Source organism: Centroberyx affinis, unplaced genomic scaffold, assembly GCF_046629955.1.
Source record: "Centroberyx affinis isolate AG114_WGS23_722 - 3 ecotype Tasmania unplaced genomic scaffold, CSIRO-AGI_Caff_v1 ptg003420l_1, whole genome shotgun sequence".
Classification (NCBI taxonomy): Eukaryota; Metazoa; Chordata; class Actinopteri; order Beryciformes; family Berycidae; genus Centroberyx; species Centroberyx affinis.
In genome coordinates this window covers 150,329-272,195 of record NW_027281396.1, presented here as the reverse complement: position 1 = coordinate 272,195, position 121,867 = coordinate 150,329, and the positions used below count along the sequence as shown (strand labels likewise).

Sequence of the window (121,867 nt, the reverse complement as noted above, 5' to 3'; positions counted from 1 at the left end):
AGCTGCATGATAAGATAAGATAGCACTTTATTGATCCCCTTGGGGAAACTCAGGGCCACAGCAGCAATTGGCGGACAATGCCAAGGAAGTCAAGTATGTGTCAAGTACAAGGTAATAAAAGAAAATAGGTACTAAAATAAAATAAAGGTAATATACATAATATACAACAATAGAGACTAGAGACAATATAGAAAAGTAAGCCATTTACTTGGAATGGAATGGACTGCATTTATATAGCGCTTTTATCCAAAGCGCTTTACAATGCCTACATTCACCCATTCACACACACATTCATACACCGATGGCGGCAAGCTACCACGCAGGGTGCTGGCGCAACCATCGGGAGCAATTTGGGGTTCAGTATCTTGCCCAAGGACACTTCGACATGCGGACTGGAGGAGCCGGGGATCGAACCACCGACCTTATGATTAGTGGACGACCCGCTCTACCTCCTGAGCCACAGCCACCCCCAAAGAAGCAATACAACTTACATACTTGTATTATTATTATGAATTATATTTTTCCTGCTATTAAATAACTTATATTACTATAAGTCTGCACTAGGCAAGATTATTATACACACATCTTATGAACCTAAATCACAAAGTTGAGCTGCAATAGAGAAGAGTGTCCAATCCCCCCTAAGTCAGAAAGCGTAGATTCATCATATTTGCCAGTATAAGTAAACTTAAACTTAAACCGTCTCCGAAACATCAGTTTTGCTCTGTCCAGAGAAAGCTGGACTCACCAACATTAGATCTTCCCAAGTGATCACAGACTGGCTGGGATGGTAAACATGAGTGTGCTGTGAGCAGTTTACTGGTGTCCAGTTATATAATTTCTGGGCACTGAAGTCCTAAATATTCAAACAGTCACCTCTCGCTGCCATTTGGAGCTGCAAGGGTGCAAAGTTGCCTAGTACAGCTTTAATTACAGTGAAGAAGTGCTAAGCCTCAGTGGCACTTTCACAAGGAACGTGACAGAGAGATCTTAGGTCATATTTTAACCTTTATGTAACAGAGTCAACGAGAGATATGCATTTGATATTCATTCTCCCTTGTATCTCCCCCTGTGCAGGACTAAACCTCTCAGTCCTGTTGACGGTACCTGACCTCAGAATACAATACAGCGTCACTACTGTATTTCACTTTGGCTGGCCTGGAGGAGGAGCTTCTGGGAGCCAAACTCACTGCTGCATAGTGAACTGCATCACTAGTCTGAGGAAGACGGAAATGGAAATAAAGTATTAGAGACTTGTTCTGACACTTTGAGACAGAAAGGTCTAGTGGAAAACAGACAGACAGACAAGCCATACAAAGTTTACATGTTGCAACGTCAGTGTTGAATTTGGAGTATAAATCTATTCTTGGTAATAAAAGAAAATGAATTGTATTACCTGATTGCCTTCAGAAGATCCATCAGTTTTCTCTGAAGAGTCAAAGATAACTACTGTCAATGTCATTTGTTACAGAATATAAGAGAATAAGTCATTCTTCTGATACAGATGTACAGCTAATGATTATAATGCATAATTTGTAATACCTGTGGGATCTTTGCTCCGACTCTTGCAAAGTGCCCATACAAGTATAAGCGTTGCCATCCCAAGAATGATGTTTGACAAAGCCAGTGCAACAACAGTTGGACTCCAGTCAAGTGGTGAGTTCAAGTTTCCTTCACAGCAAAGACAATGAACAAACAGTTTTGATTTCAAAAATTAACACTGTGCTGTGTGTTTTAATGTAAGTACCCACCATCAAAAAAGTTTATTTAATACTTTCAGACGAGAACCCTATCAGCTCTATTAGTGGACAAACATGTCTCCATTCAACACTCCAAATAATTGTTACTAAAAAATCTACACTTATTAACACTGGAAAATGTCCTGTGTACGTATCATTTAAGTTATCATCTTATCTATCTTAAGGCCTTTGCTCAGAAAATGCTAACATTATTGAGGATGGGGTCATCTGTATTCATTTAATCATCAAATTATTCATTTTCAACTTCCCCCCCTCAAAATCAATATATAGCATCTTGGAATAAAACCCTCTAGATTGAATGTCTTACTTTTAATATTGAGCTTGGTCCCATTTCCAAACAGGATCTCCCCACATGAAGCCACAACGCAGTAGTAGGTTCCAGCATCGGCAGAGCTGAGGTTCTTCTTGGGAAGGTTGTAGACACAGCTAGTTTGTTGAGAGCCAGTCTCAGACTTCTCACAGTTGTCATTCTTATTTCCAGAGGAGTAAATCATTTCTGGACCAGAATTTTGTGAGTTTTTCAGCCAAAAGACACTAGTGTATTCTCCTCCACAGTTGCCAGTGTGAACAGAACAGTTGAGAGTTACAGAGTCTCCTGGCTGGACTGACTTAGACACTGGCTGCTGAACAACAGAGTCACTGCTCATCTTTGGACCTTGGGAAAGAAACCAAATGAACTGTGATCACTGACATGTTCACATTCATGTTAATTTACGTTGGGATGTTTAATGGTAAATTGCAGAGATAAATACCTTTTAGCATCAGAAAGCTTCCTGGTCCAAATTCAATGAAGTTCAAATGTAACACTCCACAGTAGTATGTGCCAATGTCCTCCCACGTTGTAGCAGATATGCTCAAATCATATTTGATGCCATCAAATTTTGCTGAATAATGGTGACTATTGGAAGTACGTATTGTTGTCACAGACTGTAGTCTCCTCCCAGTAGTTAATTTGTACCATACTCTACTTCTTATAACACTGTTTATCTGACATTCAATAGTAACTGGGTCTCCCAGCTCCGCAGTTTGGAAAGAAACAGGTTGAGAGATGTCATTGAACTGTGCCACACCTGAAACCAACAGAAAAGCAGAAAGCTTAAACCATAAAATTACCTCTGTGTGTGTAGACTCTCATGAAAGATCCCACAAGTAGAAATTTGTTACTTACACAGATTACAGAGCAGGAAAACATTTAGAAGATACACCATCATCTTCTCTGCTCCTTGCTCCATCGTTTGTTCTTCTTCTTCTCTACTGCAATTCTGACTTATTGAAGCGGCAGCAGTCTTAACAGATTCATCAAGAGCAACATTTCCTACATCATGCCAGATCTGTCAAGCATCTGATTGGTTCATCATATTCATCTTGCAGAATACCTGATTGGCTGCTGAGTGGATCAAATCAGTTGGTTAACAATGAAGCAAAAAACATTTCATCATGGTTTCATATGATTACCAGTGCTGCCAGAGGTTCAATTTGTAACAGAAATTGAACCTAACCCTAACCCTTGTCTAGGTCTACGGTTAAACAGTTGTAACCTAATTCCAAAATGTACCAAATTTATAAAATGACCACTAGTGTTATTGGGCACTGATCATCAAGAAAATGATTACTTGTCAAAACGGACTGAATACATGGAATTGACATGATCTGGATTTCCCCTCCAAATGTCCTGGCTGGCCTGGTCCTTCTCTAAGCACCAAGCTGGTTGCATTTTATCACAGATTACATGCTTGTTAATGTAAAGGTCCAGTAAAATTATCCAGTTATTCTGCTGCCCTGAGGGTTAGGAAGGCTTCTTCCAATGCAGATAAATTTGAGAGAAGTGACTGATACATGGTTTTTCTCTCTATAGGTTATACTGGTTGTTCTCTTTATCTATTGTATAATCCATGTTTCCATTTCTTCCAATTCAGAGTTTCAGAATTGTTTTGGTTTGGCCAATATATGTAAGCCCACAAGGGCACTTTAACATATAGATTACATGAATGGACATACAGTTAATGAATTCTTTGTATTTCTCAGCGATTTTGGGGGTGATTAAACATAGGGCTGGGCGATATGGCAAAAATCTTCACGATCTATCTACTGTTAAGTGCCTGCCAAAAAACAAATGCAAGGTAGTACAATTTAACAACTTTGAGGTAGAGCATTCAGAAAAAAACTGTAATTTCTGGTCAGCATATATCCTTTGTGGAAAATACAGCATTTACATAATCATTAAGATATTGACTGCCTGAAATCTAAAATCTGCCAACTCACATGATTTACAAAGAAGCTAGCCCATCTCAATCGAGAAGCACGGGTTAAGGTTAGGTTCCATTTCTGTTACAAATTTAAACTTTGGCAGCACTATTAATCCATGAGGAAATGTTTTTTGCTCCATTGTTAACCAACTGATTTAATCCACTCAGCAGCCAATCAGGTACTCTGCAAGACGAATATGATGAACCAATCAGATGCTTGTCACGATGTAGGAAATGCTGCTCTTGATGAATCTATTAATTTATCTTTTTTTTATATATATTTATTAATTAATCATCTAAATCCTGTTTCTGTTACAAAAGGGGTAAAAAAAAAAAATGGGGACCTTGTACTCTTTCTCTTGTACCTCTTTCATGTACTAAACCTACCAGGGATACCAACTGGCTCTTATGAGAAGTGATGATAATTGTACACACTGCTCGAACACTTAATAATACTATAATGTTTAACTAGGGCTGGGCGTTAATACAACAACGATATATATAATACATGCTCGATAGAAAGGTCAATAAAAATCATTGCTTGGTTGGTAAGCAACTCGACACAGTGGAGAGACAGCCTTGGAACAAAGTTAGGTTACACCAAAGAAACAGAAACAGGGTTTAGCTGATTATAATGTCCCATAGACTTTAAAACTCCCCAAACTTCCTTAAGAATGCGTCTTCCCTCTTTAGCCACATTATTATACGTGGAAACAAGAGTGCTTCTGTTATCAACAGGTTCCTGGGGGAGGGGGGTTGTAGTAACAGTTGTCTATCAACTCTATTTGGTTTATTTAGGGCCCGATCAACCACTGTCTCATAGCCCCTTTGGTGGAAGCGCTTTGACATTTCCTCAGCCTTTACCTTTTATTACTGAAAATCTGTTTCAACCGTAAAAACTGACCAAAGGGAACATTTTCAATTATTTGTCTAGGGTGGTAGCTGTAGTGGTGATAGGTATTGACGGTGTCTGATATTTAATATAATTTCGCTTGAGTTAGCTTCAATGAGAATTAAGAACGGGGCACCACAATTTACTATAAATAATTTCTTACTAAACTATAGGAGGATGAAGATCCGACATTTGTTCAGTTGATCTCAGCAGGCCGCAACAGAGTGAAGCACGCAGGCTGGAGCACGCAGGCTGCTGGCCCTGGGCTGTGGGTCTCTCAAGGCTAACGCCGACCCACTCTGGAGGTTCCGATGATTCTTCAGAATTACACTCAGCAGGATAGCTGATAGCGAGGTTGTAGCAGGCAGGACACACAGACATGTGCTGGCGTGTGTGTGTTTGTGTTAGACAGATAGGCAAGGCAGCAAAGCTCTCTTCACTTTTTAGGATGAAACAGGCTTTATACTTGGCTTGTAGTTATGATGATGCAGTTGAGTCTGTTGAGTCTGAGACAAACTTTTGGAACAAGTTGTTGTCAGACTCCGTTAGCACACGTGTCGCGACCACGTAAAGTGCATTAAATCCACATTGGACATGTGTGTATTTGGTTTTGTTGTGATCAGTTGAGGGGTGTGTGCGTGGGCTGTACGTCTAGTGTTACGGCTCATTACATATGCATGAAACCTTAATTTTGGTTCACAGATCTATCCAATATGATTGACCGTCATAACATTGACATTATTAAACTCAGCACAAATTCATGAACACATTAATATCAAACATGGCTATCTAGGCCCCATGTAAAGATAAAGAAATGTAATAATGCAAATAACTATTGTATTTAACATCACAGTTACATAAAATTAGACATATACGTACATTAGAGTCCACCACAATGTGATACCCAAGCTTTCATGAGTCTGTATCAAAGATTTCTCCTGATTTTGGACACATTCCAATGTGTCTCATCCCAGACTCTCTGGCTCTTTGGGGATTAACAAAGACAGGGCTGAGTGTTGGAGTGTTATGGTTATTTACCAGGTCTGTTCCTTGATACCAGCTCTTAGGGGTGGAAATGAGATGATTTACGTTGAGGTCAGTGCCCTTTCCTTTCGATCTCACAGTCTTCCCCCACCATACTGATCAGTTATCAGGGAAGAGACTCACACAGGATGCACAGGGCCTTTTCAAATGTGAGATGACAATGATGATGTGGGTGCAGTTATTACATAGTAACTACAGTTGCTACATAGCTGAATCCACTGTTATCTACAGCTGCTATCAGCTCTTATCCTTCCTTCTTGTTCTTAAAACCAAATGCGGGGGACAAGTAGCAACATTCTCTTTGCGACAGGAAGCAACAGGGTTTATTGAAAATGGATCTTAATTTTGAGAAACACAGAATGCTAAACGTAACCTTTAAACGTTAACTGAAGGGCAAAGTAAACTGCAATATTGACATTACAAGGTTAAATTAAAACGCATGCACTCAAATTAGCTAAAATGAAGTGTGTCAGTGCCATGGGCAGCATAGACGTGTCACCCTCCTCCTCATGCACTCCTGCTGCTGTAATGTTGGCCATGATGATAAACCGAATGTTTATGATATTACTTACTGAAATTATAAATTGATCGTAGGTGGTGATCGTGACCTGATGAAGACCTATCACAGATAAATAAATGTATTGGAGCATTGTCAGCAGTGTGCGGCGTTCTGTTTCTTTAGCATTAGGTACACTACAGCAGCTGCTAAAGAGTTTATGGGATATGCGTATGGTCACCTTCTCTTTTTTTTATCATGATGAACCGAATCATATCCAAGCCAGTGTGTGAATCATACTTATTTAACATGTTCATGTTTCCAATGATAATTAATGCCCTGGGACACAATGTAACTTTATATTTTTTAATAATATTTGTTTTCATTAGTTAACATTAATTTCTACAATATACCGTCTGACTAGAGCAGATGGTATTTTTTGCAGCGTGGTGTACCTTTTATCAATCGCTTTCACAATATGTAAATGATCAAAAGGGGTGGAGGAACGGGAATAACGTCCCAGTATTTCACGTTTATGAATGAGCCAGCATGCATGGCCAGGTACCAGTGTGTTGTCCTCCCATTGGTGTCCTTCGTCCTCTCTAGCCACTTAAGTGCCTAGTGGTTTATTTCAAAGATTAACTCCCTGAGATACTTCAGGGAGTCAAGAGCCAAACTTACAGCAGTAGGAGTCACCACTAGACACCACTGTGGAATAGCAGACATCTCTGGGGAACATAAGGGAAAATCCAAACTCAAAACCTGTCTAGTGTCACTGTCATTCAACCAACTGTTACCTGTCTAATTTGGGACCAACACAGTCTCTTCTTTTACTTTACTCTAGACAGCAAAACATAGGAACCGGCCATTGGAAATCTAGTCTAGGGATGTCTCTTGGTCTTTCGGCATCATTTCACTGACTGTCTGCAGTCTGTATGTGTGCGTGGCTGAATGTCTCCTTTGAGTCTATGGGTCATGTGTAGTACAGCTATGTGTGTGTGGCTGTCTTTCCCCACCTTCTGGCACCTGTACTGCTTTTACCTGGCAGTATCTGACAGTAGATGAGGGTGCTGGCTGTAGCCAGCAGTTTGGCTGCTTATTCACACCACAGTGGTGTGAATGTAGTTCTTCTCTGCACATTGTAACCTACAGGTATAGTGATAGTGGAAATGATTGCACCTTTCACATCAGAAATCACTTCAAAGAAGCCCTCTGACATAAGTTTTCTCAGTTTATTGCAAGGCAAGGCTTTACAGTCATCATATTTAGATGAAATCACTTTGACAAAACTGTTCCTATTTCTGGAAAGTCTACATTACCTTTATAAAGTGGCACTAATAAAATTAGTAACACAGAAGCAAAGCCTGATCAATCAAAGTACAGATGAAACACGCCCAGCTCTACTGCCTTATGCTGGAGTACACACATTCAGTCTTGGTGTTGTCCCTCTGTCTTCTTGATCTGTTGGATTTGTTTTCACTTAAAGCAGCATAATGGAGGTTGTCTGCATCTTGTGCCTGGTAAAAAATAAATCAGTTAGTTGTAATAATAATGTAACACATGAGAGAAATACGACAGAAGCCCACAGAAACACTTTATTGCAGTGCTATGAAAATATCTTGGTACATTAATACAACAGTTGATGTAAATAGAAAAGACTCACCTCTGCATTAGGAGTAGAAGCAACTGAATTTCTTGGTTGAGAATCTGGTTATGAAAAAGTAGACAGAATGAAAAGCCCTCTTACTGAAATGCCATGTACAGTGAATATATGCTATCAAATACAAATAATATGAATTACCTGTGCACTGGCAACAATTTCTCTTCTTCATCTTGTACACTGAGAAGGCCAGGATAACAACAAGGATGGTGGTGAATGCCACTGCCACACTCAAGAGATACACTAAGACAACAGAATCCACCCCATCTGCACAGATCCAGACATTAGGACACATTGCAACATTTTTAGCTTTCTTATCTGTTTATGTGATTTGGGGAGGGAGTAATCACAACTATTTGTGAAATGAGACAACCTCTGCTAAAATGTGACTTACGTTCAATGTCCATCTTGGTCCCATTTCCAAACAGTATCTCCCCACATGAGACCACAGCACAGTAGTAGGTCCCAGCATCAGAAAGATTCAGGCTCTTCATTGGGAAGTTGTAGACACAGGTCTGTGTTTGGGTCTTGAGTTTCCTCTCACACTGATCATTCCTGACTCCATGGGTGTAAATGATTGCTGGACGAGATTCTCCTGAGCTTCTGAACCAGTAAACACTGTGTTCTCCGTCACAGGTCCCAGTGTGTACTGTACAGTTCAGAGTCACAGAGCCTCCTAGCTGGATGGTCGCAGACGCTAGCTGGTGGATGAAAGCTTGGATGTTGGAACCTGAACCCTTTACACTGAGAATAGCTCCCTCCGCAAATTCAAACTTAAAGGGATAGCTGCTTGCGCAGAAATATGTTGCTGAGTCTGAAAGACGCAAATCTGTGATCGTCAAGTGATTCTTACCATTTCCAGTGTCCAGTATGAAGCGTGGATTGTCCTTGAATTCATCATGAAAACTGCCATTTTTATCGTACATGTAGAAGGTAGACATGAGCCGTGGTCTCTGTCCCAGTGTTTGCTTATACCAGTGAAACTTTGGTGAAAAATCACCTTCACGGTAGCATCGCAAAGTCACGGTGTCTCCAACATTAACTGATACAAGACCACTCTCTTGACGTACAGATGAGGATTCTTTCAAAGTTGTCATATGAACTGAAGTAAAAATAGAGAGGCAAATGCACAATTAATTTTATACCATCATTAGAAGTAAATTGTAATGTACATACTGTATTGCAGAATACATGAAAAAATAGAAGCAATCATTTGAAGATTGAACTTATAGTCTAAAGGATACAAAATGCACAACTTACCCATCCTCCCCAAGAAAACACAAGTCAGATAAAAAGCAAACTTCAGAGGTGTCATCGTGTCAAAATTTCTGTGCTGAATGGAGAGAATCTCTGTAAGTACTCCACTCTTCAGAGACAAGACTGTGTTTGATTGGTCTACCAGAACTGACAATGAATGTCCTTTTTAGGCAACATTGAACACATGGTCATAGCCCCCTACATTGTTAATTCTGGTCCTTGAAGAGAGACACGTGGAAAGAGGTATCTGAACCACAATATGACTACCCATCCTAACATTAGCTTTAAAATCAGTGATCGCCAGCATACATAAACATTTTTATAAGTTACAGCGGAGTCCAGTTATGCTCTGATCACCAGCAAGGCAGCCCAATGTGTACAGCTTTCACAGTTATGCAGACCAGATAACTGGCATGCAGGCATATTATTATCTGTCCAACTAGTAGTAACTGGTTAGTTATGATGATTTGCTCAATACCTGTCAAGCAAACTGGGGATACAGCGATGGAAAAGATTATTTGGTAGCATGTAGTCAGTATTTGATCAGAAAATACACACTAAATTCACACGCTGTTCATACAATTTTATGTAGTTCACTCCATACTTGAGAACATGAATGACTCTTCCAAAGCTAGAATCCAGAGAACTAAGACTGAAACCTGTGATGTTGTGAAAAGTTACATTTTTACAGTCAATGAAAGGCTTAAAGGTTTTGACGATTAATTGTAATCTTCCAAAGAAAAAAATCATGGCATTTGAAGACTAGGCTATGTAAGTATTCTTGAATTTGCTTGTAAATGCACTTTTCTTTTGTCAAGCTTATAGCCTCGATAGCACAGTTGCCAGAGTCAGGCCGGTCGGTTGGTGCTCTGCGAGGTGCAGATATCCTGACAGTTGTTAGAATTGTGCCTGCTCTCTATACTGGGAGATTTAAATCAAATTGAAACCACAGGTAGTTTGTTTAGACATTTTGGGAGTTACAATTTTAATGGACATTTTTGTTATTGAGCTTACTATGATTATTTGATGTCAGTTTTTCTGTTTTACGCTGGTGTGATGCGGTGTTCCTCGTGTCTCCATTTAAAGATCAGACATCAGATTTCTGCAAGTTGGATATGTAAAGTGAATGCTGGTAAATTTGGACTCATAAGGAACTGTTTCATTAATGCAAGAGTTTTGATTTTGGTGAAACTTTCAGTACCCCATGTATCTGCACTCCCATATTATATAATAATAATATTATTATTATTACTACAAGTGACGAGTTCTTTGTGGTTTCTTTAGGTAGAGTAGATATTATGTTATGTCACGAAAGTAATGGTTTTGGATGCTATAATGGTTTCATTGATGGATGTTATGTCCTGTTCACTGTGACAGTGCAGTCACAAAATTTCATGAAATAAGCACAAGCTCTGAAACACAGATGGCGAGTTGTGAAACTGAAACTTTGGTTAATGTTAGGCAACAAAAGCAATTTAATTAAAGGAATAGTTCACCCAAAAATGAAAATTCAGTCATTATCTACTCACCCCCATGCCAGTAGAAAATCGGGTAAAGTTTGTTAGTCCATACAACTGTCCCAGAGAGCCACAGAAGAAGTACCAATTAAAGTAAGTAAAGTGAGTGAGTAGATAATGACTGAATTTTCATTTTTGGGTGAACTATTCCTTTAAGGTTAGGGTAAGTTGGTCATGGATAATGAATAAAAATTTAAGCTGAAAATGAAACCTTTACTCACACCAGTGTACTTATTTACATGATTTGGTAACTTGGGTCGTTGGAGTTGAAGGCAAATGTATCTACACATCCACCACCCGGACTTCCACACCCTTACTTTCAGTATTTCATGTCAAACTACTTCCTGTTTCTAGTCGTGTCTCCTCCAAGTAATCCTTTCCTGGCGGGGGAATGTATTTGTCTCACTTTTTGTGTACAGAACATGTTATTTGCATTTGAAGACATCATGCTCATTTCATAAAATTTCATGACACCAGGCTGGTTGAACTGCAAGATGCTGTGGGCTTGCTGTGTTCAAGCTCTGCAAGGACTTAAGTTACCAGCAATGGAAACTCACCCACCACCTTCACCACAGGAGTGAGAACACAAGTTAAAGGCTGAGACTTGGCTAGTTTGAAAAGTGCAACCTGCCCTGACATTTCTAAGGATCCATTCACATACTGTATGGAAGGAGATACTATTTCTTGTAGCTTTGGCACACACTCAGAACTTACTTGATAGGCAACTACTGCAAACACATGATAACAGTCCAAAAATGCATCGCTCTTCATCCCCATCCTTTTCTTCAATACTCGCCGACGGGTGAAAGCCAACCGCATTCATTTTCATTCTTGTCTTACCCTCTCCCCAAAGTCTTAGCCAATGGGTAGGTGAGGATCCTGCCTGCCCATTGTGAGACTAGAGTAGAGATAAATTAATTTCCTGATAGGAGAGAGAATACTAAGATTAAATTTGTCAGAGAGGGAGGAAAGATCAGCAGGGAAGCCATTTTAGGCAGGCAGGCAGGCCACAGGGCAGCTAGGGGCAGGGCTAGGGGCAGGACGAGATTGGCAAATGACAGTAGATTTAGGTAAACAGCTTGTCAGGCACGTGCAGGGGGGGGGGGGGTGGATGCTCGAGCACCTGCCCCTTTGCCCCTTGATGTCCAAAGTGCCCTTTTGTCAAGGTGTATTTTGAACATTGTCATTTAACAATTAATAATAATTTAGCTATAAATAAAATGACCTGGCTGCCGTACGTCACATGATGAACTTTCACCTGAGGTCATCCGTGACATGCCCCAACACGGAGTTGCAGCTGCGACCCCGGGACGCCGCAAAGTCGCAGATAGACGCTTAGCGGGAGAAATAACATAATCATTTGGGATTTAATTTCACTCTAAAAAAGGGAGAACTTCAACTGCCAGTAAGTGGGGTTTGCAGCGGTATTATGTGCGCGTTGTTTGGTGTATTTTACAAGACGAAGTGAAGTGAGCATGCATGTTTGTTTATATTGGGCACTCACAGTACAACCATTTGTTAGCCGCCAGATAGCGTAATTTAACGCTAGCTAATTTAAGTGCTAGCTAATTTAGTTCATCATCCCACTTGATGCCGCCGACTAGTTAACGTTACTGGCTGGCGTCAAACACACCAACCCGTTGGCAACTGGACGAAGTAACTATGTAGTTTTAACTAATATATCTGTGCAATTTAAACATTTATTAAGTCTTCTGCCTTGCGCAAAGACACACAAATAGTCAAACAAACTGAATGTAAGCATAAATACAATATTTCGATATTGATTACTTTATGCTTAATGCTGAAATTGTGCCTTGTTCCCAGATGGACAGCGAGTGGAAAGTGATAGGTCAGATGAGGAGATGGAAACACAGCAAGGAGAGAAAGAGGAAGACATTGAGCCACAGCCAACAGAAAGTGTGCAAGGAACAGAAGCTCAGGAGAAGGAGACTGAAGCCAGAGAGGGGCAATTCTCGATGCTCTGGTATGGTGAGGTGGAACACTTTTAAGAAAAGATCATTGGAGCCAGCTTTTGAAGTGGATGACCTTGAGTCACAAGCTGCAACAGAAAGAGAGAAGGAGAGGAACAGAGAAATTTTGTCTCGTTTGATAGCCATTACTCTTTACCTGGCAAGACAGGGTATGTCTTTCAGGGGAGACGATGAGACCTCGTCAAGCCAAAATTGCAGGAATTTCTTAGAGTTGGTGGAGTTGTTCAGCAAATATGACAGTGTCATTAAAGGGCAATTTTGCCGATTTTCAACCAGCTTTGTATCATTACAATGGCGTCTACTAACGCCAGTAACGTTAGTAGACGCAAATGAACAATGTTTAACTTCCCTCCATGTTGCCTGCAGCCAGAGCTCCCCGTTCATTTTCCGGCAAAAGGCCGCCAGGTGACGCGAAAAAACGTCATCCAGCGAACTTTGGAGATCTGCCTTAGACTACAAACTACGTTTCCGCATTTTCTGTAGTGGTGCCTTCAAGGACGGTAAAATGTGGGTCTCCCAAAACACTCCCGTCCCATGCTACGCTAGCGATAGGGAAAAGCAGACACTAATATATCATACTACTAAATACTTTAAAATATCAGTATATTTGGAAGAAAACTAGTTTCATGATACGAGGCCGAATATCGCGCTGTTGAATCAGACACAGCAGAGTCTGTTTCAGCCGCAGCTAAGCTAAGCTGCTAAATTTCTCTGATTCAACCAGAAGAGCTGAATTTAACAAAAAAAAAATAAAATAGTTTTACAATATAATGTAGGAGCAGAGATGTAGCGCCACTATTACAACTTATGAGGCGGAATATAGTGCTGTGGAATCAGACAAAACAGAGTGTGGAGGAGAGGGCGACCGCGGGAGCTGTAACAGCGTCAGCCGAGGGAGACGCTCTGCACCGGAGGCTGAACACCTGTGAACGCCCGGTGACGATCGTCAGGGGGACAGACAGAAAACTCCACGCTGCAACAAACTTCACGGTGCTTTGGTGAACCTGACTTTGTTTTCCTTTGAAAACGGGTGCGATTTATCCAGACTCGATGAAGATAAATGTTTTGTAAATGAAAATAAGCCTCAGTAAAGAGATATAATGCTGCTTTGTCTCTGCTAACTTTGTCTTTGGTGCTACACTGACCGTGAACGCACCATCAGAGTCAGTGACGCGCCCAATGCATTCTGGTTGTTGTAGGATTCACCCTTAAGAGCAATATGGGGAATCTACAGCCGTTTTTTCAGTTTTCTCTGGTCATAGGGCCAATTTCAAAAATAATTGCACATTTCTACTACATGGGTGACCTAGTTTTAATAAATGATATTCACAGCAGTGAAATAGGCCTTTAAATTACACCTTGATGCCATAAAAGAGAGGCAGGCAACTCATAAAAGACCCCTTGTCTCACTACTCTCGAACAGAAGCCAGAACGATTTAATCAAAGCTTTGGCCATGTCAGTAAGATGAACAGAAATTCAAGAGAATAAAATCTTTTCCATACTAATGGATGAAACCACAGATGTTTCACACACTGAACAGGTTTCCTTTGTTGTCAGATATGTACACAACATGAAAATCAAGGAGCGCTTCATTCAGGTGTGTAATGTGCATTCAACAAGCGGAGATGAACTTGAAAATCTAGTGATGGCTCTACTGGAAGAAAATGATCTAAAAATAGACAACATCCGGGGGTCAAGGTTATGATGGGGCTGCAGACAGGAGTGGGAGCTATAAGGGACTTCAGTCAAGAATCCTAAAACATAATCCAAAGGCCTTGTATGTGCGCTGTCAGGCACATTGCCTTAATCTGGTGTTGATAGAAAGTGCAAAGTCAAACATCTGTTTTGTCAGTTTTTTCAATTTAGTTTAAAAACCTTACACTTTTATGGCCAACTCATCAAAACAACACTCTGCATTTATTGAAAGGCAGAAGAGAATGCACCCTGATCAGCGTCCACTGGAGCTGCAGAAGCTGTCAGACACTCGGTGGGCCTGCAGAGAAACTCCCCTTAAGACTCTGAGGAAGGTCCTCCCAGCTGTCATGCAGTTCCTTGAGGAAATGAAACAGCAAGATCCCCCGGACTCTTCAGCGAGTGATGCAATGATGCTTCTCAAGAGCATCAGTTTTGAATTCTTCTTGTGTCTGGAGATCACCTGTCCAATCTTCCAGGTGACTGCAATTGCTTCTGACGCATTGCAGCAGAAAGACATGGACCTGGCTGCATCGTACAAAATTGTAGATGGAGTTTTGCAGAGGCTGGCTCACAGCAGAACAGAGGAAGAGTTTGAGGAAATTTATAAACGGGCTACAGAGAAGGCTGCATCAGTGGGCCTGGACCCCCCATCTGAGGTCCCTGGACAAGCTAGGAGGAGGAAAGTGCCAGCAAAGTTAGTAAGCCTAACCCAGCTGCTGCAGCAGCACTACAGCAGGTCAGTCACAGTGAGCCAGTTCCAGTCACTGTCAGCAATCTTTGCATCTTGCCATGGTCACATGTAAAACTTGTTTAATCAGTTAATATCTCTCCCATGTTCTTTTTAATGTCTATATTCTCAGATCAATACAGCCCTCCAGCAGTATCAGCAACAGCAGCAGCAACATCAACAGCAGCAACCTACCCAGCAACCCTCTCAACAGCAACTGTACAATGTACCTCATCAGGTAAAACATAGGCCCCTTTTGCTTTGCGTCACACTGGTGATACTCAGCATGCTATGAAGCGATTATAATGTGGTAGAAATGTATCACTACAGATATATTGTTTTTAGTACCATTTATGCTGTAAATTATGTTGGCGTATGGTGTTTTAAAATCTTGTTCCATGTGCCCCTTTTTAACTTTGAGCACCTGCCCCTCTAAAGGTCTCTGCACGGCCCTGTCCCTGAGATACTTCAGGGAGTCAAGAGCCAAACTTCACCACCAGACACCACTGTGGAATAGCAGACATCTCTGGGGAACATAAGGGAAAATCCAAACTCAAAACCTGTCTAGTGTCACTGTCATTCAACCAACTGTAACCTGTCTAATTTGGGACCAACACAGTCTCTTCTTTTACTTTACACCAGACAGCATTAACATAGGAAGCGGCCATTGGAAACCTAGTCTAGGGATGTCTCTTGGTCTTTCGGCATCATTTCACTGACTGTCTGCAGTCTGTATGTGTGCGTGGCTGAATATGTCTCCTTTGAGTCTATGGGTCATGCTTAGTACAGCTATGTGTGTGTGGCTGTCTTTCCCCACCTTCTGGCACCTGTACTGCTTTTACCTGGCAGTACCTGACAGTAAATGAGGGTGCTGGCTGTAGCCAGCAGTTTGGCTGGTTATTCACACCACAGTGGTGTGAATGTAGTTCTTCTCTGCGCATTATAACCTACAGGTATAGTGATAGTGGAAATCATTGCACCTTTCACATCAGAAATCACTTCAAACAAGCCCTCTGACATAAGTTTTCTCAGTTTATTGCAAGGCAAGGCTTTACAGTCATCATATTTAGATAAAATCACTTTGACAAAACTGTTCCTATTTCTGGAAAGTCTACATTACCTTTATAAAGAGGCACTAATAAAATTAGTAACACAGAAGCAAAGCCTGATCAAAGTACAGATGAAACATGCCCAGCTCTACTGCCTTATGCTGGAGTACACACATTCAGTCTTGGTGTTGTCCCTCTGTCTTCTTGATCTGTTGGATTTGTTTTCACTTAAAGCAGCGTAATGGAGGTTGTCTGCATCTTGGGCCTGGTAAAAAATAAATCAGTTAGTTGCAATAATAATGTAACACGTGAGAGAAATACGACAGAAGCCCACAGAAACACTTAATTGCGGCGCTATGAAAATATCTTGGTACATTAATACAACAGTTGATGTAAATAGAAAAGACTCACCTCTGCATTCGGAGTAGAAGCAACTGAATTTCTTGGTTGAGAATCTGGTTATGAAAAAGTAGACAGAATGAAAAGCCCTCTTACTGAAATGCCATGTACAGTGAATATATGCTATCAAATACAAAGAATATGAATTACCTGTGCATTGGCAACAGTTTCTCTTGTTCATCTTGTACACTGAGAAGGCCAGGATAACAGCAAGGATGGTGGTGAATGCCACTGCCACACTCAAGAGATACACTAAGACAACAGAATCCACCCCATCTGCACAGATCCAGACATTAGGACACATTGCAACATTTTTAGCTTTCTTATCTGTTTATGTGATTTGGGGAGGGAGTAATCACCACTATTTGTGAAATGAGACAGCCTCTGCTAAAATGTGACTTACGTTCAATGTCCATCTTGGTCCCATTTCCAAACAGTATCTCCCCACATGAGACCACAGCACAGTAGTCGGTCCCAGTATCAGAAAGATTCAGGCTCTTCATTGGGAAGTTGTAGACACAGGTCTGTGTTTGTGTCTTGGGTTTCCTCTCACACTGATCATTCCTGACTCCATGGGTGTAAATGATTGCTGGACGAGATTGTCCTGAGCTTCTGAACCAGTAAACACTGTGTTCTCCGTCACAGGTCCCAGTGTGTACTGTACAGTTCAGAGTCACAGAGCCTCCTGGCTGGATGGTCTCAGACGCTGGCTGGTGGATGAAAACTTGGATGTTGGAACCCGAACCCTTTACACTGAGAATAGCTCCCTCCGCAAATTCAAACTTGTAGGAATAGCTGCTTACACAGAAATAAGTTGCTGAGTCTGAAAGGTGCAAATCTGAGATCGTCAAGTGATGCTTACCATTTTCAGTGTCCAGTATGAAGCGTGGATTGTCCTTGAATTCATCATGAAAACTGCCATTTTTATCATGCTTGAAGAAGGTAGACATGAGCCGTGGTCTCTGTCCCAGTGTTAGCTTATACCAGTGAAACATTGGTGAAAACTCACCTTCGCAGAAGCATCGCAAAGTCACTTTGTCTCCAACATTAACTGATACAAGACCACTCTCTTGACGTACAGATGAGGATTGTTTCAGAGTTGTCATATGAACTGAAGTAAAAATAGAAAATTAAATTAATTAATTAATAAATTAATTTTATACCATGATCAGAAGTAAATTGTAATGTACATACTGTATTGCAGAATACATGAAAAAATAGAAGCAATCATTTGAAGATTGAACTTATAGTCTAAAGGATACAAAATGCACAACTTACCCAAGAATACACATGTCAGATAAAAATCAAACTTCGGAGGTGTCATCGTGTCAAAATGTCTGTGCTGAATGGAGAGAATCTCTGTAAGTACTCCACTCTTCAGAGACAAGACTGTGTTTGATTGGTCTACCAGAACTGACATTGAATGTCCTTTTTAGGCAACATTGAACACATGGTCATAGCCCCCTACATTGTTAATTCTGGTCCTTGAAGAGAGACACGTGGAAAGAGGTATCTGAACCACAATATGACTACCCATCCTAACATTAGCTTTAAAATCAGTGATCGCCAGCATACATAAACATTTTTATAAGTTACAGCGGAGTCCAGTTATGCTCTGATCACCAGCAAGGCAGCCCAATGTGTACAGCTTTCACAGTTATGCAGACCAGATAACTGGCATGCAGGCATAGCATTATCTGTCCAACTAGTAGTAACTGGTTAGTTATGATGATTTGCTCAATACCTGTCAAGCAAACTGCGGATACAGCGATGGAAAAGATCATTTGGTAGCATGTAGTCAGTATTTGATCAGAAAATACACACTAAATTCACACGCTGTTCATACAATTTTATGTAGTTCACTCCATACTTGAGAACATGAATGACTCTTCCAAAGCTAGAATCCAGAGAACTAAGACTGAAACCTGTGATGTTGTGAAAAGTTACATTTTTACAGTCAATGAAAGGCTTAAAGGCTTTGACGATTAATTTTAATCTTCCAAAGAAAAAAATCATGGCATTTGAAGACTAGGCTATGTAAGTATTCTTGAATTTGCTTGTAAATGCACTTTTCCTTTGTCAAGCTTATAGCCTCGATAGCACAGTTGCCAGAGTCAGGCCGGTCGGTTGGTGCTCTGCGAGGTGCAGATATCCTGACAGTTGTTAGAATTGTGCCTGCTCTCTATACTGGGAGATTTAGATCAAATTGAAACCACAGGTAGTTTGTTTAGACGTTTTGGGAGTTACAATTTTAATGGACATTTTTGTTATTGAGCTTACTATGATTATTTGATGTCAGTTTTTCTGTTTTACGCTGGTGTGATGCGGTGTTCCTCGTGTCTCCATTTAAAGATCAGACATCAGATTTCTGCAAGTTGGATATGTATAGTGAATGCTGGTAAATTTGGACTCATAAGGAACTGTTTTATTAATGCAAGAGTTTTGATTTTGGTGAAACTTTCAGTACCCCATGTATCTGCACTCCCATATTATATAATAATAATATTATTATTATTACTACAAGTGACGAGTTCTTTGTGGTTTCTTTAGGTAGAGTAGATATTATGTTATGTCACGAAAGTAATGGTTTTGGATGCTATAATGGTTTCATTGATGGATGTTATGTCCTGTTCACTGTGACAGTGCAGTCAGAAAAAATTAAAGAGCACAGTGCCTCAGACTCTCACATGTGTGGTATGGTGAGGTGGAACACATTTAAGAAAAGATCATTGGAGCCAGCTTTTGAAGTGGGTGACCTTGAGTCACAAGCTGCAACAGAAAGAGAGGAGAGGAACAGAGAAATTTTGTCTCGTTTGATAGCCATTACTCTTTACCTGGCAAGACAGGGTATGTCTTTCAGGGGAGACAATGAGACCTTGTCAAGCCAAAATCGCGGGCATTTCTTAGAGTCGGTGGACTTGTTCAGCAAGTATGACAGTGTAATTAAAGGGCAACTTTGCCGAATTTCAACCAGCTTTGTATCATTACAGTGTCGGTAGTAGATGCAAATGAACAGTGTGTAACTTCCCTCCATGTTGCCTGCAGCCAGAGCTCCCCGTTCATTTTCCGGCAAAAGGCCGCCAGGTGACGCGAAAAAACGTCATCCGGCGAACTTTGGAGATCTGCCTTAGACTACAAACTACGTTTCCGCATTTTCTGTAGTGGTGCCTTCAAGGACGGTAAAATGTGGGTCTCCCAAAACACTCCCGTCCCATGCTACGCTAGCGATAGGGAAAAGCAGACACTAATATATCATACTACTAAATACTTTAAAATATCAGTATATTTGGAAGAAAACTAGATTCATGATACGAGGCCGAATATCGCGCTGTTGAATCAGACACAAGAGTCTGTTTCAGCCGCAGCTAAGCTAAGCTGCTAAATTTCTCTGATTCAACCAGAAGAGCTGAATTTAACAAAAAAAAACCCAACTAGTTTTACAATATAATGTAGGAGCAGAGATGTAGCGCCACTATTACAACTTATGAGGCCAAATATAGTGCTGTGGAATCAGACAAAACAGAGTGTGGAGGAGAGGGCGACCACGGGAGCTGTGACAGCGTCAGCCGAGAGAGACGCTCTGCACCGGGGGCTGAACACCTGTGAACGCCCGGTGACGATAGTCAGGGGGACAGACAGAAAACTCCGCGCTGCAACAAACTTCACGGTGCTTTGGTGAACCTGACTTTGTTTTCCTTTGAAAACGGGTGCGATTTATCCAGACTCGATGAAGAAAAATGTTTTGTAAATGAAAATAAGCCTCACTAAAGAGATATAATGCTGCTTTGTCTCTGCTAACTTTGTCTTTGGTGCTACACTGACCGTGAACGCACCATCAGAGTCAGTGACGCGCCCAATGCATTCTGGTTGTTGTAGGATTCACCCTTAAGAGCAATATGGGGAATCTACAGCCGTTTTCTCAGTTTTCTCTGGTCATAGGGCCAATTTCAAAAATAATTGCACATTTCTACTACATGGGTGACCTAGTTTTAATAAATGATATTCACAGCAGTGAAATAGGCCTTTAAATTACACCTTGATGCCATAAAAGAGAAGCAGGCAACTCATAAAAGACCCCTTGTCTCGCTTCTATCGAACAGAAGCCAGAACGATTTAATCAAAGCTTTGGCCATATCAGTAAGATGAACAGAAATTCAAGAGAATAAAATCTTTTCCATACTAATGGATGAAACCACAGATGTTTCACACACTGAACAGGTTTCCTTTGTTGTCAGATATGTACACAACATGAAAATCAAGGAGCGCTTCATTCAGTTGTGTAATGTGCATTCAACAAGCGGAGATGATCTTGAAAATCTAGTGATGGCTCTACTGGAAGAAAATGATCTCAAAATAGACAACATCCGGGGGTCAAGGTTATGATGGGGCTGCAAACATGAGTGGGAGCTATAAGGGACTTCAGTCAAGAATCCTAAAACATAATCCAAAGGTCTTGTATGTGCTCTGTCAGGCACATTGCCTTAATCTGGTATTGATAGAAAGTGCAAAGTCAAACATCTGTTTTGTCAGTTTTTTCAATTTAGTTGAAAAACCTTACACTTTTATGGCCAACTCATCAAAACGACACTCTGCATTTATTGAAAGGCAGAAGAGAATGCACCCTGATCAGCGTCCACTGGAGCTGCAGAAGCTGTCAGACACTCGGTGGGCCTGCAGAGAAACTCCCCTTAAGGAAAGTCCTCCCAGCTGTCATGCAGTTCCTTGAGGAAATGACACAGCAAGATCCCCCGGACTCTTCAGCGAGTGATGCAATGATGCTTCTCAAGAGCATCAATTTTGAATTCTTCTTGTGTGTGGAGATCACCTGTCCAATCTTCCAGGTGACTGCAATTGCTTCTGACGCATTGCAGCAGAAAGACATGGACCTGGCTGCATCGTACAAAATTGTAGATGGAGTTTTGCAGAGGCTGGCTCACAGCAGAACAGGGGAAGAGTTTGAGGAAATGTATAAACGGGCTACAGAGAAGGCTGCATCAGTGGGCCTGGACCCCCCATCTGAGGTCCCTGGACAAGCTAGGAGGAGGAAAGTGCCAGCAAAGTTAGTAAGCCTAACCCAGCTGCTGCAGCAGCACTACAGCAGGTCAGTCACAGTGAGCCAGTTCCAGTCACTGTCAGCAATCTTTGCATCTTGCCATGGTCACATGTAAAACTTGTTTAATCAGTTAATATCTCTCCCATGTTCTTTTTAATGTCTATATTCTCAGATCAATACAGCCCTCCAGCAGTATCAGCAACAGCAGCAGCAACATCAACAGCAGCAACCTACCCAGCAACCCTCTCAACAGCAACTGTACAATGTACCTCATCAGGTAAAACATAGGCCCCTTTTGCTTTGCGTCACACTGGTGATACTCAGCATGCTATGAAGCGATTATAATGTGGTAGAAATGTATCACTACAGATATATTGTTTTTAGTACCATTTATGCTGTAAATTATGTTGGCGTATGGTGTTTTAAAATCTTGTTCCATGTGCCCCTTTTTAACTTTGAGCACCTGCCCCTCTAAAGGTCTCTGCACGGCCCTGTCCCTGAGATACTTCAGGGAGTCAAGAGCCAAATTCACCACCAGACACCACTGTGGAATAGCAGACCTCTCTGGGGAACATTAGGGAAAATCCAAACTCAAAACCTGTCTAGTGTCACTGTCATTCAACCAACTGTAACCTGTCTAATTTGGGACCAACACAGTCTCTTCTTTTACTTTACACTAGACAGTATTAACATATGAAGCGGCCATTGGAAACCTAGTCTAGGGATGTCTCTTGGTCTTTCGGCATCATTTCACTGACTGTCTGCAGTCTGTATGAATGTGTGCGTGGCTGAATATGTCTCCTTTGAGTCTATGGGTCATGCTTAGTACAGCTATGTGTGTGTGGCTGTCTTTCCCCACCTTCTGGCACCTTTACTGCTTTTACCTGGCAGTACCTGACAGTAAATGAGGGTGCTGGCTGTAGCCAACCGTTTGGCTGGTTATTCACACCACAGTGGTGTGAATGTAGTTCTTCTCTGCGCATTGTAACCTACAGGTATAGTGATAGTGAAAATAATTGCACCTTTCACATCAGAAATCACTTCAAAGAAGCCCTCTGACATAAGTTTTCTCAGTTTATTGCAAGGCAAGGCTTTACAGTCATCATATTTAGATGAAATCACTTTGACAAAACTGTTCCTATTTCTGGAAAGTCTACATTACCTTTAGAAAGAGGCACTAATAAAATTAGCACTAACACAGAAGCCAAGCCTGATCAATCAAAGTACAGATGAAACATGCCCAGCTCTACTGCCTTATGCTGGAGTACACACATTCAGTCTTGGTGTTGTCCCTCTGTCTTCTTGATCTGTTGGATTTGTTTTCACTTAAAGCAGCGTAATGGAGGTTGTCTGCATCTTGGGCCTGGTAAAAAATAAATCAGTTAGTTGCAATAATAATGTAACACGTGAGAGAAATACGACAGAAGCCCACAGAAACACTTTATTGCTGTGCTATGAAAATATCTTGGTACATTAATACAACAGTTGATGTAAATAGAAAAGACTCACCTCTGCATTAGGAGTAGAAGCAACTGAATTTCTTGGTTGAGAATCTGGTTATGAAAAAGTAGACAGAATGAAAAGCCCTCTTACTGAAATGCCATGTACAGTGAATATATGTTATCAAATACAAAGAATATGAATTACCTGTGCACTGGCAACAGTTTCTATTGTTCATCTTGTACACTGAGAAGGCCAGGATAACAACAAGGATGGTGGTGAATGCCACTGCCACACTCAAGAGATACACTAAGACAAGAGAATCCACCCCATCTGCACAGATCCAGACATTAGGACACATTGCAACATTTTTAGCTTTCTTATCTGTTTATGTGATTTGGGGAGGGAGTAATCACAACTATTTGTGAAATGAGACAGCCTCTGCTAAAATGTGACTTACGTTCAATGTCCATCTTGGTCCCATTTCCAAACAGTATCTCCCCACATGAGACCACAGCACAGTAGTCGGTCCCAGCATCAGAAAGATTCAGGCTCTTCATTGGGAAGTTGTAGACACAGGTCTGTGTTCGGGTCTTGGGTTTCCTCTCACACTGATCATTCCTGACTCCATGGGTGTAAATGATTGCTGGATGAGATTCTCCTGAGCTTCTGAACCAGTAAACACTGTGTTCTCCATCACAGGTCCCAGTGTGTACTGTACAGTTCAGAGTCACAGAGCCTCCTGGCTGGATGGTCGCAGACGCTGGGTGGTGGATGAAAGCTTGGATGTTGGAACCTGAACCCTTTACACTGAGAATAGCTCCCTCTGCAAATTCAATCTTAAAGGCATAGCTGCTTGCGCAGAAATAAGTTGCTGAGTCTGAAAGGCGCAAATCTGAGATCGTCAAGTGATTCTTACCATTTTCAGTGTCCAGTATGAAGCGTGGATTGTCCTTGAATTCATCATGAAAACTACCATTTTTATCGTACTTGTAGAAGGTAGACATGAGCCGTGGTCTCTGTCCCAGTGTTTGCTTATACCAGTTAAACATTAGTGAAAAATCACCTTCACAGTAGCATCGCAAAGTCACGGTGTCTCCAACATTAACTGATACAAGACCACTCTCTTGATGTACAGATGAGGATTCTTTCAGAGTTGTCATATGAACTGAAGTAAAAATAGAGAAGCAAATGCACAATTAATTTCATATCATTAGAAGTAAATTGTAATGTACATACTGTATTGCAGAATACATGAAAAAATAGAAGCAATCATTTGAAGATTGAATTTATAGTCTAAAGGATACAAAATGCATAACTTACCCAAGAATACACATGTCAGATAAAAATCAAACTTCGGAGGTGTCATCGTGTCAAAATTTCTGTGCTGAATGGAGAGAATCTCTGTAAGTACTCCACTCTTCAGAGACAAGACTGTGTTTGATTGGTCTACCAGAACTGACATTGAATGTCCTTTTTAGGCAACATTGAACACATGGTCATAGCCCCCTACATTGTTAATTCTGGTCCTTGAAGAGAGACACGTGGAAAGAGGTATCTGAACCACAATATGACTACCCATCCTAACATTAGCTTTAAAATCAGTGAAACAGAAATCGCCAGCATACATAAACATTTTTATAAGTTACAGCGGAGTCCAGTTATGCTCTGATCACCAGCAAGGCAGCCCAATGTGTACAGCTTTCACAGTTATGCAGACCAGATAACTGGCATGCAGGCATAGTATTATCTGTCCAACTAGTAGTAACTGGTTAGTTATGATGATTTGCTCAATACCTGTCAAGCAAACTGGGGATACAGCGATGGAAAAGATCATTTGGTAGCATGTAGTCAGTATTTGATCAGAAAATACACACTAAATTCACACGCTGTTCATACAATTTTATGTAGTTCACTCCATACTTGAGAACATGAATGACTCTTCCAAAGCTAGAATCCAGAGAACTAAGACTGAAACCTGTGATGTTGTGAAAAGTTACATTTTTACAGTCAAAGAAAGGCTTAAAGGTTTTGACGATAATCATCTTCCAAAGAAAAAAATCATGGCATTTGAAGATTAGGCTATGTAAGTATTCTTGAATTTGCTTGTAAATGCACTTTTCCTTTGTCAAGCTTATAGCCTCGATAGCACAGTTGCCAGAGTCAGGCCGGTCGGTTGGTGCTCTGCGAGGTGCAGATATCCTGACAGTTGTTAGAATTGTGCCTGCTCTCTATACTGGAAGATTTAAATCAAATTGAAACCACAGGTAGTTTGTTTAGACGTTTTGGGAGTTACAATGGTAATGGACATTTTTGTTATTGAGCTTACTATGATTATTTGATGTCAGTTTTTCTGTTTTACGCTGGTGTGATGCGGTGTTCCTCGTGTCTCCATTTAAAGATCAGACATCAGATTTCTGCAAGTTGGATATGTATAGTGAATGCTGGTAAATTTGGACTCATAAGGAACTGTTTTATTAATGCAAGAGTTTTGATTTTGGTGAAACTTTCAGTACCCCATGTATCTGCACTCCCATGCTTTCCATCAGCCTGTGTTATGATGCCACATGCGCAATGGGTTGTTTTAATTGTGCCTGCTCTTACCAAGGGGAGATGTGGAAGTGGTTATTTCATGTCAGCCTGCAGCTTGGATATGGCTAGGCTATTTTGCGCTGGTGTGAGCCCCCATTTCAATAAATATGGCTTCATATGCTGGCCTCAGATATCCATCATAAATTAGATTTGCACAGTGTTAGAGATAGTATAAGGACCTTTAGATTATGCCAGTCTTAGATTTTGGTCAAACCTGAAGTTTCCATCAGGAAATGAAAGGTAGTTGGGCTGTTTCATGCATCTGTTTTAGGTTATGGAAAGCTTACTCCATGCCAGTGCTAAGTCTTTCAAACAACTTACTGGCAGAAGCCCTCGTCCGAACGACTTACTAACTCATCCGAACGAGATTAACAAGATAATAAACACATTTCACCTTGCCTTTCAGGGCTTCTGTAGTATTATCTTTTCATTTTAAGAGAATTACATTTGTTTGTATTTGATTCTTAAAGCACTTTGTAAACTGATGTTAAGTGTTATACAAATAATTAATTATTATTACTATTATTATTATTATTAGTAGTAGTATTATTATTATTACTACAAGTGACCTGATGAGTTCTTTGTGGTTTCTTTAGGTAGAGTAGATATTATGTTATGTCACGAAAGTAATGGTTTTGGATGCTATAATGGTTTCATTGATGGATGTTATGTCCTGTTCACTGTGCTACAGTCACAGTGAACACAGTCATAACATTTCATGAAATAAGCACAAGCTCTGAAACACAGATGGCGAGTTGTGAAACTGAAACTTTGGTTAATGTTAGGCAACAAATCAATTGAATTAAAGGAATAGTTCACCCAAAAATGAAAATTCAGTCATTATCTACTCACCCCCATGCCAGTAGAAAATCGGGTAAAGTTTGTTAGTCCATACAACTGTCCCAGAGATCCCCAGAAGAAGTACCAATTAAAGTAAATAAAGTGAGTGAGTAGATAATGACTGAATTTTCATTTTTGGGTGAACTATTCCTTTAAGGTTAGGGTAAGTTTTTGGTCATGGATAATTAATAAAAATTTAAGCTGAAAATGAAACCTTTACTCACACCAGTGTACTTATTTACATGATTTGGTAACTTGGGTCGTTGGAGTTGAAGGTAAATGTATCTACACATCCACCACCCAGACTTCCACACCCTTACTTTCAGTATTTCATGTCAAACTACTTCCTGTTTCTAGTCATGTCTCCTCCAAGTAATCCTTTCCTGGTGGGGAAATGTATTTGTCTCACTTTTTGTGTACAGAACATGTTATTTGCATTTGAAGACATCATGCTCATTTCACAAAATTTCATGACACCAGGCTGGTTGAACTGCAAGATGCTGTGGGCTTGAGGCTACAGGCCAGTCTTCCTGTGTAAAAGCTCTGCAAGGACTTAAGTTTCGCTCACTGCAGTTCACACCACCTTCACCACAGAAGAGACAACACAAGTTAAAGGCTGAGACTTGGCTAGTTTGAAAGGTGCGACCTGTGCTTACATTTCTAGTTAGAGGAAGGTATTAATAAACCCTTGTCTTATTTTTATGAGCGTGCTTTGCCTATGTAAGGATCCATTCACATACTGTATGGAAGGAGATACTATTTCTTGTAGTTTTGGCACACACTCAGAACTTGATAGGCAACTACTGCAAACACATGATAACTCAATACTCACTGACGGGTGAAAGCCAACCGCATTCATTCTCATTCTTGTATTACCCTCTCCCCAAAATCTTAGCCAATGGGTAGGTGAGGATCCTGCCTGCCCATTGTGTTCAGGCATAGCTACACTTAGGCATATATTATCAGGTAAAACAAGTTTGTCTCAGGGAACATACACCTGGAGACATAATCAAGTGCTCAGGTAGAGATAAATTAATTTCCTGATAGGAGAGAGAGTACTAAGATTAAGTTTGTCAGAGAGGGAGGAAAGATCAGCAGGGAAGCCATTTTAGGCAGGCAGGCCATAGGGCAGCTCGGGGCAGGACGAGATTGGCAAATGACAGTGGATTTAGGGAAACAGCTTGTGATCCCTAGAGAGATAATCATCTCAAATTTAAGACCTGATTTGGTATTGTGGTCAGAGTCACATCGGATTGTGTATTTTATGGAACTCACAGTGTCATGGGAAGATGCAGTAGATGAAGATTATGAAAGGAAGATGCTGAAGTATTCTGCTCTGGCAGCTGAGTGGACAGTAGGGGTGTAACTGTTCAGAAAGCTCACGGTTTCGTGGTCGCGGGTTAAAAAAAACCCCTGATCCTTGCATCACTACCTCAGTGTTTTAGTTATTGCTGTGTGCCTGTGTGAACTCGCACTGAGAGATGCTGCGGGAGCAAAACGTTGTTTTGGTCCTACCTCTTCTCTCCTCCTGCTGTGTGTGTGATGTGAGTGACGTCGGCTCTTCTGCGGCACACTGCCGCAACATCGACACGGAAGCCACAAAATCAAAAGTTGGTCAAATTGATCCAAATCGATCTCTAATGTGCCGATGTGAGCATCACGTCATGTTTGTCATTTGTCACAGACCAGCAGAGCAGCAGCAGCAGAGTCTGAAAGTGAAACTTACAACTCCACAATTTGCTCCATAGGCTACTGCTGTGTTAGTAGGCTAATCCAGATGTGATGTCATCGTAGATTGACATGTAATTCTGACAACTGGACAGATACTCTCCAGGGAGATCAGACCCACATAGGGCGTGGGGGACCACAGAACCGTATGAACCGCGGCACACATGCGCATACCGAAGCGTGGGTGGTGAACCGAACAGTTCTGATTTTTTTTCAGTATCCATTACACCCCTAGTGGACAGAGTTTAAAGCAGGCAGTTAAGACTATGTCAGAAGCAGCCATGGGTGCCAGTGAGTGGCTGTGGATGAGAAGGAAACATGCTAACTGGGGCACAAAGTAGCCGAGGTAGATAGCTTACCTGAGCTAGCCCTGTGCTAGCAGTAGCTTGCACATGCATGCTTGAGTTAATCTTGTGTTAGCAATAGCTTGGTAGCATGTTTGGGTTAGCCTTGTGGTAGCAATAGCTTGGTAGAATGCCTGTGTCAGCCTTGTGTTAGCACTAGCTTTGTAGCATGCTTGTGTAGGCCTATGTGTTAGCATTAGCTTGGTAGAATGCTTGTGTCAGTCTTGCAGCCTTGTGTTAGCATTAGCTTGGCAACATGAGTGAACATACTGAGTCAGAACTTGTTTGGTAATTAGAACCTGCATAAGCGTCTAGTAGAATGTTGAGGTAGGCTTGTGCTAGAAGTTGGTAGCAACCATACCTAAAGCCCGCACAAATGGGGCCTCTGATTAATCATGTGACTTATAAAAACATTGAGGGTGGCCAGACAGCTGAGTGGGCCCCGGCACTCAATGAGAAGCTGCCAAACAAGCCAGCAGGGCCAGTCAGATTTAGCTTGCAGACTGCTGAGTTGGTCGAGTATCTGCTCTCTGCTTGGGCAGTGTAGGATGTAAACTTAGTATGTGTGACTTGGTAGGGTTCAGATGTTGCGTGTTAACTTAATGTTCTGAATAGAAAGGGATATTGATGGTAGTGTGTGATGTAAAATAGTGTTGTTGATAACAAGGTGCAGGTGACAGCGACAGTATAGTGGACTTGGGTCTGCTGAGTCTGGGCAAAGAGGGGGGTGTTTCTGGGACGCTGGAATATACTGTTGAGCCTTCTTGAGGTGTCGTGGGCCTAATTCAGCTAAACATCGATGAAGGAGGGTGCCCACTTGATAACCACAATGACTCCCTCACACTCACTCACCCTGAAACTAGAGTAGGTAGCTGGTGAATGTTGCTGCCTGTCTTATGGTGCTGTAGATTTATGACGGTGAAGCCTGATGTTTTCTATGGTAGGCTACTCATTGGTATGGCAGTGTATCATTCTGTTAAACTCTGAATTGGGCCTCCATATGAATGCTGACCATGGGTTATGGCATAAGGGATATTAACATCATATCCTGTGTATTGATAAATGCAAATGGAACAAGCCTTGTCTGCTTGGCGTTTTGCCTCACTGTACTTGTTTTTTGTACTTTTAACTTTTTTTTAGCCACAACCAGAAAAGCCTACTCAGTATGCCTTTACCATAATTTTACACTGTACATTTGGTCTTGTGAATTGTTAGTTCGTGTTGTAAATTCTGCCCTTTTGTTTCATGGCCCATCATAATAATTTAGCCACCAGTAGCTCCATGATGAATGAATAAACAAACATTACTAATTGAGCAGGTGAATGGAAGGATAGTTGTGCTCTACTCATTTCTACTCTCTACAGACACTCTCTGTGCTGTCCCTTTGCCTTAGTCTGCTCTTCCTGATCAGACTTAGAGCAGCATAATGGAGATTGTTTGCATCTTAGCCCTGATAAGAATGAAGCAACAATGGGAAGTAATGTGAGAATAAAGCAAATGGAGAAACAACGTAATGTGGATGTGAGTGAGAAGAGCTGCCATCAAAATGTTTTCATTAGGTGATGCTATAGGCCTAAATTTGAATATTATCATGTGATCATAGAAGTTTCTTATCACTTGCAGCAAAATCTCCAGTGTTAATTTAACTGAAAGTGTAAAAATGGACAGTATGCTTGTGTTTATCTAAGTCGACACCCATCAGAGTTTAGCAACTCCCCAATCAGCACTTGTCAACTCCAAATAATTGCCACAGAAAATTTTCTGTGCTGCTGTCAGAGTAAAACTTTGTGCCTCTATAAAGATAAAGCCTACAGAGATTTACTATATTTAAAAACGTAATTTTTGTTTTATAACCATTTTGAATTGATTTCATTGTCAACAGTGCCATGGAACTTATTCAGCACATAAAGGACAATGTCACCATTCAATACAGGTAAAAAATATTAGCAATATTAAACCTCAATGAGATTGTGGAGCAGTCGGTGTCTGAGTCCATCCAGCCAGGAGACTCTGAACTGTACAGTACAAACTGGGACCAGTGATGGAGAACACAGTGTCTACTGGTTCAGACATGGATCTCGTCCAGGAACACTTCATACCCATGCAGAGTCTAGTTTGTAGTATGCAGTGTCCAAGTTCAAAAAGTACAATTCTGGGTGCAGGCTTACTCACTGTTTTTTTATTACAGCTGAAATAAAACAGAAACAGCAATTACACAGAAGAGTAATTACAAAGTGAAACATAGAGCTATAAAATTGTGTTGTTTGGTTGTATTACTTTGCACTCTACTTTGTGACTTTGACTCATACAATTGATTGACATTGAAGACATTGTAATGTCTTGTAAATACACTGACATTATTCAATAAATACTTTATTGAGGACAAAATGCAAAGACTTTATTTTGATATGAGGAAATCATACAACAATGTTGAATGTAGCATTTTAGGCATCTTCATTAATGTAAGGATTTAAGAATACCACACTATAGAAAAGTGAGCCATTTACTTGTAGTATTATTATTATGAATTACGTTTTTCCTGCTATTAAATAACTTATATTAAATCTGCACTATAGGCAAGATTACTATGTAGAAATACACCCATCTTATCAGCCTAAATCACAAAGTCGAGCTGCAATAGAGAAAAGTGTCCCATCCCCAGACGTCGTACATTCATCATATTTGCCAGTATAAAATTCTGGTGTCGGTATGGTCACTTTAAACTTGAGAAAGAAATACAAATTGTCTCCTAAACATCACTGTCGGTACATCCTCTCTGGGTACTGAAGTCCTAAAAAGTCAAACCGTCACCTCTCGCTGCCATTTGGAGCTGCAAGGGTGCGAAGTTGTCTAGTACAGCTTTAATTACACTGAAGTAGTGCTAAGCCTCAGTGGCATTTTCACAAAGAACATGACAGAGAGGTCCATGGTCATATTTGAACCTTCTTTATGTAACAGAGTCAACAAGAGATATGCATTTGATATTCATTCCCTAATATCTCCACCTGTCCAGGACTGAACCTCTCAGTCCTGTTCACGGTACCTGACCTCAGAATACAATACAGCATCTCTACTGTGTTTCACTGTGGCTGGCCTGGAGGAGGAGCTTCTGGGAGCCAAACCCACTGCTGCATAGTGAACTGCATCACTAGTCTGAGGAAGACGGAAATGGAAATAAAGTATTAGAGACTAGAGACTTGTTCTGACAGTTTGAGACAGAAAGGTCTAGTGGAAAACAGATAGGCCGTACAAAGTTTACATGTTGGAACATCAGTGTTGAATTTTGAGTATAAATCAATTCTTGGTATTAAAAGAAAATGAATTGTATTACCTGATTGCCTTCAGAAGATCCATCAGTTTTCTCTGAACAGTCAAAGATAACTACTGTCAGTGCCATTTGTTACAGAATATAAGAGAATAAGTCATTCTTCTGATACAGATGTACAGCTAATGATTATAATGCATAATTTGTAATACCTGTGGGATCTTTGCTCTGACTCTTGCAAAGTGCCCATACAAGCAGAAGCGTTGCCATCCCAAGAACGACGTTTGACAAAGCCAGTGCAACAACAGTTGGACTCAGGTCAAGTGGTGAGTTCAAGGTGGAATTTCCTTCACAACAAAGACAATGAACAAACAGTATTTTATTTAGCTTTTGAATAAGAAAAGTTGCTATTATTGCAATATCCACCATTTGAAAATAGAAACCTGATATATACTCTCCTATAATGATTGCAGACATTAATATAAAACTTGTGAGATATATGTATCATTTATTAGCTATCTTAAGAGCTTTGTTGAAAATGCTAACATGATTGAGGATGGGGTCATTTGTATTCTTTTAATGATCAAATTATGCATTTCAGGAATTTCCCCCCCTCAAAATCAATATATAGCATCTTGGAATAAAACCCTTTAGATTGAATGTCTTACTTTTAATATTGAGCTCGGTCCCATTTCCAAACAGGATCTCCCCACATGAAGCCACAACGCAGTAGTAGGTTCCAGCATCGGCAGAGCTGAGGTTCTTCTTGGGAAGGTTGTAGACACAGCTAGTTTGTTGAGAGCCAGTCTCAGTCTTCTCACATCTGTCATTCTTAATTCCAGAGGAGTAAATCATTTCTGGACCAGAATTTTGTGAGTTTTTCAGCCATAAGACACTAGTGTATTCCCCTGCACAGTTGCCAGTGTGAACAGAACAGTTGAGAGTTACAGAGTCTCCTGGCTGGACTGACATAGACACTGGCTGCTGAACAGAGTCACTGTTCATCTTTGGACCTTGGGGAAGAAACCAAATGAATTGTGATCACTGACATGTTCACATTCATGTTAATTTAGCCTGGGATGCATGTTTAATGGTAAATTGCACAGATAAAATACCTTTTAGCATCAGAAAGGTTCCTGGTCCAAATTCGATGAAGTTTAGATATACCACTCCACAGTAGTATGTGCCAATGTCCTCCCACGTTGTAGCAGATATGCTTAAATCATTTTTGATGCCATTAAAGTTTACTGAATAACGGTGACTATGGGTCATATGTATTGTTGCCACACGCTGCAGTCTCCTCCCAGTAGTTAATTTGTACCATACCCTACTTCTTATAGCACTATTTATATGACATTCAATAATAACTGGTTCTCCCAGGTCCACAGTTTGGAAAGAAACAGGCTGAGAGATGTCACTGAATTGTGCCACACCTGAAACAAAGAAAAGCATAAAGCCTAAATCATATAATCACCTATATGTGTGTGTAGACTCTCATGAAAAAAATCCCACGTTCCCTAGTGGGAATTTGTTACTTACACAGATTACAGAGTAGGAAAAGTTTTAGAAGATGCACCATCATCTTCTCTGCTCCTAGCTCCATCGTTTGTTCTGCTTCTCCTCAGCAATTCTGACTTAATTAAGCAACAGCAGACTTACCAGATTCACCAAGAGCAACATCTTCTACATCATGCGATGTCAAGTGTCTGATTGGTTCATCATATTTATCTTGAAGAATACCTGATTGGCTGCTGAGTGGATCAGATCAGTTGGTTAACAATGAAGCAAAAAACATTTCATTATGGTTTTGTATGATTACAGAGTTTAAATTTGTATTGGACCTTATTGTCACATTGTCTTCAAGCCTTGCTTTCTGGATTGAGGTGGGCTGAAAAGATAATTCAATGTTATATTAGTCATTTTTTCATTGTTAATTGTTATGATGTTATAATGATATAGTTAATATCATTCACTGAAATAGAATAACACTAAATTGCATCAACTACAGACACTTTTTTTGTGATCAATTGTTTTTAATTATTTATAACATAAAACAAGGATCAACAGAACACTTCTATTTGGTATACATTAGTATATAGTCATAGACATTACACCTTCCCCAAAATACACCATATATTACTTGCCTCTAGCATTTATCAAGGTGATGGTATGCAATATTCAAGATATACATACATTAAACAAAGCAACAACAAGAAGTAAATAAGTAAGTAAATAAAAACAAAACAAAATATTATTGAGGCAAGACTAAAGAGAAAGGCAAACACATGAGAAGAGCATGTCAAATGTAGGGGAGTGTTTCTGGCTGATTTTAAGTTCTTGGCATACTGAGCGCCATACCACAAGAGTGTTGTAGATGATGGGCCCAAACTTACGCCCGGGCCACACCGCCTGCGTGAGCGGCGCGTGTGCGTCGCGGAACCTGTTGCTTTTAATTTCGGCGCCCATGTTAACAGGTTAGAGCAGCCACACAGCCTGCGTGAGCAGCGCGTCTCAGGCGCGTCTCAGGCGCGGCTCATCCAGAGATTCGGCGTCTCGCCTATTTTTTCAGCGTGACGCGCGCGGTTGTCAGCACAAATAGACAGGGAAAATGATCTGTTGGTAGTCATATTGACATCATACCAGCAACATTACACCTTTCAATACAGTTTCAATGTCTATATCTGTAGAATATGTCACAGACATGAAAAAAAAAAAAAAATCTGTTTCCGTTTCAAATTAAAAGCCTTCTAGCGTTTCTGTGGACAGAATCCCTTCATTTGTTAACACAAGGCGTTTATTGTTAAATATTTGCAGGACAATTACAGGAAAATTCAGTGACTTGCACGGCTAAATTAGTGGAGTACCGGTTTTTAATTGTGGAAATACGGTAGTCATAGCAGAAACCCCACGTAGGCTATAGGCAGTATTTTTCCGGTTCTCTCTCTCTCTCTCTCTCTCTCTCTGAACGAGGGTAAACAAAAACCACGCGACTGCTTCCTTGGTACAACTCTTGACTTTTCGGACCGCTCATCAACATATAAATTACATTTATAATGACATGAAATTAAACATTCTATGGCCATTATCAAAGGCAAACTCAATGTAGAAAGATAGGCAGCGCTGCAGCAGCGCCGCAGCAGCAACGCTCTCTGTGTGGACACCACAGGCGTGCGAGCCGCAGCAGTTCAGCGAGGTAGCCGTCACGCACCGCTCATGCAGGCGGTGTGGCCCGGGCGTTAGCCTTGGCTGATTTCAAGGGAATATTGGAATGGACAAGGTCTTCCAACCTGTGAGAATGTACCATGCTGTCTTCAACAGAGCGCCATACTGGGCACGATGCAGGGTTGAACCAAACACTTAATGGACGGAGCATGAAGGACCAATAATATATACTGAACAAAAATATAAATATATATATATATAAATGCAACACTTTTGTTTTTGCTCCCATTTTTCATGAGTTGAAATAAAAGATCTAAGACTTTTTCTATGCGCACAAAAGGCTTATTTCTCTCAAATTTTGTTCACAAATTTGTTTAATTTGGTGTGCCTTGGGCTGGTAACAATAAAAGGCCACTCTAAAATGTGCAGTTTTTATCACACAACACAATGCCACAAATGTCGCAAGCTTTGACTGCAGTAATGTCCACCAGAGCTCATGTTGCAGCATGATAATGCACGGCCCCATGTTGCAAGGATCTCTACACAATTCCTGGAAGCTGAAAACATCCCAGTTCCTGCATGGCCTGCATACTCACTAGACATGTCACCCATTGAGCATGTTTGGGATGCTCTGGATCGGCGTGTACGACAGCGTGTTCCAATTCCTGCCAATATCCAGTAACTTGGCACAGCCATTGAAGAGAAGTGGACCAACATTCCACAGGCCACAATCAACAACCTGATCAACTCTATGCGAAGGAGATGTGTCGCACTGCATGAGGCAAATGGTGGTCACACCAGATACTGACTGGTTTTCAAAAAATGCATATCTGTAGCCCTAGTCATATGAGATCCATAGTTCAGTGCCTAATAAATGTCCTTTTTCAAGATAAAACTGCACATTTTAGAGTGGCATTTTATTGTGACCAGCCCAAGGCACACCTGTGCAATAATCATGCTGTTTAATCAGCATCTTGATATGCCACACCTGTCAGGTGGATGGATTATCATGGCAAAGGAGAAGTGCTCACTAACACGGATTGAACCAAATTTGTGAACAAAATTTGAGAGAAATGAGCCTTTTGTGTGCATAGAAAAAGTCTTAGATCTTTTATTTCAACTCATGAAAAATGGGAGCAAAAACAAAAGTGTTGCGTTTATATTTTTGTTCAGTAGTTGGAAGTTTGCCACCTCTTGGATCAGGGGGCCAATAGGTGGCAAACTTCCACCTATATTATTGGTCCTTCTGTAAAGTAGAGATTTTGATTCGTGGCCACAAATTATTTATATTTGCCTGCAACTTCTTCCAATATCCAGAGGGAGGAGCAAGGGGGATCATTGAAAAAATGAAATTCAAACGAGGGAGTACATTCATCTTGATGATTGATATCCAGCCTTGAAGTGAAATTGGAAGTTTTACCCATCTGTCAATATCAGATGAAATGGCTTGGTAGACCTTGTTGTAATTTCCATGGGCTGTCAAAAGCAGGGAGGAGAATATGTCAACACCTAAATATTTAAACTGACTCACCACCTTCAGGTTAACATCCCTAAGAGGTGCGGAATCACCCATATTAAATGGCATTATTGTGGATTTTGACCAATTAATTTTATATCCTGCCACGTGATAGAATTCATCAAATAATGCTAATATATGAGGAGTAGACTTCAGTACATTTTGCAGAAAAATTATGGTGTCATCTGCAAATAGCGAAAAGTAATGCTTTGAGTTGCAGACAGTGATTGGTTCATGACCAAAGGATTGACGGATAGTCTGAGCCATTGGTTCTAGAGCGATGGCGAACAAGAAGGGGCTTAATGGACAGCCCTGTCTTTGGCTTTTCACAAGGTTAAACAGGGGGGAACATATGCTGCCGGTTAAGACTGAAGCAGTAGGATTGGTATAAAGCAGTGTTTCCCAACCCAGTCCTCAAGGACCCCTTTTCCTGCAAGTATTGGTTCCAGTTCTACTCTTGTGCACCTGATCCAGTTAAGGTCTTAATGCTGATTGGTAGAGACAGATCTTCCTGAACAGAGCAGCATGAAAGTGTGTAGGCCCCATTGGGATCAGGTGTGCAAGAGTAAAGATGGAATAAAAACTTGCAGGACAGGGGGTCCTTGAGGACTGGGTTGGGAACCACTGGTATAAAGGACCTTGATCATATGATGAAGCCCCTCCCAAAGCCCATATAATCCATAACTGACCACAAATACTGCCACTCAACCCAGTCAAATGCTTTTTCAGCATCCAAAGAAAGGATAGCACTGGAAGAGTTAAGACTTTCCACAGAATTTATTACATGTAATAGACGACGTACATTATCGGAGGCTAAGCGTGATATTATGAAGCCGGTTTGATATGGATGTATTAAAATTGTCGTAAGAAGCTCCAATCTCAACGCTAGGACTTTGGCATAAGCTTTTACATCTGCATTTAAAAGAGAGATTGGCCGGTAACTTGCACAATCTAGAGGGTCTTTATCTTTCTTCAATAATAAGGAGATAATAGCAATATTTGTATTAGAGGACAAAGATCCCTTCTGAATGGCAGTGTTGACCATGGCTAACATTGGGGGTCCTAGCAGAGGCCAGAAGGAAAGATAAAATTCAGGTGGAATACCATCGATGCCAGGTGATTTGTCCTTGCTCATACTTAATAGGGCATTCTTGAGTTTGTCAAGGGTTACAGGGGCTTCCAGCAAGGCTGATATGTCTAAAGGTACTTTATTTAATTGGAGTGGATCTAAAAAACGTTTGCATCTCATCTGATCATGTTCTATTTCAGAAGTATATAACTTGGAGAAGAATAAGCAGAATGTAACATTAATATCTTTGGGTTGAGTAAGAATATCCCCATTAGATGATTGGACCCATTAGTCCAGTTTTAGCTGCTCTACACTGGCTTCCTGTAACATTTAGAATTTATTTTAAGGTCCTCCTCCTTATATACAAAGCCTTTAATGGGCTAGGACCAAGCTACATTGCTAACTCCCTTCTTCACTACTTGCCTTCAAGAACACTGCAATCATCAGCTGCTGGTTTATTGGAGGTTCCCAGCAACAGCCGAAAGAAAATCGGGGATGCAGCCTTTGTCAGTTACGCCCCAAAGCTATGGAACACACTACCTATAGATATCAGGGAAGCCAGCTCGCTAAATATTTTTTAAATGAAAGCTAAAAACTTATCTCTTCACTTTAGCCTTTAACTAGCTATGACTTTCCTGATACAGGCCTTAAACTCTTTTTTTTGCTTTGCTTCGCAATTATGCACTGCTGCACTTCTTTTAAAATGTTGTATTTTACTTGATTTTATGCATTCTATGTACTCTACTCTTTGTACTCTATTTCTTAACTTTATTTTTATTATTATTCAGTGGGTTTTATTTTCCATCTTATGTTATGCTCATTCTATGTCTATTTTCATGGATGTAATTTCTTTGTTGTAAAGCACTTTGATCTGCATTTCTTGTATGAAAGGTGCTATACAAATACAGTTTATTATTGTTATTATTATTATTAATATTATTATTATTATCGGATAGCAGCAATATTAGCCAGCTTTTCATTTGCTTTCGACTACAGACACTTAAACTACAATAAGAGGCTGGTAGAATGGAAAAAAAGTTGTTTACTTGCATACTCTCCAGAGAAATAGGGAGATGAAGATTTTGTTGACTTAGATGAGGAGGTAAAGTGTTCAAAATTAAAGGATTTCTGTCAGGAATCTCTCACGTCATAGCTTAACCATTTATTGCAAATAGAGATGGCAATACAATTTGGCTTGGCAGTATGGTTCTACTATTGGGTACTGTGCCGGATTTCCGGCGTACGGCCATTTTAAATTCACAAACTGTTCTCGTAGAAAAACAAAAACAAAAAAAAGACTCCACATGGGTTTTTGTTTTGGATGCATTTTATTCAGTCATGTTCAGCAAAGCTTTTTTTATCCAATGAACAGCGAGCTACTTTGTATCACCGTGTAGCACTGATTCTGTGGTGCAGCATGCTACCTGCACAGCTGAAATATGGAAACAAAGCTTATGAAAGCTGGTGAAGATACACTGAGAGAGGAGTAAAAAACAGACGGCGATGGGCATGGATTAGTAATGAAAGCGTATGGATTTTTAAACCGTGCCCATGGATTTGTAATATGTACATTGATAACGTCAAAGAGGGACACCACAGTGGCCCATAGAGTTGCATACAACATTTATAGATGTATGTATCAACATGCTTTTTCTACAAGAATTATTTATATTGAGTAAATAGGTTTCATTTTGTCACCAATTTGGGAATAAGAAGAACGCACATTGGATCAAAAAATTTGACCTACTGCTGTGATCAATCAATGGATATGGTTCACATATAGGCCTAGGTGCCTAATGGCTATTATAGCTCACTATACGTATGCCAAGCGGTGCGTAATGGCTATGGCTCACTGTATATAGGCCTAAAAGTCCCTCTTTAACGTTATCAATGTACAACCTACATATTACAAATCCGTGCGCATGGTTTACTAATCCGTGGACATTAGGAATCGGTGCCAAGGTGCTAAGTGGCTGGCTTGTTCACATTTCGCAAAGAACATGATAGAGACGTCTTTGGTCATATTTTAACCTTTATGTAACAGAGTCAACAAGAGATATGCATTTGATATTCATTCTCCCTCATATCTCCACCTGTCCAGGACTAAACTTCTCAGTCCTGTTGACGGTACCTGACCTCAGAATAAAATACAGCGTCTCTACTGTGTTTCACTGTGGCTGGCCTGGAGGAGGTGCTTCTGGGAGCCAAACTCACTGCTGCATAGTGAACTGCATCACTAGTCTGAGGAAGATGGAAATGGAAATAAAGTATTAGAGATTTGTTCCGACAGTTGAGACGGGTATAATGGAAAGCAAACAGGTAGACCATGCAATGTTTACATGTGGCAATGTGGGTGCTGAGCTTTCATCAAGACACACTTTATGTTACAGTATGTAAGAGAACTTTTGGTTGATGGTAATACCAAAAATTGGCTTGCATTACCTGATTGCCTTCAGAAGATCCATCAGTTTCCTCTGAAGAGAGAATCAAAGATAACTACTGTCAATGCCATTTGCTACAGAATATTATAGAATATGTCACTCTGCTTCTGATACAGATGTACAGCTAATGATTATAATGCATAATTTGTAATACCTGTGGGATCTTTGCTCCGACTCTTGCAAAGTGCCCATACAAGTAGAAGCGTTGCCATCCCAAGAACGATGTTTGACAAAGCCAGTGCAACAACAGTTGGACTCAGGTCAAGTGGCGTGTTCAGGGTGGAATTTCCTTCACAGCAAAGACAATGTACAACAGTATTTTATTTAGCTTTTGAATAAGAAAAGTTGCTGCTATTGCAATACCCACCATTTGAAAATAGAAACCTGATGTATACTCTCCTATAATGAATTTTCCCCCCTCAAAATCAATATATAGCATCTTGGAATAAAACCCTTTAGATTGAATGTCTTACTTTTAATATTGAGCTCGGTCCCATTTCCAAACAGGATCTCCCCACATGAAGCCACAACGCAGTAGTAGGTTCCAGCATCGGCAGAGCTGAAGTTCTTCTTGGGAAGGTTGTAGACACAGCTAGTTTGTTGAGAGCCGGTCTCGGTCTTCTCACAGCTGTCATTCTTATTTCCAGAGGAGTAAATCATTTGTGGACCAGAATTTTGTGAGTTTTTCAGCCAAAAGACACTAGTGTATTCCCCTGCACAGTTGCCAGCGTGAACAGAACAGTTGAGAGTTACAGAGTCTCCTGGCTGGACTGACGTAGACACTGGCTGCTGAACAACAGAGTCACTGTTCATCTTTGGACCTTGGGGAAGAAACCAAATGAACTGTGATCACTGACACATCACTGTTCACATTCATGTTAATTTAGCTTGGGATGTGAGTATAGTGGTTTAATGGTAAACTGCACAGATAAAATACCTTTTAGCATCAGAAAGGTTCCTGGTCCAAATTCGATGAAGTTTAGATATACCACTCCACAGTAGTATGTGCCAATGTCCTCCCATGTTGTAGCAGATATGCTCAAGTCATTTTTGATGCTGTCAAATGCGACTGAATAACGATGATTAAATTGATCGCCAGATATCCTCTTGTTATGTAAAGTCTCCATCATTGCAACATACTGTAGTCTCCTCCCAGTAGTTAATTTGTACCATACTCTTTTTCTCATACCATTGTTTATCTGACATTCAATAGTAACTGTGTCTCCCAGCTTCGCAGTTTGGAAAGAAACAGGTTGATAGATGTCATTGAATTGTGCCACACCTGAAACAAACAGAAAAGCAGGAAGCCTAAATCATATAATCACCTCTGTATGTAGATTCTCATGACAAGATCCCACGAGTGGAAATGTATTACTTACACAGATTACAGAGCACGAAAACATTTAGAAGATACACCATCATATTCTCTGCTCCGAGCTCCAACATTCGTTCTGCTTCTTCTCTACAGCAATTCTGACTTATTGAAGCAGCAGTAGACTTACCAGATTTCACCAAGAGCAACATCTCCTTCATAATGGCAGATCAAGTGTCTGATTGGTTCATCATAAACATCTTGCAGAATACCCGATTGGCTGCTCAATGGAGCAAAAAAAAAACATGTCATTGTGGTCTTGTTTGATTAGCAGTGCTGGCAGAGTTCAACTTTGTTAAGAAGCATGAATTCTTGTCTTGACTCCAGTAAGCCATTAGTTGGAAAACCAAGTGGATGCATCATTGCCAGGGAACCCTTAATTAAGTAATGTTTCACACTGACTTGTATGTGCCATTGGTAAGGCATGAAGAGCTGTCACTTTACAACAGGTAATTGGTTATTTCACAGAGTTAACAAACATGAATTAATGTCTACTAATCATCAGGAAACCATTAATGAAGGATGGGGATCTTTTAAAGGGAGTCGTAATGAGTACTGTTTTGGCTATGCTTTATTAATGTCAGTAAATAGTTTATTAATGGAAGAGGTTGTTTCAAAACTGAGACATATCGGTCATGAATAGCTTATTAACAGAGTTTAATTACAGCACTTGAGTGCATTTGTTAATTACTTAGGTAAGATGAAGAAATTTATTCATGCCTTAGTTAAGCCAGTGTGGGGGCTTTGTCATGCTGAAACAGGAAAGGGCCTTCCCCAAACTGTTGCCACAAAGTCATCTAGAATGTCATTATATGCTGTATGCTGTAGATTTCCCTTCACTGGAAACTACGGGGCAGTCCGTTGGACTGCCAGATGGAGAAGTGTGATTCTTCACACTAGAGAACACTTCCTCTGCTCCAGAGTGAAAAGTTCAGCACCCTGTGCACAAAGCGAAGTTCATTACAAAAATCTTGTGAAGATCGGTGTGGAAGAACTTGACTGGCCTGCACAGAGCCCAGACCTCAACCCCATCGAACACCTTTGGGATGAATCGGAATGCTGACTTTGAGGCAGGCGTAATCGCCCACCATCAGTGCCCGACCTCACTAATGCTCTATTGGCTGAATGGAAGCAAATCCTTGCAGCAATGTTCCAACATCTAGTGTAAAGCCTTCCCAGAAGAGTGGAGGCTGTTATAGCAGGAAAGGGGGGACCAAGGATCCCAGCAGGATGAAGGTTTCTTTCTTCTTTTTTTTTTCCTTAATAAGGTGTTCTTGGGAGTTCTTCCTTGTCTTCACTGCGGGTCTAAGGTTGGTGTTGCCGGTTGGGTTAGGGCAGAGGTTCCCAAAGTGGGGGGCTTGACATAATACCCCCCCACATTGCGTTCACACTGCGGAGTGGTTTCCGCTCAAAGCGCCATTATTTCCTATGGAAGGGTGAAAATGTTCCTATATCATAAAAGGGGGGCCTGACAGAAAAAGTTTGGGAACCACTGTGTTAGGGTAGGCTGGGTAGGTTAGGTAGGTCTGTTATGTCTTTCCAACATGCTATTTTGTGTCTTGTGCTTTGTTTTGTTTCCATTTGTTTGTATTCTGTATTCCATTAGGGTCAGTTGTGGTTAAATGCTTGACATTGCCCAGGCGCTGATCAGGTCATCAATCTAATAATCAAATTTGGACATAGAATTCAAGTACTGAAAGTCGATACAAAACTTTATTGCACCATCCTTCTTTGTTACCAGCACAATAGGGTTGCACCATTCACTCATGGAGAGTTTGATGATCCCAAGGGACATCAGGTCCACCTCCTTCTTAAGGGGGCCAGGAGGTGCTCAGATATCTTAGAGAATCTTAGAAATCTTACAGGTGCTTTCTCTTTCAAGACAATGTCATGCTTTGCTACATCTGTATGGCCAGGGTTCTCCTCATACACTTGTGGATTGGAAAGGGCTCCTGCCGGGGATTGCTCGTCCACTGAGAGGTGGTCCTCATCAACGTCCTCTTAGAGCACACCAGCTGTTTTCATAAGTCTTAGGATCCAAAGCTCAGATTCAAAGCTACTTTCTTTTGGGGGTTTTTTCTTACTTACTCTCTCTCTCTCTCTCTCTCTCTCTCTCTCTCTCTCTCTCACTCACACTCACTCACACTCACACTCACACACACACAGACACAGACACACAGACACACACTCTCACCTTATCTCAAGGTCAACGTGTGTCATGAGTTGCCCTTTGAGCAGTTAGTTATAGGGTTATATGGCTGCTGTGCAAGACAATGAAACAACACTATGGAGACATCCTGCTTGAAACCACATAGTTACAAAAAAAAGAGAGCAGAGGCTCCTAGGTATGTACAACACCAAACCTTAGCCAAGCATAGAAAGGTCTCATCTTTTGACTGCCAACCGCAAGGGAGCTATAAAAAGAGTCTTACATCTCTGGGTCTGCAATCAGCATGTCTACAACAAACAACCTGCTAAGACTGATAGGTATTTGCCAATACACAGGATTGAATGTAACTATTCCCTGTATCAGTAAACTAAGAGGGACTGATGAGTGTGGTGTGTTTCTATGAATAACTATGAAACTGGACCTTTTGCCTTACACATTTACATACTACACTGTCAGTGATGAGGGGTTGGCTTTGTGAAGTGGCATGCTTTTGGGGAATGTAGTACTGAGAGACAGATGCAGTGGAAATCGCAGGTCTTCCAGTGTACATAGTACTTTTATTTGATTTTTTACTTATTTTATTTTTACTCATTATTATTTTCCAACAGTAGAAACTCACTACAGTAGCTAACCCCGCCAGTACCACAGAGGTGTGAATGTAGTTCTCATCTGCACATTGTAACCTACAGGTATAGTGATAGACTTGTGTATAAAGATACTGTGGGGAAAGCAGAAAAATGACAATGCAAATAAATGTTTTCAGTCTTTTATATAATTTTATAAAAGTTCAACACTGTTACACTGTGCATGGTTTTTACTGTTAATCCTCTGATGGTAAATGAAACTACTGATTTTACTTTATAGAACAGTGGACTATTCAGCATCAGCATTCAGCATTGAAAATTTATCAAGGATTTTCTCAATTGCTGTATATCAGCTTCCCTGATTAAAAAAAGAGAATTTCAGCAGATGTCAATCTTACAATGATGATAATAATGTGAACATACAGGCAAATCACATACCTGAGTCCTCTGAAAACATATTTGGATTATTGCAAGGCAATGCTTTACAGTCTTTACAGTATTTTGGTGAAATCACTGACAAAACTATTCCCATTTCAGGAAAATCTACATTAACCTTATAGAGGCACTGATAAAACGATGCTGTGTTACATAGAAACAAAGCTTGATCAATCACAGTACAGATGAAACATGCCCAGCTCTACTGTCTTATGCTGGAGTACACACATTCAGTCTTGGTGTTGTCCCTCTGTCTTTTCCTTGATCTGTTGGCCTTGTTTTCACTTAAAGCAGCGTAATGGAGGTTGTCTGCATCTTGGTCCTACAAACAAAAACAAACAAGTTTGGGGAAGGTAAAAAAAGTATAGATGGTAAATGACCATAATAATATAACATATTACACTTCAGAACAATGTAACAGAAGCTCACAGAAACATGCTATTGTTGTGTATATACAGTAATACAACAGTTGATGTAAATAGGAATTACTTACCGCTGCATTCAGAGTAGAGGCTATCGCACTTCTTGGTTTAGAGGCTGGTTATGGAAAAATAGACAGAATGAAAAGCCCTCTAACTAAAATGCCTTGTACATTGAATGCACACTATCAAATACGAAGAGTATTAGTTACCTGTGCATTGGCAGTTTCTCTTGTTCATCTTGTACACCGAGAAAGCCAGGATGACAATTAGGATAGTGGTGATTGCCAATGCTGTGCTGAAGAAATACACTAAGACAAGAGAATCCACCCCATCTGTAGAGATCCAGACATTAGGACACATTGCAAAGTTTTCAGCTTTTTTCTCTGTTAATGTAAATCTGAAGTTTGGTGAGGGAGTAATCACAACTATTTGTGAGATGAGACAGCCTCTGCTAAAATGTGACTTACTTTCAATGTCCATCTTGGTCCCATTTCCAAACATTATCTCCCCACATGAGACCACAGCACAATAGTAGGTCCCAGCATCAGAAAGATTCAGGCTCTTCATTGGGAAGTTGTAGACACAGGTCTGTTTTTGGGTCTTGGGTTTCCTCTCACACTGATCATTCCTGACTCCATGGGTGTAAATGATTGCTGGACGAGATTGTCCTGAGCTTCTGAACCAGTAAACACTGTGTTCTCCGTCACAGGTCCCAGTGTGTACTGTACAGTTCAGAGTCACAGAGCCTCCTGGCTGGATGGTCGCAGATGCTGGCTGATGGACAAAAGCTTGGATGTTTGAACCCGAACCCTTTACACTGAGAATAGCTCCCTCCGCAAATTCAAACTTAAAGGAATAGCTACTTGCGCAGAAATAAGTTGCTGAGTCTGAAAAGCGCAAATCTGAGATCTTCAAATGATTCTTACCATTTTCAGTGTCCAGTATGAAGCGTGGATTGTCCTTGAATTCATCATGAAAACTGCCATTTTTATCGTACTTGTAGAAGGTAGACATGAGCTTTGGTTTCTGTCCCAGTGTTTGCTTATACCAGTAAAACTTAGTTGCAACGTCACCTTCAGAGAAGCATCGCAAAGTCACGTTGTCCCCAACGTTAACTGATACAAGACCACTCTCTTGACGTACAGATGAGGATTGTCTCAGAGTTGTCATATGAACTGAAGTAAAAATAAAGACCAAGCAAATGCACAATTAATTTTATACCATATTTGGAAGTAAATCATAATTTACATACTCTATTGCAGAATAAATAAAAAAATATCATATGCAATAGCATAAGCAATCATATGAAGATTGAACTTATAGTCTAAAGGATACCAAATGCAGTGCAAAAAGGCACAACTCACCTATCATCCCCAAGAATACAAATGTCAGATAAAAAGCAAACTTCGGAGGAGTCATCGTGTCACAATTTCTGTGTTGAAAGGAGAGAATCTCCGTACGTACTCCACTCTTCAGAGACAAGACTGTTTTTGATTGGTCCACCAGAACTGACATTGAATGTTGAAGACATGGTTACAGCCCCCTACATTGTTAACTCTGGTCCTTGAAAAGAGACACATGGGTAGAGGTATCTGACCCACAATATGACACCTAACATTAGCTTTAAAATCAGTGAAACAGAAATTACCTACATAAACATTTGTATAAGATACAGTGGAGTCCAGTTATGCTCTGAATGCCAGCAATGCAGCCCAATGTGTAAAGCTTTCACAGACCATAACAGGCATGCAGGCATAATAATATCTGTCCAACTAGTAGTAACTGGTCAGCTTTGATGATTTGCTCAATACCTGTCAAGTAAACTAGGGATACAGCAATGGAAAAGATCACTTGCAATGAGTCTGCATTTAATCAGAAAATACACACCAAATTCACATGCGGTTCCTATGATTTTAGGCAGTTCAGTCCATACTTGAGAACATGAATGACTCTTGCAACGCTAGAATCCAGAGAACCAAGACTGAAACCTATGATGTTGTGAAGAGACAAATTTTGAAAAATCTTAAACACTGAACTTGTGGTCTCATAGAATTCAACCCTGAAGCGAGCGGGTAAACTTTTTAACCTGTAAACCTGCTACCTACCTCTTCACTTGTCATTGTGGGACATGTAAACTTGAATGGGAGAAAGTTCTGGCAAAGAGAGACTGGTAACCGGCAACACTTCTCCACAGGTATGTTTATCTTAGCTAATAGCATTTATCTTTCCATTTGTCCTTCGTAGGCCTCTGTAGTGCAGTGGCTTTGCTATGTTATTTACAACTGTGTTGCAGTTTCTGTCGCCCCCTAGTGGTCAGAAAAATTGCTTATTGCGGCAAATAGTTAGTTAATAGTTTAAATAGTACTATATAAATGGTTTATCTGTACCTCAAAAACTTTAAGTCCTAGAGCAATCAATATTTGGTGGATATGTTTTAAATCTACCCCACTACCTAGGCAAGAAAAATTACACTGATTGGCCAGATAGTAGTGCTATAACAAGCAACTTTATGTTTTGGCCAATAAACTGTAATAAAAATAAACTGTAAGGTCTAGAATCAACATGTTTTTCCTCTGCTCAATTCCTTGGCTCAAGTCAAATCCATTGGAAATACGGGTTTTAATTTCTGCTGTGAGAGTTTTTACACCATTTCGGATTATATTTTTTGCTGTTTCCCCCACAAAGTTAAAATTTTGCATACAGCATATGGACTTCCTGCATTATGGCTATTACCCAGAGTTTTGATAATCCAAACGGTTTGGCCGTGGTGCACAAAGGAAGTTTATGGTGACAGGACTGTCACCAAAATGTTTGATCGTTGAGATGTAGAACTTTCAAAAATGATGAATCATGCTTATATTGTCACTGTCAAAATTACTCTTTAGGCCTGTACCCCACGAATGGCCGCTTGCGGCTACTTTTATTATTATTATTGTTGCTATTATAAGTAACTTGGAGAGTACATTTTTCATTGTTGGTTCTTTAGGTTGGTCAGATACCTATAATGGATACGCTATGATGCCTTTATTTTCTGAGGAGGCTAAGGAGAGCCAACCTCCCCCAAAAGCTGCTTCACAGCTTCTTCACAGCACTCGCATCTTCACATCTTCACAGCACTCGCTGTGTGAGGAGGGCTAAGAACATCATAAAAGACATTACACACCCGGGACACCACCTGTTTAAGCTCCTCCCATCAGGCAAGCGCTTCAGATTAATCCTCACACGCACAAATAGACTGAAAAACAGCTTCTTCCGGAAAGCTGTGGCACTACTGAACTCAGACATCTCCTCAGTCTGACAGACTGATGTGCTGCCATCATTGGAGCACTTGCAATATTTACTCACATGTCACTTTAAGCCACTGATTATGGGCAGTATGTGCAGTATTTCTACCCCAATACACCCTAATACACCATCACTCCATATCTGTCTACTGCACCTTTACTGCACTTTTGCTGCTGTTTTTGCACCCTCATTAGTTGTTGTACTTGTATTTTATCGCTAAGTGTATTTTATTGCTTATATCTTGTATATTGCTTAGATTCTGTACTTTTTATGCTGATATTTTATATTTCTTATTTATTCTTTGTAAATGGGAAGTCTATGTATGTATGTGAAATTTTAATTCAATGCACCATGTGAGGTTGACGTAATTGCAATTTCGTTGTGTTTGCACAATGACAATAAAGTTCTTGAACTTGAACTTGAATGGTCTTTAGTGGCAAGAGGAGCATGTGAGAGCACAAACACTTCTACATCCTGCTTAAAACCACAGAGGCTGCTGTACTGTAAGAGATACAAAGCACAGAGTATACAGGCAAAGGTCAATAGGCCTCAGTGTAATGACTACTTCATTTCAGTGTTCATAGAAGAAACAGTTCAAAAACATGGATAGCTCTTTGCTTGGTTGGGTGTACAGTTTCTGATATAATAATAAGCAGTGGAGGAAATGACTAGGTACTTTAAATACTGAAATAAGTATTGAGTCTATCTTAAGTTGATTGATGGATGTTATGTCCTGTTCACTGTGACTTGGTCCGCTTCTTGAATCCAGGAAAATCTCATATCGCAGCTCACAAACAGCTGATGATTGCCGAGCTCAACACAGTCACAAAATTTCATGAAATGAGCACAAACTCTGAAACACAGACAACATGTTGTCGAACTGAAACTTTGGTTATTGTTAGGCAACAAAAGCAATTTAATTATGATTAGGTAAGTTTTTGGTCAAGGTTAATTAATAATACATAAGCTGAAAATGAAAACTTCACTCAGTAGTGTACTTCTTTACATGAGTTGGGAACTGAAATTGGGTCGTTGGAGATGAAGGTAAATGTATCTACGCATCCACCACCCCGACCTCCACACCCTTACTTTCACTATTTCATGTCAAACTACTTCCTTTTTCTAGTCATGTCTCCTCCTTTCCTGGTGGTGATGCGTTTCCCTCACTTTTTGTGTATGGAGCATGTTATTTGTATTTTAAGACATCATAAGATTGTACTTTATTGATCCCCTAGGGGAAATTCATCATGCTCATTTAACAACATTTCATGAGACCAGGCTGGTTGAACTGCAAGATGCTGTGGGCTTGAGGCTACAGGCCAGTCTTCCTGTGTAAAAGCTCTGCAAGGACTTAAGTTTCCAGCAATGGAAACTCGCTCACTGTAGTTCACACCACCTTCACCACAGGAGTGAGAACATATGTTAAAGGCTGAGAGTTGGCTAGTTTGAAAGGTGCGACCTGTGCTGACATTTCTGGTTAGAAGAAGGTATTAATAGACCCTTGTGAGTCTTAGGGGATTTTTATGACCATTTCTTTGCCTATGTTTAGATCCAATCACATACTGTATATAATGAAATACTGTTTCTTGTGGCTTTGGCACTCACTCACAGAACTTACTTAATAGGCAACGACTGAAAACACATTGCACTCAAAAGTTTCATTGAACCATTTATTAAGCAGTATTTTACACGGCACATTTGGTCTTGTGAATTGTTATTTTGTGTTGTAGGTTCTGCCCTTTCTGTTTCATGGCCCTTATGAAGCTTGCACCGACTAGTGGCTAAACTATTGAGGAAACAAAGCTTACTAGTTAAAGTAGGTAAACAGAAGGGTCAAATGCTACTGTACTCATTTCTACTTTTTAATTCCAGAGTACACGCAGACACTCTCTGTGCTGTCCCTTTGCCTTATTACTGTGCTCTTCCTGTTCAGACTGTTCAGAGCAGCATAATGGAGATTGTCTGCATCTTGGCCCTGGTAAGAACAAAGCAACAATGGAAAGTAATGTGAGAATAAAGCAAATGGAGAAACAATGTGCATATGAAGAGCTGCAATCAAAATATTCTTATTTGGTGATGCAGGCCTGAATTGGATTTTTTTTAATGTAGTAACTTGACCCACCACAGCATCAGAGGCTGCGGAACATCTTGGACGAGCGATTGCCCCTGCAAATCAAAACACATAAACAATTGAGCTAGTTAAATACATGTATAAAAAAAAATGACTCTGATTCGGGGGATCTCACTTACCTTTGCACACAGAGCATGGTTTCTTGTTCAAGTTGTACATGATGTAAGCTAAGACAAAGATCAAGATAAATGAAACAGCCAATGCCACACCCAGGCAATTCACCAGGAGGAGAGAGACTGTGGTGGAATCTGCCAAGAGAAATAATATCTCACATTTTCATTTCCTTTTGTATTTTCTATACATGCCTTTTGCAGATATAAAATATATGCTGACTAATTCAAGGGTTAATTTATCACGTGTTCAGGATATAGGAAAAGATGATATGATGATTTATGTTATCACATACCCACAATGTCCACCCTTGTTCCATTTCCAAACACAATCTCCCCACATGAGGCCAGAGCACAGTAGTACGTCCCAGCATCAGAGGAGGTCAGATTCTTCATAGGGAGGTTAAAAGTGCAACTTTGCATGGGAGATTCTGCTTGGGATGCTTGGGAGAGCTCTTTGCACTGGTCAACATAGGGATAAACGATTCCAGGCTGAGATCCACCATGTCTGAGCCAGTAGACGCTGTGCTCTCCTGCACACGGCTCAGCGTATATTGTACAGTTCAAATTCACAGAGTCCCCCTGCCGGACTAGCTCAGACGCTGGCTGTTTGACCACAGCTTGGCTCTTGGACACTGCAGTTCTGACATGAAGAAATGCTCCTTGTCCAAATTCAATTGAGTTGAATTCTAAGAACGCACAGTAATATGTTGCCGAATCTGACGTACTAAGGTTTTTGATTGTGAGATGGTTTATTCCTTCTCCAGTTTGTACAAAGAAACGTGACATTTCTTTAAACTTAAGGGAAATTTCAGCTTCAGTGCTATGCATCATTGATGTGGATATGATGTTAGGTTTGTCTCCCAAGGTTTGCTGGTACCAGGAGAGGAAAGTTGCACCAGAATCTTGATAGGAGCATCGCAAAGTCACATTGTCCCCGACTTGTGCTCTTATGACCCCACTGTCCTGTATTATAACTGAGGAATTCTTAACAGCTGGTACCAGACCTAGATTAAGATAAAATTGTATCAGTTACACACAGTCAAGGGAACATAATGTTGTTCACAGTTTAGAACAGTTTTCAAAATCACAACATCCCTGGCACTCAAAATGGTATTCACACACACACAGAAACAGTAAAAAAAACAAAGGTATAAAATACTCACATATTTCAATGAGAAATACAAGTATGATGCAAAGTGGCATCATCTCTGCAGCTCTACAGTCTGTGCCTTGAGGGGAAAGAGTTTATTGACGCACACAACTCTTAAAAGGAGACGGAGGCTGTTTGTGATTGGCTAAGCTGACTGGTTTGTCAGACTAGGGATTCGTTCAGTTCCAAAAGGTAAGTCCTTGAGGTGATCAGAGGTGTACCGGGGGTAGACTGAGTTTTTTTGGTTATATCATAGTTAAAGTTCAAGTTCAATAACTTTATTTGTCCCCGGTGGGGCAGTTGGTTATGCAGCAGTGGGACGCATACATTTAGCACATTATAGTTGGTACTAAGTACACCAGAGGACCAATAGGTGCAATATTTTCAACAAGCATCGCTGATTTACTGGAAGAAAATGCATGCAAGCCCATCTGATGCACATTAGTGTCTGTACTTCACAATATTCAAAATGCTTAAGGGTGATTTTTCCGTTTGGGAAAAATAGGCAATATGCTGGAGTATCTTCCCAGTATCTTTGTGCAATGAGAATACATACTGACATTAGTCAGTATGTACTCACGTTAGTCTTTTTTAGATTTAGGTGTGCTCATATGCCCAATTACCTGTCTACTTGTCTGTTTGTTGTCTGGAATTGTGTGTCTATGGACTACTTTTTCTGTGTGTGTGTGTGTGTGTGTGTTAGAGCGAGAGAAAGAAAGAAAGAAAGAAAGAAAGAAAGAAAGAGGAAGTCTGAAGCAGGTAGGAAACAATATTATTATTCAAAGGGCTCTGAAGCCGGGGGATCTGGTCTTGTATGTTTTGTCAGTAGTCCACAACAGTGCCTTGTAGTAGAACAGACAACAGCATCTACCAACTGTTTGTTAGTGGGTTGATAAGAGGCAGTTTTGGGTGGTTGGCCCGTTGGTCAACTTAAATGACGAGAACATAGACAACAAAATCATCCATGTGTCCCTGATAGATTTTGTTCCAGTGCTCCATGGAAACACTTTAGCATGTTGAGTGAGTGTAAGTGAGAAGCAATATTCAATAGAATGTGGTTAGATTTTGTATCGCCTGCAGACCTTTAAATTTTAACAAAGAAATATTAACTTAATATAGTCAATATAACCGTTTTTTTTTTGTTTTTTGTTTTTTTTAACAATTTCAGGTGAGCAACCACATATTTGTCTGTTGTGCAGTGATTTTTAGCTGTACAAAGTCTCCCTTCACCCACCACCTTCACTTCCTATGTAAAGTGCTGCTGCAGTCTCTGCTGTTCAAAACAGTATGTTATTTCTGTTTCATATTTCCCCATCTCCTACACAAAAATGCCAGAATTTGCTACATATCATTTAAGATTATTCACCATTTAATTTTGGAGGTGCTACAAATTCTCATTTTCTCAGTTTTGAGTTATTGCTAATCACCTACCATCACTCAGCATACACTGATGAAGGAGTGAACGATCTACCACGGACACATGGATGAGTCTATCATGTATGATAGAGAGGCACCAGGTAATGAAATAAGAACTGAGGAGAAAGGGTAGGAATGTTGGAATACAGGAAGTGACCTAGGCTCTTAGTAGCTTATTCTGATTCTGATTTTCCTTACCGGCAGGATGGGCTACACTAGGCTTTCCCATATTTATACAAGTAGTACACTATTCTGATCCATTTTCAGTTTTTGAAAATGTGGATATTTTCCACTTCAATCACTGTGACAGGTGAAGCAACGGTATCCTATATCTTGGGTAATAATCGTGGATGGAGGTTCTTTCCTCTAACCGCTGACTTGAGAATTTAGTATAAATTTTCAGAAAGTGCAGGAGCAGTTTGTGGTGCTGCAGAATGTAGCCAATCCACAGTCTGTCCTTACTGTCTATGAGCCAATCTCATCTGATCATGCAGGGAAAATATTGTCTGCCAACAGATGTGTTCAGAATGTTACCTTTTTTTTCATGTTAAATTACCATTTAAACTGTGGCCTGAGATTTGTGGAGCTTGAGAGCATGAGACGGCGCCTAAAAGCTCTGGCAACTCTGGTGCAACAGAAGTGTTGGAGTGGGTTGCGGATGCGTCTGTTTAGCATAAAGCACTCATGGTCCTTGACTGTAACGCATGTGGTTTAGAACTTACTGTAGGCCTGTGTGTGTGTGTGCGTGCGTCCGTGTGTGTGCTTGTGCATGGGTGTGTATGTGCTAGACTGAGATAGAGAGAACGAGAGACAGTGAAGAAGTCGAATGTTCAAAAGCAAAGGAGGGGTGAGGTGGTGGTGGCAGATTTGGCTCCTTAAAGTACATACTGTACCTCATTTCCCATTACATTTCACTCAGCCTCGCCCTCATAGACATGATAGCACTGTTAACCCATGCAGTACACCTTTACAAAGCACAACCACGCCACCCCGTGTGACCCAAATACATCTTTTGATCTTTGTGGTCTCCATGCACGTACTTTAACAACACTGTGGTATGAGCTACATGGTTGTTGACTCGCTACAGATGAGGTGTTACTGACCAAGAAGCTTCACTTGAAGCCGTACTTCCTGAGTAGCGCGAAGTGGCAGTGGGACGGCCTAACGGTTTTCTGGCGTGAGTTTGCTAAAATGGATGAACTGCAATAGATCCTCCCCTTCACCTCTTATGAGAAAATGAGTCAGACCACATGGACAACAAATAAACAGAGGAAGCAACATGTTACAAAAGGCTTTACTTTTCTTAAATCACACATCACAGACACAACATATCATAATTGCATTGTTGAGAAGCTTTGGTTTTCTATGGTGTCAAGTGTGGCTGCTTGTTAAACAGTGTCTCACATTTTCAAACAGCCTAGCCTGATCACTACCTTGAAGTAGTAAGGTAGGTTTTTTTTTAGTCTTGGCAACATCTTTGGTGCTCAGCAGGATCATGAATAAGCTAAAAGTAATGCTGGGTAGCATTTACAGTGGCATCAGATAACTGTATTTTGGAAAGTTTCTGACTTGAAGGGCCGTTCCAGTGCATTTTTCTGAAATTTCCAAGCTCTGACTTTGAATGGACCACCTACCCAGCAACAGGTGTTTGGAAAAGCAAATGCAGCAAATGTAAAAGCTTTCACAAACTGGGTGTTGGTTGAATCACCATTGTGTTATATTTGTGTTATATCAATCGACGATAGAGGGTAGCAAAACGGAAATTTTTTAATATGAAAATATCACAGATTGTTACTTTAAACAGATATTTACTTGGAAGGTCTGCACCCAGACAATAGGCTACATGTCTTCAACATGAGGCCCTATCTTGAGAGGTTTGAAATGCTTAAACAGAGTTCTGACACTTGACTTGAGAGTAGACAATCTCTGTCTCCCTGCTGGTCCACGGCCTCCTGCCCCTGCGCCTGGCATCCGCTAGGTCCAGAGCAGCATAATGGAGGTCATGTGCTGCATCCTGGTCCTGAAGACACAGTACAGACTACACCTTTAATCAACATATCTATTTGTGCTCTCATCACATGTCACATGCCATGGAACCAAGTATACTCAGTGCCTCTGACTGACGAAAGTTGCATTTCTTTTTACCTTGTTGTAAGATCTGGAGCTTGCAGAAGCTCTCTGCTTAGCAGCCATACCTTGTGAACAAACACATGCCAGTGTTACAGTATTGGCATTAATATTATAGTAATAACAACATTATAATATTGATATGAACAAAATACTAATCACCCACCGCTGCTCTGTTGACATCCCCTGGTCTTGAGGTTGAAAATTACGCAAACCAGGACAAGTGTGAGTGCGACACACACAGCTGCTGTTATCCCCAAACTGTATACAAGAATAGTTCTGTCGCATGGAAGGTTGCAACCTAGAAAAATGAGTGTGATTTGGTTAAAGGCCTTAGGAGGCTTATGAAATGTAACTGAAGAATGATATAGAGTAAAAGAAATAAAAAAGAAACCTTACCGGCAGTATAATTCAGGGTCATAGGCACTTCTGTGTGGACGGGCAGGGCAGGTGGCTGAGTTTGATTCCTCAATTTAGAACCTTTAAAAAGGTAAAAACAAAATCGAATGGCTGAATGGTCAACAATATCATAAATTATGTTTTTCTTCATCATTTATATGTTTATATATATTTTACTTTTAGCAGATACCGACGTTCCGGGTCCAAACCACATGTGATTGCAGACTCCTGTACCACAGTAGTATATCCCATTATCTTCAGTTTTAATAGACGATATCTTGAGGTGGAATCCTTTATCCAACAAGATATTGAAACGTCCATCCATGAATTCTTCATTATACTGAGGTATCTGATTTCTAACTGATGCTATCACCTTGAACTGTTTATCTGCAGTGAGCTTAAACCAAGTGCGGTACGGTGCCTTTTTGTCAATTTGACACTCTAATATCACGTCTTCTCCCAGCTCAGTGGACTGAGCCGCTACTGCCGAGGTTCTCCTTATTCCAGCAGCCAAACCAACAGCAAAATCTAGAATATGAATGCAAGAACATGGTTATTTTATTATAGTTTACTATTCACACTGCTGGTCACAACTGTGTTTACTTACAAAGGATTAGAATGGCACAGGATTTCATCATCTTGGCAGCCTCCATGGTGAGAAATATGTCAACTGAACCTTCAAGAGTGTCTAGAGGAGCTACTGGTGAGGTTATCATTGGTGCCATCTGATTTGACGACTCTCTGGGCCTGTGATTGCACAACAGGCTACAATGACGCGTTTGTAATAAAAGCCTTCATCGCTGCATGTTTGACAAATGTGACTCACTGTTGTGCATTAGCCTGTAGCATTTCACCGTAATTAATGTCGCCATTGATTCACGTTGAAAGGCATTATTTTCTATTATCACTGTCTCTGAGTCACAACCTGCATTAATGCACACATAGTAGGTGCACAGGAGGCAGTGTTATTACATCTGACTCCATTTCTTATGAATAACTCACTGTACATTCTACAGTTATTCTAGAGTTTTGTTTCCTAATCATACTGCAGCCGTTTTGTTGAATAGTTCACACATGCAGTGGAACCGAATAAGCATATTCTACCATCATTTGTCTCTGCTGATTTCCTTAAATGGGCGAGAAGTAATATTTTTACTGGCCCATAGCACAAAATGACCATAATATATCTGCAGGGGTAGATAGAGTTATTGATCAATACCAATGACTCAGCAATTTCTTGGTCAGGTGCAAAACTCACTTTCTAGCCAGTACTGTGAGGATGCAGCAACAGGTGTCGTAACACATTTTGCTCTCAAGCCAAAAAAGCAAAACACACAGCAGTATTATTGCTATTCCAGTATTTTGCATGGTGACATATTACCTCTTCACTAGACGTTTCTGTTGGATCTCTGCTCTAATTAGACAGCCGCCTCTCTATTGTGAAAATGTGACTTTTTTGTGTCACCAAGACAGGAGGGGTGTGGCCGGTACCAGAGACTTGTGAAGGAGGAGATCCATTCTGTCAGTGTTGCTGCAATTCCTGCTGGTTGAGAACGAGGTCATCGATTACTTAATGGCCCTTTAACCAGGAGGCCAAACAAGATGTTGAAAGTAAGCTATGGCATCTGTTTCATCAGGTCTTTAAACAGGTGGTTGCTGGCACTGGTTCTCACAGTGAGTAGGGCCGCAACAGTGAAATGGAGATCCTCTGTGTCTTGGTCTTGGTGTAAAGTACAGTCAGTCAGGGAAGCGAATCTGTGGGGGAAATTCACTTTGCCATGACACTTGACTAAATGACACATCCATAAACTGCCATTAGTCAACTTTTCACTGGTCACATTTGCTGCTGTGTTTCCTGCTGCGCCGTGGGCATCGAGAGGTAAATTCAGGTCAGATGCTTCACTCCTCTACACTTGTGTGCTGTCACACAAAGAGAGTAAACACTTTGCCTTTGAAGCTTAGCTCATACATCTGAACGGCTGTTGTCTGCTGTCTGATGCACTTTATACTGGGAACTTTATACTGGGTGATGATTGCTTAAGTTTCTTCTTAATCATATTTGCATGTGTATTCCTCTTGTTTCAGTATGTTTCTTTTACATTCATTGTCTTCTCTAGAATAGCTTAAAAACATCTCTCTGACTGGGTGGCTGGTGCTATGAGTGTCACAACGAGAAATATACTCAAGACTATTCAAAAGTATATTTCAGAAGTGAGAGCATACATGGAATGACCTTTCGAAGAGTGTTTTATGTGAATAAAGCCATGTCGTAACGGAGCAAAGAGAGAGTGATGAGGGGCCTCCCATGACATCGCTGTAGCAGAGCTCCTCCTCCTTCCTCTTCTATACCTGGTGTGGCGTCTTTTGATAAAAGATAAATCGAGTCGATGACAATTTATCACAATCTTTTGGTTCAGTTTGTAAGTGTGACATTCTTATATTGTGTTCTGACCCGTTCACAGTACATGTATAAAATATATGTGGTATCAAAATGTACATCGGAATCAGTTGTGAAAGCGGAGTGTCGTTGTGAAGCAACAGGAACAAACAAACAAGAAATGAGCAGCGCAAATAAACCACATAGACATCCTGTTGAAAGAAGGAGGGCAGGGGGAGAGAAGGTGAGAAACCACTTGGGTTGTGCTGAAGGCTCTCAGAGGGCTTGACCAGAGCGAGAACGTACAAGCGACCTGTTTTTTTTTTTTTTTCTTTTCTTCTTTTTAGTCAGTAGGCAGCAATACCTGCAAACAAATGACTGTGTGGGTGAGCGGCTGAAAGAGAAAAACTACCTTCCAACAAACATTTTCACGACTTAAACCCCACATTGAAGCCCAGGTCTAAACTGCAGCCTTTTGTAGCCGTCGTTTTATTCTCCGTGAAGTCTGCACCAAGCAAAGAGAGGGAAAGGGAGAGAGAGAATGAGAGAGAGAGTTTTTCATGCTAATAAAGCACATTGAATTGAATTGAATTGAGAGTCTTGATAGAAGCCGTAGACCACAACAGTACCTGCACACAGATCACTGTGTGGGTGGATGGCTGTGGCATGGTGTGAACAAACAGGACACACCTCAGATGTGTCTGTCTTTGTTGCTAAAAATGTTTGTGTGTTCGTTCGCTAAAAATAGCTGGTGTTTTCGCATCGCTTATCTTTCCGACGTCAACAGTCTGGTGGTCTCACCAACCTACGAGTTTCGTTGTGTGATGGTGAGCAAAAACAATTTCTCATTCGTTTTACGATGACACATTACAAGAATCCTCATGTAGTCCATGATGTCTAGGTGGGCTACTGCTCCCTATTGAATGAAAGGTGAACTGCAACATTACTGCATTGAGTCTAACCATAGTCAGGGTTTTAGAGGAGGGTAACGCCACCTAAAGTCATTTTACACACCTTTTTTATTATTTGCATAAGAATTTACATCCTTTTTAGGCTGACATAAATCTTTATGAATTCATAAATCATAGTAATCATCATAGGAAGTATACCAAACTTATGTAAGTTATGAGGACAGAAAAAAATGTGTTTTTCTGAAAATATATATATTAGTGTTTGCTTGCTTTTATTTACCATAACATCACTGACCACAGTGAGATGTGAACTGTGAGAAATCCATATCAGGACAAATGTGAGTTAATGACATGATGTCTATTTATTCTTTATTTAGTCCAGAAAAACAGTTCATCCATTCATTTTTTCGTTTGGAAAACTGTCTGTCTTTAGAAAAATGTACTGTACATTATATACAGGACTTAAGACTACTGAATGCCGTGACATAGAAAAGTTGATCTAGTTAAGATTATGGAAAATGTCAGTCCCGGTCTGACTGTCTCAGTCCAGAGTAGACGGTCTCCTCCTCTGTGCTTTTCTGTCTCCTGGCCTTGGATTTCTTTTTGAAGTCCAGAGCCACATATTGCAAAGCACCAGAGTCCTCATGCTGTGGGAAACAGGAGGACAAAATTATTAGTGGATGATAAAGTTATTGGAATTTGTTACGTCAGCAGAATATTATAATATCCTACCTGAAGGTCAACGGTGGATTCCGGGGCACTTGGCTGGGGTTGCAGCCCTAAAATCAGATATTATCATCATAACCTTCCAGTCATCAGTGTCAACCTCATCATCAGCACCATCATGATCATTGTCACTGACATCATCCTCATCTAAACAACTGAGAGACTTCTTCTCTGACAGACAATGGTTACCTCGACACTGAAGACAACTTCTCCTGGTCATTTTGTAGAGGATGCAGGCCAGGATGACGATCCCGATAAAAGACACAATCAACGCTGCAACCAGGCAATATGTCAAGACGGGCAAAGCATCAAGATGTCCACTCTGTTGCTCTGTGGAAATACAGCGAGCGATCGAGCGTGTTTAAAGATGTTTCCGTGATATTAGCAGTGCATATCACCTTCTAACTAATGCAAAAACATAAAGACATACAGTTTTAAAGTCATTTTTATTATGTACAAAGCATCACATGGTCAAGCACCTCAGAATTATTACATATCTCTGATTATTGGTTAGGTCTCTTAGGTCCTCAAGTCACTAGTTAAAGCTAAGGGGTGATTGTGTATTTGCTATTGCTGCCCCTAAACTATGGACACTAATCTAACCACAGTCAGGGATGTAGAGGAGGGTAAAGCCACCTACACTCATTTTACACACCTTTAAACAATTTTTATTCTCTTGTCTTTGATTGTGTCTGATGCTGTATTTCTTGTGCAAACTATTCTCCATGTTTTACCATTTTACTATGTTCTTCTGTTTTATTATCCATGTTTCACTATTCTAGTTTTTTGTGTTCTTATTTTAGTATCATTGTGAAGCACTTTGTAGCCACAGTTTAGACAGATGCTAAAGTTGTAATTTTTTATTTGAAATCAAAAGTAACTTTTGCACAAATTCAAATAAAGCATTGTTGCTCACCTCTAACATCCAGCCTCGTTCCGTCCCCAAGCAGCATCTCTCCACATGAAGCCACGGCACAGTAGTAGGTCCCGGCATCAGACAGGCTTACGTTCCTTTTTGGCAAACTGTACACACAGCTCTGCGCAGGAGACTCAAAGCTCTTGTCGCACTGACCGTTCCCGCCTCTGTGGGTGTGGGTGTACATGACTCCCAGGTGGGAATCTTCTGAATCGTGTCTGAACCAGTACACACTGTGTTCTCCATCACTGGTCCCGTTGTGCACCGTGCAGTTCAGAGTCACAGAGTCTCCTGGCCGGACGGACTCAGACACCGGCTGCTGGAGGAAAGACCTGCGACTGGACTCTGACAGAAATGAGATATTAGAAAGGGTTATGAAAGAGAAAGTGTGACAGAATCAAAGGGGGCAAAAAAAATCCATGCATTCTTAAAAATTGTTAACACATTTGTGGGTTTAGTTTGGGACAAAACACATTTTCACTGCTTTTCAACGCAAAATTTTGCAACAAAGTTGATAACAGCACATTAACATAATATGTTGTTATGTTGTTTGTCTCGGTTTGTCCTAAACAGAGACACACAGATATGTTGAAAATTGTAAATCCTTTTTAAAAGCTATGAGGAAACACAGGAAAAAAGCCTTATACCTTTGACAACCAAAAACGTTCCATTGTCGAATTCGATCACAGTAATACTGGTTCTTCCACAGTAGTACATGGCTGAATCAGACGGCTGAACATTCAAAATGTTCAGATCATAGAGCCCTGCCTCTGTTTCCACTGAAAATCGGAGGTTGTCTTTAAAAGGGGGCTTAAAGACATTGGATTTGGACGAATGCGTGTAGTAATATGATATCAATTGAGGTTTTTCCCCTGCAGCTTGCTTGTACCATGACAAATAAATGTCGCTGGACGGATGGAGACATGGTAAAGTCACATTGTCTCCGAGGTTGGCGTAGAGAAGAGAATGTGGCTTAGCACCATCTGAAAACACAGATTAGGATAAATTAAAGACTGTTTGCACCTGTAAGACTGTAAACCCCAATATCATATTACACATTTAAATTAGTTCAGAAAAGCTTTCCTCAGCTTTTGCAACCACAACTTTAAAGTACCTCAAGATTAAGATGACCATAATGCATTTTCATCATGATAAAGACCCAGTGACTTACAGGCTTGAAGGAGAGGAACCAAGAGCAGATACAACCTGATCATCCTCCACTCTCCCAGTGTAATGACAGCTTCAGCAAGGGGCCGAGCACTAAACTAACATCATCAGCGGAAAAAAAATGTTTAGTAGCGCATATTGGTAGGCGTCAATGCTTGTACAAAAGGAAGTGAGACACTCTGATTTCATACCTTACATTGAAATTTAGACTGTCAGGTTCTCTGTAACTTCAGATTTAGGTCCGCGCCTGAAAAATGTACATTTACTAGTCTGAACAACTATTTTCTTAGGCACCTGGTTTTCTGTTGACTAGAGATAAGTCAGATAATACTACCTTATTGTTGCAATAGTTTTTTAAAGTGTTGAGGTTTTTTGTTTTTTTTTCAGTATTCAGTATTTCTACAATACATGCTGAAGATCCCATAGCAGTACGGTGACCTTCTTAGGACATCATCTTTGGCACACTTTGGTTTTTTTCAGGCTTAGCTGTACTTATGCAAATTTAGCTGTGCTTGGCCATTTTTATCTGTCAGTCTCAGGTATACTTTTTCAGATTTAGCTGTACTTTGTCAAAGTCAGAGTTTGTCAGACTTAGTTGTAGTTGTAGTTTTCAAAGGGAAAATATGCAACTAAACAGATTTCTTTGACTTTGCAAATGTAGCAGCTATACTGAGACTTCCCTTTCGGTGTCACAGTCAGTTTATACCAAACGCTCCACAAATCTCTTGTGCTGTGTCTCACCACTATCTGCTGTCGGTCTATGGATTACCTTGAAAGGCTCCAAAGCCGGAAACCAACGAGTGATCTGCACTTTGACATCTTTCATGCAGTGGAGCCGCTTCAACATGTGTGATTGGAACAGATTGGCTGCTTGCATCACATTCAAAACCCTGGAGCTGGTGCACAAGGCTGCTGAGGGAGCCGCACCCCCACACATCCAGCCCATGGTGCAGCCCTACACACAAGCCTGTCCTCCTGCTCAATACAATACTCTGCTGCCAGAATTTCCCACTCCAGTCACGACAACAGTCCCTCCGTATCTTTCCTCAATGGGGGCATTTGGTTTGTTGTTTGTATTCCCTTTTCAGAGATCATATCATTCTGTTTTTCCTGTTTTGCTCCCATTCCTTCTCTGCTCTCCTGTTCTTTTCTCCCATTCTTTTCCTTTCTCCTCTTTTCTCCTCCCCTACTCCCTGCTGAGTCCCTGAATATTCACTCTCTTATCTAACGTCTTATACCTGTATGTGTTTGTCTGTTTTAGCTCTGGGTAAGCAAATCTCTTTCCAAATGATGAGATAGGGGGTTACAGATGCACAGACTTGGCAACTCTGCCCAAAAGGCACCAGTATCCCTTCATTAGCTGCATCAAATATAGGTTTTGCACACATGTAAACACATACACATACACACCAACCACCATCTAACAAATTAGATAAATATAATTATAATTTTACGATGCAGTTATAATGCATTCATAATGTTCACATAATGTGCTCATGATGCCTTATAATGCCTTAAAGTAAAGTTACAAATCAATCATTTGTTGTCCAAACACAAACTAAGCATTGGATTAGTATATGGAATCTGTCATGAAAAAGTTCTATTGGTGCATCGTCAAATCATAGTTGGGTAATCTCATATTATAATAACAATACTGTTATATTACAGTAATATTAAAAAATATATACTTTTCTGTTACCTTTGTTATCCACACCCTGTAAATATACAACACAAACAGACAAACAAAAAATATGAACGCATGGACTCATAAGGCGACCAATAATCAAGTGTGTGTGTGTGTGTGTGTGTGTGTATGAGAGAGAGAGAGAGAGAGATGTTGGATCAAACCGTTTTATATATCATTTATATGATTTTGCTTAAAGAGTCACTTGTGGTGTTGGAATAGGTTACTAGGTATTTCACAATAGTTGCAGCATTATGAATGTTTGTATGTTTGTATTGTAAACATTTGGTATGTACTGTATGTGAGTGCAATATAAAAGAAGAAAGAAAAAAAAGTTCCAGTTGATGCCCATGCATTCTTAATTATTCACTGGTCTTTAAATGGGTTCATTGGCCCAAGGGTAATGAAATTTAATCAGCCTACCCAGAGCCATGTAAGACTGAATTTCAAGACAAACAAATGAAAATCCTGAAGTTATGACTTTCGTGGTTTTCTCTCCCACTCTTTCTCACTAATTCACTCACACACTCAACAATGAAGACAGCAGCATGGGATCTCTTGATTTACAATGTAATATGCTGACACCACACAATAATAGTCTTTTTTTGCATGATTACAAAATACACAAAACAAAATCGTAATGGAAACAAAAAATCCAATACTGTAATACAAAAACATTGACAATGTACAAATAAAAAATGTACAAATAAAAAATCACCACAAATCATACTTATTTTTAGTCTACTCTGCCTTCTTCATTTGGCCTCGTGTTCTCATCACCATCACATCTTCTGTCTTCTCTTGCAATACATTGGAGAAATTATCTTTTTGCATGCCCGATCCATCCCCGGCAATCTTCTGCCCATTTATCCAGGAATCCAGCATTCATTACATCTAGGAGGGACGTCTGATCATGTGGATGGTGATCATAAACTTTCCACCTCCATGAGGAAAAAAAAATTGATTTTGACTGTAAATTTAACAGTTTCCAAAATAGTAGGCTGTGTAGAGTTTGGCAGTGTGCTGTAGGTGTACACAGTTTTGGCAGTGGCTGATTTTGAGTGAGAATTGTATTCATGGGTTTTGAAAATTGGGCACATTGAATGCATTTTGTGTCAAAGCAATGAAAAATCATTCATAGGTTGGTCCATATAGAACGCTGTGTGCTAACTGCATGAAGTGTTTTGAAAAAGTGAACTCAATATTGAGAAATGCTCAGCCAGTTGTGAAAAACTGTAAATGCAAACAGGCAATATTGGGCAACTCTGATGGGCTTTCACATACAGGAACATGCTATTGCCAGAAAGCATTTGAAAATAATTTTGACCCTGTGTCGCTATAGTTCAGTTGCTGGAAAGTTGCCCATTTACACTGCCAAATAATACCAAGTGTATCAACACCCCAATGGACCAGCAGGTGTCAGTGTAAACCCAGAACACAACACAGTCAAACCTGAACATTGACATAACTGCTCTGTAATGACAGATAGCTGTTAAATCAAGATATCTTCACATTTGGTAAAAAGAAATAACGATGAACCCAAATTCTTGGCATTTTTACAAACAATGATGGTTGGTACTGATGTAAAAGACACAGACAGGACAATCTGGTGAGAGAATGGTTTCTGCTTCAACAACATGTGACTTGGCCTACCTCATTTTTTGGCAACTTCTGCTTTGCTTGTGGTTTCTCCTGAGGTCTTCAACATTATAATGCCCACACTAGTTGTCCTCTGCAATCTGGTAAATTTAAGGCAGAGAAGCGTAGCCACACCTCAACTTGCACTGAATAAAAGGTTTTCAAAACATATGAAAAACATTTCTAGTGTGTAATATGAACTACCACATCCTATGAGTCAATAGAAAGGATTTTAGTGGGGTGTTCATCATACCTCATACAATAATACATAATTTCAACAAATGGACAGTTACTCTAAATGACTCAAAAATCGTCATAAAGCAGTCAAAAATCTTGGTATGTCTCTACTTCAGACCTCACCTTTGACAATCACAGCACATCTTCAGGATTTCCTCACTTTTACCAACCTAGAAAACCTCATCCATGCCTGTGTTTCTCTAGAATTGACTACTGTAATGCATTACTCGTTGCCTGCCCTTACTCCTCACTTAGAAATATCCAACTTGCTGATGGCAACCAGAAAACACAAACATATTTCCCTGATCTTGGTCTCTCTTCACTGGATCCATATATCTGCATATATTGAAGTCCTTAGTATTACATGGCACTGATTCATTTACTTTCTCCATGCCTACATGCCCGTACTCTCCACTTACAAGATGGAGGACTCCTTGTCACTGCACGACTTTTAAAGAAAATAGGTGGCAACATAGCCTTCCCTGTAGGTTCCCCTCCCTCTGGAACGAGTTTCCTGTCCTTGTCAGGGAATCAGTATTTATGTCCTCATTCAAGACCCATTTATTCAGCACAGGCTAAAACCTCCCTTAACGTTCAGTTGCAGTATGTCATTTTCTTACTTGGCACGCTCACACTTGTGTGGGCACACACAGGCACACACACACACCTCCATCTGTGCATTTGATAGTGTGAATAGTTAACAATTCTCTTTGGCACATTTGGACACATTTCTGTATATATGCTCTTCCATTTGTTTATCTGATAATGTGAACTGCTAACGATGCATACCTGAACATCTACTACTACTGCTACTACTCCTGTAAAGTGTGCACACCCTGCATATATACTTTAAATTCAGAGATCTGTGAACTGTGATCATCTGCTCTCCTGTAAATCTGTCAAAAAATCAACATAGTGAAAGTTCTTTTAAAGCAAGAGGAGCTTTGTTTTACCATAACAAAGACACTGTGTGTTTCCACTGTTCTTTTTGTTGTGTTATCTTCAGTATGTTCTATTTTGTTGTAATTGTCTGTTGTATTAATTTCAATATGTTCCATTTATTCTCTTGTTATCTGAATCCTATTCTTTAATGCCATAGTGAAATCATTTTGATGTTATTTTACTGATGCTAGTAAATTAAGTGAAAAATAATAATAAAAAAAAGGATTATAAAAATTATATAAAAAAAAAAGGATTGAAAAAATGAGAAAAGGCCATTCAAAATAAAGTACACATTATTAATACTTGGTACATATTGAAATTCTGCCTGTTTGTTTTTTTCTGGGTGGGAGGATGTGGTTTAGGGGTGAGGACGAAGTGACACCAACTGCCGCTGTACAACCGTAATTTGAAACATTTGAGTGTATCGATGGTGTATGGACTGCACAGTAATGTTAAAGGCAGTTATGGTATTGAACAAAGTCCAAAAAAGCTTCTTAAACACCTCCCTGGTGCAAAAAAAACAGTGACTTGTGCACATTTGTAATAGAAACACAATCACTTTTTTTTTTTTTTTTTTAGTTGTTGTTTATGTGGTTGTGTTTGCTCTTGTGTTGTGGTTTTCGGTATGTTTTGTCTTAATTGTAGGTCTTTGTATTGTATAATTTTGTATTGTATCATTTTGTTACTGTTGAAAATAAAAAAATATTGAGCACAAAAAAAAAAGAAACATAATCACTTAGAGACAGAGAATTTTATATAAAATTTATATACAGTAAAATTTATATAAAAGAAGTCAAGAAAGCCAAATTTGAACTGGAAATTGAATCATTTTGACAGTGTAGCCCACACAAATACAACTATAAAATAGGTTAAAACAAATTATATACAAGTCTGACAGTGGAATTTGTTTAAAGAAGTGATTTTGCCAGCATATTCTCCTTAAGCAGTGCGCTCCAAAGCCTCGGGGCCCTACTAGTACGTTGACTCTTAAAGGTCCAATCAACTTTGGTTGGTTTGAGCCAGGAGGGCCCTCTTGAAGATGCCAGCGCTCTGTGTTATGAGAGGATGTTTTCAACTTCCTTTTGAGGTTTGTGACTTCCTATTATGTATGCTGTGTGGCTGGCGCTGAATACTGTGTGATATACAGTATAGTAACACGACAATCACCTCGGACCTGCCACAAACAAAGAAACAGGTGAGTACTATCTTTGCAAGTATATGTCTGCACAGTAGCGCTGGAGGTAAAAAGAAATCTGCCAATGGCAGGAGATAATTTCACTTGTTTCCACAAGTTTCACCTGTGCCAATATCTTGAAATAATGCAGATCAGTCCACTATCATGATGTCACTTCTGGGTGGAATTTTCTCACTCCGCTGGTAGATTTTCAACCTGCTCTAATAAAAGTAAGATCTGTGCGCTTTTGCTGAGTTCCCACCACCAGCGCAATACTCAGCAAATGATGGATCATTGGGCCAAACTAATTATTTTTCCACAAAGGGCTGGAAACTCTAGTGGTCTGTTTTTATTATTATAGTTTTCATCAGATATAAACATCTAAATCCTTAGAGCACTGGAGTTTTTTAGTTTTTTTTCCAAATCTCTGCAGCAGTGGCTTAAAAAGATATTGGGCAGCCACATAATTTCCAACCTGAGCACTTACATAATAGGCCATACTTTATGAGTTATGCTTAATGAATCACTTTCAAGTTATAATTAGAAATCATTGAATATTAGAGATGTTTTTGTAGCGTGTTGTGTCAACTCTTTAGAAGGGCTAAGTAAAGTCCAAGTGCATTGCAGAGAGGATGTGGGAAAGGTGAAAGATTGATAAGACTATGCTGCAATCTCAAATTCCCCTTTCAGAGATAACAAACAGCCCTCCAGTAGAGCTGCAGAAAGAGAGAGACGATTGTTGGGTTCTAACTTTATGGGGTTTCAGCTCTTTGACCACCTGGATAATCTGTTTATGGAAAACTAGTAAGTTCCATTCTCACAACGCAATATTTGTAATTTCTTCAGAGTAGGTATAAATGCATAATTGTCAGTGAAAGTTATGCAGTTATTGTATGGATTGAGGTAAAATCGTGGTGATCAATATTAACAGTGAATTGACTTTTACCTTAACGTCCCTTTCTCATCCATACCGCAAACGCATTGGCACCAGAGATTTCCTAGAGAGCAGTTCAGCTCATCTGGATTGACAGTCAGTTTATTGTCTAAATTGTCTGTGGTTTACTTCGTATTGCTCTGCTGCCTACTTACAGACAGGCCTTTCTTTCTATAATTGCTCTGATCTCTGCCTAGAAAACAGCTCCAGCATCCAGAAAATCAAAGTTTATTCAGTGTGAGCACTGCAGAAATGACTCAGTTATGTTCATCTCGCCTCTGTCTTTTTCTTGTTCTGATATAGCTGCATTGTGTTTGTGAGGCATCTGAAAATGTACCCCCGCTGAGCAGCCTAACTAGCCTGCACAAAAAAAAAATGAACTGTAATCATAGCATCAGGATAATCACAAATTTCAAATAATGCATTTTAAATGTCATGAACATACATTTAAACAAGTTAGCTGCCACCTGTTTCACTTCCCTTATTGGACATCACCATGTATCACGTTTCAGGCAGAAGCTGCGGTGTCCGCTGGCCACAGTGAAGCTCATAGTAATTTTCTATGCAAAAAATGATCAAACTTCATCTTGCTATTAAAACATCCATCATTTTTTGGACTAAAATATTTGTAGGGGAGTCAAACAAATTCGGAAGGGAACGGAAGCCTAAAAGAGCCTGGCGATGTCTATGCTTGCAAACATGGCAAACTGAAGTAATGCTTTAGTGGTGAGAATACTTTGAGAAAAATGAGCTCAATAGCCATAAATGCCCTCATCTCAAAATTAAACGTATGGTTACTGAAGGAGATAGCATAAGCTTCTGAATCATAGGCCTTTTTAATCATCTGTAACCACAGCTGATTAAGATATGTGATTGATGACCAAAACCTTCACTTTTAACCACTGAGCCCTGCCGCCATCTTGTAACTAGAGACATTTTAATAGAAATAATTTTCTCTCCACATTTCTGAAATTATTCCATTTAAAAATGCTCTTGTTCTTTTTGGACTGATGTTGCCTCTTGAAATTGAAAATTGCCTAGGTGTAATTTCACATAATTTCTGTTGTAGATCTCAGCAGTGTGCAGCGAAAGGTTAAGTTAAAGGACATATCATCAACTGAGCAGGGCATCAGGACTTTTTCCCTCAAGATGACAGCCTCCAGCCCTGTCTACTGTCCTCTCATCCAGAGGATGGCCAATTTCAGTGGTGTGCCGTCCAACTCCACAGCCAAGATCAGTGCCTTGGGTGGGTTTACAGTGTGCCTCCATGGCTTGGTCTCTTCAATTGGCATCCTGGAGAACATCCTCATCCTGGGAGTGGTGGGCTTCCATATCCGCCGCTCCATCATCAGCGTCTGGATCCTCAACCTTGCGGCCTCCGACCTGTTGGCCACTTCCTCCCTGCCCTTCTTCACCCTCTTCATGGCCCGCGGCGGCACCTGGACCTTGGGCACGACCTTCTGCCGCCTCCACTCCTCCATCTTCTTCCTCAACATGTTTGTCAGCGGCTTCCTGCTGGCGGCCATCTCTCTGGATCGCTGCCTGGTGGTGCTGAGACCCGTCTGGGCCCAGAACCACAGGAACGTCCGGCTGGTGGGGAAGGTATGTGGTCTGATCTGGGTCCTGGCTCTGCTCTGCACCATCCCCTTCTACCTGTTCCGTGACACCATTCGTCAACGCAGCGGGAAGATCCAGTGTTACTACAATTACGCTCAATTCCTCCCTCGTGGAAGCTTTGACCTGACGTCTGTGTGCGAACAGCGCCAGGAGGCCATGGCCCTCATGAAGCTGTTTCTAGCCTTCCTGATCCCCCTGATGGTCATCATCACCAGCTATGCGGCTGTTTCTGCCAGTTTGGCACGCCGAGGCTGCCGCCGCCCTTTCCGTTTTGTAAGGCTTGTGGTGGCTGTGGTTGTGAGTTTTGTGGTCTGCTGGGCTCCGTACCACCTCCTCAGTGTTATGGAGGTGCTGGTCCCTGATCGGTCGCCCTTACAGGGGTCTGTATCCCGCGCCCTGCCTATTGCGGCGAGCATCGCCTTCCTTAACAGTGTTCTCAACCCCATCCTGTATGTGTTCAGCTGTCCAGACCTGTGCAGTAAGATAAGACAGTCTCTGGGTGCGGTGATGGAGAGTGTCCTGGCGGAGGATCTTGGGGATCTGGCCCGGCGCCGCAGCACCGCTCACTCCTCTATCAGTACCAGCGAGGTCGTGCTGAAGGGGAGGCCGTCCCTCCCCACCTCGAGCCTGAGAGCAGAGGAAGAGCAGGAGCAAGGATGTCCCCACTCTGCTGTGGTCTACTGAGCTGAAAATGTCTTCCAAGTGTCACAGTACAACCATTTATTTACAACGCTATTGTGCTTACCTGTCTCAGATCACAACAGCATAAATGTTATTTTCCCAAGAAGATCTAGTCAGCATTATGTTCTGAATATTCACACCGAGGTTATACTTAGTATGCAGGTGAAAATTTGTAACTTGACTGTAGGAACTGATAAATTGATGACTGTAGTGCAACACACTGTACCACATTGTTATCTTGGCTGTGATGCTTGATGGATGTGTATTTGTTCATTTAAGATGCACAAGAATTCACTCAGGGGTTTGAACCAGCTGCATTGTTTGATAAGAGTTTAAACCACAGATGTGCGTGAGATGTGTCTCAGCAGACGTTATCTGGGTTGTATGAACTGATGCAAACATCATATCATTAAAATCTTGACATGGAGGATGTTGTTGCTGTCTTTACGATGCCACCCATTGTGCAGACAGGAGAAAAAAGACGTGTTGTATTTTCTACTGCACACCTGCTTGAATGTACCAATCATGTGATTCTAAAGCTGTGATGTCCATTTATGTAATGTCTGTACCTTTTTTTAAGTGCCATTTTTTTCTTATTATGAAAACAGAAACACAAATAAACAAAGTTAAAAAAAAAAATCTTGTTGCTGGTAGGCAGATGAAAGGCCTATTCTTAAGTTGCAGTATGGGCATTCAGATAAAATGCTGTCACCTCATTACTGGCTGTGTTTACATAGTGAATCATTTTTATTTTAGAAATTGACTGAGCTTTTGAAATGGAAGGAGAGACAGGGCTGTAGTCAAGACCACCTTAGTCAGCTGCAAGTCAATTCCAAGACCAGGTCCAGTCGATTTTGAGTCCAAAGGGGGTCGAGACCAAGTCAAGACTGAGACCAGAGCAAATATGAGTCCTATTCAACACCAAAATAAAACAGTGTACATGTCTTAATGTTAAAATAATGCTTACGGAGCTTATTAAGGATCAACAGAGATGTAGATCTATCTGCTGGAGCTCTGTACTATACCTTTCAACATCCAACTAATTAATGCTTGGATTTGACTAATCAATGCATAGAAGTTTGAGGACCATTACATACTATACACAGGTGTAATCCTGTAGTAATTGTGTGTAGTGCTGGGGAGAAAATAAACAAAGACTGATCAGGTGGAGAAAAACATATCTTTGAAAATGTTCCAATAATGGCTGAGACCAAGACAAGTCCTAGACATCACTACAATACAGAAAAGTGGTCTCAGAAAAGTACTACAACCCTGAGGACAGATGTACAGTATGTAACAGCAAAACATGAGATTAAACATGAGTTTGTAATCTTTGTAAACATTAGAGTGAAACAAGTGTATTTGCGTTAAAAAAAAAATTATAGGTAAAGTTTTCTGAAAATAAAAACACACATTCCATATACTGGTCAAACTCTTCAAAAACATATCTGAACATATCCCCAAATTTTGTAGATAGATGGTCAAATAAATTGCAGGTTGTATCTATATGATGGCTGTGCACTGAGCATCTCTACCTTGAAGCAGCAATGGGTATTATGCCAGACACAATCATAAAAGAGTGCACTTTGGTTATATATGAAACAAGAGATTTTCATATTTTTGGGAACTATTTTGAGTGTAGTGTAACAGTTCAAGTCTCAATCCCTTTATTGTGTTCTGTATGCTACACACCAGTGTTTCTCTGAGAACTGTATTCTTGTCAGGGTGGAAAAGCTGCTGAAACAGCATTTAGATGGGACACTAAAACTCTCCATCGAAAACCCAGACTAATGAAATTCTTTTAGGTGGGATGGCAGCTCTTTGAGGCATCCCACCTAGTCAGTGTTAGGGGAAACTCTGCTACACACATACATTTCCACTGGGTGGCACAATTGCATCTCTTTTGCTATGATTGAATAACAAGGGGAGTCTGTTCCGTGAGCAAAGAGTTCAAGAAGAAGATGTGACTGAAAAACAGCCTTTCTCGCTCTCGCTCTCCCTCTCCCTCTCCCTCAGTTATAACCAATTCATATTCCTTGAAGGTCTCTTCCAGTCACAGTCTCCCCCTGAGTGTCTTTGTGAGCTCTGGGGTTGAGGGTGACCGGTTTACGGGTGCTGGGCCCCTTTCCCACGCAGGGCAGGGACCTCCGCAGCTCCAGCCGGGCGTCGGGGCACAGGAAGATGTAGAAGAGTGGATCCAGCAGGGTGTTGAGGCTGGTCAGGCCGTAGCACAGTCGGTAGGTAAGGAAAATGGAACGCTCCAGTCCACACGGCTCGTCGGTCAGCAGCAGGGACACAAACCTGTAACCCCCCACCAGGTGGTAGGGTCCGAAGACCACGATGAAGTTGACGGTGATGACGACCAGGATGCCCACGATTTTGTGTCGCTCGTGGTCGGAGACGGAGGGCGATCGTTGGAGCGTCACCCCGATGTGGGCCGAGGTGTAGCTGAGGGGAGGAAGCAGAGATGCGGAAGAGAACATGGTGTGTTATACACTGCATGTACAAAATATTAGGGAAGACTTTTAAGTACACTGATGAGGTGAATCCAGATGAAAGCCATTATCCCTTATTGATTCCCCTTATTAAATCTCTACCGGTCACAAAGGAGGAGATGTATATAGAGAGAAGCAGACGAGTTAGAGAAGGGACAGCTAACGTGTGGATTGTACAAAAGGGGCTACAAGTCAAAATCAGGAAGATGTCCCTAATATTTTGTAAATTCAGTGTAGTTGGAAACAGTAACTCTTTATTTCTTGTCACAGTGCTAGGAGTAATTTTGCTTTTGGCTCCATGCACACAGTTTTAGTCCAAATTTTGTTTCTGCTGCAAGTTGCAACTCTAAAATTGTTGTTCTAGGGAAACATTTTCTAAATTGTTTGCCTGCTTCTTAATTTAATTTTACATTATTTTCTAGCAATGATGGAAATGTTCTTGCCGACGTGTCCCTCCCAAGGTCAAGGTCAAGGTAAACTTTATTATCCCAGATGGGGAAATTCAGGTGGTCAAGGTGCAAAAGTACACAAAGCAGTCATAAAACCAAATATAAATACAACTATACAAACACTCCCTTTTGAACACTGCTGAATAAATATAGGGGAAACACTGGATCACTTACATCAGTTAGACATGAAAGAAACCGTCTAAAGTGTGGTGCATTGGAGAATAAAAGTTTGAACACAGGACCACACAGACACAACACAATATTCTATGTAATAGAGCAGAACAAAATAGAATAGAATAGCCTAGAATTGCCTAACTGGGGAACTTGGGGTGAACTCACCCCAGTATAGCACAGGGCAGCAGGAAGCCGAGGGCCACGGTGGCGATCTTGAAGTGGGCGTATCTGGGGCTGACGGGGTACTGCTCCAGACACAGCAGCCTGTCGGAGTCAAACACCGAGGGCAGCAGCCCACACAGGCAGAACAGGAAGGTGAGGGTCCACACTGCCACTCCCGACACTGCCGCCACCCGCACGGTCCGCACCCCACGGCTGCTCAGCGGGTACACGATGGCCAGGCAGCGGTCCAGCGCTATCAGGCACAGGAACATGACGCTGGCGTAGACGTTGACGTAAAACACGTAGCCCACCAGCTCGCAGGCCGGCCGGCCGTAGGGCCAGCGGTGCGCGCCCTGGAGGTAGAGGATCCACAGCGGCAGGGTGAGCAGCTGGAGGAGGTCGGACAGCAGCAGGTTGAGGATGTAGACCAGCTGGCAGCCACCCCCGCCCGAGCGTCCCAGTTGGTACAATCCCCAGAGAGACAACAGGTTGCTGGGGAGACCCAATGAGAAGATCAGGCCGTAGATGTAGGTCAGGCCAACTGTGTCGGTGTCCAAGGGGAGGTTGCAGCTGTCATTGGACATGTCTCTGCTGGTCAAACACCTTACATGGGAATCCAAAATTGCCTTCACTCAGACAAGAGCTGATACTCACAGATGGTGTGGGAATGCCCATTCATTCACACAAGCAAAAGAAAAAAATTGTCAATAGGTGTTTTCAGGTACATTAGTCTACTAATCGCAATTTATCCATAGTGTAATATTCATAAATGCTGGCTTCTGTAGGAAAAGGTAAGGTTCAGCTTTTGTGCCGTCAGTCAATGGGTCTTCAAATGATCCTGGATCCATCAGAGAAATCAAACACCTGGAAAGCTGATAGCATAAAAAAATTCTCTTCAGTTCTGAGCATCACATAGCTGGAATATCAACAGGTGCATGAGAAACTAAGCCTTTTAAACCACAGTCAAGCAAACTCTCTCCAAGTTTTTTCACTCACCTCTCACGGCTCTGAAATGGACAGAGAGTTTGTTCCAGAAAACTGCGCTCCCCGCTCTGCAGCTGGCTGACCTGTGCCTGAGAAGTGTTGTCACGTTGGGAACACGGCGTCTTAACCGGGCCTTGTCTATTCTGTGATCGTTTCCTCCACAGGAAACCCACTTCTTCAGTTTTAAAGGCAACATCCTGAGGCAGGAGAACGCCTTTCTACCCCAGAACAAAAACACCGCACTCTCTCTCTCTCTCTCTGTCTCTCTATAACTCTCGCTCTCTATCTCCAGTACAGGACAGGATGACTGAGAAGGACAGGGGCTGTTGTGAGGGGAGGAACTGATGAAGAGTGACCACTAATGCCCTACAGATCATTCTGGCCACGTGCCATTTAACACATTAACCCTCTACTAAACCATGTTTTAACATCAAACATGATTATTCACATTATTTCACTAGTTATTTTTTGTTTTCATTTAGCAGTTTTAGGTGTGTTATTTCCTATAAGTGAATGAGAAATTCAATCAATTCTGCTTGTCCCACCCCAACTTGTTAAATATGTTGATATTGTTGTATGTGTGTGTGCGCGTGTGTGCGCGTGTGTGTGTGTGTGCATATATGTGGGAATGTGTGTGCACGTGTGGATGGGTGCTGGAGTTACTGAGTTTTAAATGTGTTTTTAGTTGTTTTTCTCCCTCTGTTGCATTGTTTCATTGCAGATGTTTCATTAAAGACTAGATGGCACTCAGTAGAGCACACCTCCCCCACTGCTATATGACTGTCAACTGACAACCAGTTCCACATATCAGATTTTCACCAAAAGTTAATCATTTCTTCCATGCCACATTACCAACTTGTTTCACATTTTCATGACTGGACCTGAAATGGGACATGAGATATGCTTGTTCAAATTCTAGCCACTTTTAAGCCTTTTGTCCCATTATCACAACACCATGTGGTGAATCAGCTCTATATCTATTCAGTTTCTATTAGGGCTGCCCTTCTGCCACTGTACCAGGTTTGGGAAAAATTGTCAGGGCGGTTATGTTTAAACCAGTAATGAGCTCTACAGTGCCCCCATGTTGTTTGATTGGGCCAATAATGGAGGGTTTGCCTCTTTTGTCTGCTGAGAGACACACCAAGTTTGATGGTGTTGCATGAATCCGTTCTGAAGTTATATGCGTTTTTTATGAGAAGCCACAACCACTGCCACACACCCCTTTGGCCAATCGGTGTGAAAAGTTAATCAGTTCTTCCTTGCACCATGACCAAACTTTCCCCAAAGTTTCATGCAAATCCGTTCCTAACTTTTGGAGTCATCCTGCTAACAGACAAACAGAGAGAGAAATGTGGAAAGAAAAAGAATGTGAGAAAAGATAAAATGCCAAGGAAGGTGAAGAGAAGGCAAAGGCAGATTGAAAAATCATTAAACGGTCTGTTGCTGCATTCACAGAAATGTTTGATTTGGTGTGGGCTGATAACACTGGTATAGAACTGGTAGAGAACGGTCACACCCACTCTACATCAGCTCCCTCTTGCAGGGGCTCCACCCTTAAATCTCGAGCCACCCTCCCCACATGGCACACATCATCTGTCCAAGATTTTAAAATGCACTTAGCTAATCTTGATCAATCAGGTCTTTCTGAAAAACCATGCAAGTCCTCTATGTTGCCCAACCAGGTTACCAAAAACAACAACCAAAAGGTCAACAACAATGCCCAAACCAATGCGACCGTCGTCAAGACAAATGTCACTGCTGTACCAAAACAGTCCATTGGGCAAAAGACTGTGGACAAAAACACAAACTACAGTCTGGCTTCCAACAACAGCAACCTAACTCAGTGCCTTCTGCCCCCCCTCAAACTAAACGGTCCATCCATCAGCACCTAGAGGACCAAATCAAGCATAGGGGCCCAACAGCATCCACTCCGCTAGTACAAGGTTCACTGATTAAACTCTCTAATACACCAGAAGAAAAACCTGTCACAGAGGCTGTAATGGGTAATTCTTGTATTAGATTTTAGTTGATTCTGGCGCATTCATGTGCATTTATTAATTTCTTAATTTTCTCTATCAGGGGTGAAAACATAACCCCTGTCCAAGGGGAGGTAAATGTCAACCCAGTTTGTTAAATATGCGTGCATGCCTGATTTGTTACTTGTTTGTGTGTGTGTGTGTGTGTGTGTGTGGGTGTGTTTGTGTGTGTGTGGGAGAGGCGATTGACAACCCAAGATTAGGACCAAACAAGAAAGAGCAGACAAACATAGAGTTCAACAGAACTGGACACAAAGTGTACCGATTTTTCTCCAATAAAATTAGATCAGTCTATAGGTTGCAAAAAAAGGATTTATTAAAATTGATTTCACAAAAAAATATTTTTCCTCAGCTGAAAAACATTGATCTCATTAAAAGAATAGTTCACCCAAAACATGAAGTTTGTTAGTCCATATAACACACCTGGACCTTGCCAACACAACTTTGTAGCATCGTTCTTCGAAAAAAAATTAAGTCAAGAGCTGTATGGAGTAATTTTATGGATATTTTCTGTTCTTTTTCTGCTCTTTTCGGAACTCTAAAGATCGATCCCCAAAGACTTTGTTAGACTTTTATGGACTAACAAACTTCATCCGGTGTTTCAACTGGCATGATGACTGAATTTACATTATTGGGTGAACTATTCCTTTAAAACAGTCCTCTCTGTGGACATTGCATGTGGGCAATTTACCCAGAGTGAACTTTGCGCAGGCACTGGAGGAAAAAAAATGCACAATTGAAATTGTTTGGGGAAGAATGGGTATGTTGAGACAATGGGTGTTAGGCAGTATTTTTACAACATGGTTTCAAAGGGAGGAGGGTCTAATCACTCATTGTGTGTTTCCTTAAAAATATCTCCAATCTGAGGTTTGATGAATAATCCAAGGTGAAGTTTACCCTGTGGGCAAATCAACTGAACAGAATTTTCCACCAGTTTTATTGAATTTCATGGAGATATTACATTGTTTCTAATGCTGTAGATGTGCTGCCTTTCTCGTGCTTTTTTACTATCACCACATGTGTATATTAGTCTCTGATTTATTTTTGTGAGTTATTTTTGTGATATCTTATTACAAAATGAACAGTTATATTTATGTTCATGTTTTAATTGTAACACAATAATAAGCAGCATTCTGAGTTTTTACTCAACTTTCGTCTTCCTCCTGCATCTCCGGCAGCAGAGCAGGCTACAGACAGCGACTGAAGCCCAGAGAAAGGCCCCGCTGAGGGCCACGAGCAGCACTGCCACATCCAGGCTATGGTAGGAGTACCAGGGCATGCTAAAAGCTGCAGAGCGCAGGTGGGCTGCTCCTTTGTTCCTGATAACATACTCAATCCAAAAGATGGCGGTGTCCATTGGGGACAGTGGTCGGTCGTGGTGCAGCCGGGAGAGTCGCTGCATGTTGTGGCGGTAGGAAGGAGTCTCCAGGATGTCCCTTAGGGCCCCCAGGAAATTCTCTCTGGTGAGTGAGCTGGCCTCCACCACCCGTGCTGCTCCACGCACCTTCAGCCGGATTAGGTTGTCAAACTGGTCAAAGAGGAGTGGTAGGCCCAGAACAGGAACACCGTGGTAGATGGCCTCATACACGCCGTTGGTGCCTCCGTGGGCCACAAAGGCACGAGTCTTGGGGTGTCCCAGGAGGTCGTTCTGAGGCAGCCAGTTCACCAGCAGGGTGTTGTTCCCCAGGGATGAAGGCCTCTGACCCGGGTACCTCCACACCACCTTCTGAGGGAGCTGAGCAAAAGCTGCGGCGATGGCCTCTGTGACCTCCCTGGGTAAGGCCGACACCAACGTCCCCAGAGACATCACCACCACCCCATGCTCCCCAGAGCTCTGCATGAAGGCCTCCAGCTCAGCAGGGAGGGGCCGGGCCTTACTGCACTGGAAACCTGCTATGTAGACCACATTGGGCATGGTGGGCCGGGGGAACTCAAAGACAAAGTCCGCCCTCACCAGCCAGATATCAGCTGAGTGCTGCAAGGAGAGGAAGTCAGTTCCAGGGGGAAAGTGGCGCTGCAGCAGATCTGAGTAGTCACGATTGATGTAAACGTACTGTTCATAAACACTATAAAGGTAATGCAACATGTTCTTTGTCCTTTCCAGAAAGTCCATCTGATCATGAAGTTCTGTACCTGACACAGGGACATAGGAGAGAGGAGAGGGAGCCATGCTGAAATGGCTTTCTCCATTATTGATCCAGCGCACATTGAAGACCATTGGCAGCTGGAGGTAACTACCCAGAAGGACCCCTATAGGCAGACCAGGGTCAGTTAACATTAAGTCATATTTGGCATCTTGCAGCATCTTCATAAAAACAGGGTCATCAAACATTGTGGCAGCCGCTCTGGCACAGATATCATGGCCCTTGTCCAGCATGGACGTAATCTCAAACTGTTGGCAGAAGGAGCGCATGAAATTTGGCAACTTGCGGCATTCCATAACCCTTTTCAGCATGTGATTGTAGAAGTCCAAATCCGCCTCATCCTCCAGCATGCGCACATGAACAGAAGTATAGAAAGAAGAGTTATTACGGATGTACCAGCTCTTGGCAGAGTGTAGCACAGTGATGCTGTGGCCTCTGGAGTGCAGCTCTCTGAGGAGCACCTCCATGTTGATCCAGTGGCTGCCATCGACGGGCACTACCACAATCCTGCTGCCATCGCAACAAGTGGGTCTGTGCGACAGGAAGCAGAGTGCAAACAGGAATAGAGGGATCACGCTTGACATTTCCTGGGAGAGAACAAAACAACAGATAGGGGGTGGATTTAATTTGATTTGTAAACTTGTAAATACACAGTAACACTTCACATTAAGTATATAATATAGCCTTCGTAATGCCTGAATAAGAGCTTTATAATAGCTACATAACATGAATTTAACCCTTATGTCAGCTCACCTCGTGCTCATGTAATGCTAATGCCATTTGAAAAAAACAATCCCATAATCCTGTACTGGGCTTTCACTTAGCCATGAAAATATGTGTTATGAAGCTGTTTTTCAGACATTTTATGCTGTTTGTTGAACGCGCCACCCCTTTGTTTTACCATCCTTTCAATTTGGTTCTCCTCCTCTTTTTTTGTGCTAACAGTCTAAATTCAGCCAGGGAGCTAGCTTATTAGCCACCTTATTAGCTAGTGATTGTTGAATGGTACTTATTTCCTATTGCAGCCAAGGTTAACTTAACTCACAATAGTAGTAGGCCTATATTTTGTAGCATAGAGAATATTGTGCCAGAGAAAAGTTCTTATCATTGGTGTAACAATGCAAAGTCATTAGATTCAATAGAAAAGTGTAAGCTGCACTATGGTTATGATACAACACACACACACACACACACACACACACACACAGAGGAGAGAGAGAGATGATTAAGGTCAGCATGCCCTCTGGAAATAACTTATATAGCACTTAAAAACAGAGTTACAAAGCGCTTCAAAGGAATAGAGAAGTAGTAATAGTAGGAGGAAAAGATACATGACAAAGTACAATACATAATGCAAAGTTAAAAAACAGCAGAAAATGATGATAAATAAGCAACATTCAATAAGCAAGAAAAAAAAAATGAGTTACAGTCCGTTATAGACAAGACCTTGGTGAATTTCTACTTATAAAAATGCTGTTTTTCATGCTGAGATTATTCGAGTAGCCAGCTTGGTGAAATATTAATATGCCATTTCTCACACGGTAACCAAGGACAACCATGGACAAGAAACATCCACAATGATATTCATACAAGGGTTGGCTGCAATATCAGTGGCATTTCAATTCACCAATGTGTAATGCTTTTGGGAACAGCGTCACAAAATGAAGAACCACAATATTCAAGGAGCAGCTAGGCCTATATAAAAAGTTGGACTAATATGTTTTTCTGCAAGTCAAACATCCACTTTCTGATAGAATGTTAATGGAAAATGGATACTTGAAAAAACAGACATCACTGTGTTCAAAAGGCACCCATTTCGAGGAATGACTCCCACATATTAGGGCTGATTCACTCTTTAGGGAAAGTTAATGGGGAGAATTCAGAATGACAACATGTCCAATACATACCAGCAAAAGACTGAACCAAACCTTTTTTCTAACACTGTTTTTGTGGCGAGACATAAATGTACATGAAAGGTGTTTAGTTAAAAATAGAGTGAATTGCGGTCTCACCTTGTTCCTTCTGTGTCATCTGTGTCAAAATCCCAAGGTTGGGCTTGAATTCCAGGTGCTATATGGGCTACATATAGACCAAGACACTATGTTCGTTCATGTGTTTCCACATAGCTTGCTTTTACACACAGGCCTTGCTCTACTTGGTCAAAGTCCAGTTTGAGGATTATGGCTGACTCATAACCAGGTCTAAGTGGCATAACTCAGAGAAAAGGTCACACTAGTAGATAATAATAGGGTCGTAGTAGAATATGTTACTCTGTGTACAAAAGTGTTTAAAATGTTTGGAACACCTTCCTATCCATGTCTAAATTGTCTCATGGCTTGGAAACCTATTTCCTGCCCTTCATCACTCATCAATTCATACCTCAGAAATGGATTTAATAGGTTAAATCATTAAGGCATACTATAGCTATTGCATGGATGCAAGTGGTGGGTATTGTATGGAAATAGTGGTGTTCCTAATATTTTGCCCGCTTAGTGTATTGTTTAGTCTCATTACATTGTTGCCTTGTTTGATAAAACCACCTTGAATAAAAGCCTAAACATCAGAAGTGCTGAAAGATGTCACAGTTTATGTTTAAGCTGACTACAGGAACATTTCATTGATTGAAGTAAAAATGCTGCATGCAAGACTATACTTGTCCTATGATGCAAAACTATGCACTGACTGTGCTGTGGGAAGAGGGAAGGAGAGGAAAGAAAGAGTGAGCGAGGACTGACAGGCTGCATTCACTCTACAGGCCTTCATGCTCAATTCTGAATTGCTGCTCATTTCTGATTTTTTTGGATGACTGGTCATATCTAGTCTATGATGTAACCCATATCTGATACCAATATAAACTGACAGGGATGTCGAAAAGACAGAGTGGTGTGCAGAGGAACAAAAACAATAGACAGCTCAGATCCATTTTGTCCTCCATGCTAACACTGGCTCAGCCAAGCTGCTGCGGGTGCTAAAATTATGACAATTGTGAATGACATAGATTTACTCACTGACAAATTCTAATTGCAGCATTCAAATACAAGTCACATGTCGGTTTGCATGCCTCAGATGTCCGTGGTACAGATCAAAAATGTAAAAATGTGACTCCATGCAGCTTTTTGTCATTCACACTGATCGGAAAACATCAGCTACAGTGTGAACGTAGCCAAAGAGCATTGGAGGGGAGTGGCGGGGAAAGAAGGAAGGAGCGAGGGAGGGAGGAAACGGCAAGGTCACAGTGGAGGGAAAATAAAGTGAGCTGGGGGTGATTACAATAACAGCACGAGTCACTGCTGAACAGCCATATCAGCGAGCCACAGCCTTCCCCTCCTCTCTCCTCTCCCTCTGTGGAGTTATGTAAACCCGGGCTGTGGAACAACAGAACCTCAAAGTAACAGTGGACCGCAGGGAGGAGGCCACCCTGCTTCACATTCAGTAGTCATGACTGGAGTGGCTCTAGAGACCATATATTTATGCATTTACCAGGGCTGTACCTCATTGAGCTTTGACACAAACACACCACACACACAATAAATTGCATCCTAGGTTTAAATACTAAATAGCTGCAGCATGTATATATTGAAATTACATTGAATGTTACAGAAATTTCACTTTCTCCAGTTTGTATGTATAACGGCTTTGCAGTTGCCTCACACATCTCCTAGCAATCACGTTAGGCGCCATCATGGAGGTGCATTGGAGAATTGGCTCGGCCCATATAATGACTAAATATATAACAACCACGCTAGAAAGAGATATACCTGAAAAAAGGTGCTGAGGTGTGTGTGTAGGGCAATATATTTGTTACAAAAAGTGCTGGAAATGGCCAGATTTTCTAGGGGGGGGGACCCTACATGGAGATCCCAGGTACTATCATACAGAAAACCAATATTTCTATATCAAAAAGAAAACTCTTCACAGACCGTCCCTACTTCTGTAAAAGGTTTTATGCATTTTGCCCTCTTTGACTTCTGCCACATCACTGTGAACTTTACAACTAGATAGATATGAAGCTCACCCCATTGACCTGTTTCTGAAAATTCACTATCTCTCTGAATACTTTTTGTGCAGTGAATCTGAAATCTCTCATAAAAGCACCTATTGGGCTGTGCAGTGATGTGCATGGGTACACACTCACACACGCACACACACACACCTGTTAATCTACTTTCTATCTGCTTCTATCTGTTCTTGACTTATACAAGTATATATTACGTGTGTTCCTCTTGTATCAGGCACTGCCCATTGCTGCAGCCAGTAAGAAGATTCTTCCAGATTTTTGATTGTAGCTAGATTGCAAAATGTCAATTATTCATCTGGTTTGAATTTAGAATTGCTTTATAAATTCCATACTCAGAAAAATAAACAAAGTGCTGATTACCGTATTTCTTTTAATAGTGGCCGGTAGTGAATTAAAAGCCTGGTTGACATGAACAAATAAAGGCCAGCCCCAAATACAGGCCGGGGAAAAAACACAAAGGAAAAAACAACAGTGGATACCGGTAAACTCCGGGTGCCTGTAATGTAACTGTAGTTTGTAGTAACGTACAAGTGCCACAAGATGGCAGTACATTTGAAGTACCATATGGGACCCGTGCAAGTGTCAGTGACTGAATTTTCCACAACACCCATGCCACCACAGAGAGCGAACATGGCACCCACCAGACGGAAATTTGATGTCAAATTCAAAGAGAGAGTTTTGCAGTATGCGGAGGAAAATTCAGGAGAGGAAGCTGCAAGGCACTTTGACATTAACCCAAAAAGAATCAGGTACTGGAAAAAACAGAAGAGTGAACTGCTGTTAGCTGACAAGGGGAGAGCACGGCTAGCTGGAGGCGGGAGGAAGAAAGTTAGCTTGGAGCTAGAGAGATGGCTTTCAGAGTGGATTTACTCAATGCGGGACAAACATAACCGAGTATCAAGAAAAATGATACAAAATAAAGCGAAGGAGATCTACCCTTCAGTGAGTGATGGAGGCAAGATGTTTGTGGCTAGCAGGGGTTGGCTACAAAAATGTCTACAGCGCAACAACCTCTCACTTCGACGTCGCACCACCATGGCACAGAAAGACCCAGATCTACCCACCGAGAAACTTGTTTCGTTTGTTGACTACGTTGGCAAGGCTGTAACCTCTAAAAGGATTTTAGAGAAGGACATCATTGCAATGGACGAGACAGCAGCTTGGTTTGATATGGTGTCTCCCATTACTATTGATACACAAGGTGCGAAGAGTGTGGCTCTGAAAACCACGGGACACGAGAAAAGTCATCTCACCGTTGTCCTCGCTGCCAAGGCCGACGGCACCAAACTCAAGCCGCACATCGTCTTCAAAGGGGCGGTTCGTGAAGTGAAGGCAATGCAGCAGCAGATCTCCAGCGCAGTGATCGCCACTTCTGAGAACGGCTGGATGAATGATACTCTCACCGCAGATTGGCTACAGTCCGTGGTAGGAAAATTCAACTTCACCCCGCGGCTCGTGGTGTGGGACTCATACCGCTGCCACATCAGTGCCGCCACCAAAGCTGAACTGAAATGTGGCTACAGTGGCGATCCCGGGAGGCTGCACTAAGTATATCCAAGCCCCCGAGGTGACGTGGAACCAGCCCTTCAAGCAGAGTCTGCATGATGCCTACGATCAGTGGATGGCTGGGGACACAGATAAGGAATACACAGCCGGAGGTGGTAACTTAAAAGCCCCCGCCCGCCGTCTGCTTGTGGACTGGGTGGTCGCTGCCTTGGACAAACTGGACAAGGATATGATCAGAAAGTCTTTCAGAGTTTGTGGACAGTCTGTGAAAACTGACAGGAGCGAAGACGACCTCATCCTCTGCTTCAGGGAGGGACAGCCCTGCACTGCCGGACGGGAGGCTCTCACCCAGCTCCGACAGCGGGGGCCAGGAGAACAGGTGCCAAGCAGCCCGGGATGAGGAAGATGAAGAGGAGCTATTTAACAATGAACTTGTTGTTCTCGATGATGAGAAGGACAGTGAGGATGGTGATTTTGAGGAGGAGGAGGATAGTGACCACCTGTAATTGCACTGTTTAATTTATCAAGGTAAGCTGCGATGATGTTAATATTTAAGGCAATATCCTATTTTTGGATTTTGGATTTTGCTTGTACCTGAATCTGATCGTTGTTAACGTTTGACTGTACTGTAAACTGACTATTAATGTTTATATCCGGAGTACCTCAGATTTGTTTTGTTTTATGTGACACTGAGCGTATTTACCCTCCAGTACGTGACTGGTCATACTTCACACAAGTTAAATTGAAATGTTTGTATGTTTCACAATAAAAGTCAAGAAATGAATGGATTATGTCCATGGGCTTTTAATTTTATTAACAGCATAATGCAGTAACAAAAATTTAACAGTAAAGTCTAGAAGAGTCGCACTATTAAATTATTTTATCCCCATTCAAGTTAGCAGAGGTTAGCCTGCTCGGCCAGCGGAAGTCTCTGGAGCATGCCGTCGTCGATTATCGTAATTATCGTTAATGCATTGCAGTAACAAAAAAACAGCTACCTAACGAACCCCAACAGAAGCAGATCAGAAAACAAGGAGGCTTCGTACGAAAATATGAGCAAATATATTTATCAAACAGAGGGAATTAGAAATAAAGGCCTGTCTCTAATGTAAGCCTGTTTCCAATAAAGGCCTGGTACCCTCTGCAGTTGAGGTAAATAAAGGCCTGGGCCAATATTAGAGGAAATACAGTATTCTGAGGTGGAACTCTATTCCCCCGTGAATTCTACTACCAGGACACCGTTGGGGTGGGTTCCGGCCCATTTCCAGCACTGGTAAGTAAAAGTGAATAGTCTGATTTGGTCGATTTGTTTCCAAATGTAGGTTACTGTGTCTTGTCTTTAGCCCTCTTTGGTCTCTACACCAAAACACTCTGAGTTGGAGCTTGAGAAGACTCAGCTCAGTTAACCTGAACAAACAGCTGGTGTTTGGCTTTGTTAGCTAGCTAACTAGCCAGCACGCTAATTTAGCAAAGCAAACAATGTTAATGTTAATATGCAACTACCAACCACCACTAATGCTACCTTCTACTCATATGTGTTTACACCAAGATGGTGATGTTTAACTGACCAGATACTATGGTTAGCTAGCTAAGGTACGTTACATCACTGGGAAGCCCTTTATAGAGGCAGAAGTAACACATTTTCACTAAAGTTTGACACTCATGAGCTGAATACCGCTTCTACTGAATAGATAGCATAGTAACACATGACATGCAGAGGCCTAGACAATAAACTTGTGAGATTTTGGGAGTGTCAGAGGTCACATGATCCTGGAGGTCAGGACACCCTGAATGGCAGGTGAGGAGATCATCGTCTGGGAGGTGATGACCCCTGGCTGGGTGGTCACTATAATTGGTTGGGCAGCCATCATAGTGGGCTGGGCGTTGATTACAGTGAGGGTCTGCCTGCGTCTCTTGATCTCCCTGGCCATCTGGCACCAGGAGCAGATGTTGCAGAAGGTGGCATATACACAGTCACCTGCCATGTCCCCCTGAGAAAAGAGACATAGAGAAGGAATAAATAACAGCACTGTAAGAGAACAAAAAAGAGTAATGGGAACCTACTTATGCTTATTCCTAGAAACCATACAAACATACATTTGATAAATAGGCCTAATCCAAAAGGAAAGAAGAAGAGGAAAGTCCCTCTACAGAAGGGACATGGTGTAATGTAAACTCACCTAAATGCATCTGGATTCTGCCAAGCTGTTTAATTTTGTGTACCTAGCTTTTTGGGCTGACATCAATCTTTGTGATGTAGAGTGCAGAGTATACATCATAGCATCAAACTGATGGAAGTTACATGAGGATATGGGATAGTTTTTTTAAGGGGACAAACTATAAATGAATGCTTTTCTGAAATGTATTTCATTTATACTGGTCGTTATTTGCCTAATTCCCACTACATCACTGCTTTACAGGTCAAAAAGCCTTCCACATTCTTCCTTTCTCTAAACTCACCTGGATGCCGTAACGGTTACGCACAGCAACCCTCATGGACATGGACACAGGCGGGATGCATGATGGGACACCCACCGTCTGGAGGGCGGTCCACAGCACGTCCAACAGGGGGAGACAGAAGCACTCTCCAAACTCTGAGGTGGTGCTGCAGGCGAAGCAAGGGAAGCACCAGTAGGCAAAGCAGCCTGATGAGGCGGAAAGAGGAACAGGCATTGAGATGGGTTAGCACTGATGGGTTAGCACTGATAAAGGGCCTTATCTCACAGGGATTCTTTTGTTTTGTCCAACACATACAGTCATTAAATTCTTCAAAGCAGACCTTCCACTAAAATACAGCAAATCTTTAGTACATTCTAAATTGACAATTGTAACACTAGAAAAGCTAAGCTACCGACAATTGACTACTGCTTTGCATTTTAGAATGAACATGTCTCAGATATCAAAATGTTCCTCCATAACCTTCTACTTTCTGTACAATCTCTCTTTCAATTGATGGCTTGTTGACCTTCTCTTAGAAAATCCATTGTCCTTTTCCTAGTGTTAAATCAATCAACAGCTGATACAAAAGCTTGTACATGGGTAAAAAAAAAAGGTATTAGCAAATAATCTGAATTAGTCATAGCCCAATGAGTTTAAAAACCAGTCCACACAGATCTCAATTTGACAGAATTTGCGTGTGCGAGTCAGCAAGGCAAACAGATACCGAGGTGCAATGAAAACAAATGAGGAGCCGCAGAGAAGGACACTTACAGACTTGTAAGTCATCAAAGCAGCCACAGATGCTGGTGCTCCACTGGTTAGAATGGACAGCGATCAGAGCCGGAGCCTGAGGAGGCTGCTGGCTGTTGATGATCACATTTGTTGCCATGGTGGTCTCTCAAATAAGGAAGGCCTGAAATGTGAAAACAACAATGATTTTTTTTTTTTTTTCTCATGGGATTCTTCTTACTTTCGTTGCACTTCTCAAAGTTGACTTCAAGCCCAAATAACTGAACAAAGCTCCCGGCACGCTCGCTTGTACAATACTTTTCCTTCCTTCAATTGTGCTGTAACATGATATGGCTCATTTTAATCTCCATTACAGTATTCACACCATTTACTCAGACGGCTACCATGTATTATCACTGGATGACAGCTGTTTACTCTTAATCAAAACACATTTTTTCCAGGAATTTCACATGAACCTGAAAGTAGGGTTAATGTAAGTCTTCTTAACCCTTATATTTTCAGGGACAACTGTTGAAACAATCATTTACCTTCCTCCACTGACCAGCTATTGTTTTCCAAATAATTTCATTTGCTATAATCTTGCATTTATTTTGATTTTAAGGTTCATTTGAGAAGCACTCACCTGATGTTGAAAACTCAGTGGACACAGGCTTGGTCAACTGCACTATGGAGCAAAGTTGGCATTTAGCACTTCAAGGAAGAACTTAGCTTTTGCAGTGATGATTTGCATGTGTGTGGTTTGCATGCGATTGAGCACGCAGAGGTTCACTGCAATGCATTTGATCAACTTCACAGTGAAAGGCTATACTAAGCATGTTATCAAGAGTTGTATTGCCCTGCACATGAAGACTTATGTATTCATATTGTAAATACAATTAGTAGACTGTATCAGAGTTAGGGGTTTATTCTCTGTAAAAACAAAACAAAAAAAAGGTCCAGCACTCAAAACATTTTGAAGAATTTTTTAATGTTAATGTACAAGTAATAAATAGGCCAAAGTAAATTGATTATCAGGATGAGAGTGAAAGAACTTATGATATGTACATTAACATATACACACCTACATATATAAACTCTTGCATTGTAATTGCAATACAGTGTAACCTGAATCAGTAGCATGAGCAGAGTGCCGGTATGGTTTCATTCGCTGGATCTCATTAATTTCAGAAATCTGTTGATGGAAAGTCACAGAGGCCAATCGTCTGCTCATCCATAGTGTCTCCCATTAAGCTACATTCCGTCAACACACATGAATGTGCTGATCCTCTATCAGCTATTTGGTAGCATTCCTCAGAGCCAGACGTGCTTGAAACAGGTCAGAAGCCAGTGATGGCTTGTGGTGGCGGCAGATTAAGAAGACAGCGTCAAGGAGGAAGAATGCAGCCTCTTCCGAGACAAAATAGCATTCCACTGAAGGAAAGGAAACAACACAAGAAGTCTGTGGTGATCTTGGTAAAGCCGATGGAGGTGATAAGGCAGAGGAGTACAGAGGTCCATGTTGTGATGATGATTATGATGATGATGATGATGATGATGACGATGACGACGATGACGATGATGATGATGATGACGATGCTACCAGTGATGATAGTCGCGGTGATCAATTTCTCAGGCCCTTGTGTTGATGGTAGTGATTGGACGCATCCTGGTTTTAATTTCTCTTGCGATCTGACACCAGCTGCAGGGCACGCAGAAGAAGGCGTAGACACAGTCTCTACAAATTGTACCCTAGTGGAGGGAGAGGATATTTTAAAGTGCAATGCATCAACTTCGGGGTTCAGATTCCACATTACAGCTGATTATTATGCTAGAATCAGGTGCTGTGCTAAGTCCAACTAAACAAATCTGATCTGAGGTAACAATCCTTGAGCACTGGAACACAGTGTACCGTAACCCTCCTTAATGACCATAGTACAATTTTCCGAATTTAGTCTAGGAATGTAAATACAGACTGAGTCTACAAACGAAAGGTTATCAAAACAGGTTTAAGACTGATCAGAGATCAGATTAATGGTGGAGGAAAAGGCTTGTCTGGGAGCTGTACACTGGTAAACACAGTATAGTGTCCTTTCTAGTATTTGAGGTAGTTGAGGTGGACTTCATTTATCTTGCCAGACTTCTAAAAAAGCCTCAAAATCAAGTGCTCCTTCTGCCTTTTTCATGTTTTTAAACTGTAATCAACTGCTACTTTGCCCAGGTCTGATAGAGACACTTTTCATACACAAATATGTCTTGCAAAGGGAATAACCAAGACTGTTCACAGACATTTTGGGAGGCAAGGGCTCAAAACTAGAAGGCACTCAGAAAGACCGCAAAGACTGCAAACCTAATGCTGAAATACTCTCCAACTTGCCATTACACCCAAAGATATCATTCCTATCACTTAGATTTAAAAGTTAAATGAATGAATGAATAAATCAAGACTGTATCTCCGGTAGTTTATGGCTTAAAAAAATAATTGTCTAATGGCAGAAATTCCAGAGCTGGATCACCACCAAAATCAAATCAATTGTTCCTTGGCCCAAGGCCCATCTGTCCACCAAATTTCATGGAAATCCATTGATAACTTTTTGAGATATACTGCTGACAGACAGACAGGCAAACTAACTAACAGTGGTGATAGCGTGGTGTAGGTAAAAAACTGAATTGCACATTAACCATGCTGTAGAGGGGTGGGGTACCCTGTGGGTGTCCTGTTTTAAGTGGAGATGATCGTGAACTATTTTTACAAAAAAAATACATGACTGACCACTTTGTAGGAGAGCAATTTGTGAGGGGCAGGGATAGGTGGCGAGGTCTCAAGCTCCCTTTGGACCCTACCTGTGCATGGTCCTGAGTGGAACACCTTGCATGAATGCACATTCATTCAGTGAAAGGTCCCATTCATGCATATAAAATGGTCAAGAAGGTGAAATGACTTCTGAACAAATCATGCCTCTCTTCTGACATGTCATATGAACAGGGGCCTTGGGTAGCTATTCATGGTAAGAGTTCAATGTGTCTGTACCTCAATGCCGTAGCGCTGGCGCACCGACACCCTGAGGGATGTGGTGATGGGAGGGATGCATCCAAAACCGTCCAGCAGAGGCAAACATAGACACTCCCCGGCCTCGTGTGCTGTCTTACAGGTGAAGCAGGGAAAACACCAAAAAGCCAAGCAACCTGAAAAGGCAAACGAGTCACATTGCTTGTTCAAGAGTTGGGGACGCACTCATATGAGAGGTTTCAAAGTTTGAGAACATCAGCTATTGAAGCCATATCCAGATGAATTCCCTTGTTGAACATGTATCACAGTGACAGAGCAAACCTCATGAAGCTGTATGCAAAACATGTTGTTGCTGTACCGGGCTGCCCCTGTCTGTTCGTCAAACATGACATCTTAGAAACTACTGGACGAAACTTTGGCACTGCGGTCCAGCATTTAAAATTACACTGATTAGACTGATGGTGGTACTCTAAATAAAGGTCAAATGTTTACACTTTGAAAGGTCATAACTGCTACACCTTTGGTCCAAAGGTGGTTTTGATGAAACTTGGAGAGATTATCCATCTTCGCACTGTGTATGGGGGCGCTATAATTAATGGTAAACATTTCTAACTTTGAAAGACCATAACTCCTGCGCCATAGGTCCAATAGAAATTAAACTTCCTTCACACATCCAGCTATCCTTACAAATTGCACTGATTGGTCTGATGGGGGCACTATAATTAAAAGTCAAAATTTCAAACTTTGAAAGGCCGTAACTGCTCCACCACCTGTTCGATTTTGATGAAATCTGATGCATCTTGTTACCGATTGGCTCAAAGAGTCCTTGTATCATTCATGAGGGACAACATGCTTATTTGTTGTACTTGGAAAAAGATGAATTCTAAAACAAGTCAGCATATCAGCTTCCTTATGTGTATAGGTACTTTGCAAGTGTTAAACACTCTTCTCATCCAGACAGTGTTCGCCTTCAGTTCAGAGGTTTGTCGTCACACAGCGTAATCTGAAGCCACTAATGGTTTTCATTATCATACAGCGCATCACCCTGGAATGGTAACACTTAACGACACCCAGATGCTTCGCTACACTCACTGCCTGTTGGCATTCCTCAACCCAGATAAGTGTGAAACTGATCAAAGGTATGTATTCAGAAATCCATGCATGTGAGTGGGATGTCCTGTGTCATATACAGTACATATCACATACAAGACTGTGGTTGTACTGGGTAGCTCTAAACTCCCCACTCCTGCAACTACTATAAAATCTATGCTTGGTCAACTGGCTTCACTTACACTGGGGCAGGTCCTCGAAACAATCACAGATGCCAGAGGTCCATTCATTGGACATGTTGGTCATGATGAAGGGCTTGGGTTGGTCGACAACCGACTGTGCAGACATGGCATCAGCTTCTTAAGAAATCAAATTCACAGTAATTGGACAGGCAACATGCTGAAAAACCTGTGCTGTATATGAGAACTTAATGAGGCACTTATGTTTGTTGGTGTTAGTGTTTCAGGTCAACATTTTATAATGTTTTAGAATGACTTTCATCTTATTCAGTGTATGCAATGTGATGCAATGTATAGTGAGGATGCACACTCTAATTACGCTGTCCCCAAGAAATTCAGACCACCCAATCACCATATTAGTAGAGTGCTTATAGTCCTTTTTGCTGGGAATTGTACTCTTTGTGAATAAAGCACAGTATTGTACACATTCCTATGTATTTTGTAACTGGTTTACCTTGGTTCATTTAACAATAGACGAACCATAGGCCTATGATACAGTAGCTTCTTTGATGAGGAAATAATATAAATTATAGTACCAACCATTCTATTTCAAACTATATTGCACCATATTTAAATTTAAGTAAACATTTTCCACATGGGTTGTCCTACAGTTGATTTTGCACACTGTCAATATTTCTATATCACTGTTATGATTGTTCAGTCTACCTCAATTAGAGGCCTTACCTTGGTTTTCGTCAAGGAAGAGGAGGTGGAATTTGGTCAAATCCAAAACCTGGATGACTGAACATTTGCAAGGCAGCGTGGTGTCTTATAGACGAGAGGAAGAGCGGTGAACGTGACACCAGAGGACGCATGTCACCGACTGGTCTGTCCAGTTTGGTGTGTATGAATTCTTGAGACAGTCAGACATCAGATCGTCTGACCTTCATACATCCCTCTAAATCTCAGACATCACCACACCGCATCTATTACCTCATATTTAAAGTATATGTTGGCCTGTTCCTGCCTATAGGTGTGTGTGATAAGAAGCGGACGTACTGTATATTTCTCAACATCCTCTATGCGTTTGTAGTAGTTGTAGTAGTGATAGTTGCTCATTACATTCGATAAGAAGTAACTCATTTTGTTTCTGTCATTTCCATCATTTCATATCCTGTTATGTCTGTCATCAAAATTAAATACACATACATACATACATACATACATACATACATACATACATGCATTGACCCTACAGGTTCAGTCTGGTGTTTTTCTACACAGTAGATTAGAAAATGTAGGACTAATTGCACCATTGATGTCCTTTTATTGAGATTCATTCAAACACAATAAATATTTCATGATAGGAACATAGAGTTGCAGACAAAAGTTCAGTGTTCATCATTACTCTGCACACATTTTTGATGACACTGTATACACTGTGCAAGATGTCGTTTTGCCTGGACATAGCCTCTAATGGAATGTTTCTGACCTGAGTGACATTATGAAAAGTTTTCATTAAAGTGACAAGATTTGCAAAAGTTTTCATCTTGCATTCAGACTTGTAAAACTCACTTCGACATGCAAAATATATAAAGGCATCTGAATACTTGTATTCAGAACAAGTTCTCTCAAGAAGTTTTGTTTCATGGTTATTTCTTTAAACTAGTCCTATTGTTATGAAAGACATAACAATAGTCATATTGTTTTGAAAGAAGTACAATTCAACGTCTGCTTCCTTATCTGCTGGTGTAGTAAGATAATTTGACTTGTAATATCTTGGAATGAGTTTCATGAGTCAGAATACATGGTGAAATACATTGGCAAGCTTGTGAATTTGTTTTGTAGAGAGTGTTAATGAAAAGAGTGATTAGATTCAGTGAGCTACTCTCTTTGATTTTGAGATGCTGCCAACTGTCTTAGGCACAGTCACTTCTACTGAGTAAATGTTGTTCCTCATCTCTCATCTCTCTCTTTCTCTCTCTCTCTCTCTCTCTTTCTCTCCCTCTCTCTCTCTCTTTCTCTCTCTATCTCATATATTTTGGCTTTTGATTTTTGATGATTTGGTCATTAAATGATGCAAATGAATCACTATCCTACAAAAACAAAAAGTACATTTTCAGCTTAGTTTAAACTTTTGCACGTCTGAATTATTGTTACTATTATTAATTGTTGTTTGTCTTAAATAACTTAATAGCCAAACCAAAAACAAAAAAACAAAAAAACAAACATTTTTAAAGCGAGATTTGGTTTGTATACTTCCAATGAAAGTGTAAAAGACTGTCATAACAGGAGTAAGTCATTTTGAGAAAAGGGCCACTGAAGAATTCTTGCTTTATAAACATAGTATGGACAAGGAGAAGCTTATCGAATCATGAAACTTTGTTTGCTCTATGGCCCTTTTTGAAGCAAACCATTTTTTATTATAAAAATAAAAGTATGCAAAGTTACATTAAAGTTATGCTAGTCCTAACATTCTGTTCAGTTTTATCATTGAGCTTTCATTCATTTTCAGCACAAACTGGACTTTTCTCTCTGTGGGACACATTCTGTCCCAGCTGAAATCACTGAGGTAGCAGGGAGTGGCTGCACACTAGAGGAAGTGTGATTAAATCAACTGCTGTCCTCTGGAGATGGATGCGTCTAGACCAAGTGCGCCCCCTGCAGGGAGGTCAGAGCAGTGTATCTGGCTGAGGAGGAGGAGGAGGAGGAGGAGGAAGAGGAGGAGGAAGAGTTGGCGTGGGATGCTGCTCTTCTCTTCAGCTCTCTGGAGATCTGCAGCCAAGACAGAGGGTAGCAGCAGCATCCATACAGACAGTCGCTCCATACACTTCCCTGTAACACACACAGAGAGGACTGAGCACAGGTGGGAGGGACGAACATAAGGTGGAAATTTGCATTCAGGTGCAAAAAAAGACACTTTACTGATATACAACACAGTAGTTCATAATGATGAACTTAAATACATTTTATAGTAAATTTGAGTGGGACTTTTACAAAAAAGAGCTACAAAGTACATTATAAGCAATAGACCAATAGACAAAAGCTAATAAGACAAACAAATAAAACACCATCCAAAAAAAAACCAATCACTATAATATTCTTATAATGTTCCTATCAGGACTTATAGATTGCGTGTGACACTCTGTAGTGAGTTTATACTGACCTTATCATCCTTTATACTATTTTTTTTTTATCTTTTATGGTACCACTCTAATATTTCTATGAGGGTTTATTATTATTATTATAATTATTATTGTTATTATTATTGTGATATTTGTAGAGTATCCTTCTAAAATGTATCATAGCATTACTATATTCTTTTTTCATAATTTTAAGACAGACAATAGGCATAAACCAGGGCTACGGAAGAACAAATCAGGCAAATACATTAAAAATAAAATAGTTAAAAGCAAATAATATAAAAGCCTGTCTAACAATGTGTTTTAAGACTTGATTTAAAAGACAGCACTGGTTTTGTCAGCCTAAGCATAAACAATGAGCGTCTTCTCTCTGTGTGAAAGTCCTCCCTCTTTGGACTGAGTCAGTGTATTGCAGCCTAGCCTTTGCTCTCAGGCTGCAGGCCTTGGCAGCGACGTCAAGATGGAAAAGTCAGTGGGAGTGATATTTGATAGATCAATAAAGTCTGAGAAATAAGAAGCCACATCCTGGTTGTATGTACAGATATTATCTCCTTTATGATACTGAGTCAGCACTGCAGCCTAAAGCCCAACGAACACTTTCTATCAGTTTTGGCTTGGTGTGATAATACCAACCTCAAAAACCTGGTTTATTGACACTGTCGGGTGAAAACCTTGTACCTTTTCATGTCTACTTCTCAGCCTTGTTTTTAGCTTGCCAACAATGTATTTCTCAGTTGATCCAGTGGGTTTTGAAAAGGTTTCATAAGCCCACAGGGTATTTTCTTAACCTACAGAGGAGCATGTCATCCTTCAACAGCAGTTAAAACATGGAAACCACCCAAACTGGAATTACAAGGTTTTCACATGACAGCAGCACTATTTTATCATACATCCAGATCAAGGACAGCAACCTAACACTTCCATGACGAGCTGACTTCAGCCATGTGTGTGTGAGTGGCTCATACATGATGTGGGTTGTTGTACATGTTGCTAAATACTGCGCATTCATGAACAAAAAAACAACACAATGCAAATGCTGCTGGCTCCCCCATAAGGGTAATGACCTGTGAATGAACATCTGACTGACTTGCACACTCAGACCCGACTGCACTGTCAGACCTGAGCTGCTCAGCACCACACTTTTCTGCTGTTGTCTTCTGAGCTGCCTCCCTTGAGAACTAAATGTGGGAGGGTGACATTAGCAACTAAAATTATCACTCCACCCCCAAACCTCATTACAGGTCTGGGGATTTGAATGCAACATGCAACTTTTACATCAGAGGTTTGCATCCTTTAGCACACCTCACCAGGAGAAATTATTAGAAGATGATGTATCATCTCAGCTACTAGTTTGCATTGATACAAACAGGGTATAAAACAAGAGAAACCTACTTCAACAAAATTAAATTAACCTAGAGGCAAAACAAGAATTAAAATAACAGGATCACAATTATGATCATGTACACAAAATTAGAACACCGAAAATTAACAAAGTGACAGAGGGGGATTATTTTAGATAATAGACGGAAAAATGAAAACAAGTATGTTCATATAGAAAGACAACACAAAATTCACAACAAAATGAACACAAGAATGAAAATGACTAAAATGATGACCGCAAAGTCTGTGGACTATAGGGAATTATTTAATTCTGTGACATTACACATGTGAACTATGAAATCATGTAACTAGCCTTTTAAAGACTGCTTTCCCTGGAGTATCACTGACATTCAAAGGAAGTATATCCCATTACGAGGCCGGCATACACTTCCTTTGAACATATTACCCTCATAATAGGCATTTTTCTATTCTCCCTTATGTGAAAGAATAATAGCTGCCTTGCTCTAGATACACACACAAACAGCCTACATGCGGGGACTTGTTTTCATAAGAACTTCTGGCATCTTGGTAGCTTGTGCTCTGCGGTATTGACAGCGATCCACAACCCACTCCACCTCCAGAGAAGCCAACATTACCAACCACCTCCTTCTGCTATATGGCAGCGCTCCAGCTGCTGCCTGCCTGCTCTCAAAACCACTCCCACCTTCCTTCTTATCTCTCCTCCTCTTCATTATCCCAGGAACGATCTGCTCATCTGAAATCAAACCATATCCTCGGCCCTGGCATGTGACATCTTTGTGTTTTTCACGTTTGAGATCTGCCCCGCACCGGTTATGTGCGCCGATCGGTGATGGAGACCTGATGCCTATCAGGATCTGAGGTCACGGAGGCAGGTGTAGTGTTGGCGCTCGGTATTGACAAGCAGCGCACTACCCAAGCAGTGGGTGGGCAGCCTGTGCAGCTTGCTGCAGCCCAAAAGCACTGATATTATCTGTTCGTTGTTGAAGTTACTAATAGACCTGCTGCATTTTTAGTGCTTCGCAAAATTTGCTCTGATGCAACTGTAGGCCTATTGCATTCTTAATACATAGCCTGAGTTGCTCTGATGTCACTACATAGACTCAGTGCATTGTTAGTACATTGATAAAGTCACTTTTATGTTATTGTATCAACCCACTGCAGTGTTGGGAAATAGCTAAATTTGTTTGGATGTTACTCTCAATTTCACTATATAGACTTACTGCATTGTTAGTGTATTGCTAAAGTTGCTCTAATGTTGCTAGGCAGCTCTATCCTTTGGTTTCCCTTGACGTTGCAGCTCCTATTACAAGCCATTTCCCTTGTTTGTTGTTTGTTGTTATTGTATTTCGCCATTCAAGTGCCTCCATCTATTCAGCACTAATCATCATTTCTCAAAGCTCCAGCAGGTCTGTGTAATTTAGCTGGAGACACAAAGTGGCATGAGTGAAAGCAATCAGTTGCAGTATTCAAACCAGTGTTGCTCACTACCACAGAACAAGGAGTGAGGGCCACTCCACATAGTGGTTATTTACAGTTAAATATGAATTTTACATGATCAATGTGGATGTGAAATGTTTGTTTACATTAGTAAAACAAGACCTTTAACTTCAATCATGACGCGTTGTGAACAGAGTGTTTGTAAAAAAATTTGTATCCCTTTAAAATGTGTTTCACCTGGTGGTCTGTCTTCTCCTCAATTTTACCCCAGGGAAGAAAATCGCAAAATTATGTTTTCCTATTGCTCGATTTTTCATTGGTTAAAAATAATTCATGGCATTACAAAGAATGAAAGTAGCCTACTGAAAGTAGTTCAGACTCAAAATGAACACAGATCAGACTTGTTTCTACTAAATGTTATCAGGCTATAAATTAATCTACTTGTCATTTGTTAAGTGCATTTCCCCCCCACACACAATACACACTGATGACAAAAGGAGGACACACCACCAGGGAAACATTTTTTAGGGGATACAAATTTTAGCAGTTTAGAAAGTTGCTAAAAGCCTATTTTCCATGTTCCAAGTCCAGCTCTTTAAGAAACTGTGTAATCAAATGGATAATATTTTTGGTCCAATATATTCTGAACCGGGACTTTAATATCACTTAGTATCTGTATTACCTGTATGCCGTATCTTTCCCTGACAGAAGCCCGCATGGCAAGAGAGGCCGGCGGTACACAGCCGATGCAGTCCAGCAGAGGCAGGCAGGGACAGGCTCCTACTGCACTGGTCACCTTACAGGTGAACACTGGGAGACAGCACAGGGCCAAGCAGCCTGCACACACACACACACACACACACACACACACACACACACACACACACACACACACACTAGGTCAACTCAGGAAGACAAGAGGATTATTAGTCTAAATCCTTGGTCAAATGGAGCAGGTGAACTCAGTTTTCCTCTATGTTTGACTCTGTATTTGACCTCTTCATGTGCAATGTCATCATACTGCTGCAAGTAAACTTTCCACAAATTAAGAATAAGAGCCTTGTTCTCAGATTTGATGACCGTGCATTTTTAAAACTCTGGCTGTCATGTTGCTGAGGATTATGAAACTTTCTCGGCAAATAAAGGATCGTCTAGGCTAAACTTTTAATTCGAGTAAGAAAAGAAAAGAAAAACCAGCTGCAAACTTTTCTTGCAACAGCACTGAGAGTCATATACAGTATTTTGTGTTATATCATATGAAATATAAGCAGTTGTACTTTACATGTTCTATCTATAGATAGAGCCCCACTGTCTGTGGTTGGACACTTACAGTCTCCCATGTCTTGCCAGCAGTCACACAGGCCTGTGCTCCACTGCCCTGCCTCCTGAACCCTGCTCTCTGGCTGGACCTGCACCACCCGCAGCTGTCGGGACATGGCTGAGCTGCCCATCCATGACCACAGAGGAGTAGGGGCACAATTAAAATATAATTACATAAAAAATACTTTTCCACATTGTCTCACGCATAATATTAAAAAGTCTTATCTCAGCATTGAGTGTCAATTTCCTTGACGAACAAAAGTAAACGAGTGAAGAGTGCGTCATTTACTGCAAGGGAACAGATGGTTACCATGCAGCCATTGTTGAAGAGTTTATCTCTCCACCCATTTGCATTCAATATATGAAATCATGCATATAGATATTAATGGATTTGACCTACCAGACCAAGGAATGTGGATAAATAATTATTTAAGACGCACTAGCAGCACACTGGAATGATAGACTACCTTGACTCAAATGCGTCTCCAAACGCCTTGAACTGGACATAAAGTTTCTTCTCTCAGAGAAAAATGGTCACCCCTAACCCTCTATTCTCTATTATACTGTGAATATCTCTCTATCCAGTTGTATATTTTCATATGCACAGGGACCAAATTTCTCCTCTGGGCTCTGTCAGTAGATCTCAGCACAGTAATCCATGTGACAGAGCCATATTTCTGGAATCCAAGGCCCAGAGAAAGACCTCTGCTGGATATTTCACCCTCGCATTTACACACCAGGTATTAAAATTCTATCTGTATACAGGTATGCTATCCAGATAACAATGAATCCGATCACACGCTTTGTCTTCAAACTTGGTATTTTTATGTGTTCTCGTTGTCTGCAGATGTCATTTTTTTTGTGCGCACTATGCAAAGGAGCAAGCAGGTGGGGAGGTAGCATTGTCAGCAAAAACAAACATGGAGGGAGTAGGGTTACTATTTTTGCTTTCGAGAGTTCCTCTATATTATGTATTTGTTCATTTGTTGAAATCGATTCTGATGGGTTTTAAAGCTGCAATGAAGAAAATAAAAAATCACTAGCCATACAGCATTCCAGCATTTCGTGGCTTTTTGAAGCGAGGAATAAAGTAAAATATTTTTAAAAAAAATTCAGTAATGTCATTTCTACTTTTACATTTTAAGAACAGAACGATTGGCAAATGGGATCCAAAAATCCCATTAATTTTAATGGGCGAAAATGGGCGATCCGGATAGAATGTGAAAGCCCCGAAATGACAACAACACTTGAGAGGACAGTTGACTTTTCATTTAAGGTGAAAAGGGTCGTCTTTTACGACTCTTTTGTAGGAGGCAAGAGAAACGACAACAGGTTGTTTTTGCAGCATTAACGTTCTCAAACTTTGCAGCTGCTGCATGTGAACGCTACTACAGTGACTCCTTCAGTGTGACTAAGGGAAAGGAGCGACTTCAGTCCTTCAGTGGAGCTGAGTGGACGGCAAACTTCAGAGTGAGTCGTGACGTTTCACAAATGCGAACACACTCACTGCATGGATCGGATTTACACCTGGCTGAGATCACATTCCGCTCGCAATACGTGCCGTGTGCGTTTACACTTTGCATCAACGTGTTTTTCCTTATCCAGATACGATATCAAGATACAGATCGCATTTTAATACTTGTGAACTTTTACCTGTATTTGAACATACAGTAAGTCTCTGGCTTGCAGCTGTTGTTGCTCTGTGCTTGCCGTGCTTCGGAGATCACTGATTTTGTGGATGTGACATGAACCCAGAGGGCCCACACATGTACCAGTAATGCACGCTGGCTGTCTGTTTTTTGCTTGATTTACTATTTGCCCGGCTTCTTTCTTACTGATTGAGCAGTCACACTCTGGTAGCGCACCTCAACAGCATGGCCCTGCATTGGGAAAGATACATACAAGTACATCCAAGCATCCAAGGGAGACTCTGGAATGCAGCCCCCTGCACGATGCACCCTCTACACAGTAGCCCCAGTTAGAACGTGCTTACTGTTTGTAGCTGCAGACAGGCAATGACTTATGCTTCTTGACTTCCACAGGAAACTACTGAAAAGATAAGAGCAGCAATCTAGTGAGGTGCTTGCTGAGGACAAGCTCCCGTGACCGTCACTCAGTAAAGGGTTACGCACTGTTTGTTCCTCTGTCGCCTAACTTCCTTAGCTCTGCTCCTCAAACACACGCCAACCTCTGCACTGATGTGGGAATCAAAAGGTTGAAAGACGTATTTACATTGCCTACCTAGGCGGGGTCAAGTCCCAATACACTTGGAATATGTAACTGGGTTGATAGAGAGTCTTGTTTTGATAGAGAGCACAATAGACGACTTACCTGTCGAAGACTTTGGTTCAGTTACCAAAGACCTTGTAGAAAATCCTTGGAAATCCAGGAATTGGGCACAGAAGAATGACAAGCCTTACTTTCTATGGTGTTTACCTTCTTCTTTAGTGTTTGCCTTTTTCTCTCTTTCAGTCTCCTCACCTGGACTATCACATTTGTGTGCTCTTTACTTGACTGTGGTGTTTTGGTGTAAACATGAAACTATCAGATACGAGGGGTAAACAAGGAACCTGTTCCCATGACAGTTTCCTCCCGCTGACCTACAGGATTTTGTCATCTTATTCAATCTAGTACTCAGTGGGAGATTTGTTCATGTGTAAAAGGATGCTAGACATTATGAGTTTTAGTCTGCTAGTCTTGTGTCATAATATTTCCTCATCTACAGAGGTAAGTGCTGTTTGTCTGCGTCAGCTATTGCCCCTATGGAACAAAAGACCATTTCAGTTTGATAGTCATCGATTCACACTGCTGCACTCTGCCTGATCTCTATCTCACTCACTTACATCAGGGTCATGGGAAATAATATCATCATGGATCACTTTTTTTTAAAAGAATGGAACATCTCAGTGAGGGTAATAATAATAACAATAATAATAATAATAATAATAATAATAATCCTCATTGATACAATACGATATTTTTAAAAAGGGATCTATGATGATTGTATTTGTTGATCCCTGTTGAGAAATTTTCTTTTATTGCCTCAAGGACACTTCAGCATGGCTCAAACCTGTGTACTCTGGTTCATGGACAGTCTATCTAATCTATCTTCTTTTGACCATAAATACCATTATGACAAGAAAAATAGCAGACTAAAATTCAAGCTATCCATTTAACAAAGGGATGGTGCACAAGAACATTTTTTGTTTTCCCTCCTACTGCATCATAAACAGTTCACAAAAGCAATTAATTTAATGATTAGAGCGAATAAAGGGAATGTTGTCTTGTTTCATTCCACATTTAATTGTCCCCTACAAGCACTGTTGCTGTTTATATACAGGCTAATTTTCTACTCTAGAGCTAAATATGCTCTAAATACGATGTAATGTATTGCTTGTATCTTGCTTTCCCATTGCCCTGATTGAAGTGAGTGCAATAGAACTCAGGTCTGCTGAACTGAACTGGTCTGCTCTTCCATATGGGCATAGCTGACACTAACTGCACTCAACACTGGATTTACAGAGGTTACATTTATGGCAAAGTCATGGTAAATAATATAATTTACAACCAAAAATTCACAACTTGATTATACAGACTAAAGACTGCCAATTTACTTATTTACTTGCGGGCAAATGGAAATAGATTTGAACTCTCTGAATGTAAATGCCATATCTAAACTAGGCTTCTTACTGGTTTTAACAGATGACATCACATCACCCTAATCCTGGCATCTCTCCATTGGCTCCCTGTTCAGTTTAGAATTGCACGTTTGGGTCTGGCTCCAAGCTACATAACAGACATGTTGACCCCATATGAGCCGGTGCGCAGCCGTAGATCCTCAGGCGGGGCCCTTCTGGCTGTTCCAAAGTCTAGGCTTAAAACTAAAGGTGACCGTGCTTTTGCCATCAGGGCCCCTCGGCTCTGGAACAACCTGCCTGAGGAGATATGGCTAGCAGAATCAGTGACTTCTTTTAAATCACTTCTTAAGACCCATTTTTATAGACTTGCTTTTATGTGATGTCGTCTTTTTATGTTTTTATGTTTTTTATTGTCTTTTTATCATCTTTTATCGTCTTTTATAGTCTTTTATCGTCTTTTATCTTTATATCTTAATTTTATCTTACTTTTATTTTATTTTATTCTTACTGTTTATTTGCGTTTTCATCTTACGGTTATCCCACTATTTACTTGAATGCTGCTCTTTTCCACCTTGGTCCTCCTACCTGGATTTAATCCCTGTTTATTATTGTTTCATTGCTTTTTAAATTCAAATTTGGAGTATTCTGCTTTTATTTTGACTGTCAAAGCACTTTGTAAACTCTGTTTTTAAAGGTGCAATATAAATAAAGTTATTATTATTATTATTATTATTATTATTATTATATTTTGCCGTATCCTGTCATATCGGCAGATCAAAGAAATGGATGGAACAAAGATGGAACAAATGCATTCAAACTGAACACAAAGAAAGAAGCAAGATGAACTGTCTGTAATACAAGAGAAATCTTTATTGATAATGTGTGAAAAGTCTCAATAATCTAGACTACAAGGTATGATGATGATATAATGAGATGTAATGATGTGACATGATGAGATATTTGTGATTTGATGTTGTTTGTGATAATTGTGATATGATGTTTGTGATGAGATGTGTTTGTGATGTTATGTTGATGTAATGATGTGATGTGATGTAATGTGTGTGATGTGATGTGATGTAACAAGATGAGATGAGTTGTGATGTTTGTGATTGATGTGATGTTTGTGGTGTTTGTGATGTGATGTGATGTGATGAGATGAGATGAGATGAGATGAGATGCGATGTTTGTGATGTGATGTGATGTGGTGTGATGTGATGTAATTTGATGTTTGTGATGTGATCTGATGCTTGTGATGTGATACTTGTGATGTGATGTGATGTTTGTGATGTGATATGGTGTCATGTGATGTAATTTGATGTTTGTGCTGTGATGTGATGTTTGTGATGTGATGTGTTGAGATGAGATGTGATGTGATGTGATGTTTGTGATGTGATGAGATGTGATGAGATGTGATGTTTGTGATGTGATGTTTGTGATGTGATGTGTTGAGATGAGATGTGATGTGATGTGATGTGATGAGATGAGATGTTATGTTTATGATGTGATGTGATGTTTGTGATATGATGTGATGAGATGTGATGTAATGTGATGTTTAAAGAAATAGAAGTCTTCTTCACTCCTCATCTCTGTTCACAGCCCAGATCATTCATGCCAGTGAGATTGGAATACCACGATGACCCGACCTGCTGCCTCGCTGACACTCCACAAACTCTGCAGACAAATTGACAGAAAGAAATCAATGGCAAAACATTGAAAAGCTTAACTCAATATTGAGACAGTAAATAGAATCTCTCTCTCTCTCTCTCTCTCACACACACACACACACACACACACACACACGCACACAATTTCAATTCACTCACTGTGTTGATTTCTTTTGCTGCAGGAGCACTCGATCAGGCCCTGCAGCTCTGCAGGGTTTCCAGGAAACGATGGGTGGTGACACTTTTTTCTCCCATTGGGAAGAACTGAAATGAGAGCAGGGGTGGTCACTGCCATTCACACCACTGAAACTCACATATCATAACCACTTTTTATGATTATTTTGATTTACTTGAAGACATAGAGAGGACAGTCACAGTTGGGAGAGAAGATACAACTTAGTAAGTAGTATCAAAGTGATGTGAGTGAAAGTTATAAGACGATTGTGTCTTTCAAGAATAAAAGCGTAAATTTAAGCCTTTCTGAAAATATAATTGGTATTTGTTTATATTGGTGCCTTTTTTCCCTTATGATGATCAAGGACTGGAGGTCATAGTTTAACCACCTCTTTATTTACCGCTACATCACTGCATATTTCCAACCAAAAAGCCCCTAAACTAGGAAAGATCATTCCACCTCTGACCAGCGGATACATGCAATGCTCACCTTTGCACAAGCAGTTGCGGATGTGCTCTTTGGTCATACCACGCAATGCGGCAGATGAGACTGAACACAGTGGAAAAAGACAGATTCCAACAAATCATTTATGTGGAACAATAATACGTTACCGATCAACCACTTCTAACATTTCCTGTGAGATATAATTCACCTACTGACAATGGAAATTGAACACCAGGTAGTGGTGCCTCACAGAACTAGTGTATATTTTACCAGCAGAGTAAGTGATTTACTCTGACAATGTAGGCGAGTGCATCTTACATCATGAAATGCCCTCCTTGCTTTATCATCTATGCAGAAAAATTGAAAATACAATGTTCTGGGCTCTGTATTTACCTGTGTTGTCGCAGCAGATGTGAGCCAGAATGATGAACAGGAGAGTCACACATATGATCCTGGACATGATGGCAGCTTTCATTAGAGTTATATTGTGTTTGGTCTGTTCACAGCAGTGCATTCGAGTTGTGCCACAGGGGAAGAGAAAGTCTGACTGTTATATACCAGCTCAGAATATCCAAGTTCACCCACATGGGTCCGCAGTGTTTTATCTGCAGGCAGATTGGTCTGGACAAGTCCCTGGGGGTTTTTGGATGATCCCTCAACTGTGCATGGATTCATCCCCGATATGTGATGAGGATGGAGATAGTACACACACACACACACGTAAACAGACATACAGACACATACCAACACACATACACAAACAGATTTCCACTTTTATGTCTACAGTATTTTTGTTTCAAGTGGTAGTTCATTCATTCAATTTTAGCATTTAAACGAAAAGGAATGTGAGCGTTAGTGTGTTTGATGTAGTATGGTATATGATGTAGTATATGTAAAATTATGTAGTATATGATGTATACGTATAGTATGTGTATGTATATGATGTAGTATAGTATATATAAGTTCAAGTTCAAGTTTGTTTATTTATATAGCCCTTTATCACAAGCATGTCTCAAAGGACTTTACAGAGAATGAGCATAACTAGATCTAACTGATCAACAATCAACCATAGAGCAGAATGATATAGGACTAACTAACTAAAAGCACAAGACACACAAAGTATACAGTATATAGTGATGTATGGTATATGACATGTATGTGATGGTATGTTAGGCCCTTTGTGACATAAATTTGTGTGATAAAGGGCTATATAAATGAACTTGAGTTGAGTTGAGTTAGATTCATTACATTTTATTCATTACATTTGGCAAAGTGAAATGTGAATGTCCAATGCCTTTTGCCACTGAACCAAGTCACAGCAAATTACAGCTGTTCAACTAATGTTTGATACATACAAAAAATAGGCCAAAACAAATATACTTCTAATGTAATATCACATTAATATAATGAATAACACATTAATTCCAGTACTGCAATAATTTCAGTCTGAATACTATTCATTAAAACCAGTAAATCAGATATAGTTGACGTACAGTGTTGTGACAGAAGGCCTGTACTATATATTTAGCTGAAAGTGTCACCACTCTTCAGTCTCACAGAAAGCATGGGTGTCACCTGGGAACGGCAAGGTGCAGCGCTCCTACACCTCAGCCTAAATGAGTCCAAATGTGATTAATTGTGGTTCATTTGATTAATTTTAGCATCATAATAGAGGGCAAAAGACAAGCCAAAATCACCAGAAATCTATTTGGAAGCCATATATCTAATAGAAAAACATGAGGGAAGCATTCAGGACCAATGTTCCCTCTAAGCTGATAGTTTGTCTAATAATTTATCAAGCTGACCAAATATTAATATCCTGTCAGTCATCAGTCATTGATCCACTTTGTCCCTAGAAATAAACGGGTGTGGAAGTTTTGATAGCAAATGACGACGCATGGACTTCGCCACGCCTTATTGTTTAGTGAACTGACAGCAGGCATTACATGTGGTATGCACGGGGACTATCGAGCGGTGTTTGTATCCATCATTGGTTGGCGGCTGAGTCACTCTTGTTATTGAAGGTGCGTAATTACGCACTGCGCCCTCGGAGCTTTGGCACACCTCCACTCTCTAATCCATTACTCAGTGTCATTACTGTCGCTTGTATCAACCGCACGGTGACGTCCAGATGCCGCTGTGAGTCAAGACACAATACGAGGAAATCCCCAAGGCCGAGAAAACGACGAGAGGCCCCTTTAAATCGACGCTTCCTCGGTGTTGTGCCAAGAGAGAGAGCTCTGATAAACAACAACACCGTTCTCAGGAGCCACTTTTACCGGATTTAGCCCTCTATACTGCGGCGTCGGCACCGGAGAGGTAAGACAGTGTTTACAACATTTGCGAATGTTTATAGAGGATTATAGAATAAGCGATCTGTTAGGCCTGTTTAATTTTAGAACCGAGCGGAAAAGCGGATAGTTTACTGTAGTGAGTAGATCAAACGGGAGACACGTTATTGTGCTGCTCGGCTATTGTAATTCTCAGGAAGCTATTTCCTACACCTGTTAGTTGGATTACTGTGGAAAACACATAACGAGCTCATCGCTTATTTCAGCGTGTAAACAGCGGAGAAGTGTTTGTGCGCACTCGCCAAAAAAAAGCTGACCTCTCTTTGACGCATGGTTGTTGTTTTGGACCGATGTGTTTACTTTCATTCACAGGCAGCGGGGACGTTATCTGTTTTTTATTTACAGCGTTTTCTCGTCGGTTCACCATACATTCATTGTTGAATGCCATTGCGGAAGTGAAGAGCCGTTCCAGCGTGAGAGAAAGCTTGGGTTGTGCGGACATCTAGTGGGCATTTAGGAGAAAAGCGCCTCTAGCGGCTGCAGCAGAGATGTACGGAGCTTCAGGTATTCCCGAGCTGATCCCCCCCAGCGGGCCGCCCCGGCAGCCCGGGCCGGCCGGCCAGTACAACCCGGGACACCCCCAGGTGAACGGCCACGGCGGCGGGGCCAACCCCCAGAGACTCGGCCAGAGGGCGCCCAAGCTCGGCCAGATCGGCCGGACCAAGAAAGGTGAATGAAGGGAGTGGGTTGCCTACGTCTAGGGCAGGGGGTACCAGGACCACTGGGGGTCCTAGAGGGGGGGCTCCAGATGGTCTCCCAACAAAATGAGGAATAGTTGAAATTCCCTCTAATGTAATTTACTAGATATTACCTAATTATAGAATGTATAAGAGTGGCTATTGTAATAATAAGTTGCAATCTCACCACTATTATCTCTTCATGTACAGTTTATACAGCTATACAATTAAATATTAATTCAGCAACAACAATAATCTTGCCATATGGAGGTCCTGGGGCAAAATCTTATTAAATAAGGGGTCTGTGCCCAAAATGTGACATAAAAACATTTGAGAACCCCTGTCCTGGGAAACATTTTAGCCTAGGAAACATGTCATCATATGACATATGACCATGGTAATGCTGAATCCATGTAACCCCATTTTTTCCACATGTAAGGTTAGCAGGGCTGTAGTAAATATTTGATACATTAGAAAACAATGATTGATCAAAAATTTCCATTTCCATTTTTGAGTAATCATCATATTCACCTTCATGGATGATCAAAGGCCTATACGACTGTATTAAATTGATGATAATAACAGTGGCCTAGACCACACAACACACTGAACCTGCATACTAAATACAGTCAAATTCATTCTAAATAGGCTATGTATTTTATTTTATTTTATTTATATATTTTTTTTAACATTTTGGAAAGCTCAGTACTTTTGGTTTCTTGGGCTGTCACATTTAGTTGATAGATTACACTGTATGGAACTTTTGTGCATTCTTCAAAAAAGTGATATTTTGATTTGGTCAGTAAATTTTGTCACACTGAAATGTTGAAGATTATTTGATGTAAGATTCAACAGATTTTTCAAAGATGAAAGTAATCAGTTGTTTCAGCCCTAATTTTCAGTAAAGCTGTACACAATTAGGTTGAAAATCAATGAGTATCATCAATATAAAAATAATCAGCAAATCCTACCAGCCCCCAAAGTAGGGAGACTATTTGTTCATGGTACTTTTTTCACAGCTGATACTGATTCCAAGTGCGTAAGCTTTACGAGATCTGATCCATCATGACTTTTACTGATCAATACAGATTTAATCCGCCTCGTATCTGCTTGTCGATATTGATGCTCTTGAGTTCACAGAGAATTCCTGACCTTTAACCTTTTCCTTTCCCCAGTGGACTTGGAGGACGAGGACCTGGATGACATCATGAACAACAACGGGCAGTGTCCCGTCTCCCTCTCGCCCATCTCCTAAACTCCCACCAGGAAGTGCCAAAAAAAGTCCCACGGGGCGCCAAACTCCCTATCAGAGATCTGGCCTTGATCATTTCAAGTGACCTACCGAAGCTTCTGATGGCTGAACGTGGCACAAAGGCGGTAAACCTACCGCCAGCTGAAGCCTAGACCTTTGCTTGTACATAGTGTTTATTTAACTTATCTTTGGTCAGACTGTGAATGAATTGTACTGCATTGCCCTCTACTCTATACCTCGGTAGGCAGTAGACTATCAGCACTTGAGAGCGACTTTAAGAGAGCGTGTGTATATTCTTCGGAGCTTCTTAAACAAGGGCTACATTTCTAAAGTTGCACTGAGTGAATCGTAAAAAGATGAAAAGCACCCTGTCACCAGCCTTTTTGTTTTTTTGGTGAAGGTTACTGATCCTCTATGGGACGGATGTGCGAGGGAACAGACGCCTGTTAATGTGTTACAGTACAGGTGAAATGTTAAGCTTTGGTTGTGCAATGACTATCATTCTCTACTCTCACACCAAGTGGTGTACCATTATCCAGTGGATGAATGCTCGCTATTTTGGAAACATTTACTAAAAGAAAACTACTGCTAATTATTTATTGTTTTAAAAAAAGGAGGAAAAGAAACACTTTTGCGTGTTATTATGGCTTCTATACTTGTTTTTTACTCGTTTCTGAATGGATATTGTTTCAGTCCACCTATAATTGAGATTTATTATGTTTCGAAAAAGTAATGGTGCACTTTGTGGGAATGCCTGTTATGTGCAGTGACATGTTGCAGAATTCTATGCATGGAGTCTGTTGAAGCATCAAGACATGTAACTGGTATCCCGTTATTAAGGGCTACGCTCTAGTATTTAAAACCACGGCATCGTTTCGCTCTTTAGATCATGCAGACTCAACGTTTCCTTGACCTCATCGGCGGCTTGAGCGGCAGACTCAGCAGTATAGCGTCATTATAAACAACAGATTTCTGCAGGGTTTTTTTTTTTTTCTCCAGAGGCAGGATTGCCCAGTTCGCCAGACAGACTGTGAAAAAGAAGTGAATGATTGTAGATGGTTTGAATAATTTGCCAAAGTAAATTCTGATACCGGATTCGATGGGTATCAGATCATCAAAGTTGGACAATTTGTCATTATAAACATCGCTTGTTTTCTCATGTTCATTTCTAGTTCTCTGGCAAACTGAGTAATCCAACTTCTTGAAGTGCGCCGAGATGCTTCTGATTCAGGCGGACTATTTAAAGACGATGTCAACCTCAGCTTTACAAGAGACAGCAGTATGAGATGTTCAAAACAAATGACAGCCTAGAATTAGGTCTCACTGCCGAGATGGTCTTTTACTCTCGTGTTTTTTCTGGATCATTTTGGCTTTTTGAAGATTGCAGTGGACCTAGGAGTGTGGCATTATCATACACAAAGGCTCATGATGATGATGTCATTTTTTTTGGTTTATTTTTTTGTTGGCTGCGAAATTGTTACTAGTTGACTTTGGTAATTTTTCCGTCATGGAAGCACTGCATTTCACAGCTCATTTTCTGACTCAAAGATTGTTGTTTGGGTTGTGGCATTACCATTTGCATGGAAATGGTAGACTTTTCATAATGCATCTTGGGAAATAAAAGATGACTCTTTGTGGAAACTTTGGATTTGATGTATCTCTTATTTTCAAATGACGGCTTTCATCAGCTACTGTGAGCACCACACAGTGAACAATGTTCCAATGTGTTTATTATAAGTATTGTCTGAGAATGGGAAACATGTTAAAAAATGTCTTGCAACAGTTGTGCAGTCCAAAAAGGTAATTTCATCATAAATCAGCAGATGTGCAAAGTGTATAAAACATACAACTATGACATTTAAAAACATCGCAGACACTGTTCAGAGCAAAAAACATCTCATTTTCTGTATATGACTTCATAAAGCATCAAATCCCTCCAAGCTAGAACCGGGCCACTTCTGCTAATCTACACAGGGACAAAAGCTTCATCCTAAGTACAACAACATAAATAAAGGCAGTTTTTGAAGTGTATCTCGTAGTGTGGCTGGTGTTGCATCTACGATAGCGGTAATGGCATGGTGACTACATAAAAAAGTATTTCATATCTGACCAGAGTTTGTAACAGACTGGTATGAAGAACTCCAAGCCCTGTTGTGAGTGGTGTAGTAAAAGGCCTGTGTGATACAGTCACCGTATACAGTCAGCCCTGTGTGTAAAGTCACACCCAGATTATTGTAAGGTCTATTTTAATATAAAACACCGTATTGATACTCTACGAGTCCCTCTCTGTGGTTCAGAACCCCTGAGTCGGCCGCAAGACGATCCTAAGCACCAAACTGGAATTGATTACTTTCAATTACATGGGAAACGCTAATAGATGCTGGTTTTAACACAGAGGTGCAAGTGCTGGCCATAATCCACCATTGTGGCTCCAATTCAAGAGGTTACACCCTAAGGGCCTGTCCTTTAACTCAAGGGATCCAATTATAATGTATTTGCGAAGACTACTTGTAAACAATTGTGGAATGTTTGGACGGGGTGAGAGACATCATTCAAGAAACAATTGAGTACTGCATGATAATCATGGGGTCTCAAAGGGCTATCTGGAAAAAAAACAACAAAGAAAATCCCCTTTCTGTAATTCTTTGCCTCTGTCTATGATTCACAACTTCAATTTTACAAGTCATTCATGCTCTAACAAGGGAAGAACGTTCTTCGTCCACTTCAGTCGGGAGTTCCCGAGCAGCAGGCGGCGCTCTCTCACACGTATTCCTTGGTGCTGCTGGGAGGGCCAGAGCGGGCGGCGGCCATGGATGGGTACTTGGACACCTGCTTCTTCCGGGGACAGGAAGCCGCCAACATGGCCCCGCCCAGGACGTCCAGGAGAGAGCCGCCCCACGCGATGAAGATGGCAGCGCCAAACTCGAACCTGGGAGAGACAAGAGGACATTTAACCTGCTTGACCAGCTCATTCACAAGGGAGAGGTAAGATCTGGGATTCATTTGTGATTAAGCGTTGGTGTAATTCTCCCTCACCGCTGAACAATTCTCCAACTTGCTGTTACACCCACAAACATCATTCCTATCACTTAAGTTTAGTTGATTTCTTGACTCTGCAAAAATACCCACAGGATTTGGAATCAAGTCTCTATCTCCGTTAGTTTCATTGCCATGGCTTTCTGTTTTTTTGTCTGTTCAGCCACGGTGGCTATGGTGTTAAATCAATTGGCAATTGACTGAACAGGGTTTTGTAGAGAACCTACCAGTGTTCAATGGACACATTAACATCAAACTGGAACACTTAATAAAGTGAAAGAAATTCACTGCTGGACCACTGATCAATGGTGATCTATATTTAGATCTTCCTCATATTGGAATCTCCTAAAATGTCTGGTGAAGAAAGGGAAACAGGATGGTGAAGAAAGAGAATAATGTGGTTTGGGCTCACTTACTTGGTGTTGACAGGAGTGTAAGGATTATAGAAAGCCCGGATGACATTGTGAGCAAACCAGGAGCACGCTACGATCGCACACAGGCCTGAGGGGCGGAAGAGACAACGCCAAAGATCAATCAGTACATCAGCACATCATCAAAATCTGACAGGGCAGACAAGCTTTTATCCCTTTTATAGTCACTAGGGCAGCTACTGACTCCAGCACAATTAGCTTTTAGTGCTTTTGTCCTCTTCCTGAGCCAGTAAGACCTCTTATGGTAGAGTCAGTGCCAGCAATACTGGCCTCATTCACTCTGATAACCTGTGGAGGACCTGAGCAGATGAAAGGGAGAAACGGTTTTTGGCCTGAGGATCAAACTTCCTCCTACATATGGTGTACAGAAGACTCTCAGATCTAAGGAACTTAGATGTTGGGTTGGTTTTGATGAAATATTATGTAGCCAGGACTGTATTGTTTGTCTTCTAGTCAGTATAGGTCCCATACTGTAGCTGTGCCATGTGATCAGCAAAGACTCAACTGGTCCGTAAGTGTTCAGAACGTGCTTGAGTGATTTCAGTAGAACCACACAGCATAAACTGATAGACTCAACAGTGATATATTCAACTATCTTTTCTCGTGTGGCAAATATATTACTGCTCATAAATCCATTTCCCACAACTTTATTTTTTTTGAGCGGAAAGTTTGCATGGTCCTTTGAAGGCCCCTTCAAAACCATAGACTCAAGATTAGAGATTGTAAGCATATATAACCTTTTCTATAATCATTAAACATCAGAAAATAACATTCAAATTATGTCATCAAATGAAGCATCGCGTTAGTTCATGCAGGACACGGACGTCACGTGTTGCTAGTCATCTACCAGCTGATCACCACGCACACCAATCATAATCCATTCTCATAACAAGGCGGTCTATTTAAATGGCCTCCTCCTACACTGATTCCTGCTTCACAACTGCTGCACACTCTGCTGCTTGGTAAAGCTTTACCTCCACCTCCCCAGCCTCCACCTGTTATAGTCTATGCAGTTGAGCCCACGGTGGCTCTTAAGTATCAACACTGCTGAGTGTTGCTGCTCCGGCTCTGCTCTGTATTCTTCCATGGGGGGATTTGCATGGCGCCCCTGCTGTACCTTCAGCATGCTTGCTGGGTAAGCAGGGAGCTGCTACAGCAGGGCCATATCCGCCAATCATAACTGTATTACCTTTAGTTGCAATTAATGGTTTTATCTTGTGACTAAAGTGTTCCTGACTGAACTATACAGTTGTCCCATGAAGTTTTGAGCCCCCTAGGTTGTTGCACATGAAGTTTATTATTATGTTTATAATGCTCTTATGCTGCCATGTAACCCTATGAGCACCACTTTAAGTTAAGTTTATTTTTTCCCTAATGCATGGCTATCAATCTCAAAAATAGGTTCTTTTTTCGGTAATTCCTGAAAGTCTGAAAAGCTTTTTGAAGATACAAAATTTTCATTAGACACCGGGGAGTCTGCGGGTTGCTGTGGAGTGACGCACTTGCAGGCATCCAGGCACCACCAAAGCAGGCACAACAGGGAGAGATGGGATGCAACATTAAGGTTCATCTTTTCCATGCTCACCTCCCACCAGCAGGATGATGCCTCCGGTCATGGCGATGCGGGACTTGCGCACTTTGTCATTCCCTCCACATGTGGTGCACTTCATTCCCATGCAGGCCACGCCCAGCCCCGCGATGGACACGATGATGCCGACTATCATCAGGGCGCGAGTGGCTTGGAGGGAGCCTGGGGGAGGGAAGAGGGACGGAAACAGAGAGAGACGAAGAGTGAGAGAGAGAGAGAGGAGTCGGTTTATAGATGGCCTTTTGTTTTCTAGACTGTGAGACTGTTTACAAAAGTAAAATCTACAACATTTTGCCTAAACATACAAAGATACAAAATCCAGATCCTCATATACAAACTGTGAATCTGGCGAACGATAAAGAAAGGCTCCCAAATAAACAGGCCTCGACCTATCAGGGAGGTTTTATGTGTGTGTCCAGAGGTTGTGAATTACATTCACATTAGCCTGTCAGGATACTTTAATGTGCGCTTTTCCTGGAAGAGAAGCCATGGGATACACACACACACACACACACACACACTCAAATAGAAAGAGAAACACACACCACACTCCCTCTTTCTCTCTCTCCACCCCCCCACATCTGCTGTTGTTTGAGAGGTAGAGGGCTGGTGAAAGGCTACTGTCAGGATCCTCATCTGTCAGCCCCCCCCCCCCCCCCCCATAAACCTATCACAGGGTGAACCCCCCCCTTTGTTTCTCCCCCTCTATCCACCTCGAACCAGTCTGTGCCAGTCTAGGCCATCCCTGCCCTGCCCAAACAAACAAAACCCTCCAGCGCCGAGGGGAGGGAAGGAGGGATGGGTAGAGAGAGATGGAGAGCAGAAAGAGGATGGAGACAGAGAGAGAGAGAGAGAGCAGGATGTGCAAAATAGTGAAGAATGGGAGGGAATAGGGTGGAGGAGAAAAGGGGGGGGGGACCTATACTCTTCAGGACGACAAAGGGAGCTCATTCACTAAGTCACCTACACAGTATGCTGCTCCACACCAACCCCACTATAGCTGCTGACCCTCCTATAGAGGCTTCGCAGTTGTGTCACAAACTCCCAGCAACCAAGTCTGGCCATCATGGAGGTCAGTTGGAGAATTGGCTGTGTGCAAATAATGGTTGAATATCAACCGAAAAACAGAGATACCTGAAAAAGACAGCTGTAGTGTGGGTGTAGGTCAATTTGATGAAGTTATAAGTAAAAGTAAATGGTTTGATACGGTAGATTTGTTTCCAAATAGGTTACCGGAAACTTTATTCTTTAGTCTCTTCTCTCTAGCTTGAGAAGAGTCAGCTCAGTTAAACCTGAACAATCTGTTGGTTGCTGTCAGTATTAGCTAGCTAACTAGCCAGGAAGCTAATTTAACAAAGCAAATGCTACTACCAGGCACTACTATTGTGAGCTTCGCTATACGTTACCTAGCTGCAAATCAGATGTGTGTACAAAAGGACAGCGATAGGCCTAATTAGCTATCCAGATAGTATGGTTAGCTAGCTAATAAGCTGATGTTCAGTTCCCAGTAAAAATAAGCACTGAAATATTCTGTAGAGATTGATAAACCTTGTAGTTATCACTGCAAAACAGGCACTGTCAGGGACAACTGGGGGAGTTATGACTAATATCACTTGTGTCTAATTTCACTCAGAATTGAAGTTGATACGATGGAATGAGTGATATGGGAAGCAGGTGTTTGTGTGTGTGTGTGGGTGATGTCGGTGGATGAAACTCCTGTGTGCTCTATCAGTGGAGTCACCATGACTAATCTTTCAGCCACTCCACCCATGAAGTTTGGAAACGGCTAAAGTGGTAAAAGTGTTTTTTTTTTTTTTTATCAGCATCTTTGTTGCTAAGCGCTCATTGCAGTGGTGTTTGTGCTCTCTACTTCCCAGAGATCACTTGTCAGTACCTATGTACAGTACTGTGACGTCTTTTTCTTTGGATTTCCTGTTGGTGAAGTTCAAGAACCAAATGGGCACTGACCTTTTCATTCAATTTAAAGCTGCAGTAGCAGCAAGATTTTTCATGTAAAAATCCACCTGTCTTCTAAGTTTAAATCAGAAATTGGGGCTCGAACAGAGAAGAGCCTTCCATCCCCCCTAATTGAGGTGCCATAGATTTGTCCTATTTGCCAAAATGAAATTCTGGTGTCAAGCGGGTCACCGGCAGGAAATCCTCTGCCCACATGAAATGCCAAATTTGGTCCAAGGAGTGTGCAGTTTACGGACTTCACAATACATTATTTCTGGGTAATGAAGTCCTTCAAACTTTCATGTATTCAAACAGTTATCTCCTGCTGCCACTTGGGGCCACCAAAGTGCAAAGTTGCCTAGTGCAGCTTTAATTAAATTTTCAGTTCATGGGCATAGAACGTTTTTGGTTATGGAATGGTCTCTAAAAACCTGGCCACCCTGGTGTGTGTAGGCTGTATGTACTGTATATTTATGTGAGTGTGTGTGCTTGGGCAGTGTAAGGGGCTGAGACTAGGTGTGGGGTGTGAAGGGATGGGGGTGAGGTTGCTAAGGAAAGCTGTGAGGAATGGGGATCACAATTTACTGTAGACGGATCTTTTCAGCTCCTTCCAAACGTCTCTCCTGGAATCTCCCGCAGTCTCTATCAAAGAAAGCCTTAGAGAGAACACAATATCCCACTGTAGCAACAGGATACAATGGGGTGTAATTGGTGATAATATAGGGGCAGAGTGTGGGGGGTAATTAAGGCTTGATGAGCAGGTTGTACCCCGAGGTGGCAACCTTATCAGTGACAACAGTGGGTCCCATTGAGGTTTCACCCAGATAAAGGCTTGGGTAGGCCAGGTGGATCTGCAGGTGGATGAGCCAAAGTCATAAAGTAAGAGACTGTGCGAACACAGACGGCACACACTCCAACACTCCTATATTATATCCTTGATGATATGACCTGTCAAGTGAGTCATGTGTAATGGATGATGCCTAATTACATTGAGTGTCAACTGCTGGCCATGAGTATGCCAATAAAAAAAAAGACACCAAAAAACAATATTAACAGTGATGACTGGCTTGACATTAGAGAGAAGAGGATCCCAAACTTTTTCCATTTAATATTAATGGAACTCTTCTAAGAATATTTTTTTCTATTTGGTGATGATTTTTTTTAATATAATTAACAGTCTGTATTGTATGTGAGGTGATCAGCACAGTGAGGAGTTAAACCTAAAATCAAAACAGTCATCCTTATGCATTCTCTCACTGTATAAATGTGGAATAACAGTGAAATTAAACTATTCATTGTTTTCCTATGAATCCCATGTGATTCCTATAATGTTGGCTACTTACTGTCAAGTTGCAGAATAGAGTCGTAGATTTTGCACTGGAGCTGCCCGGTACTTTGAAAAGCACATGACATCCACAGTCCCTGGTACATGGCCACCGCTGTGATGATGTTGTCACCGATGTAAGCTGACATCTTCCACTGTGGCAGAATAGTCCCGATAATCAGTCCAATAATACCGATGAGCGACAGGGAAAATCCCAGCAGCTGAATCCCCGTGTTGGCCATCTTTAAAAAAAAAGAAAAGTCCAAGACTCTCTCTGAATTAAATGGAATAAATAATAAGTGATGTCGGGATGCTCTGTGCGCGTGTCCAAGCCGCACACAGCGTATTTATCCCGGTGTCCCCTCTGCGCACTGTGGAGCTCCTTTGGTTTGCACTTTGTTAATCAGTCGATACGCAGCTAAATAAGGCAGTAAAAGCCGCTGATAGTGGCTGAGCTGAGGACCGGAGGTCTTATGTCGGGGATGGGCATTCAGGATGTGGCTGATGTGCGAGGTGGGTGTGTATCTCTCATGCCTGCTGATGCATGGAGTTACTACAGGAGGTTTCTCTGCATGGGGGAGTCGCTGCTGGTAAATGTTGCCCTCCGCTTCCAGCAAAGCAACAGGTTGTCTTTCGGCAGAACATTTTTTCTCTCATTTAAAAAAAATAATCCTCTCATTATCCCCCCACAATGCCAATAAATAAATAAATAGATAATATATAAAAACAATTACTGCCACTACTACTACTAATAGCCTAATAATAATGCTTTTTTTTTCATAAAAAAAAAAGAAAATCTAATCTAATCTAATATGATGTAATGTAGCCTAATATCATGTAATATAATATAAAAATGTTTAGAAAAAAAAAAGGCCAAAGAAATGGATTTGTGTATGCAGATGACATTCATTCCAAATATATTTTGGAAATCTGGAAATTCATTTTCCTCCTAAAATTTTATTGACAACATACAGCTGCAAAGACATGCCAAAATGTTCTGGCGGCTCAACATATTTCACGAGCAATTACATATTTTGCCTATTTAAATATATATTTGCATACCTCTAAACATCTTCTGAAGTCTGCATGATTTATTTCAGTAGGCCTATGGGTTTGCATCCTTTTCATAAGAGGTGTCAAGAAGATATAAGAACAGTGTCATCTGCAAATAACCTTTTCTCATCTCTTAATATCCTTTCCCTTGTGTGAGGTTGTGTGAGGTTGTGTAAAAAGTGTCATTAGACTCTATGAGAGTGAGTGTTTGTTTTCTTTTTTCTTTCTTAATTTTGTTCCCATTTTTTTTTCCATCCATTCCATCTTGATAAGTGTTGCATTATGTTCACCAGCAAGTGTGTGCGTGTGCGTGCATACGTGTGTGTGTGTGTGTGTGTGTGTGTGTGTGTGTGTGTGTGTGAGTATATACTCTACTCACTGACCCAGTTCTATACAGTATGTCCAGATGCTATAACTCACCATGCTGTCTCTCCACATAATAGACTGAACTCCCAACTGTCCCAGTCCCAACAGATCAGCAATCACACAACCGACTGACCGACCAAAACCAGATTTATGACCATGGTATTGCCAGTGTGGTCAAGTGGTAAACTGCTGTGTAAGAACATAAACATTCAATGTTGAAATGAAAACTCATCTTGGCACTGTGATAACATGTTTTTTTCAGATTGTTCCTTGGTAATGTTGATGTGTGTTAGTATCTGTTGTTCATCAGCTACCCTAGCCTATCTGTTATAAACCCCCAGAGAAAAGCTGGTTCCTTTTATTTTGTAGCACTTATCTATATTGTTATTGTAGTAGTAGTAGTAGTAGTAGTAGTAGTGGTAGTAGTAGTTGTAGTAGTAATAATTTCAGCAGTAGCAGTGGCAGTAGTAGTAGCAGTACCAGAAAGTTTAGAAAATAACAGAAAAGTATTTTGAGTGTCAATTAAGCTGACAGTCTTTTATTGTCAGATGGTCATTATCGCAATTCATTTGAAAACAATACAGTTAAAGATGATCCTGTGAGTTCCATTTAACAGATGCATAAAAGATACAGCCTACAATGGTCTTGTAGCAAGAGGTACACCTCTTGTTGTATCCTGCTATTTTTCAAAAGTTTACCATTCCAACTATCAAATGAGGGTTAAAAAAATAATTAATGAGAAAAATATTTTGTTAAACCAGTGTCTCTGCAAGAATTGTTAGATCTTCAGGGATCTTTTATGAAATGATAAAGTCATGTACATTGCATTTGTGACTGTAATCAGGAGTTTTCTGGCAAAAGTACAAGGAAAGCCAAAGGATTTGATGCTTATGAATAAAACTCTGATTGTACTTCTGTGCTAATCTTGGTTGTCTTTCCACTTATAAAATGTATATACCTTAATAAAGAGTCAATAATAACTCTATATTTCAGTATTGCCCATGGTGACTTTGTCTTGACAGGAACATCACACATCACAATGATGATGTCATATTGGTCTACATTCCACACACTGTGAACCTGAGTGACAGAACTTTGGATCAGTCCGTCACAGTCAGGTAGGTGTGGATTGAAATCTGTTTTCAGTGATGGTATCTAACTCTAATGAGCTGAATGTTTCCTGCTTTTCTCCAGGAGTTTGACCAGGAGTCTGTCAGTCATGGACACAGTTAATTCTTACAAGTCCAACTCATGAGGCTGTCCTCTTTTATTTTTACCAAGCAGAGTCTAGTCATTGGAAATGTAAAGATGCATTGTTCATATTTTAGAGCATTAGATGCTGTCCTGTTAACTGATTCAGTCCGAACACTGAATCTGTGTTGCAGAAGAAGCTCATGAGGCAGTTTCTGCTCATGGAGCAGCAGGAGGAAGTTCCTCCTCATATATCTGTTGGAAACATGAAGACCTGCTGCTGGCAGGAAGATGCTTTCTGTAAGATGAGTCAAACTGTTAATTTCTTTGATTGTTGAACTGACAGAAAACTGAAACATGAACGTACATTGAACCTGCAAATATGGGTTGGGTTGAAGATGAACTATGTTGTATTTACCAGTTCAGCTATAAGGAGCTTCCTCGCCTCTGCCTTCTCTGCTATTTTCTCAAACCTTTAAACATATTAAGGAGTTTATCTATCTTTTCAAAATGTTGTGCATTTGTATCAAGCTCTAAATGTATCTGCTATCAGCTGCATTATATTCATGTTGAGACTAACAAGTCAGTGAGGTGCTCAGGCCTGGACTGCAGCGAGGCTCCACTGTCTCAGTCAGATGGAGCAGGAGCTGTGGAAGAGCTTGATAGAGAAAATCACCTTTCACTGCTGTTCAGTAGAACGGTGAGGACAAAATCCTCCATATTCTGTGTTGGACCCGTTCCACTGTAGGAGCCATTCAGATTCACTCTTCTTCTCTCTTTCTCTCCCTGTCACATGAAGGTCACATTGGAGGACTTCAGATGTTCGTGGCAGAGCAGAGGAGGATGTCCTGTCCATGTTTGACAGGCTGCTCAACAGTCTCACTGGTTCTGCATCACCGGTAGAGGACAGGCCACTGCTGCCTGTTCTGTAACAAGCAGCAGTGGCCCATCCTCCACTGGTGATGCAGAACCAGTGGAGGTCCATAAAAACATCTTAATACTCAGTACTTTTTTCTCCACAGATGGAAACAAAAAGCAGAAGAAGAAGAAGGGAGTGCATGCCTTCTTCCGTTGTATCTGGAGGATGATGAAACAATCCTCTAGTGCAGTGATTCTCAACCCTTTTCATATCAAGGACCCCTAATTTAGTCCACATTTGAGCCACAGACCCCCATTTGATGAGATTTTCTCTCTCGGACACGAATGTGAGAATATTTTTATTGTTAGATATCATTTTGTCCAGAATTCCATGACTATCTGTATTGTAGGTAGAGAGATAACAATGAAACTATGAT

The 121,867-nt window shown here is 41.0% G+C and overlaps 17 protein-coding genes across 27 annotated transcripts; 2 read left to right on the top strand and 15 right to left on the bottom strand.

Annotated features, from left to right (window-relative positions):
* Nucleotides 1–7,665: 7,665 nt before the first annotated feature.
* On the bottom strand, nt 7,666–9,452 carry LOC139660911 (uncharacterized). 2 transcript variants are annotated; one of them, XM_071539185.1, is made up of 5 exons: nt 9,359–9,452; nt 8,493–9,200; nt 8,240–8,365; nt 8,102–8,145; nt 7,666–7,955 (listed from the first exon to the last, which is right to left on the bottom strand). In XM_071539185.1, the coding sequence occupies exons 1-5, from the start codon at nt 9,411–9,413 to the stop codon at nt 7,839–7,841; spliced, it is 1,050 nt and encodes a 349-aa protein (XP_071395286.1). In that variant the 5' UTR covers nt 9,414–9,452; the 3' UTR covers nt 7,666–7,838. The 2 variants fall into 2 exon arrangements, with proteins under 2 accessions (XP_071395286.1, XP_071395287.1); XM_071539186.1 differs by having other exon boundaries at nt 8,240–8,278.
* A 6,867-nt stretch (nt 9,453–16,319) lies between these two features.
* LOC139660913 (uncharacterized) lies at nt 16,320–18,058 on the bottom strand. Of its 2 annotated transcripts, XM_071539188.1 has the most exons (5): nt 18,004–18,058; nt 17,138–17,845; nt 16,885–17,010; nt 16,747–16,790; nt 16,320–16,600 (listed from the first exon to the last, which is right to left on the bottom strand). In XM_071539188.1, exons 1-5 carry the CDS (start codon nt 18,056–18,058, stop codon nt 16,484–16,486), a joined length of 1,050 nt encoding a protein of 349 aa, XP_071395289.1. In that variant the 3' UTR covers nt 16,320–16,483. The 2 variants fall into 2 exon arrangements, with proteins under 2 accessions (XP_071395289.1, XP_071395290.1); XM_071539189.1 differs by lacking the exon at nt 18,004–18,058 and having other exon boundaries at nt 16,885–16,923; nt 17,138–17,818.
* Nucleotides 18,059–22,877: 4,819 nt separating this feature from the next.
* Nucleotides 22,878–24,596, bottom strand: LOC139660907 (uncharacterized). The gene is made up of 5 exons (XM_071539179.1): nt 24,542–24,596; nt 23,688–24,395; nt 23,435–23,560; nt 23,297–23,340; nt 22,878–23,150 (listed from the first exon to the last, which is right to left on the bottom strand). The coding sequence occupies exons 1-5, from the start codon at nt 24,594–24,596 to the stop codon at nt 23,034–23,036; spliced, it is 1,050 nt and encodes a 349-aa protein (XP_071395280.1). The 3' UTR covers nt 22,878–23,033.
* A 6,441-nt stretch (nt 24,597–31,037) lies between these two features.
* On the bottom strand, nt 31,038–33,609 carry LOC139660908 (signal-regulatory protein beta-2-like). Its single transcript, XM_071539181.1, has 6 exons — nt 33,536–33,609; nt 33,112–33,429; nt 32,665–33,009; nt 32,209–32,343; nt 32,063–32,094; nt 31,038–31,884 (listed from the first exon to the last, which is right to left on the bottom strand). The coding sequence occupies exons 1-6, from the start codon at nt 33,597–33,599 to the stop codon at nt 31,756–31,758; spliced, it is 1,023 nt and encodes a 340-aa protein (XP_071395282.1). The 5' UTR covers nt 33,600–33,609; the 3' UTR covers nt 31,038–31,755.
* A 5,530-nt stretch (nt 33,610–39,139) lies between these two features.
* On the bottom strand, nt 39,140–41,641 carry LOC139660900 (signal-regulatory protein beta-2-like). The gene is made up of 6 exons (XM_071539170.1): nt 41,564–41,641; nt 41,122–41,466; nt 40,658–41,005; nt 40,339–40,473; nt 40,186–40,217; nt 39,140–39,984 (listed from the first exon to the last, which is right to left on the bottom strand). Exons 1-6 carry the CDS (start codon nt 41,628–41,630, stop codon nt 39,856–39,858), a joined length of 1,056 nt encoding a protein of 351 aa, XP_071395271.1. The 5' UTR covers nt 41,631–41,641; the 3' UTR covers nt 39,140–39,855.
* A 2,884-nt stretch (nt 41,642–44,525) lies between these two features.
* On the bottom strand, nt 44,526–46,628 carry LOC139660901 (uncharacterized). Of its 2 annotated transcripts, none has more exons than XM_071539171.1 (5): nt 46,532–46,628; nt 45,635–46,342; nt 45,377–45,499; nt 45,239–45,282; nt 44,526–45,067 (listed from the first exon to the last, which is right to left on the bottom strand). In XM_071539171.1, exons 1-5 carry the CDS (start codon nt 46,584–46,586, stop codon nt 44,948–44,950), a joined length of 1,050 nt encoding a protein of 349 aa, XP_071395272.1. In that variant the 5' UTR covers nt 46,587–46,628; the 3' UTR covers nt 44,526–44,947. The 2 variants fall into 2 exon arrangements, with proteins under 2 accessions (XP_071395272.1, XP_071395273.1); XM_071539172.1 differs by lacking the exon at nt 46,532–46,628 and having other exon boundaries at nt 45,635–45,941; nt 46,094–46,284.
* A 3,498-nt stretch (nt 46,629–50,126) lies between these two features.
* LOC139660915 (signal-regulatory protein beta-2-like) lies at nt 50,127–51,920 on the bottom strand. Its single transcript, XM_071539190.1, has 5 exons — nt 51,860–51,920; nt 50,990–51,700; nt 50,703–50,831; nt 50,575–50,618; nt 50,127–50,427 (listed from the first exon to the last, which is right to left on the bottom strand). Exons 1-5 carry the CDS (start codon nt 51,900–51,902, stop codon nt 50,308–50,310), a joined length of 1,047 nt encoding a protein of 348 aa, XP_071395291.1. The 5' UTR covers nt 51,903–51,920; the 3' UTR covers nt 50,127–50,307.
* Nucleotides 51,921–54,558: 2,638 nt separating this feature from the next.
* Nucleotides 54,559–56,469, bottom strand: LOC139660924 (uncharacterized). 2 transcript variants are annotated; one of them, XM_071539206.1, is made up of 6 exons: nt 56,396–56,469; nt 55,966–56,316; nt 55,789–55,869; nt 55,556–55,690; nt 55,408–55,457; nt 54,559–55,300 (listed from the first exon to the last, which is right to left on the bottom strand). In XM_071539206.1, exons 1-6 carry the CDS (start codon nt 56,439–56,441, stop codon nt 55,148–55,150), a joined length of 816 nt encoding a protein of 271 aa, XP_071395307.1. In that variant the 5' UTR covers nt 56,442–56,469; the 3' UTR covers nt 54,559–55,147. The 2 variants fall into 2 exon arrangements, with proteins under 2 accessions (XP_071395307.1, XP_071395308.1); XM_071539207.1 differs by having other exon boundaries at nt 54,559–55,282.
* Nucleotides 56,470–59,410: 2,941 nt separating this feature from the next.
* LOC139660912 (uncharacterized) lies at nt 59,411–61,939 on the bottom strand. The gene is made up of 6 exons (XM_071539187.1): nt 61,890–61,939; nt 61,366–61,701; nt 60,719–61,063; nt 59,992–60,132; nt 59,809–59,855; nt 59,411–59,723 (listed from the first exon to the last, which is right to left on the bottom strand). The coding sequence occupies exons 1-6, from the start codon at nt 61,930–61,932 to the stop codon at nt 59,598–59,600; spliced, it is 1,038 nt and encodes a 345-aa protein (XP_071395288.1). The 5' UTR covers nt 61,933–61,939; the 3' UTR covers nt 59,411–59,597.
* A 5,585-nt stretch (nt 61,940–67,524) lies between these two features.
* On the top strand, nt 67,525–71,402 carry LOC139660923 (prostaglandin D2 receptor 2-like). 2 transcript variants are annotated; one of them, XM_071539205.1, is made up of 2 exons: nt 67,525–67,581; nt 69,564–71,402. In XM_071539205.1, the coding sequence occupies exon 2, from the start codon at nt 69,644–69,646 to the stop codon at nt 70,793–70,795; it is 1,152 nt and encodes a 383-aa protein (XP_071395306.1). In that variant the 5' UTR covers nt 67,525–67,581; nt 69,564–69,643; the 3' UTR covers nt 70,796–71,402. The 2 variants fall into 2 exon arrangements, with proteins under 2 accessions (XP_071395306.1, XP_071395304.1); XM_071539203.1 differs by lacking the exon at nt 67,525–67,581 and adding an exon at nt 68,264–68,364.
* A 159-nt stretch (nt 71,403–71,561) lies between these two features.
* On the bottom strand, nt 71,562–74,940 carry LOC139660899 (probable G-protein coupled receptor 132). The gene is made up of 2 exons (XM_071539169.1): nt 74,076–74,940; nt 71,562–73,240 (listed from the first exon to the last, which is right to left on the bottom strand). Exons 1-2 carry the CDS (start codon nt 74,654–74,656, stop codon nt 72,820–72,822), a joined length of 1,002 nt encoding a protein of 333 aa, XP_071395270.1. The 5' UTR covers nt 74,657–74,940; the 3' UTR covers nt 71,562–72,819.
* Nucleotides 74,941–77,462: 2,522 nt separating this feature from the next.
* On the bottom strand, nt 77,463–82,358 carry ugt5g1 (UDP glucuronosyltransferase 5 family, polypeptide G1). Its single transcript, XM_071539168.1, has 2 exons — nt 82,245–82,358; nt 77,463–79,823 (listed from the first exon to the last, which is right to left on the bottom strand). Exon 2 carries the CDS (start codon nt 79,818–79,820, stop codon nt 78,234–78,236), a length of 1,587 nt encoding a protein of 528 aa, XP_071395269.1. The 5' UTR covers nt 79,821–79,823; nt 82,245–82,358; the 3' UTR covers nt 77,463–78,233.
* Nucleotides 82,359–85,544: 3,186 nt separating this feature from the next.
* LOC139660919 (placenta-specific gene 8 protein-like) lies at nt 85,545–88,603 on the bottom strand. Its single transcript, XM_071539197.1, has 4 exons — nt 88,572–88,603; nt 87,971–88,112; nt 87,221–87,405; nt 85,545–86,751 (listed from the first exon to the last, which is right to left on the bottom strand). The coding sequence occupies exons 2-4, from the start codon at nt 88,086–88,088 to the stop codon at nt 86,521–86,523; spliced, it is 534 nt and encodes a 177-aa protein (XP_071395298.1). The 5' UTR covers nt 88,089–88,112; nt 88,572–88,603; the 3' UTR covers nt 85,545–86,520.
* Nucleotides 88,604–88,843: 240 nt separating this feature from the next.
* On the bottom strand, nt 88,844–93,038 carry LOC139660910 (cornifelin homolog A-like). 2 transcript variants are annotated; one of them, XM_071539183.1, is made up of 4 exons: nt 92,909–93,038; nt 92,228–92,344; nt 90,957–91,111; nt 88,844–89,677 (listed from the first exon to the last, which is right to left on the bottom strand). In XM_071539183.1, exons 2-4 carry the CDS (start codon nt 92,331–92,333, stop codon nt 89,558–89,560), a joined length of 381 nt encoding a protein of 126 aa, XP_071395284.1. In that variant the 5' UTR covers nt 92,334–92,344; nt 92,909–93,038; the 3' UTR covers nt 88,844–89,557. The 2 variants fall into 2 exon arrangements, with proteins under 2 accessions (XP_071395284.1, XP_071395285.1); XM_071539184.1 differs by having other exon boundaries at nt 92,228–92,341; nt 92,909–93,020.
* Nucleotides 93,039–93,362: 324 nt separating this feature from the next.
* On the bottom strand, nt 93,363–101,931 carry LOC139660921 (cornifelin homolog B-like). 4 transcript variants are annotated; one of them, XM_071539201.1, is made up of 5 exons: nt 101,420–101,676; nt 101,199–101,306; nt 99,437–99,549; nt 98,789–98,943; nt 93,363–95,020 (listed from the first exon to the last, which is right to left on the bottom strand). In XM_071539201.1, the coding sequence occupies exons 3-5, from the start codon at nt 99,540–99,542 to the stop codon at nt 94,808–94,810; spliced, it is 474 nt and encodes a 157-aa protein (XP_071395302.1). In that variant the 5' UTR covers nt 99,543–99,549; nt 101,199–101,306; nt 101,420–101,676; the 3' UTR covers nt 93,363–94,807. The 4 variants fall into 4 exon arrangements, with proteins under 4 accessions (XP_071395302.1, XP_071395300.1, XP_071395303.1 ...); XM_071539199.1 differs by lacking the exons at nt 101,199–101,306; nt 101,420–101,676 and adding an exon at nt 101,758–101,931; XM_071539202.1 differs by lacking the exon at nt 101,199–101,306.
* Nucleotides 101,932–107,361: 5,430 nt separating this feature from the next.
* On the top strand, nt 107,362–111,261 carry LOC139660917 (uncharacterized). Of its 2 annotated transcripts, none has more exons than XM_071539195.1 (3): nt 107,362–107,666; nt 108,011–108,367; nt 109,551–111,261. In XM_071539195.1, the coding sequence occupies exons 2-3, from the start codon at nt 108,187–108,189 to the stop codon at nt 109,628–109,630; spliced, it is 261 nt and encodes an 86-aa protein (XP_071395296.1). In that variant the 5' UTR covers nt 107,362–107,666; nt 108,011–108,186; the 3' UTR covers nt 109,631–111,261. The 2 variants fall into 2 exon arrangements, with proteins under 2 accessions (XP_071395296.1, XP_071395295.1); XM_071539194.1 differs by having other exon boundaries at nt 107,363–107,666; nt 108,044–108,367.
* Nucleotides 111,262–111,436: 175 nt separating this feature from the next.
* Nucleotides 111,437–118,204, bottom strand: cldn7a (claudin 7a). The gene is made up of 4 exons (XM_071539198.1): nt 117,982–118,204; nt 114,680–114,844; nt 113,080–113,164; nt 111,437–112,556 (listed from the first exon to the last, which is right to left on the bottom strand). The coding sequence occupies exons 1-4, from the start codon at nt 118,202–118,204 to the stop codon at nt 112,388–112,390; spliced, it is 642 nt and encodes a 213-aa protein (XP_071395299.1). The 3' UTR covers nt 111,437–112,387.
* Nucleotides 118,205–121,867: the final 3,663 nt, after the last annotated feature.

Bases quoted from the DNA above. Each gene is read 5' to 3' on its own strand.
- LOC139660911 (XM_071539185.1), bottom strand. From the start codon at position 9,413: ATGACACCTCTGAAGTTTGCTTTTTATCTGACTTGTGTTTTCTTGGGG. The intron at 9,201-9,358 runs GTAAGTTGTGCA...TTTTTACTTCAG, and splicing joins TGTTTTCTTGGGGAGGATGG to TTCATATGACAACTTTGAAA. The intron at 8,366-8,492 runs GTAAGTCACATT...GGATCTGTGCAG, and splicing joins GACCAAGATGGACATTGAAC to ATGGGGTGGATTCTGTTGTC.
- LOC139660913 (XM_071539188.1), bottom strand. From the start codon at position 18,058: ATGACACCTCCGAAGTTTGATTTTTATCTGACATGTGTATTCTTGGGT. The intron at 16,791-16,884 runs GTAATTCATATT...TTTCATAACCAG, and splicing joins AAACTGTTGCCAATGCACAG to ATTCTCAACCAAGAAATTCA. The intron at 16,601-16,746 runs GTGAGTCTTTTC...ATTTTTTACCAG, and splicing joins CTTCTACTCCGAATGCAGAG to GCCCAAGATGCAGACAACCT.
- LOC139660907 (XM_071539179.1), bottom strand. From the start codon at position 24,596: ATGACACCTCCGAAGTTTGATTTTTATCTGACATGTGTATTCTTGGGT. The intron at 23,561-23,687 runs GTAAGTCACATT...GGATCTGTGCAG, and splicing joins GACCAAGATGGACATTGAAC to ATGGGGTGGATTCTCTTGTC. The intron at 23,341-23,434 runs GTAATTCATATT...TTTCATAACCAG, and splicing joins AAACTGTTGCCAGTGCACAG to ATTCTCAACCAAGAAATTCA.
- LOC139660908 (XM_071539181.1), bottom strand. From the start codon at position 33,599: ATGGAGCTAGGAGCAGAGAAGATGATGGTGCATCTTCTAAAACTTTTC. The intron at 33,010-33,111 runs GTATTTTATCTG...TTCTTCCCCAAG, and splicing joins AACCTTTCTGATGCTAAAAG to GTCCAAAGATGAACAGTGAC. The intron at 31,885-32,062 runs GTAATACAATTC...CGTCTTCCTCAG, and splicing joins GATCTTCTGAAGGCAATCAG to ACTAGTGATGCAGTTCACTA.
- LOC139660900 (XM_071539170.1), bottom strand. From the start codon at position 41,630: ATGTTGGAGCTCGGAGCAGAGAATATGATGGTGTATCTTCTAAATGTT. The intron at 40,218-40,338 runs GTATTACAAATT...TTCTCTCTTCAG, and splicing joins TCGGAGCAAAGATCCCACAG to AGGAAACTGATGGATCTTCT. The intron at 39,985-40,185 runs GTAATGCAAGCC...CATCTTCCTCAG, and splicing joins GATCTTCTGAAGGCAATCAG to ACTAGTGATGCAGTTCACTA.
- LOC139660901 (XM_071539171.1), bottom strand. From the start codon at position 46,586: ATGACTCCTCCGAAGTTTGCTTTTTATCTGACATTTGTATTCTTGGGG. The intron at 45,500-45,634 runs GTAAGTCACATT...GGATCTCTACAG, and splicing joins GACCAAGATGGACATTGAAA to ATGGGGTGGATTCTCTTGTC. The intron at 45,283-45,376 runs GTAACTAATACT...TTCCATAACCAG, and splicing joins GAGAAACTGCCAATGCACAG to CCTCTAAACCAAGAAGTGCG.
- LOC139660915 (XM_071539190.1), bottom strand. From the start codon at position 51,902: ATGATGCCACTTTGCATCATACTTGTATTTCTCATTGAAATAT. The intron at 50,619-50,702 runs GTAAGTGAGATC...TTTGATTTGCAG, and splicing joins ACCATGCTCTGTGTGCAAAG to GGGCAATCGCTCGTCCAAGA. The intron at 50,428-50,574 runs GTGGGTCAAGTT...TGTTCTTACCAG, and splicing joins CCGCAGCCTCTGATGCTGTG to GGCCAAGATGCAGACAATCT.
- LOC139660924 (XM_071539206.1), bottom strand. From the start codon at position 56,441: ATGGAGGCTGCCAAGATGATGAAATCCTGTGCCATTCTAATCCTTT. The intron at 56,317-56,395 runs GTAAGTAAACAC...TTCATATTCTAG, and splicing joins CTGTGCCATTCTAATCCTTT to ATTTTGCTGTTGGTTTGGCT. The intron at 55,870-55,965 runs GTAAAATATATA...ACCTTTTTAAAG, and splicing joins AACGTCGGTATCTGCTAAAA to GTTCTAAATTGAGGAATCAA.
- LOC139660912 (XM_071539187.1), bottom strand. From the start codon at position 61,932: ATGATCAGGTTGTATCTGCTCTTGGTTCCTCTCCTTCAAGCCT. The intron at 61,702-61,889 runs GTAAGTCACTGG...CTGTGTTTTCAG, and splicing joins GGTTCCTCTCCTTCAAGCCT to ATGGTGCTAAGCCACATTCT. The intron at 59,856-59,991 runs GTAACCATTGTC...ATCTGATTTTAG, and splicing joins AAGTTGTCTTCAGTGTCGAG to GGCTGCAACCCCAGCCAAGT.
- LOC139660923 (XM_071539205.1), top strand. From the start codon at position 69,644: ATGACAGCCTCCAGCCCTGTCTACTGTCCTCTCATCCAGAGGATGGCC.
- LOC139660899 (XM_071539169.1), bottom strand. From the start codon at position 74,656: ATGTCCAATGACAGCTGCAACCTCCCCTTGGACACCGACACAGTTGGC. The intron at 73,241-74,075 runs GTGAGTTCACCC...TCCTCCCCTCAG, and splicing joins CTGCCCTGTGCTATACTGGG to CTACACCTCGGCCCACATCG.
- ugt5g1 (XM_071539168.1), bottom strand. From the start codon at position 79,820: ATGTCAAGCGTGATCCCTCTATTCCTGTTTGCACTCTGCTTCCTGTCG.
- LOC139660919 (XM_071539197.1), bottom strand. From the start codon at position 88,088: ATGGCAACAAATGTGATCATCAACAGCCAGCAGCCTCCTCAGGCTCCG. The intron at 87,406-87,970 runs GTAAGTGTCCTT...CCGCCTCATCAG, and splicing joins CTTTGATGACTTACAAGTCT to GCTGCTTTGCCTACTGGTGC. The intron at 86,752-87,220 runs GTGAGTTTAGAG...CTCTTTTCTCAG, and splicing joins GTAACCGTTACGGCATCCAG to GGGGACATGGCAGGTGACTG.
- LOC139660910 (XM_071539183.1), bottom strand. From the start codon at position 92,333: ATGTCTGCACAGTCGGTTGTCGACCAACCCAAGCCCTTCATCATGACC. The intron at 91,112-92,227 runs GTAAGTGAAGCC...TTGCCTTTTCAG, and splicing joins TTTCGAGGACCTGCCCCAGT to GTTGCTTGGCTTTTTGGTGT. The intron at 89,678-90,956 runs GTACAGACACAT...TCCCTCCACTAG, and splicing joins GCCAGCGCTACGGCATTGAG to GGTACAATTTGTAGAGACTG.
- LOC139660921 (XM_071539199.1), bottom strand. From the start codon at position 99,542: ATGTCCCGACAGCTGCGGGTGGTGCAGGTCCAGCCAGAGAGCAGGGTT. The intron at 98,944-99,436 runs GTAAGTGTCCAA...GTGTGTGTGCAG, and splicing joins CTGGCAAGACATGGGAGACT to GCTGCTTGGCCCTGTGCTGT. The intron at 95,021-98,788 runs GTAATACAGATA...ACCTGTGCTCAG, and splicing joins GGGAAAGATACGGCATACAG to TCCTCTCTGTGTGTGTTACA.
- LOC139660917 (XM_071539195.1), top strand. From the start codon at position 108,187: ATGTACGGAGCTTCAGGTATTCCCGAGCTGATCCCCCCCAGCGGGCCG. The intron at 108,368-109,550 runs GTGAATGAAGGG...TCCTTTCCCCAG, and splicing joins GATCGGCCGGACCAAGAAAG to TGGACTTGGAGGACGAGGAC.
- cldn7a (XM_071539198.1), bottom strand. From the start codon at position 118,204: ATGGCCAACACGGGGATTCAGCTGCTGGGATTTTCCCTGTCGCTCATC. The intron at 113,165-114,679 runs GTGAGCATGGAA...TCCGCCCCTCAG, and splicing joins CATCATCCTGCTGGTGGGAG to GCCTGTGTGCGATCGTAGCG. The intron at 112,557-113,079 runs GTAAGTGAGCCC...TGTCTCTCCCAG, and splicing joins TACACTCCTGTCAACACCAA to GTTCGAGTTTGGCGCTGCCA.